Source organism: Molothrus aeneus, chromosome 4 (genome assembly GCF_037042795.1).
Source record: "Molothrus aeneus isolate 106 chromosome 4, BPBGC_Maene_1.0, whole genome shotgun sequence".
Taxonomy (NCBI): Eukaryota; Metazoa; Chordata; class Aves; order Passeriformes; family Icteridae; genus Molothrus; species Molothrus aeneus.
This window is the reverse complement of record NC_089649.1, coordinates 26,840,543-26,966,460: the sequence shown is the minus strand read 5'-3', so window position 1 is coordinate 26,966,460 and position 125,918 is coordinate 26,840,543. Positions and strand designations below refer to the sequence as shown.

At 39.2% G+C, this 125,918-nt stretch overlaps 1 protein-coding gene across 2 annotated transcripts; it reads right to left on the bottom strand.

The window, feature by feature from the left end:
- Nucleotides 1-10,875: 10,875 nt before the first annotated feature.
- DKK2 (dickkopf WNT signaling pathway inhibitor 2) lies at nucleotides 10,876-49,809 on the bottom strand. Of its 2 annotated transcripts, XM_066549005.1 has the most exons (5): nucleotides 49,601-49,809; nucleotides 17,358-17,367; nucleotides 13,693-13,843; nucleotides 12,902-13,051; nucleotides 10,876-12,375 (listed from the first exon to the last, which is right to left on the bottom strand). In XM_066549005.1, exons 1-5 carry the CDS (start codon nucleotides 49,807-49,809, stop codon nucleotides 12,125-12,127), a joined length of 771 nt encoding a protein of 256 aa, XP_066405102.1. In that variant the 3' UTR covers nucleotides 10,876-12,124. The 2 variants fall into 2 exon arrangements, with proteins under 2 accessions (XP_066405102.1, XP_066405101.1); XM_066549004.1 differs by lacking the exon at nucleotides 17,358-17,367 and having other exon boundaries at nucleotides 49,552-49,809.
- Between the last annotated feature and the right edge of the window lie 76,109 nt (nucleotides 49,810-125,918).

Genomic DNA, 125,918 nt, shown 5'->3' with positions numbered 1-125,918 from the left:
AATATCTTTCTTCACCCTGTTTATTGTCTAATATATTCCAAAATCATTTTTACGTATTGTGTTAAAGTGGCTGTCTTTCCTTTCATCAGTCAAATCCATTTCCAAAATACTGTTTCCCAATTTGTGTCTCCAAATACAGATTTTTTAAATTTGTCCTTGGTTTTCCTAGCTCAGATGTGTTTGAAGTACAACGAAAAGGTCTCTGAGGGACAAAACTAATACAAGTAGAGCTACACTATTTTTTGTTAGAAACATGATGTCAGTGCTTGAAAACATTTAAAAGAGGTGGAATTTTTTTTTTAATTATATAGAAATGTGGTCCTTAAGGCTTTTTTCTTTTTCCTAATAAAGCCACAGGTGCACATGGCTTCTTCCTTTCCTGAGGAGACCCCTCCCCATGTGTGATGACTGGGTTGTGTCACTTTTCTCGTCCCAGGTTGGCGTGAGCTGATGGCTCAGCTCATATGGCCACAGCAGCATGCAAGCAGCTCCCTTGAGAGGCACTGGTCAGGAGGAAAGCAGGAATGCACCTCTCCAGCTTATTTCCACCTTGGGTCTCATTAGAGCGAACTGAGGCTGCCAGTTGGACTGAAGCTGAGAGCTCGACGTCTCTGGGAACAGCTCCAAGAGCAGCGACCACCGGGTGTGCAGAGCCCTCACCAGCACATCATCAGGGCAAGGTGGAGCTCCTTGGGCATGGCTGGGCTCAGCCAGGGTGCTTCAGGTGAAAGGTTACAGGGTTTGAAACTGGCTACACAAGGTGCCCTGCTCTCATCACCCTCCTAATTAGTGGGTCTGTCTGGACCCTTCCTGCTCACAATCAGCTCCTCCACCTGCTCAGCTGGCTAAAGCCAGCACCTGTCCTCACTTCTCCAAGCAGGCTGGTTTTAATTCACAGCCCTGAAGTCTCCCTTCCATCCATCCATCCAGGGTTAAGTTGCTGTATTTTCCAGGCAATAGATAAAAAAATAAGATTGACGAATGAGTTTAGCATATGACCATCATGCATCAGTTATTAAAAAGAAAGAATAGCTGGAAGGTCCATCTACAGCTTGTTTGCCTTGTCCATATGGGAAATGGAATTTAAATTACCAGATTGCTTGAGGAGCAGTTTGTAATCCCACTATTGTGAAGTCATGCTTTTCATGGGATGGGAACAGCAGATAGTAAGAGTTTCTGCAGTTAGCATGATATCGAGTGTGATGGCAAGACACTTTAAAATGTTTTGGCTGTAGATGGAAATGTTGAGAAGCAGAACCAGCAATTCTACCTCCCTGTGAGAAGACACTGAGCCAAGCTGCCATCAGCTTGCTTGTGTTTGCAGCTTGTCTTCCAGGATACCCACAGCTTGATCCACATTCTCACTGAAAAGGCAGAGCAGCTTCCCAGAGCCTGTATTAGGATCACCTTTCTGCAGAGTATGAGGTTTTCCTTTCTTTGTTTTTGTTTTTGTTTTTTTACAATACTTTTATTGCCTTTTTTGGTTTGAAAACTCCTAATTATTTTCCAACTTACTGACAACAGGCATACTTCCTCGTTTAAGGTCTCTGAACATGGGAGGGTCATGAAACAACTTGAAAACTGTTGTAGTGGGAGGCAGGACAATGCTCTGTATTAATTTGCCTCTAGGAATTGTAAACAGAATAATCCCATCTGAAATTTGTAGTAAATATAAAGATATAGTAGTAAAAATAGCGATAGTAATAGACCTTTGTCTGTGAATTTGTATGCTCTTGTGCTAAGTGGTGCACAAATACAGAAGAAAAATTCAGCCCCATCACCAAAGGGTTTAGACTTCAGAGAGATGGCTGCAGACTGGTGGGGGAATAAGCAAAAACAAAACAACAGGGCCATGCTGGTGGTTCAGCTGATGTCAAAGACACCTGTGGATGTCCTGGTGTCTTCAAGGAGTGTCTTCCGGAAACAAAGGGTTAATGAGAGTCAAAACTCTGGCTGAAGATTTAATGATCAGTTAGTGAGGGGGCATCATCAGGCAGAGCCAGGAGGGAGGGATGTTCAGAGGCCATGATACATGATAGATGTCCCTCAAGGGTCAGGGCAGCACTCTACTCTGTTAGAGGTTTGAAGAACAGATCTAGAACCAGATGCAACGAAAGGAAGTTTATAAAACATTCATTAGGTGGGTGCAAAAACTGCACCATGCTAGCGTGAGATATGGGGAGGTTAAAATATAGACAGTTATATATCTTCAAATATTGATCTCATGCAGTATTTGACCCACTCTTCCTGCTGGGCACACACTGCTTAAACCTTCCCCTCCTATGCACAAAGGGTACAATTCATATTCTCTGTTCCTTACCCATCTGAAAGCAGCAGCTGTGGTATGAGCTCAGTGTTGAAGCTCTCCCTCTACTCAGTGGAGAAACAAAGGCAAGCACCAAGCACCAGGCAGTCTTCCACAGAAGCAGGCTCTGACATGGGGCAGGTGAATGATTTTTTCAGTGTCTCTTGTCTGGATAATATTGTCATGACACTTTACCTTCAGACAGTTAAAATTTGCTGAAAGGAATCCTGTGCCAGGTCTTCTCTTTGGCTAAATCCTTTATTAAGTCCTGTACATTTTTAAGCCTTAAAAATAACATATTTTAAAATGTAGTAAAATTTTCTAGCAAACTAGAAAAATATTATTATTACTGTTATTATGTTGTTGTTGTTATTATTTTTATTATTAATACAAAAAGTCTTCTACAAAACTTTTTCACTAAAGTTTCTAGGAATAATCCAAACTACTTTTTCTAAAGACAATGTATTTTCAATCCTTATATCAAACAGAAGGGAAGTTACAATTAATTTCTCATTGCTAATGTTTCCCTGTTAAGAACTGGAAACCATTCCTGTGACTTAGGGAGGCATGGAGATTACATTTCTTGCTATCATGTAAGGAAACTTTCTAAATGTCAGTGTTGTAGTGGGTTGTTTGTTTGTGGCAAAAAAAAGATGCAACACCATTATTTAACACTTGGTTAAGGATAAATAAAAAAATTTTTTGGCTTGGAAGGGACTTTAAAGATCATCTAGTTCCAACTCCCCTGCCACAGGCAAGGACACTTCCATGAATTCTGGTTGCTCAAAACCCCATCCAACCTGGTATTGAACACTTCCAGGGATGGGGCATCCACAACTTCCCTGGGCAACCCATCCCAGTGCTTCACCAGCCTCATAAGAAGGGATTTCTTCCTAACATCTAAACTAAACCTGCCCTCTGTCAGTTTAAAGCCATTCTCCCTTATCCTGTCACTACTTGCCTTTGTAAAAAGTCCCTCTCCAGCTTTCCTGTAGGCCCCCTTTAGGCACTGGGAGGTGCTGTAAAGTCTCCCCAGAACCTTCTCTTTTCCAGACTAAACAATTCCAGCTCTCTCAACCTGTCTGCAGAGGAGAGGTGCCCCAGCCCTCTGAGCATCTCCATGGCCTCCACTGGACTCACTCCAACAGGTCCATGTGTGTCTTATGTTGAGGCCCCAAAGCTGGAAGGAGTACTCAAAAGGAATTTTTATCTAGAGCTATCCAAAAATAAAAATCACTGATCAAAACACCACTTACTAGCCTCAAATAGAAGCAGTAAAAGAGTAAAAAAATTTCCATAGATTTTGCCACAAGTTCTAGTTCTGATGAGCTTTAAACTACCGTATTTGAGTTTCTCCACAGTTACTAATTTAAGTGTCAATGAAGCTGATTTGAGCTGTTGATCACTTTAGCAGTTTCTGTGCATGTTCAAACATGCATGTCTCACCAATTTCCCTAGATGAATTGAAATGTGAGTGGCTAGATGTGTCTTCTTCATCCAGACAGAAAAAAAAATCCAATTTAAACCAAATGGGGCTAAAACAGATGTTTTTAAACATGAAACAAGCCACCTTCTATCTTAGTGATTTCAAAGTGAAATGACTTTGAGGGAAATATTATTTGGTATCATGTGTGAGCTGTGCTTCAGGACAGTATTCTTGACTGTTTAAATGGGCTAAGTAGGTAAAATAAAGTATCTCATTATGCACATGAGCATTATGATGACCTACTGCCTCTTTCTAACATGAAGAATTTTTAATTACTGCATCAGGTCATCTTCTTTCAATCTCTCATGACTTTATAGCACTTCATCATCATCTTCATAGTAATTCTCTTTCTAAAAAGAGTAATTTTCTTTCTAAAAAGTCAATAAACCCTCAACCCTTGAACCAAACCTCCTTATTCCCCTCCATGAATCTTCTCCTGCAACTATTTTCTGTTCCTGTAATGTTGTTACTCCTGATCACTGAAGTGAGGGGATCATAACTAGGTCAGTCTCTATATACTCTAAGTGTTTGTATATCAGAGATGTATTTAAGGAAACACTCAGAATGTATTGAAATAAACAGGAATTCTAGCATTTATTTCAAGCTGTTGCAGGCTTCATCTCACATTTCCCTGACAGTTTGTCTACTAGATTTTTAAGTGCTCAGTAGAAACTAGAAATGATCATTCAGTTCTGTTTACTTCTACATTCCATGCAATTACTTTGATTTAAATTCTGAAACTGGGTTAGAGGTGGAATAAACCTGAAACAGTCTGAAAACTAGGACAGTTTATCTTTTTAGAAAAATGCAGATATGTGAACGTATAATCAAAAATAGAACTAGATTTGAGCTCACAAATGAAAACTAATTTCCTGTGTTGTTTTTAGGACAATTGCTCTGATAACACAGCTGAGAAGCTCATTAAATATGTTTGGTCATATAAAAATGAATCTCTTTGTCCAGATGGGAAAGGCAACACCAGGGAAGTTGACTCTTATTATAGGTAAGTGATTTCAGCTTTTGTTAAAATGAATGCATGCAAAGCAACATTCCTTCATGTGAGTGTCTTCCTGATTGCCTAATTATAGGGATTGTTACTAATTATAGTAATGACTGTCAACAAGCAGATTGTATGGACAGGTTTATGGCACCATGATGGGAATTGCCTGTTTACAACCAAATATTTTCAACAAGTAGTTTTCATATGGGTGAAATCCTGTTGCTGCAAATGCTGACAGGTATACAGTAGTGCAACAATTAGTTAGTGAGGAGGGCATGAAATTAGTTATTACATATATATTTTTATATTAATATTGCTATATTTATTTATTTATTATATTGCATTTAATATTGCAGTCTTGGTGTCACTCTAGCATTCAAGTGAGTTGTGCTAACACACTTCTGTATTTTTGGTTTGAATCATTAATATAGTCCCTGTACAATACGAGTGCTGAATATTCACACTCTGTCGTGGGTGACTTTTAGTTTTCAGCATCAGATGTGGAAATAAAATTTCTTAATTTGATCTTTTCTGCTTTTTGAATATGTACATTGTGCATTGCACAATATGGCATTCAATTGCAATCACATTAGGATACATTTCTACAAGAGCTTCTAACATGGGAATCTCCACATGTTTCAGAGTTGGTAATTGAATAAACATAAGGAATTCTGTATTCTGCTTCAAAGCTTCTGAACATTTTGGATCAATGTTTTGAGCTGCAAATCTCATGGAAACAAGTTCTGCAATGGCACTTATTGTGAGATTATAAATGCCGTGATTTTGTGAGATTCTAAATGCTGGAGATAGCATGAGAGTTGTATTTTGGCATTTTCACATCTGACTCTGCCAAAAGGCAAAATCCAGAGATGCAGAGAAATCAAAATTAATCTGATGAATGAATAGGTTTTGATACATTTTGACTTCTCACTGGAAGCTGTGGTAGCAGAGGGAAGGCCTCTAGCTCCAGAGTTATTTACAGCCATCCTGAAAAATTTCTAATGAAATTTCTATTCCTATTCATCTAATTAAATTCATCTATGACCTGCAGAATGTTCCCTCCGTAACCATTGATCTCCACACAGGTTGGAAGGAAGCTCCAGGATAAAGAGCACTGGCTTTCAAGTAATCAAAAATTCTTTATAACTTAATCCAATAGGTCTCCAAATGTACAGTATTACCACCTATCTGTGTGCTGCATTGGCAAGCACAGTTATCACCCTCCTCTGAACTTCACAGAAGAGTTAAATGTTTCTTGAAACAGAAGAGGTAACTCTCATTTGAGAGCACATACATTAAGATTTTCCTTTAAGCACTGTTGCAATATCCAAAACGGCTCAGATATTGAGAAAAAGACATTGCCCAAATAACTTTGAGGTGGATTTTTCTAAAGCTTTGGGTAGTCATTGGATTCATTAGAGTGCTGCATTCCAAAATTCCTGGCAAATTTCTTCCAGAACTCACTGCGTCATTCAGTACTTTCAATGTATCTATATACTTTGATGGCTCCATTGAAAATTACCTTCACTAAGGAAAGAAACAATACTTGTGAGCCCTGCAATTAAAATTGTACTGAATAATTGAATGTTTAATACTTGATTTTAAAAAAAAGTTTGTAAGTTTGAGTGAATATTGCTGAATAAGGTACTCTCAGAAATAAATAGCTTATGAGGAATAGAAAACTGGAACAACCATCCCATAGCAACCACACTGGTATATATTTCTGATTTGTTAACTACTCTTCAGCCAACTTTGATAACAGCAGTGGAGAATTACAGTACAAGCTTTGCCAAAGACTCCAAAACTACTATTTGTGTCAAGAAATCTTTGTGTGTTAATGGTGTTTTCTTCTTTTTTTTTCTAAATATTTTTTTCCTAACAACAAAAGAAAAAAACTTAAACAAAATCAACCCTGGGCTTATTCAAATCTTAGTTTCCTCTAAAAAATTATTTCCTCTGCTTCAGGAAGTTGGCAGGCAGCAAACCACTTCTAAATCAAGCTGCAAGCTGGTACTGCAAAAAGCAGAGTTTATTGGTACCAGACATCTGTAAATAAGTAATTGACACTCATGCTATAACAATAAGCAATTCCAAAAAAAACTCAGGGAGCTGCCAGAACAAACAATTTGCAACGAGCTCTATCCAATGCTATATATCCATCCTGGTCAATCCCATCAGTGGTGGTCAAAATAACAGATCCAGGACCAGCTGGAGCTCTGTAAAGAGCAGTTGTCTCCTGCTTTTGCCTCTTCCTTCCTTCTGCAAAGACTTTCAGTGGGATCCCTCTGCACAGGTAGGCTCTGAGCTATAGCAATGTTATCCAAACAATGCGCCTGAATCCAAAGCCTCTGGAATTACTGGGATTTGGACACAGAGAACCAAGGTGAGAGGCATACTACTTCCAGGGGAAATAGGCTCAACACTTCAGCTTTTGAGGGACCTGAGTCACTAAAACATGCCTCCTTTCTTTGGGTCAGTACTGTGGGGTCATGGCTCAGGAACAAAGAGAGGGCATTTGCCTTTCCCCGCTCTTAATTATTGTGTGGGATACCATTAATGTTCACAGTGTCTGCAATAGGATCTAACCACTTTTTGAAGTAGCTTGCCCCCTGTCCCCACCGTTTCAAGCTTTGGGCTGGCTCCCACCCTTGCCACCTTCAGCTTTTTCGATGCTTTCCCCTCACCTCCTGCATTTCTGCCACAAACAGGGCTGTGGAAAGCTGTCAGAGCAGTGAGAGGGGGCTGCAGCAAACATCTGGGGCTTCTCAGTAACTCAGAGAAGCCAGGTAAAGTTGAACAAATGGTAAGAATGGATACAGGGTGTGTGTTGTACTGTAAGCATTCTTTGGTAGTGGTGAGCATGTGAAAAACTGTATTAGCTGATAAGGTACTTGAGCTGAAAGTCTTTGTTTACCTCAGTGAAACACTAGGATTTAAATGAGGCAGCACAGACCTTGAAGCTAACTCTGTTTCTCCACTCCTGTCTCATGCAGCAAAAGAGAGATATCATACCTCAGACTGGTAAGCAAGGTAAGAAACCATAACTTTATTATAAAACAAAATTAATGATTCCTTTGTGTACACTGTGCCCAAAACAAAAGAAATCCAAAACAACTGCTTTCCCTTTGTCAGGGACTACAGGTAAGCTTGCTTGGGTGAGGAAGAAGTGTTTGTTTTTACTCCAACACTATGGGCAGTTATTTTCAGAACATGTGACTGACAACCCAAAGAACAAAGTTTCTTTATTTTTTATAAACGTGGTCTTGATATTACATAATTCTCCTAGCAATTACATTTTTGAAAGTTAGAGGATAGGTCTCAAAACTCTTAAAATCCTGAGCTTAGAGCCTCTATTATATGAGTTTCTGCTGGTTTTGACCTTCAGGATCTCTTTCTTAATAGGCTTTCCTAGAAGGAAAGCAAACTGGAAGGGATGAAAAATACAAATTTTCTTTGATAGCACTTACTTTTGCTAGTGGGGGTGATGATGCAGAGCTCCAAAGTAAAAGCAGAGAGGGAAGCAATAGTTTAGGAATGTCTCTTCTCAGCCTCTGCCCAAGATATTTTTGGGTGTTTGGTGAGGACTTTTTTTTGCTGTTGCTGAGACAATGAGCTGGAAAGTCAGAATATGCAGAAGATGGCTTAAATTTCAGTGAATTTTGGTTTAGGTAGCAGATGCTGGATGTATGCTGTTGAAAGTGTTGTTATAGAAGCAGATAAATAATTTTAATTGTTTTCATTAAAAAATGTTTAAAATCATAAATACTATAGGTTGCAAACAAAATGAGACAAAGCAAATAGTACAGTAATAGATACACATCCACATTTATACTGTAAATCAAATATATGTAGTTACAAAGTAGAAATCCATTATTTTTAGGAAAGTTAGTAAGCATTTCCAAAGAGATGTTGCATTGCTGAGGCTATTCTAGGCTAATAGGAAAATTATTTGAATTGTTCAGCAATAACATCTTGTGTACTTGTGTCATGACAGCAGATTTCTGAAACGTTACTGAACCAAACTCATTCTTAATTACCGTGATGAGTGACACAGTGAGTGACAGCAAATTATCCCAATTATCCCAAAATGTAGCTGTTTTTTTATTCTCAAACTGATGTATATTTCCACAAAACATTGACTGTCTTCTAAAAAACCAAAATTCAGTCTTTCGAAACTGCTTGCATGCTACTCCATTCAGCTGTGTGGCTCAGCATTTCTGGTGTGCAAGGAACTGCCTGTGCCTCTTGTTTTTGTTCGCAGATTAAATCTCTAAAGGCTTTGGCAGTCTTTCCTGAAGTCATTGGGCTCTGAAAATGCTCACAATTTCATTATGTTGATGTTAAGTGTTGGAATTTTCAAAGGCCTACCAACCAAATATTGCAAATGACAGTAGCTAAACTTTTTCATTTTATACGGTCACTTGTGTGATTTGGAGACCATTCCATCCCCCAAATGTACATCTGTTGGAGCAAAGGGATACCAGAAACATCTAACAGGGATATCAAGACCATTGCTCAATAACCACAGGCATTATTTTGCAATATTTATTGTGCTCTGCAGGAGTTTTCCTGGGATCAAAACTTGACTGGTTTTATTAACGGTATCCGCAGTTGTGTCACATGGATTGTTTCATGTTATTAGAGCTGAATGCTGTGAGTTGCTATTTCAGAACTGCAAGTTATAGATTTTGCAGGAGCGCATTTGCATGCTGTAGCCTCCAACTATGTAATTTGAATACCACCTTTATCCAGCATGAGTCCCTCTGGTATGTATCCCTATCCAGGAAATGTGTCTGGATACCTTTCCCACTTAACCTGGTTGATTTTACATGACACAACCAGATGCATTATTTTCAAAATGCATTCTTGATTGTTTAGGGTTAAACCAACCCAAGAGAAGGATACAGGTAGCTGTCACTTAAACCAGTTTTGTAGAAAAGATGTATGGGGATTTTAAGATGACCTTCATGTTCTTTACCAGAACTCAGCCTACACACAGACATAAGTACAATCAGATGTTTTTACTCGCATAGCTAAGATACATGATTGGTTTTTTTCAATTGATTTGCATGTCTTTCTGTAAAGAACTACTATTCTTAAGCAGCAGGTAAGGAAAAGAATATGGGTAAGATACTTGGGGAGGAATGTGAAAAGAAATTTAATATATTTAATCTTATTATACATTTTTCTACATTAAATTCAACAGGCTGCAAATATATTTGCTACAAAGCTTTGTGTAAGAAATATCTCTATAAGAAAATACATCTCATTAAACATTTCCTGTAAATAAATTATCCCAAATAACTGTGTTTTGCAAGAGCAAAATGGTGGGTAGGCCAATAAGAAGAGCTAAAAATGCTGGGACCCCATTTCTGCAACTCCCCTGCTAATTTTCTTTTATGGGTAGTGAGCACTTGAAGCAATGAGAGTGCTTGAGTTCCTCTTCTGAGTATGTTCTGTGTCAGTGTAAATAAAACTTGTAAAATTGGTTCCTGGACTTTTTTAGTATTTTGCAATTTCTGAGCCTTATTCCTGTTTCAGTGATGTTGGAAAATGCTGGAGTAAGAGTTGTTTCCAGTAGGGAAGGAGGTGCGTGAAATACTCTTGTGCTTTTGACTCTTATGAAAGATAAGGGCAATGAAGCTGAGGTCTGTGTCCTAATTAGGAAGGCTGAGTCAAGTAGTGTAGCTAAGCTAAAGCTTTAAGGCATCTCACTGGTGGAAAAATGTATCAGATAATGGTAATGTGGTCTTCAAAGTTAAACTACATACTGGCCTACCCATGTTGTGCAGAACTGAATAAACAGAAAAGTATCTTTTTATCTTTGTATCATAGAACATGAAAATGGGTAATTAAAAATGGGTAATTACAACTTAGCAGTAGGTCAATTATAGAATCAGACTTCTTTAAAGTAATATCAGTCTCTTTACCAAAGTTTATACAAAGTAATATTTGAAAATAAGTAAAATTTTAAAAGTTTGAAAATAAGTAAAATTTTAAAAGTTTGAAAAGACCTGGGAGACAAGTCACAGGAGACAGGCTGTCCTTTTTTAACCAGTACACAAATAACGTAGGGTTGGCAGCTGTTTCCACAGTCTACATACTTCTGTCATTCCTGGCAGAACACTCCGGAGTGAGAGGACATCATTTTCAGGCTGAATACATGCTGGAGGCTGGTATGCTGTGACATCACATGATGTCTAACAAGTCATTTGTGGTCATGCCATCTTCTTACATCCTCTTCTGGAGGAGAGGAGATGCTCACAAGATCCAACTCCTTTTTCTCTGCTGTCTCGAGAACAAATCCATTATACTGCTGCAGAGTGCCATAAGATGTAAAAATCTGAGTTTGTAGCACTATGCTTGAAACACCTCAACAAATGCTGAGGTGTTGAATATATTATATTATAACAGCAACAGAGAAACAACTTCAAAGCTCTTCGTGTTCAGTATTTCAACACTGCTATTTCTTTTGGAATTGTCTATAATGCAAGAATGCTTAGGCAAGGAAAGTATATTTAGGACTAATGAGGAACTGCCTGTATATAATTCTGGATTCAGCATGCACACATATTTGCTTCATCTGTTCAACCCAACGCATATTAGCAGTAAACTGAGAAAAATACAAGCAATTAAGTGCCTTATTATGACATTGAACTACATAAAGCATTTCAATTTACCCATGTATAGGAAGCAAAACCCTGTTTAAATGCCTCCTCTTAGGTAAACTGCTGCTCTCTTGAAATTTTAAGATGGCCAGTTTTCACCTTCTTCATAAGGGCCTGGAAAACATAGCACTCTTGTCCTGCAGGAGTGCTTCCTTGCTGAATGTCAGCCCTGAATAACAAGGGCATGTGGACATTCACAGTAACTTTATTTCCATTCCTCACACCTGCAATGTGGCCAATAATGTGTTGACAGATGAGTCTCCCTGGCATGCACTGCTTCCTATAGGAGTACAATGTATACAATTTCTGTAGAAAATCCTTACCACGCTGTAGACCCACTGTAGCCCTAACACTGAACCCCTGAAACATCGTGGGACAACACAGAGAGGTAAGTGACATTCATTTTCCACTCTACTTGTTTGCATACTAGCATTTCCCACAAACTGGAGAATTATTTACAGGAGAACCGCGCGGTAGGTGAACTCCAGCTACACTTGTGTTTGCCACCAGCTCAAAAAGAAATGCATTTGGTGGGACTTCTACTCATACTCTAACTGTTACTTTAGCCACTCCAGTTTCATTTGCAGTCCCCCTTTTCCACCATGCCATAATGCATTAAACACATAAAGCCACAGTCACTCAATACTATCCTTCCCAATCCTCATTCAGATCTTCTGGCACACATGAAGTCTTGATTTAGAAGAGGAGGTCGCATCTTTCCATACTTTACAAGACAAACCCTTGGCACAGTCACATCGTTGGAAAATCTCCAGTCCATGGGAGCCTTTCTTGCGCTGTTTGGTGCACACCTCCCCCTGATGCAACACAGGCTTGCAAATTTTGGTCCAGAAGTGGCGAGCACAGCAGTGTCCCTCAATGCAGTCTGATGACCGTAGGCAGGGATCGCCTTCATGTCCTAAAAAGAGCAACCAAATTACTTTATCTCATGGAAAAATGTGAAACTACAGATTCCGTGCAGACTTATGCAAATGAAACTGAGCAAAAGGAGAGGTGATATTTCCACCTGTGGCTATTTGAAGGATGAAAACACATGAGAAAATACTAATTAGGAAGGTTCAAGGGTGTAATTCATAAGACCTGCCATATGACTTAGTAAGGAGAAATTCAGCTGCAGGATTGTAAGCAGAATTACAAGTGTTCAATTACATGGCTGCTACAAGAGGAGGATGTCTGCAGTCTTGCACAACTGATAACATGATTGTCAGTCCACATCTGATACAGAGAAGAAAGCAGATGCTGTTTCAATCACAGAAACTGTCGGTTGACATTACATCACTTTCTGAGTCATGCTGTGATCTCTCACAATAGACATTCACTCCCTGTGAAATTACTGCCTATTTCTGGTTTCTACTGCTGTATCTTAACAGCAGTAGATTCATGACATGAAGGAACAGAGCAGTCCAGTCCAAATGTGATCCTACCCTTTATGTGTGACAGCTTGGATCGGGGCCTCCCCAGGTTGTGCCATCCCAAGTCCTTGCTCGCATAGTGACCATTCTTCTTGTTGCGTGGCCCTTCTAGAGCAGGGATGTGAGGAGTAAGGATGCTTTCAGTCACTGGTATGCAAATACCTGCAAGGAAAAGACAGCCACTCAAAGATTTGAATAAGAGGAAAAGCAGCTGAGAGACATGTACTGACCAGGTCAGGATAATGAAAGCACCGGGGTTTGGCCTCAGTGAAGCTCAGCCCTAATCACACGTTCACCTCTGGTTGCTGGCACTTAGCCTTACCACAGCTCTGCTTCACTCACTGTCAGACAGTCTCTCTGTCCCGCTGCCTTTATGGCCTGAGCCCCTGGAGAGCTCCTTACAGACGTCTCCATGGAAATGCAAACAGTATGGTTATAACCCTCCCCAGGGAGAGTAGATTCAGGATTCATTAAGTCTCCTTTGCTTTCTTACAATATGACTTCTGTGCAGTCTTCCAGTGAATCAAAGCACACTGAATTTAGAGCTGTGATTTTAGGCAGCATTTTTGTGTTCCTCTACCACAAAATATAAGAAAAGACTGGTAATACCTGAGCCCTAAACATAGAAATACTATTAAAGAAAATTAGGCAGAGTGGATCAAAGTAGACTATTAAGTTTTCTTGGCTTAGAAAAAGAAGAGCTACTGCCCAGGAAAAAATACTGTTGCTGGGAGCACTCATAGCAACAGACGATGTCAAGAAGGTTGATTTTCTGCAGGAAAGGCCAGGGCTGGCAGCCGTACCGTTGTTGCAGCGGTTCCCGGGGCAGCACATCCCGTCCCGGTGGCAGCGCTTCTTCTTCCTGCGGCACACCATGCATGCGGACGTGGCTTGGTGAGGGCTGTGGCAGTACCGCCCCACCTCGCACTCCTTGTCGTTACTGCAGGGATAGGCCTGGAGGGGAACAGAAAGGTCTACAGTGAGGCACGCCTTTGCACAAGGAATGGATGCAGCCTGTTAGAAAAACAAAAAGCAAAACAAGCAAACAAACAAAAAACAAGAAAACAAACTGCCACTGAAACCTCCAAAATAAAACAGTAGCTGAGGTAACAATTCACGGGGCTAGGAGATGCAACTAGGGGTGCTCCACTGCAGCAACAAAGCAATCTTTAAGCTCACACAATTGCTGGTCATTCCATAAAGAATAAGAGATGCTTGCTCATGGTTTCATCTTTCCTTACTTCAAACGTATATGGGCACAAGAGAATTCATATTTTTGTGGATTCAGGGATCTGATTCATAGGCAAGAGCTTAAAACTCCACAATGAACAATCAATACAGCCATGAAAGCCAGTTACAATACTGAAACACACCCTCAAAAAGGTAACATTTAATTTTAAACTCTGAGGAGGCATTCTTCCTTTGGCAGTTGTCAAACACACTGGTTTATTACCAATAAGCTCAGTGTTGTCACCATGAGTATCTGCATCACACTCATTGAAATGTCTGTAACTGCACCACTCATCTCTGGCCCACACCAGTGGGACTCCTTGGAAGTGACCAAACATCACTGGTCAGCATTTCACTTTGATAACCTTTCATTCCCTTCTGGTCTCAGTATACTCCTTATACTTGCCACCTGCTAAACCACACCCTGTGGCATGCAGTATGGAATGTATTACAGAGCACAAAATATCTTGCACATATAATTCCCTACAAGCAGATACATGGGTATACAATTCTTCTCTATTCATCAAAACCAGCATTACCTCACAGGAAAACAGACTTTAAAAAGGAAAAAGCAAAAGCAAAAGCACTGCATTCTCCCATAAAAATAAAGAAAACTTTGTTCCTACAAAAGGAAAAGAGAAGATTCTTGAAAGAGACACAATAATACACACTGCCATATTCCAGGATGCTTTCTGCTGACTCCCACACAGCTACAACTATGCTATCTGTTTCAATCTAATTTTACTGCCTGTAAAATTAATTATAGATTTTTTTTTTCCCATTCCTCAAAATTATTCTTGAAGAATTTGTTTAAATAAAAAAAAGATGACAATAAATTTTGTGCACTTCCTGGAAAATTATGTTTACATTTCCTCAACTTATTTTCTCCAGTATTTCAAATAAATAAAACTATTGTTTTTCAAAATGATTTTGCAATTAATTGCGCATCCTCCCACAAAAAAGCTCAACTGACTAATTTCCAGTGTAGAATGATTACTTAACTGTAATCATTTTTGAAAACAAGACATATATTTCTCTCAGAAAAGAAAAACTTCAAGGTCTTTAGGAATCCACTTTGAAAGTTGCTTCTTTAGGTGGAGAAACTCTTGTTTATCTATCTTCATGCAATTCTGTTGAGAATCACATAAGAAACAAGAGGTCTTCAAAGAAAACCTAATTTCTCTCATGTCAGTAGTGGGAGGGGAAACTATGCCATTTCTCATGTGACTTCATGAGTTGTTTGTCAAAATTTACTTTACAGTACCAAAAGTGCTGGCTGGGTATTTCCCAAGTGCTGTTGCCTCATTACTTCTGCCCTCTGAATATGTGCCTTTGAGAATTTTTCCAGGGTGCAGCTGTTCAGAGTAATCTGAACTATGTGGAAGTCTTTTAGCCTTAAAAATGGACATTTCCTCAAGAGGATGAAATCAAAGGCCAGATCTTTTACGCTAGAAGTACCAATAAGAGACAAATAGAAATACCTTTTTGGTACTCTTAAGGCATAAGCAGATTCTACTTATTCTAGCAAAGTGGAGCTAAAGTGCTCTTTCCTCAATCTCATCACTCCTGTCCCTCATTTTTCCAAAACAAATAAAGAAAACTGACTTAAAATTTATTATATAGTTACCATAAAAGGAAGACTTTCCTTATTTAAATTGTACCTTACTAACCTATGGATCTTACAATGCAAAAATAGAGCGATTTTATATAGATTTGTGCATGGTTATACTGAGTTTGGAAAATACTAACTCTGCTAGCTGGAGGAAATGCAAATAAGAAACAGATGGACTGGTTAAAACCTGGAGATGAAGGCATTTTAGACCCCTGTCTGTCATCAAGACCTTCATAACCGCATCTTTTTTCCAATATGGGCATGTGGCATACACCTGCAACTTGTCAGCAAGAAGCCTACTTGCAGTTTTATTTTGGTTCCTCAAATAGCTTCCTAAAAAAAAAGAGTTCCCTGATCCTGAATGGTGCTAATGAATGCTCTCACATACCATATCTAGTGATTGTTTTACTTTTAGCTTTTAAGCTGAGTGACATGAAAAAGACATTTTAAGATATGCATCTAATTGTCAGCTCTACGCTCTGTCCTTGAGAATGGTGAAAGTAACAAAAGACAACTTCAAAAATTGCTAGGAAAATCAACAGAACCCAGCCTTTCTTCCCAATCTAGAGGCCGTTCCTAAATAAAAATGATACTTCTGAATTACGATAATCCAAAACTGACCTACCTAAGGCAAATGACTGCAGCACATCAAAAAATAAGTCTGTTACATGTAGCTTAGATAATAACTAAAAGATCCACTCAAACGACCAGCTACCAGCCAGCCATACAAGAAACCCTCTTGCAAATGCCTGCTGCCACCAACTATTTTGATCTGCCAAAGTCACAATCCCTTTATAGCCTGGCTATCAATCACAGGACCTTGAAACAAAAATGCCTATATAGCCTCGGGTCTATTTCCTAGTCACTAGACATTCATTAGAATAGACATAATTCCTGCTCTCAGCAGAGTAATTCCTATTGCTGTGTAGCATTCATTATAGAAACAGAAAAATAAAATAACATATTGTGTACTTAGCCTTGGCTAGCAGGAGGGAAATGCATCCATAATTATTCCTTTATTGTCAGTTGAGTCAATCTAGGTACACTTCTTTAAAATACAGGGTAGATAAAACATACTTGTAAAAACGTGCATGTTAACTATTATCTATGTATAAGTCAAGGTTTCCAAAATCTCCTGCACCACAGTGCCTGGAACAGAGTCTTTACGTTCAGAGAATTGTAGAGAACATTTCCTATATACAACACAAAGACACAGATCAGTCCCATATGGAGAGGGAAGAAGCAAGCTGTAAACCAGCTCTACTTCCCCAGCAATGATAACTAATTCTATAAGGCACATCATCCCTTCACATTCTTCAGCTACACGTATCATTTTCTGGTTGTAATCTCCATCCACTAAACACAGCTTTGATAGCATGGGAAACCAGATGAAACTGAGATAAAATACATAGCCCTCTCTGAAGCTGCATTTAAACAATCTTATTTTTTTATCCCGCTTGCAGGCAATCAAGTCACCCGTAGCATGACATGAACTAGATGTGCCTGTGATAATGAGTCACGTTTTCAGAATGTGTTTTCTGATTAAGAGCATTGTTTACTGACATGGTTTTTCCTAAGCCATTCCAATTAGTTTTGTATCCTTGTATAAAAGATACTGTTGATTACTTGTCCAAAACTGTACAGCAAAGGCATTTTTGCAATGTTGGAGGATTCAGACTAGATGTTGAAATGGGTGTTGCTTGTGCTGTGCCAAAGTGTCACCTGCATCAGTCCACCAAGACTAACCCTCACCTGCCAGGTCACAACAATACTGAGATTTTAAATTTTTCTCTTGGGGAGAGAGAATATTCCTTCCCTTCTGAATTTATATTCAAAATTTCATGAATGCACAATAGAAATACTCAAGGAAAATTATGCAGAGGATAGAAGACAAAAGTTGGGGATTTTTATAGTTGAACAAGTCATTCCAAGCGCTAAAATCTTCCTTTTTATATTAACTTCCCAGGAAGGCTGGGTAAGGAACTGATTGTCTACCTTCTGTGGCTAAGTGGGTAATGTCATTCCTATGATTTGAGAATCATGCAGCAGTGAGGTTTATGCTTACCTTTGTCTTTCTCCTTCTGACAGAGGAGCTCTTAGCCCCTTTTCTCAGTGCAATGACACTTTGTTGATATTTTTGCTGGAGTCATTTGCTATCACACATATTTTATAGGTACCACAGAGTTTCACTGCAAGCTGTAGCAATATTAAGTGGTGAGATTGTTGTGCTAAGTCAAAGAGTTTGAGTCTCTCTGTCTGGCACTATAAAACGTAATGGAGAAGTACTCCAGGGGGAAGAGTAAGACAGATGCTGTAATGTGCTGAAGGGTGAGAAGACTGATGGCAAAAATACTTTATTGAGCTTTGGGAGATAAGGTCTTGAATTTCAACATGGCCTCCAGCAAATATTTGAAGACCATATTCCCAGCCAGTGTCTTAATCACCAGGCTCTCATCTGCTCGTATTAGGATGTTTCATTTGTTTTTATGCTGAAGTACTCCACACCGTATTAGATAATCACGAGTCAGTGAAACGCAGAAGAGCCACTGGCATTTTCACCTGGACTGTGTCATCACTTATCCAGCACAAGCAGTTGAGACACTGCTGGCTTCAGACCCACCTTCAACGCTGACAGGAGCCGTGCCCAAATAGGTGTTTTGATGGAAAAGATATCAGTAGTGATTCCCCCAGAAGCAATTAACTTTTCTTAAAAAACACATCATAAAATCCAAGTGTAGAGTCAGTCCTGGCAGAAAATCATGGCTACTACCCCTCCCAGCAGAAGAAACAGCATGGAGGTTGTCCATTAGCCTTTCACTGTGGATGCCAAGCAGCACTCAGTGAGACAGATGAATCTCACGTACCACTGAAATGACAGTACCACTGCATGTATTGTTCTGCATACTCTGCCAGATTTGGTCCATACTATCATTCCCTGATTATAGTGGGGACTGAGTGGAAGAAGAGGAGAAAAGCTACAACCAGTTGTACAGCCAGGAAGTGAGAGCTCTCCAGAGCTCCCAGGTCAGTCCTTCATCATCCTCTCTCACTTGGCAATGAGGCAGTAGCTATATTGCAAAGGTGAGACAAGGGACTCAAGGAAATGGACACATATATTAACCCAGGAATTGCTGGTACCCATATGTCAGAAAACTAATTTAGGTGTTCACTCAGTTTTGTACATATTATCCCTATTTATTAATATCCTGTGCAAATGCCTGTGCCACTAGGCTGTGCTACCACATACTACAGACATCTTCTGCTGTCAAAATCTCTTCTATATCACATCTACACAATCTTTTATATTTATACAATGTCTGTGAGACTGGTTGCCACAAATGAATTGGTACTGCAACTCAGTTTATTACTCACTTGTTACTTAAGGAAAAAAAAGTTATTTTCTCCATTTCAATTAATCATGCTTCCGTACATTTTAAAATAATGACTGAAGGAGATGGAAGCTGAACTCTCTGTAGCCAATATGCTGGCTAGATGATCAAAACTGTCTTGAACTATAGGCAAGAGGACAGAGTTTCCAACCTCCACTTGAGAGATGAACAAAAGAGCTTGTTTGCCTTTAGTCTTGGGCATATTGCTTAATATTCCAAAGCCATCAGGCACAATGAAGCAACCAACTGGCTCAATCATGGTGAGAATCTCTCCTTACCATCCTGCTTTGGACAGGACAGAACTATCTTTCAGAGAAAGGACTTGATCCCCATGGAGCAAACATATGAAATAGCCACAGGGGTGCCATGTTTTCCTTTTCTTTTCTCTTTCTCTGAAGAATTAGTAATCCAAATTAAAAGCATGCCAATAAATTAGGAAATGCAAACATATGCTTTAACCAAGTAGCCTGCTGTCAAGACTAACTACAAAGAATGCAAGTCATTGTTTGGCTCCCCAGTTGGGCCTGATTCTGAGTTGGGTCTCAAATTTGTTTTGGCTTTTAACAGATCAACATTGGTGGGACAGTTGTATGCAACATGTGGCCTGTAGAGCTAAATGAATACATCACATGTGGGATTCGTCCTACTCGCCTCTTTGGAGACAGTGTGAAGATTCTCTCAGAAGTCTGAGAGAAATCCTAACATGATCTCACAGGATACAATGTGATAAAGCAGAATGGAGGGGCTAAGAGGGGAATTCAAAGCCTTTTAATAACCAACAAACAAAGCAAACTCCCAGCTCTTTGTGGGTTGTCTTTTTTCCTGCAAGGCAACTAAACTACTTACTGAGAGCTTCTCAGGTGTATCCAGAAAAATCCACCTTTGACAGACTCCAGCCTAACTTTCTCCTAGCTGCTAAGCAGACATGTAGGTTAAGATGTGGATGAGAAATTACCATTATTTACTATTTTATTATTAATCCCAAACAAGAAAAGCCTTTATCAGCAGCCATCTGGAGTGATGTATTTTTCCCACCGCACTGCTGATGTTGCTTTTTTCTATTCTTAGCTCAGCAGAGGCATAGATGATAGGGAGGGATCTCACTGTGTGCAAGCACAAAGCCATGGTTAATTTATCCCACAGAGGAAATCATGCTGTGCTCTCAGACAGCTCCAGACATGGATCCTGTCTCAGACTGAGAAACCAGAAACTCTCAACTCTCAGTGACTGCTGTGGCACAGATCCTTCCTAAAAGAAAAACTTAACAGTAGTTGCAATGAAACAGTTTTACTTCTTTCAGTTGCCATAGCAAGTTTAATGATTCCATTTTTCTCACCAAACCTTGTTTTTGTTAATATAACTCTGACCCATTTCTCTCTCAGACCTAAAGAGAAAAGTGCCATATTCAGCCTCTAGATTCAGTACAAGCACTTTCTTCTAGAGATAATTTATTTTTAACTCTTCAATTTAACACAACACTGCTGTTACATGAGGTCTGATTCACAGAGTGCTACATCATGGATACATATATTGCAGCTTCCAAAGATCATTCCTTCAAACTGTGTGGATAATGGTCCCAAAAGCCTACATTATTAAACAATAAATATTCATTTTTCAAAGGAATTCTCAATCCACTGCTAGACCACCAGGGAAAGAACATTTCTATGACCTGCAGTAGTCCAGCTCTCATGATTTGCTAGAGCCAAAGAAAACTCAGATCTTAACAACCAGAAAACAAACCTCACTGAGGTCCCTCTGAACCAACTGAGGCAAGACTCACAGGGGTCCTCTCATAAGTTTTCCTTGTCCAAACAATAATGCCATGGAAAACAACATCCTGTTCTGCAAGCACTAGGCAGTTGTGAAGGGAGCTGTGCTCAGGGGGAGTGTGTAGCTGCATCTGGTGGAAAGAGAGTTCAGACACCTCCAAATAAACAGGGGAGCTGTGCTGCCCTATTTCACACAGCACTGGTCAGTGTTAGCAGTGACTCTCCCAGTGCAGACAGGAAAAAACCTCCAAAGATTTTCCTGAATGATATCTCACTCAATGTGACTCTCAGCCCACATAATGAATTTCAACAAGCATTTTAGGTCTAGACTATCTAGATCACTCCAACCTATTCTACAGCTTATAAATATACACCTTCTCTTACAGAACTACCTACATTTTGTGTCTGTCATAGTTTGACGCTGGCGCAATGCCAGTGCCTTCATGAAAATACACTCTCTCCGGTTTCTGCTGTGAGATGAGATGTGACCAGGAATAAGCAAAGTAGGCCCCCACTTAGAAATAAAGACTTTATTAACTACACTACAACTATATGTAAAAAGGAACACACAGGAAAAATGAAAACCTTACAAATACATTTCCTCTTGTCCCCACTAAATTTCTAATATGTCTATCTCCCAAATTTCAACTCTTGGTCTAGCACTACTTTTTAGACAATTAATTCTCAGTTCATCAAGAGGAGTCTTTCTTGTGCTATAGGCTTCTCCTGGAAACACTGTTGAAACTTCGTGTGTTTTTATGTTACTTGTGGCACTGCTTGGAGAACATCTGCTATCATGACTTCTTCTTTTCATGTCTAGTGCTCTCACCACTGAACATGGACTAGAGCTGCTTCTAGGGTTGTCTTTTAAGGATGCTTTGTCCGGTTCCAAAAAGAGCACAGTCTCACTTTTGGGACACCTGTCTCCCCCAGATTTCACCCCCTGGGGCCGAGGAGTACCAACACTGAACCCTCTTGGCTCTGAGCCATTGCCTCCCCCCGGATGCAGTCTCTGTGTCACAGGAAACATGGTTCTGTCCATGGCTATAACAAGGAGAGTCCAGCTAAAGCCACTCCATCATCTCTTCTCCCTTAAGATTCTTCTCTCCCAATATCTTTCCCTTGCTCAGACCTTCATCACACTTGCTCATTTCTTTCTTCATCTTCTACTCTCTCTCTCTTCTAGGAAAGGTTAATGTTCTGTAAAGTTTTTATTGTCTAAAAAGGGGTTAAAAACTTGGGCTCTGCCCACCCGGAGACTCCCACAAGCGGCCAGACACCTTCTCACTGCACCCCCCCCTTCTCTGCAAGCTGGGCTGTGCTGCCAGGACATGATACCAAATTTCAAGGTGGCACAGGCTCTCTCTCTCTCTCTCTCTCTCTCTCTCTGTCTCCTGGGGGGGCTACTCAATGCCTCCTGGTGCTTCTCTCTCTTCCACCCTTCCACCCTTGGGGTCAGGCCTACCTCTTCCGGCTGCACGGCTTTTCCCCTCCCCTGCCCAGCCAGCAGCTGGGCCGGGGGAGGTCTGACTTGCTTCCCTCGCGGAAACTCAAGAGGGCTTCCCATGGGAGTGCTCTGTTTTTAACCCCTGTGTTCTCAGAGGCGTATCCAATGTCCTCAGTGGCCACACTAGGTGCTAATATTTAAATCTGAACACCCATTGGTGTGACCACAGCATCTTAGAAAACCTACTTCCTCTCAAATTATGACAGTGTCCTACTGGGAGAAGGTAGTGTCTGTTTAAAGATGGCCTTGGCTTCAGAAAGACATATGGAGGAAGGTAATCTGAAAGAATGCAAGTGGATCAGCAAAATTTCCTGGAGGACACTATCTCAGTTAAACCTGCCTTAATTTAGTGCATTTTACATGTGGCACGAAAGTATAAACACAAATGTTTAACACTTTTAGAATAATCCACCTTAAAATTTTATTGAACTTAATTCACCTTCAATTCCTCACCATACTTCTATAAATTTTAAAATAATGACTGTGAAGGAGGTGGAAGCTGACCTCGGTAAAACCAGGTAAAACCAGAAATGAGTTACATTTCCAAGTAACTTAAAGGGCAGCACAGTATGCCCAAAATATGCACAGATGTACATTGCTTATCACAGAACAGCATCAAACTTGCTCCAGAATACAGCATATACATTGTTGTCCCTGAGGGAGCACAGCTATGAGTTTTCCAATTCTATCCCCTCTTTAAGACAAATTATCACCCTTAGGTCCATATTGGCATCACTCTGCAGAATCCTCTTTTCTCAAAGGAAGCAAACTATGTTTCCTGCCCCATGCACAGTGTACATACAGAGGTGCTCAGCTTTTCCCTGTCTACCTGGTATTGTGACCATGATATTTCATAGCAGTGTTCCCTCCTCAGCATTTGGAGAGATCACGAGACACCTACTCTGCTTGATCTTGAAGGTGGCTTCCTGCTCTGTAGAACTGGGACCTTACAGAAGAGATGATTAAAGAAGGTACAAAAATTTGGGGAACATTCAGTTTGACCTCAAATCTTACAGGGTCTGTCTCAATGTGTCTGATTCATGTTGTTTGGTGAACTACCAGCAGCAGCATCACAACAGAGCATCAAAACAATGTTAGGTAATCTTTAAAGTCAACAGTGTAGCTCTAAATCAATATGACAGGAAGCCTCCAAGTCTTGATTTTATGTCATTTTCGAATGCATCACCAAAGGCTGCTCAAAGAATGAAGGTTTGTTAACACATATTTTGTTCTATGTCCAGTCTTTTCAGCAGACTGTTCTTGCCCTTTTATCTCTGCCTTTTCCCCACTCTTTTTCTGAAGGTTTTTCTTTTTAGTTTTGTCTCTAATTGGCTATTTATCACCTATTTCAGCATGAGAGTCTTCTGGCTTCCTGATCAACATGTTTACTGCAATGGATGAGCAGTTGGAATACTAAGAATCCAGATGAAAACAGCTAGCAGACCCTATGGCTCCTAAAGTACCAGGCATTAAAACAGAGGGAAATACTCAGATGATGTGGTTGGGTGTAGAATAACATTCCTGGAAACTGGCAGCGAATTACTGCTCAACACCTGGGTTTGAACATCTACAAATCATGGCACACTGTCAAGGTGGAGCTTTTATTGGGAGCTATCTCTGCAAGCATGTATACAGAGCAAGAAAAATGAGATGACAGCTTTACCTTCTGTAGTATTCCTACTAAGCAAGTAAACTGCCTTTGCTTTCAAACATTCACAAATTCTAGAAAAATGAGGGGGAAAACCTGTCTTACTGAAGTCAGTGCAAAAACTCTTCTTTGTCTGCTACACCACCTGGAGAGAGAATGCTTTCAGGTTATAAACATTTGTGCAGCATCTGCAATCCTCACCCTGGAAATGACTCTTTGCTATTCCTTACAGAATACACTTTGCATTGCAGAATACAAAGCATTTAAGACACCATTTTTCAAAATGCGCTTTCTCTGCTTCTCATATTTAGAAGGACAGCCCTGAAAACATGAGTTTGTGGCAGATGGAGAGACAGCCAGATGCCTTATGTCTGAGAAGGATGAACTGCAGTCTCCACCTCGGCAGACTGCTGACCACAATCTAACATCAGTACTGAATGTCAGCATTAGTCTCCTTCCCTGATGGTCGTCTGTGTGGGAACACCTGACTCATATGCCTCTTCCAACCCCCAGTTCTTTCTCTATGCGTCAGAAACTACCACTGACATCTGATATTCCAAACACCTTCCTTCTTTTCCTGTTCTACATGAGTCCCTCTGCAACATGATGGCTGTGACTGCTCCATTGCAAGGGGAGCTGAGAATGCCAAAGCACCTACAGAGAATTGAAATCAGACATGAAATTCCATCAGTCCGGCTTTAATGTCAGAACAACCAACCAATTCTGAGGTACCTGCACCAGCTTCCACTTTCCAATCTCTTGTACCACAGGTGATTCAGAGGCATTGCCACAGAAGTCCATGAGTTTTAAGGAAAAAGAAAGAAACAAAAAAAGTTATTATTTCTTCAGTTTTTACAATTGGTCTGCACAAATGAGACTGACAAACAGGACAAGTCAATAATGCAGCTTGGGGCTTTCCTTTTCAAAGCACCAAGAAGAATTACAGTATGAGAGTGTAGCTTCTCATCCTGACTCATTCTAGGAGCAGTTGTGCTTGGATGAGGAGCCAGAAGTAGTTAGGCAGTGGGAGAACCTGCAGAAAACCAGCTGTCCTGGGAAAACACTTGGTTACAGCCCCCTGAGGGCACAGGCAACCTCTGTGAAGTGCTTAGACTCATCCTGCTGCTCAGCTGACTCCTCAGTAAGAGAAAAATGAAAAATTGTAATTCTAGGCTATTAAGGCAAATTATCACAGTTTACTCAAAGAAGGCCAAAGATGACAAGGGGAAAGGATTCCTAAAAGCTCCATTAAAAATGCCATTGTACTCTTATTATATGATTAAGTTGGAACTGCCTACCAAACTTCAGCCTGCGGTAAATAACGTAGCAATCAAGGTTTCAACACTATTCACCCTTTTACCCCCTTTTCTTTTAAAATGCTCCTGGTTAATTTTGCACAAACAAGAAAACAGGAACAGCACAGCAAGGCAAGAATAGCTTGTGAGTAAAACCAGATGAAGACTAACATATTTACATAGTGTAATGACTTCACTATTAATTCAAACAAACCCAGACGCCAATTCTCAGAAGAGAGAGAGAGCACATGCAGTCCAGGAGGCAAGAACAGGGTGGCTTCAGACTACATTTATGTCTGCAGTCCCTGAGTTAGTAGAGACTGCTCTTAGTTTCAGTCTGCAATAGTCACTGGGGGACCATCTTTCATTCCAGACACTGTACTCCGACTACACCCTCTTCTCAATCTTATGGGCCCCTTTCCATTTTCAAGCAAGGCTTCCTTTATGCTAGGGACCATAACACAAAAGAGGCAAAACAGTAGGATTTCAGAAAATATCTGATTTGTAGGGAAAAAAACTCCACCTAATCCAAGGAAATGAAAGAAAAAAGAGAGGGAGGGGAAAGAAAGAAAGAAATATAATCCTATACAATTTCTGAATCCAGCCAAAATGGACACTGTCCTATTCTAGTCATCGTTAGCAAGAAATTACCTTGAATTCTGGCATTTAACATGGAATTAGCTCTAAATCTGTTCTCCACCCTCAAAATAAACTGTTCTGCTGCTGAGACATTCATTTATCCTCTTCCCTGCTACCTTTTATCCTATCTTCTGAACTTATGTTTTCAAGCACTCTCTTCTTGTCTGAAAATAATATTCTTTATGTGGAGTTACAGAATTTCTTTTGTTCCTCGATGTCTTGGATGTTGGTCAACAAAAGGCATTAAAAAGTTTAATCCCCTGTGTTTGGCACTACATCAGACTGAGAGCAATTTCTTTGTAACAGCCTTTGGAATAAATAAGCATTAAAGCAGGGGTGCTTTTTCCTTATACTGGTCACCCACACTTTATAGTGGGTGGCCCTTTCATTTATCCCATTACTATATTTCCACTTCTAAAGCTAAGCCAGATGCAGCAACCTGATACTACTTTTTAGTTCTCGCAACTTTATTGTAGTGAAAACTTCCATGTATATCTGATTCTTGTTAGGAAAGGCAAAGAAGCAGGAACCATGGTAATATTGCACCACCTTCTTGACAACTTCTATTCTGCATGGGCTGCATTCCCCAGGGTACTGCACGCTTTGTTAGCAGGCATTTTTCACATTTATATGCCCTGGATTGCAAACACAGAGTCATCCTGTATCTGGCCTCCTCTTGCTGGCATTGTAACCTCACTCAGAGGCAGCCTCTAGGTGCTGTGCTGTCTAGGTAGTGTGCTTTCTTAAAATTGTACATGATCAGTTCTTTACCTGCTAGATAGCCTACACAGCAAAACCAACAAGGGCAGAAAAGATTTCAAGTGTTTTACTTCATTGGTTTTGTCTACCTTTATTTTTTTCTTTCTTATTTCCTTTTTACTCCCCAAGGTAGTGGGGTATAAATGGCTTGCTGTGCCAAGGCCACATAAGAAGTACACAGAACAGAAATAATTCATTTAACTGTATAATTATTTCTCTTTTTTTCTGAATTTGTACCCTTCTTTTCAGATGTGCTAAATATAAGTGATAATAACTGCAATAATTATCTCCTTTACAGAGAGACAGAAACACAAATTAAGATGACCATATTTACCAGCCAAGTGGGAAAAAAATGTATCGTACTTTTGAGTGATACCCATGGAAGCATATTTTAGAGAAACACCTTGATTTTTAAAAGCATATTTTACAGACAAACTCAGAACTGGAAAAATCTTTCAGAACATGACTATGCGCAGAGTTCTCCTTAAATTTCATGTTTAAATCAAACACTGACCATGGCTATGTAATCATGACAAGAGAAGATTTCCTTCCTTACTTTTTGCTACATTGTTTGCTGGAAAATATGGAGATATGACTTACTGTTTCCCTATACTTCATATGACACTCCAGGGAAAAAAAATAATTTCAGTTAGACAGATAAAACTATTTATAACTAAGTCTTGGGTAGTTCAACTAGCAGTAGTGATGTTATTCAGATCCTTGATGTTATTTGCATATTTATATTTCTGAAAATATACGTACATTTGTAATAGTTTACTGTACACAAAGTGTGATTCACCTATTGGGCAAGAGATTCTTTTCCTACATGACAAGGAGGCAGAAAAACAGACCAGGCTGACATGAATTAAAAGTACTTCATCACAGAAAAGTAATGAACACTAGGTGGTTTTCCTTAGTCATGAGAAGGGTATTTCCCAAGTCAAGCAATTCCCTTTCAGTTTCCTGCTCTTCTAAATCTCCAGGAGATAGGATTGCTCAGAATACATTAGAACTAAAACAAGAAGACAGCACAATTTCCTTTGGGCCATGTCTTTAGCTCTGATGAGCAATTGGCCCTGAGGATCTCCCTCCACCTGCACTAAACCAACTCTTACATAGTGGTGGTTACACACCTGCTCTTGTTGGAAGAGCTGCAAAACCCACTAGGCCGTTCTTGGCATAGCCAAGTGACTAAATTCACCTGAGAGTTTGCATATTTTGTGAAAACTCACAGGGGAAAAAAAACCCCAAACCAAAACAGAAAATGACCCCTTTTCCACAGACCACTCATTCTCAAAACAGGTACAATTCCTATTGTCCTAAGAATTTTCTCCCAAGTAGGAAAATCAGCCCATAAATTAAGTAAGTACAACTGTTTAAAAATTAGAGTTTTTTCTTAAATTTGGTGGATTTTCCTTGAAACCAACTCAAAGGTTCATATGAGATAAGAGCATTCCGCACTTTGCCTACTCAGAGGATCTCTCTAAACTGAGGCACTGGGGCATGGCCTTGTGCTACGTTCTGCCTGAAAGCCCATAATTGGTCATTTTGGTGCACTATTCTCATTTTAATCAAAAGCTCCTCAATTAGGCATGTCACTTCAGGTCTTGGCCCAAAGGCAAGTCAGTGCTTATTTTAAAGGGTTAACAGCCAAGAGATAATTTATTTTAGAGAGGTAAACTTTGTCAGTATAAATAAACTATCAGTCAAAATTCTTGGTTTGAGAGTGTCAGGCTATCTTCACCTGCAACAATAGGATGTATTAATTACTCAATACTTAGCTCAAGCTTTAGCACATAGTGTATTTTCAAAGACTTAATCTAATGTAAGTGTATTTTTCAGGTTTATTCAATAAAAGAGATTTTTTTCCTCAGTTAAACCAATGCAATCAGGCTGAAGCCCACATGTAGACTGAGTGAAAGAGCATGAGCATGGATACTGAGTAGTCCTTCAGTAAAACATGTCGTAAGTGTAGTGTCTATCAGTTAGGCCTGTGTATGCTTCAGAATATTTCTTGAACATAAAATACAGATACATTGGTATTTTGATGTTTTTCTAACACATTCTGAGAGAACATAATCATTCTGCTGCAAAACATCCCTTTCCAAATATTTTCTTATTTTTCCTTAGCTGGTCTTAACAAGACTTACCATGCTTGATCATGAGACCTAAAAAAAAAAAAACCAGGAAGAAGCACATCCTAGTGCAGTTAGTCCATTTTTCTTTAAACAGAGGACAAAGTAGGTCTACACACACCCCCTTGCAATCACTGACCTATTCCTCTGCTGTAGTTTTAGTCTTCATTATAAAACTCAATGAAGCAAGATGGGAGGCACTGACAATATCAGCATTTGCAGCAGTGAAACAATTTGTCACACCACTAAGACCCAGCCATTTGTAGAGTGATGGCCAGTAGAGAGTGCATGCTAAGAGCAAAATACAAATGCCTGGATCCTCCCCAGCACCTCTTTCAGCTATTTATACAAACGTTTGCTGACTTTCTTTCCTCATTTCTTTTCAGCATCAGCTGCTTTTTACCAATGCCTAAGCCACAGTCATTTACAATGCACCAAAAATCAAAATTAATGATCTTAGAGTCTTCAAGTCAAAGCACATCTGGTCTGGAAACAAGACTGTGTCTTAGGCCCAACTTCCATGTAAATACACATCTATCGAAGTGGAAAAACACCCTGTGTGTTACAGATTTGCTGAGGAACGTGCAGCAGTACCCTTATCATTCCTATCAAGTGTAACTCAAGAAAGACTTTTGAGACGTTCAAAAGAAAAGCAGCAAGCCACAAGTCTAAATGAGACTCCATTAAGCAGAACTCTGCTCATGACTCTCCCAGATCACTGTTTTTATTAGCAAGCTACACGAATAACAGTAAAGCTACAGTGCTTAGCAGGCTGGGTGCAAGCACCCATCCTGCCAGAGAGCTTTTAGATGTTGAATCCGGCGCTGCTGCTATCTGCTCTGGAAGAAAAAAACTCATGTAAACAAATGGAAATTTTGTGTTTGGCCAATAAAGAGGCTTTCCCAGCCAAAATCAGAACGAAGTTTTAAAGTTATTTGATAAATCAAAAGGCTAAAAAGACATGATCTTGTAATCTCTCCCTAATGTGAGTAGTCCTCACAGTGACACCATGGTTTCATTGAGCTTCAAAATAGATTTACTCATTACAGACTTACCTCATGATCAAAGATTTGAAGAGCCGGTCATCAATACATGGCAGAAGAAAAATTATTAAATGTAAATTTTCTGCTGTTTGGAAGCATTCACTTTCAGTTATTTTAAAGCAACTTGGACACAAGTTTTGTGTCTTTTGAAAAGAGGCATAGAAATGCTTTGTTCTAATCACAGAAAAGCTAAGACCATGTCTGTCAATTTTTCAGAAACACCACATCCATTTATCTATGTACTGAGTAATGTCATGGTCTGACAATGTCCACCAAAATCCATTTGGTACATCTGAAATGAAACTCTTAAAAACTTAAATAATCAGATTTGCAGACAAACCTAGTCCCTAATAAATGTCATTAGAGCAGTACTTCATTCAGAAAAAGCAGCTATAGAGCACTCCATAAATCTATTTCTGCTTCCTCTGTGCAAAACCCCAGCTTCAGAGTTAAGAATCCAGTCCAATACTACAGAGCAAACACATCTGAGAGAATAAACCAGATAAAAGGCCTGATCCTAAGTCTTTTCTATTGGTAATTATGGCTGAGACAGTACTTCCATTTCGGCTGCCTCATACAGCCACAAAACCTACTCCAGAAAATTGATTTAAGTACCTACAAAGCATCCCACAGACATGATCCCAATAATTTTGATGGGAATAATGACTGAAGGGTTTGTCCACCGAGCACGAACACAGCAAAGAAACACAGCTAATAATACCTCATCTCCCCAAAGGTGCAAGAAGTGGGTAAAGTCACCCTTAATTTGCTGCCATCCAATGAACTGCTGAACCTTGCTTGTAAAAATCAGGAAATAGCACACCTCAAAAAGTATGCTATCTCAAAAAACCCACCACTTCTTACTGAAGAGTTTGCAAGAAGCAAGACTAAGGCTAGAAAGGAGAATAAAAACAAGACTAAGAAGAAAGGCTACCAACAGTCTGACATGGATTTTCAGAGAAGAATCACCAAGCAACACAAGCAGGGAAAACCTTCTTAAAAAAAAAAAAAGCTGTTTTTTTTAGAGTGGTCTTGGGAATAAGATATTAGGAAAAGGAAAAACAGCAACAAGAATTGCCAAGAAGCAGATATATAGATACAACTTTAGAGGCTGGTCTGCACCCAAAAGCAGGACTGGTGAGTACCCTGAGCAGGCCAGGCTATCACAACTTCTACATGAAAGCTGATGTGTTCAGGATTCCAGGGAGGGAGACATACACATGCTCCCATGCTTGAAAAATGTACTACCTACATGTGCATACACCATACTAAACCCTTTTCTTACCTAATAAGAAAAGCAGTGATGAGTTCATTTTAAACATTCCTTCATTACCTAGATATATGTCACATGACTTTATAGCAGAGATACAACATGGGACCACGCTGGTGTATGGCAAATAATAACAGAATATAACAGAGAACTACTTAACTTGCAAGTGTCATTATAACCGTGCTATATCTGCTTATAATTTTTTCTACTGAGGGGCAGTAGAGAAACCTTGGTTAGAGATGAGATCTGCATTGTTTTAAGCAAAGCAGAAATAGGAATTCAGGGCAAATGCCAAAAAGGTTCAAATCTAGCTCTAAAGGGAATTTACAAAGAGATTAATGAAGTCCAAAGCCTTTTAGGATAGGACAACAAATCAAATTGAAAACACAGCTATTCCAACAAGCAATCTGTATGTACTTACATAGTGCATATTGGTATACCTGCCATGGAAGAATTTGGTTTAGCTATCCCAGTTAGAAAACTCTGAATTTAAGTTTTATTTGCCTCTCCCTTTTGAAAACAGCATACTATTTTCCTCTTTTTCTTTTATGGGCCACCAAATAACATGTGACCAAATGTACCTATTTAGTGAAAATGAGTTCCATTAGTATGTAATCTTATACTTGCATTGTTTTCTTCTGAAGGAAAATAATGGGGAACAGGTGGTGATGCTTAGCATCAGGCTCCTGTTTCTAGAATTACAATCTACTGGGAGCCACCAGCAATCTCTGAAAGCTGTCATAAGTGCTCGGAACTAGTAAGATCCAGAGCACACTCAATACATTAAAGCTTCTTTTTGAAAATTTAAGTAGGTGTGACAGGAGAAAACTGGCCGAATGGTGCAGGGATTCTAACGTGTCCCTGCAAAGGGTCGTGATTTCCTTCTGCATCCCACAATAAATAACTCAAGCTGGCCTCCATTTCCACGGCAGAAATTAGACATTTAAAAAATTCAAATAGGTACCATATGCACCATAAACCTTTCTGGTTTAGCATTCAAATGCAGACTCATTCACATTGTTGGAAAATATGGGATTTAAATTCTCCTAGAAGAACTTCAAACAGCTGTTCCTTTACACTTATTCTTTTCTCAGTGCCACAAAACCAGCACTGCCAATAAATATCTCCTTGATGTTGTTTTAAAACCTACTGGAGTCACACAGCATAAATAGTTTTACCCAGTGAGTCACAAAACCACACATCAAATGAACACTTCTTTGTTTTATCAATCTCATCCTTACCTTACCAAGTAGGAAGTGGTTTAGAAATAATTTTATATAACCGAGTTTTCCAATGAGTTTTCATGATAAACACAACACAGAAACACCAGCTAACAGATCTATCTATACAAGCAAAAAAGCATTATAACCATGTTTTAAAATGTGGCTCTGAAGCTGAGGGGTAGTACAAAGAAAACACATATTTGTAGGGCAGTTTCTACTGGCATACAACTTTGTAAAAACAGACATGGAAGGCTGGCTGGCAGTCCTAACTACTGCTAGATGTCAGATATGCCAAGATGCACACTTATAAGAGGAAAGAATTAATGCAGGCTTTTTTTGTGCCATTGTGGTTTAAAATGACAGGAATTAAAAGAATATAAAATTATTTGCAGAGCCAGATTTGCTGTTGGTAGAAATTTGTAATCTCCCACTAATTTCCACAGGAATATGACAAGTAGTACCAAGGAATCAGATTGTAGTTAACAATTCACATTTCTGCACATCTATATGAGACCAATCTTACACTTACTATTACTGTGGTTACTTTTGGAGGGAGACCCTAGTCAAAGCAGTCCCTCCCTTCAAGTAGAAATTGTTTTATGCTTCAACAAAGGTTCTTCAGCCAAAGAAACACTAGCTTTGTACTACAAATGTCCTAATTAGTCTTTCCATCTGAAATCAGGTTGCTGAAGTAAGGAATAATGTTAAATTGTGCCATCAGATCTATCTAAAATCAGTTGTTTTCTGAATTTCCTTAACACAGTAAATATTTCCCTTCGTTTATCACACCTATTAACCTGACTCCAGACAGTAATATTCTCTAGTATGTGCATGAACAGCAAGGTTCTTGAACAAAAAGCAATCACAAAATTATGACTATTGTTAATGAGTGAACCAGAAAAAGTGCACAGCCTGATCTCAGGAAAGGTTTAATCTCCAAGAGCTAGAATAATTCTCATCCCGTTTGTGAACTGACTAAACTTAAACTTTGGAAAACAATACACATGAAAGCACATTATGCCATTTTTTAAAACAACCTGTTTTATAATACTTTTACTTTATTTCCAGACTCCAACCTTACCTTCAAAACTATTTAGAAAAGGAAATTTGCTATGAGCATTTAGTAAGACTGAAAAATTAATTTTAAAATCATGAATAATTTAGTTTTCAAAAGACCAAATTTCTTTAAGGGTTTTTTTCCACTTACAAGAACAGAAGGTTTTGTGTTTCTACCAATACTTCTTGAACTTCTTTTATGGTGTTTTCCCTTTTCTTTTTACTAGAGATTGCCAAAGCAGTTCTAATAACAACACAGTATCAGCAAAACCCCCCAGAAAGTAAATTTTAAACTTCCTGCTTAATCCACATATGATAAATGGTCTTAGTATATAGGCACATATGTACAGATATGTGAGTCATATATAATATAAAAAATATCATATTAGCATATGCTATTACAGAGGGAAAATAATAGATATTGTCTTTACTATACCATCCCTAAAATTATGTCCTTGGCTAAAACTTTGTAAGTATTTTAAAGGTAGAAATGCTTTAGTTACCTTCTTAAAATCTTTTTCTGACTGAGCACTTGCTAAATCAATTTAAGCACAAATTCACCTTAGCCTGAAGCCCAAAGATATGGGATTTAGCTCTTATATATTGTTGAAATTTCCTTTCAATTCAGATGACTTGCACAGGTGGAAAAAAAATCAGTGCAACTGAAGAAAAATGGTATTTTCTAAGTTATAATACTTACAGTGATTTTTCTTTTCAGAAAAGATCCGTTTGATTTCAAATTCACATGGGTACTTGAAAAGGCAGCCGAGTTATAACACTGCATTTTGACAGGATAACTGGCCCTTAAGTCCTTACACTACTTTTCCTCCCTCCATCCTCAATAAGATACTACTACTACTACTGAAGTTAGCTCCGTGGAAGAAGCGAATTCCTTGCAAAAAAGCCAAGGCAACAGTGATTAATTTACCAAGAAACTACAATATTAGAGCAAAAGATAAACATGGAACTATGTGTCTGACCATCCAAAAGACTAATTTTTGTTTGCCTTTCAGATTTTACCATCTTTCTTCAAAGAACAAAAATCTACACTTTTCAAAACAAAGTGTTGAAAGATGAATCTGTTCTGAATTGCATCATTCTGAACTAGCTGGTGGATGGTCCGTACGCATTAACCATTTATAATTCATAAGGGATAATATCCATGGTATCATGATTTCAACAGTTTGCTGACAAACAAACTGTTTAACTTTTGCCCAATTTGCTTTTCTCCATAAGCAGAACATCAGTACCTTGTGGCAGCACACTTTGCAGACAAACTGCATTGCACCACATATGACACAGTCACTCACCCTTCTCGGTTTGTAGAGTCTGGATCCAATTTTCAAATGAAAGATCACTTTGCTGAACATTTATTTTTCCTGTGGAATTGCTGTTTGGTGAATAGGCTGCTTTCAGCCTTGGGGGTTATTTATTTAGATTTTCATTCTCTTAAAAATGTTGGTGGAAAATGTTTGTCTGCTGGAGGGGTACCATATGCTTCTGATCTGAAGACTGAACGACTCCTACCGTGTAAAAAGTGAGTGAGCAAGTAGAAACACAGACAGAAGATTGAATGATCATTAAGAATCTAAATGAACTGGGAATTACAGTCCCAGTTTCCAAAGTCTGTCAGATGAATTGAGTTCCAGTCTAACTCAGAGTCCTGGGAACCTAAATTTCTATACACTCAAGAGTTTAATATAATATCAGAAAGAGATGGATGAGAGAGCATGAAAGCTGAGAAGGATATGAAATGAATGCAGCATAACCTGCTGATTCAAGAGCAAATGCAGGTTCTCAAAACAAATATTCTTCCTTTCAGCAATAAATTATGATCTTTTTCTGCTTAGAATCTGTACCAATTGTGAAAATGGCTCCTTTTTTTTTTTTTACATTGAACAACTAAAAAAAAATCTTTTATTCCAAGATTTTTTTTGTTAGGTATGGATTTTTAAAAATAAAAATATTCCAAGGCATGTTTAGAAAAACTACTGTTTAAAAGCATATTGACTTAAGCAGGGCCATATTCAACCTGTGCACTTCCTATTAAACTTTATGACATTTAATTTCTTCTGTGTTTCTCTTCTCTAAAAATACTCCCTATTGTGTAAATGTTTGGATTGGTTATCTATGTTATCATCTTCCAAGTGCTTTTAGTTCCTTGAAATATCATATAGTTGTTTCAAAGAGGAGCATTTTTCTGATGGGGAAATTCAGATAGCATACACTGACAGTTTTTTTTTAATCAATGCCATAGAAATTTAGCATAACTGATGACTGAGCCAACCAGGTATTATATTATGGACTTAATAGTATTAAGTCCAACCAACAAAGCATTTGTGGCCTTTGTAAATATATTTCACAGAGCCATTGAAAATACTCTGCTCAGATAGCTAATACACCATATGCACAGAACCAGCAGAATGAACAAATAACACACCATTAGCTGGGATTTTTTTTTACCAGCAAAAAAGGTGTCAGAGATTTTAACAAGCAGACAAATTCAGGATAGCAAGTTCCTTTCCACGTGTGCTTTAGAGAAAGGAGCAGACTGGACTTGGTCTCATCTACCAAAATTCATGTATGCATTAGCCTTAATGCACCAAGTATCTTCACATCAATCAACTGGTGACAAGATGTCACACCTTGCTGTCAAGCACAGTGGAGAGGCAGCAGTCCTGCCAAGTTTCTTACTGAACCTGCATGGTTGGAACTCAGGTTTGAATGCCAAAGTATTTAAACATGTGTGTTAACCATGGCTTTTAACTCTTTTGGAGTTTGCAGGTGGAAGAGAAGAGCAAATGAGGGTTTAAAACTTATTTTTTTAATACTATCAATACTCATTAAGTCAGAGATGGTGAACACAGACTGCTGCAAGGGGAAAACAATAGAGGGAACACAATATTTTGTGAACTCCAACTTTTGCCTGATGCAGAGAAGGATCTGGTGAAAGCAGGGAAAGACATGCACACAAACATACACATACCAGGACTTAAAACACTGTGAATTCTACTTAGGCTCCTAAAATCTCTGGTCAAATTTACTTCAAAGATAAAACAGGTGATTATTGGAGTTTGACTGTAATTCTGAGTTGGTCTTTGTCCACAGTTTTTTTAATCTATTTGTAGACAGAGCCAACCAACCCTGTACTTCCCCGGCATCAGAGTAGTTTCCATCAAAACTGTAACAACTTTGGAAACATTGGACTTTTCAAAAATTTAAAGATACTCAGCCCTCTGTATAATGATAATTTGCAAGGGAAGAATTTATTCGTTAGCAAAATTCTTGAGGAAATTAGAAAAGCAAAAAGACACACACCCCACCCCCAACCCCCCCAAATCCCAAAAATCTTTGTTCTGAGTAATGAATGACTTGAAAATCTTACCCTTTTTGGAAAGCATTTACTTCTGTAGCTGATTAAATTTTAGCAAAAATCTTTGAAAAGACTCGCCTGACTTGTGTATCCTACATACTTTGTAAATCTGTTCTAAGCCTCTTTGCCTCTTTCTTCTTCTTTCCATTTCCTTTTCATTGCAGTCATGTTTTCCATTTGCTGCAGCAATCTCTTTGGACTATTTAACATTTTGACTAAAAATATGGATAACAAAGCCACACTGGCATTCGTGGGAGTGTTAACACTGATGTCCATGGGTATTGGAGAGGATAAGAAAATCAGTGCTCACTGTCATAGACCCAAGGACTGGGTTCAGCTCAGAAGTTAAGTTTTTGCATCATATTTGTATATGCACATCCTAACAGAAGAACACAAAACACAAATGCTTACTTTGAACCAGATATGCTTAAATTTCCTGATAAATTAAGGCAACAAGCTGGGATACTTATGATACTGATTAAAAAAAAAATTTATTTTATGTTGATGAAAATTATTAACTGCATAAGTACATAAAAGTTGCTATAACCTATCAGAGAAAAGTGGCCAGGCCAGCATCCAGCTAGATGCAAATACTCAGAGGAATAAGATTATAGGCAAATACAGAAGGATCTCTCCCAGTTGCATTCTCTCAGTTTCAGCCATCAGGCCCTTATGCACATCCAAGGCTGGAAGTTTAGTACCTACCAGTGCCATCTCTCATCTCTGTGCCTGTCTCCTCTCCATGTAAGCAGTTCCCACACATGGCTCTCACATCTTCATGTGGCAATGAGATCCACGCCATGAAAAAGTAGTTCCTGGCTGTCTGATAATTTCACACTGTCTGCTCTTGGCTCTTCTTCTACAGCAAACACTGAGCACTTGTTCCCCACTCACCTTCTTCTGACTCTTCAGTACTTTATTTCTCTCTATTCTGTTCACCTGTGGGCATCCCTTTTCCAAACTGGGTCTTTGCATTCTATTTACTTTCTCCTGTGTTTAAGCAGTTCTGGTGTTAGGATCATCCCTTCTCCATTTAATCCTGATTACTTTATATCTTTTAACAGTTACTCAGCACCATGAGATTAGAACCAGTTTAAAAATGTCCTCTGTTTTTTTTTCACTTCCTGATATTCCACTTGGATTATTTTTTTAATATGTTCTTAGTATTTAATTTTTGTCTCTCTGGTGTGACTTCACCGTTAAAGATAGCTAAATTTACTCTAAATTACAGGTTATCACTTATGTGCCAAATTCCCATCACATGGTGCCATATTATATTGCTTTACACTATTAGAATTTTACCCATGGGATTTGTCTCTCGGATGGTAGTATACTGGCATTTACTGCAACTCTGTGGTTTACTTAAGCTTTTACTGTTGTGAATAAATTTTTGTCAAAATTTCTGTTCCCATTTTCCAGAAAATTTGCCAGTAAGTTGAACAGCATCAGTCCTGAAATGTTTATGTGAAGCTTTGCTCATAACCTCCCTGTATAGTGAAATATGGCTGTTTAATCCTGCTTATTTTTGATCAATTATCAGTTATTCTAATCAGTTATAAAATGGGTTATACCTTGGCAATTCTGGTTCTTTAAAGTTTTTGTACTTGAGCTATAGCTCCATTGGCATAAGTATTTGAAGACCAAAGACGGAGCAATTTGATTTTGATCAAATGTTCACAAAATGTTCTCTAGTAGCTACTCTTTAAATTGATTTCCTGACAATAGGCTCATTTAGGGCAGAAGGGGATCAAAAGTAAAAGCAGTGGCCATTTTACTAACAAATGGTCAAAGGAAACAAAAACCAACACTTCCAGTAGAGTCAAAAGCATCAGGAGCAGCTGAGCTCCCTGTACCACAGGGACAGAGATGCGCATTTTTCCACTGACAGGATATGAACTTTGTCCATGGCTGCTCTTGTCTGCTCAGACTGCTCAGCAGCGTGGATCACCCTGCCTGAATTTCACCCCTGTGCAACCTCAGCACCCTTCAAGCCCTCCAGCTGCTGCCTCACAGAAACTGGCCTGCCTTTTGATCAAGGGGTAAAATTCAAATTGAAAGGGCTACATTGCAAAATTAAAACAACAACCCCACAAAAAAACTGAAACAAACAAAAAAAACCATTCACACATACACACACATCGCACAAACTCTACAACTACAGAACCAAATACTGACCAGCTGACAGAAGGAGCACTGGAGGTCAAACCAAGGAAAGAGAGAAAATCAAATCCAGAAACTGTCAGTCTATGTTGTGCAATCTGTTTTCACAGAATCAGCTAAATCTGTACTCGTGAATTCCACTGCAGCTTTTGCTCCTACCGGCCCTATATCCACAGTATCTGGGAAATGACTTAAACACGACTCTGGAGAACAGCATGGGACCACGGCTTCCAAAAGGCCAAAGTCAAAACGTTCACATATCAGAGATATGTGCCAGGGTAGCCGTCCCAGCTGCACAACACATGATGTGTCAACTGCTTTACACAGGGTGGGTCAGGAAGAGGCTCATTAAAGACAAGCACTACAGCTCTCCTTGCAACATCTCTGCATCCATGTCCAGTTTTACAGGAAAAAAAAAAAATTGAAAAAGATATGTTGGTTTAAGAAGAAAGTTACTCTGGATGAAGATTGTAACCCAGAGAGAAGGGCTGGTGTAACCGTGTCTGCTACATTAGATATGACCTATAACTGATTTTTTAGATAATTATTTCATCATTGAGGGAACAGCATAAATTATTCTGATTAAACTTTCTGTAATAATAATTATAACAAATTATTCTGATGACCAAACATAGATGATAGGTGATGAAGGAGAAGAGAGGTCCTTGTCCCTAAGCATGCCTTGCACCAAGTCTCAGACAGACGACTTCCTCTGAATTCCTCTTGTGCATGGAAAAGACCATGACTACACTCCCTAAATGCAGGAAGAACCTAATGCCCACTGAAAACATTCAGGGAGTTAGGTACATAAATACATTTCAGACTCATCCTGTCAGTAAACAGGGCCAAACCTTTGAGATGGCTTTCTGCGCAGAAGTGTGTGGCACTTCTTGGATAAGAAGGGCAATAAAGCAGCATATTTTGCAGAGCAAAGAACTGAAGTGTAGCGTTTCTGGCAGCATGAACTTGTGTCTATGGCCAAATTTTTTGGTGCCATCTGCTGAAAAACAATGCAGGAGGGGAGCAAGTTACATCACTTTTGTTTGAGTAGTGAATTGTCACCATCACTATGGATGCTACCCTCAATGTACCTCAAAGCTGTTAGAAACAAATTAAGATATCCTCACCCGGCTGTTAAAGCAATGCGTTTTCTCTCATTTTAACCATCCTTGACCCTTCTGACCCTTTAACAGAAATATAGACTTCAACCCCACCAAACTTAAAAGTAACAAGGGCACCCAGATCTGGAACTCACCCTCCACTATCACACCTTTCATACAATGTCTCCATTGACTTCTAGTCATCTAAAACCTTTAAAACAGAGTCAAGGCAGTGACATGCTGCTTACCTGTGTATGCCTATTGGAAGAGGCTTTTGTGGGTAAATCTCCAAGACAAGAGCCTGACAGTGGATAACCACTCAAATGGCATCTTGGCTAACTGGGACTATCTGTGGCACAAGCCTATCAGAGATTTTCAGGGTGCTAATCTCTCTTACACAGACAATCTGCAGCCCATTTGCAGCTCTGTTTTAGCTTTATTTCTTAACAGGGCCTTAAAACATATTTTTCCTTAAAATGACAACGTTCTTTTCTGCCCTCTTTGTTCGTGGGGCTTTGTGCACTCATAAACAGTTTAAGAGTTCCCTTCGCACCTGGAGTGCACATGTATGCCTGAAATAAAGATTCTCTTATCTATTCTTCACTGATAACTTGAGAGGATAGTGCTTAAGAAAAGGCATCGTCCTTTTAAATGCATTGGACAAAACCAAACCCAAGCCCCAAAGCTGCAGCAGTGACAGCGAGGCCAGGCGTGTCTGAGGAAGGAGGGATCCTCAAAGTTAGAGCAGAGAGGCAGCGAGGAGGGCAAGCACACCTGCACTCCTTTCTAGGTGGCAAATCCTGCTCAAGGGCACAAGCATGCCTCCTGTACCATCTCAAGATTTTGCTTCATCCTTTATTTACCTTCCTGGGCTCTGTATTGCTTATTTGGAAAATCATGCCAAAAATGCTTCACAGTTAGCATAATCTGAGCTATGCTGAAGCTGTGCTGCCACTCAAAACCCTCTTGCTCAGGAAACGCCCCCCATGGACTTGTTTCCTCAGCAGGAGGTGGACCAACATGCAATGGATTGCGGTGCTTTGACTTCTCAGCTGCCTCATGCTGTTATAGCTCTGCTCGTACCGACATCACCGACCAGCCCCAGCAGAGGAAAACCCTAAGCCAGCCTAACCACAGAACAGTTTGGGACTGGAAGGACTTTCACACCCTCCTGCAGCTTAAGCATCAGCACAAAGTCTGAGGGAAATTTTTCTCCGCAGAGAAAACCTTAATCTTCTGATTAGACAAGATCACACACTACAGTTTGATACTTAATAAACTGTCATGAAGCTATAATGCAAGAATTCACTTGGTCACTTATCCTTTTAGCAATAAAAATCAATTGGGACTGAAGTTCAGTGGCAATTTGTTGCAGCTGCTGTGGCCAGGACCCTCTCAGAAGTAATCTCCAGAGTATTCTTCTTGTTAAAAAGCCATTTTCCTGGCGAGAAGTGGGATGTCTGGAAGATAGCAATGGGGACAAATCCAAGCACAGAAGTTTACAAGCATTCCTAAAGAGCATTTTAAGAACTCAGTATTTATTTAAACAATTACAAAAACATTGTATGCAGCTAAGCAGTTTAGTACTAACCACCAAACTATAAAGTAGACTTCCAAGCCTAGGCAGTTTTTCTCTTTACCTGTAAGATGACATGAAGCAACATCAACATATCCTCCATATGGAGAAAGTGTGGAGAGAAGATGCAACCTCCTATTTTCATGGTTCTTCCTTGGTTCCCAAAATTTCCATTCCTGAATTCTGACCTACACCCACACTCTCTCACCCTACCACAGGAATTGGTTATGAATAATATACAAATGGAAATTTAGCTTTGTTGGGAGTAACAGCAACGGAACAGGTCTGAAAGAACAACTTTCAGTCTCACTGGGCAGCCCCATAGCGTTCAGTTCACACAGAGTGGTTAGTTATGTGAGCCAGATGGTGTCATTATTGCTACCTCAGTGGATGATAAACTGAAATTTAAGAATGGCAGGTCTGGTAAAACATGACCATTTGCTATGTCCTGTCTTCCCTCCCTCCTGAAGAATGAGAGGGAGATGATGTTTGAAAAAGAAAGAAAGGAAGTACGCACCCAGTACTCCTACCAGAGGGAGAGTAAAAGACTCACAGCTCAGTCTCTGTGTGGGCAACCTAAAACCCCAGAAGATAGAAAGAAACACAAAATTTTAGTTTTTGAGGTAGAAAACAGCATTCTGAGTCCACAACAAACTGGGTGGGAGGACTTTCTGCTCTCATTTTCAAGCCAGAAGAAAAGAAACAAAGAAGAATGGCAAGTACACTGCAGTATGTACTGATCCTGACTGGTCAGGCCACAGCAGAATGTCCTGTTTAGTATCTTTTCAGACTGCCAAGAAGAGGTGCACCATTTTCTGTAGGGACATAAAGCAAAAAAAAATCCCAAAAACTAACACAGTTTGGGAAGCTACCTTGCTCTGTGCAAAAGGAAAAGTAAAGGAGATGTTCCCCCGCCAGATGCACTACTTTCCCTGATGCTGTTCCAGTTAAGAATGAGATTCCAAGAATAAAAGTTTCCTGCTGCAACATCAACACATTGTGTTCGCAGTTCCTTTAAGAGATCTCCACTGTAGTCATTTCGGATTGCAGAGAGGAGATCATGCTGACAGCAAGTCACTGCTTCACTCAAGGCAAGCTGCCAAAACATGTAGAACTGAACCCTGTCCTCTCATTCACTGGACCGATAAATATGCTTTTAAAAGCATGCACAGCCTGGTTCACACTTACATGATGCACAGAGAATGAGGCAGAGGGCTTGCAGAGTGAAGCAACACCTCATTCCCAAGCATGTGCAGAGCAGTCTGCCTTTGCTTACTGCTAAAAATGCTAAACCAGTGCCATTTGCACTACACATGTGCAACATTCATGTCTCAAAGATTCATTACTATGCATATGAAAATTCAATCATATCAAAGCTTAACTTTAAGAAAGTCCCAAGGGGCTGAACCGTGTGCTTATGTGCTTTGAGGGGGGGAAACCCAACAACTTTTAAGTTTTTTTTTCCTTTTTTGTAGCATTGCTCTGCTCTTTCCGTTAGTAAGAACAAAATAGCTGCTGAATGAGTGAACTCCATGTTCCCACTGCATGTTTGTATTCCATTTATTTTCATAACTCAGGTTCTGTTTGTGTGAACAAAAATGTATAAATCATAGATGTGTTTAAGGCCTATCCCCAAAAACCTGTAACCAAGATGAACAAAACTCATTATTTTATTTGAAGATTGCTGTGATTTAGTATTATGCTGTCCTTTAGTATGAACATATGTATCCTTTTAAGCCATCTCGCTCGCTCTCTAGCACTACATTCTGGAGCCCATTCTGGAGCAAAGGATTCTGCAATTAGCTTGGAAATACCATAAATAATCTATTTCCATATTTCATTACAATTTGAAAATTGCCTAATGTTCATTACAATTTCCATTAGAATAAATTTGACCTTCAACCAAAAAGGGGAAAAGTTACACTGAAGAAAAGTGATGGTTTGGGGACACACACTGCCAATGCACATCCTACACTTGGTGAAAAAAAGATGAGACGAAGTTCATGGTCTCTAATGAAAATAAAATCTTTTGCAGGCAAAAATCATTTTAAAAGAGGAGCAAAGCAAATATTCTGATCTTCTTGACTTTTGTATTGGCTTTTCATATCCATGGATATGAAGCTCATAGAAGCTTCCTATAGGTTTCAACCTAAAAGTACCAGAAACACCACCTAGAACACAGCAGTAAAACACAAAGATTTCAAAAGGATTCTCTTCAGTTCACTAAAAGAAAAAAATAAATATAAAATTCTTAATACACTTGGAATTTTACCAGTGCAGGAAGAGCAGAATGATGGCTTCTAGCTTTCTCTACCATGTCTATGGTGTCACACAAACTCCAGCTCCTTAAATCCATCTTAAACATTTCATGACTGCGGTGCCAAAACCAACACAAAGCTCGACAGGACATGGTGACAAGCCCCATGGCAACGATGGGCCAAGCAGGGGCTGCTGGCTCTAGGTGTGTCCCACCACACCCTAATTCCTGCCAGACACAGCTTGTGTGTGCATGCAGGTGGTAGCATGAACTTGGTAGGGACCTTGGCAAGCACATGCAGGAGGGGAAGCTCTGTGTTTTTAAAGTGTTCTCCAAATTAACATTTTTACATATATCTAAAACGTGTTTGGATATACTTAAAAAAATAAGCAGATATACAAAACCTGGAGAGGAAAGCCATGCTGGAAAACCAAACAGAAGCAGAAGCTTCATGGGGCTCCTCCTTTGCAGAGCTAAATTCCTCCTGAACAACATTTCCAGGGTGAGGCATTTGTAAGAACAAGTGTAAAAGGACCAAAGGCTCTACCGACAAGCCATGAGATACAAAGTGCTTGCAAGATACATCCGGTGTTGAGATAATTAAGATCAAAATTAAACTTGCGCTATATTTGCATCTGCAAAGCATCAGTTAATCAAACATAATGAGTTAATCATACTCACTTTTCTGAGGGGAAAATGTAATCATGCTTCATCATCATCTGTGTTGTCATTAAGCACTGACAGACTTTCCATACAGAAACTGACTCTTCCTAAGTACTTGCACACCCAGCCGCACATCAGAGTCCTAGAAATTTTCTAGGCATTGTTGCAAAGCTAATAGGAAATACTGGTAGTAAAGCTACTTTATAGGAGCTTTTGCTCTATATTATTACATCAGTTAATAATAGCAATTTGAAGGAGACACCAAGCATGACCCAGGAAGGAGATAATACTCTGCACCCCATTTTTTGCAGTTAAGAGGGAAGCCAGTAGGTTATTTAGCAAGACTGCTGCCAGTAAACCAGTATATCACCCAGATTTCTAACACCAAACAGCAAGAGCAAAGAATTAATCCTCTGGTGGCCTCTGCAGATTTAGCAATTCTCAATTTTTTCAATTAAATAAAAAAAATTAAAGGCAGCTATTGCTGGATGTAATTTCTAGCTATTTTAATTAATTTATTTTTAATCCCATGAAGAAATAATTTTTACTGTCTTGGTTGCTAGCTATTTAAGATATTGTGGTTACATTTTTGGTGTCTTTGGTACATTTTATTGTAACATTGTCAGGGCACTGCATTCAATTACTACATCTCATGCTGTTTTACTCGCTACAAAGCATCATCCAAACATTTTCTAGCAAGTCCTTGTGGGTAGCTATGTCCTGTCCAAGAAACACATGTATGTCCATGCGTTAATAGGTATGAGATCAGTATCAAATTAGTAATTTGAATAAATGCCTCTTTGGTTTGGCTTCTGTGGTCTCAAACATCTTAGCTCAAGCTCCAATAGAATTTAAAAAAAATAAACACATCTTAGCATTAAACCGAGTGCATTTGGAATACTAAGGCTTATCTGATAGCTGTCTGTGGTGCCTCGGCAACACTAAAACTTGTCCCAGCTTTTCACTCCTCTCTCCCTGTTCCAGACCTCATTATCCCTCAGCCCCACAGATGTGTCAGTTCCCCCCACTGGATGTCCCAGTTCTTCCCTTCATTGCTACTGCTCCCATCATGTTCGTGGGGAAGGGAAAGTCTCAAGGGGAAGCACAAACCCAAACAGATATGCAGCAGCAAAGGGACAAAGGGAATGAGAGACACATCTAGCTGGGGAATGAACTGAAGCGACAGCTTGTGGCCAGGAGGTGGGCAGGGAAGAAGATAATAGCACCCATAGATTAAGGAGAGACAATAGCTTGAAATAATGCTTGGTAGGTCACAACCTGCCAGACCATTAAAGGCAATTGAGTGTGAAGGCACGAAAACCCCAGCAGTGACAGAGGGCACGCGTCTCAGAGGAGAGAGGGGACTAAAACCCAGAGGCAAGAAGTCTAAAAGATGGTGAAGCAAATTAAAGAGGCTACGAAGTCATCAACCAGGAATCTGTGGAATGGCTATGCCTTTCAAGCATCGTACAGTATGTTCTATTTTTCTTTTCAGGTTGCATCTCTATAGCTGAGCTAGATCACTCACGTGGGAGACCTTGCCCAAACACAGTGGAAGCTATAGCTAACACACAGAAAAATTAATCTATCTTCACTGTCAATTATGACTCTGTTCACTGTATCATATTTTCCTAGGGAGGGGATATGTCCAGAACACTTTCACAGACAGGTCATGGAACTGAGGTGTTGGATATCCCTAGAAGCATTTCTCTAAATCAAGTTTTGAAAGGAAATAAATAGCTGACAGGATATAATCCCAACCCCCCCAAAGTAACCTAGATTAGCATGCACTGTACAATACTGGCTTTGAGCAAAAATTTCCCTTGTGCAAATGCTGTGGACGCTTTCTGATTCTCTGTGAAATTGGGGAAACATTAACAGCTTGTAGAAAAGGAAAAGCAGCAGTGACAGTAAAGAACAGTGAAGAGAATGAAATCTCACTGATTTAGCACATCAGTGCTTCTCATTCCCTGCTGATCCAAGGCAGTAAAGGGAATAAGACCAGAAAATAAATAATATTCCTCAGAAAGACATAAAAACGTTAAGTCTTACTAAAATCCACATTTGCCCCGCCAGTCTCTCTGCAAGCTGGATCAACTTGCTTTGCTCATGTGAGTATTTTCATTAATTTAAACTGGAACTTTGCCTGACAAAAGAGCACTGGATCTTCCCTTTCTGGGCAGAAGCACTGTAACTACCAGCTGAAAAACATCAACACTCCAGATAAGCCATCAGCTATTGTATCGGTTGATTTATCACTGATTAAACACTCCCAAGTTGCTCCTAAGTCCTGAGAATTAACATAATTGAAAAGTAAATAGGTTGTAGGTTGATGGTCCTTTCATCAGTTTTGGTGATTTCCACCACATGTAAATCCAGACCTGAAAGCACAGCTCAGAGATTTTACAACAGCAAAATTCTATTAATTTATCTTTAACATGCATATCCTTGGTCCTTATTAAAACTATTTCCTAGATGTAAACAAGACTCTCAACTCACCATCTAATGTTGCCAAGATATAAAAGATACTCTTACTTTTGAGACATTACAAATTCCACTAATTCAACAGATTGTTTCAGAAAGAAATGCATAGGCCTGCTCTTTTGCAAGTGGCATGGTAAACTTCAGTGCAAAGTCCCATAATCTAAACAAATTAAATACTAACCTAATATGAGAGTACTTCAAAAAAGATTATGAAAATATCATGTCTTAATTGGTTGATATGCGTGACCCCGCTGTTAAAAATGCAGCGGCTTACCAGCCCTACAGCTGGAAGTATCACCAAAGAGAAAACCTTTTTCAGAAAAGATACTCTTTTTCTCTTTTCTTCTCTTTTTTATTTTTTCTTTTCTTTACTTTTTTATTTTCCTTTTTTTCTTTCCTCTCTTTCATTTTCTTTTCCTTGTCTTTTCCCTTTTTTTCTTCTTTCCATTGCAATTCTGCATTAACTGTGTTGCTTCAGGCAGATGGCCAAAAGAAGCATCTAGAATTATAGGGAGCAAATCTGTGTCATTTTCACATGCATCTGTGTGAGGCCATGCCGGATCTGGGGACAGAATCTCAGGGTAAATTCAGTGCTGACAGCCCTTGATGGGAGGTCAGCCTTCACTCCCTGGGAGTCACAGCCACCAGTTCTCTGGGGGTCTTTGCTTATGCTACAAACATGAAATCTTAATAGGCATGACATCTCCTCTACCACTACAGATACTTACAGAGCTGTCTCTCCCTTGAAGTGTGCCTTGTGAGTTCATACCAGTAACTAGAAGCACCCAGAAATCCCAGTCCAGGCTGGCAAGTTAGGGGCAAATCTTGCAAATACAACCAGTGGGTAGCACAAATTGTTTTTCAGGAACTGGGTGAATTATAATCAAATATTCTCAACATTGCGCTGAATACACAGTGAAGTGCTGAGGATGCTGTACATGGGGGAAGGTGGCAAGACTTCTCCATAGGCAAAAGCTGGGCAGCAGAGACTCACAAAACTCATGAGACTGCTAACACTCAGGTGGAAAATAGGACCTGTATTTGGACATTTTGTGAATACGTTGAAAACAAAAGAAAATCCAAGGAGAATGTATAAGAAGATGCATTGGGCACCTCTATCTCCTGAAGGTGATTCAACATAGCAATGTAATTGTAATTAGTAAAATGTGAACTAGAGAAGAGCACAGTACTTTAGTAATATGAAACTTCATCACAGCATCTCTTGCTAAACTTTGCTTAGAGGTAAGGAGAGGCAATCAAATTCTGCGCAAATTATAAAACATTTGAGTGGCTAGGGAAAGAAAGCTTGGAAATTTCTCAGACACAAAAACCAAAACTACCACTACTGTTACTATGCTTGCACACAAAACCAAATTATAACATTCAATTATTAGGAAGCTGATGTGAAACACTTTAGCAAATTCAGTGGATTACTTGAATTTACAGCTTCTCTGCTGCTATAAAGAAAGTTTAAGCAAGTACAGACCCTTCAGGCATTGAGTATTTTGCCTTTTTAGTGCTGAATGTTGGCACACTCTCTTGCTGCTACAATGTTGCTTATGAAAAGCAGCTGTATTTAGAGATACTAATAATACCCAATAAAATCTACATTTTCTGAAGAAGTCTACCTCTTTCAACATCACAACACAAACATTCGTACCATCCAAGTTAAGACTTGAGAGGGAAGAACAGGACTGATGATTTAAAATGCTGCTTTATAGTTTAGTGCAAAGACAGTTGAATGAAGATTATTTTCTACCAGACTTGCAAGTTTCCAGACAGGGTAAGGAGGAAAGAAGACTGCACAAGCAAGTTAGAGTGTTGGGTTTTTTTCCCCTTAACCTTCTTTTTCTTTTTCTATAACCTTTTCTACCTTCTTTACATTCCAACTCTCATAACCAAACAAAAGTTCCACAATCATTGGAGCATATTCTGGACAAGGAGCATAGAATTAGTTTTCTGTCTTATTAAACAAAGGACTGTACCTTAAAGTATACCACAGGGATAGCATGCTTTTTTATTCTTACCAAGGATAAAGATACCAGAGATCAACTTGCCAGGTGTGATTTCTAAAACCAAGTTTGTTACACTGCTGTAAATTTTTTATTTCACGTTCAAATTTTCCTCACCTATTCAAATTCAACTCATTTACTGTCTTGACAGTTACCAAGAAACTTCTTCCTTTGCTTCTGGCAGCCTTTTGAAGGAGTCGAAAAAAAGAAAAGATGATAGTTTTTTAGATTGCTCTTTCTTCCACTAGTCATTAACCCTACAGAGAAAAATCAATGGTTTAAACCTCCCACTTGCACAGTTCTTAACATCTATTATGACATTATATTGTCCCAGGCAAGCCCAATGAAGTAAATTAATTAATTTAGGATATTAAAGCTCTGAAAATAATATGAAGGGGAAGACCAGCAATTATTTACATACAGCACACGGACAGACACTCAAGCAATGAAGCCATGTCCTACCTCTCCTTGCCGGTGATAGTGCTTGGGAGGTTTTCCCATCTGCTCTAGCATTTTGCCCTTCTTACTGCTAGAAAGCATCAGTCCCTGGTGGATGCCTGCAGATCTGTTGGTTGCCTGAGTTGGAGCCTCCCCCATCAGGGTGGACTTGATGGAGTTCACCTTGGAGCTGGAGCTGTCTAGCTGGGAGCTCTCCACGATCAGGACCGCGGCTAGTAAGAGGAGACAGCAGGAGCACTTATTCCACATCAGCACGATCATCTCCCCTCCCCCAAAAAGGATTATCTTTTTTTGTCCTTTTTTGTTGTTTGGTTGTTTTTTTTTTTTTGGCTATGAGAACAGAAGAGAGGGGGTAAAAGTTTTTCTAAATATCTCCCGAAGTTGATAAGGAAGCAATGGACTTCAAAGCCACTCAAGGAACTGCTGTTCTGAGACACGGGAGAAAAATACTTTAAAAAAAGATTCCCCTAGGATAAAAACAAAAAAAAAAAACCAAAAAAAACAAAAAAAAATGTGACAAGTCTATAGGCAGTGAGCAACTGGCAGGTCTGTGATGTCTTTTTCCTCCAGGTCCTCGAGAAGTCCAGGCAGTGAGAGCAATATGCTGCGAAGGAACTGCACCCGGGCAGCTCCCCGGCAGCACAGGCACCAACCAGCACGTTTGCTACAGCTTCAGAGGAAGAGTGAGCGACTTCCCCCCACTCCTCCTTCTCTTGCTGCTCAAGCCAGCAGAGAGGAAACTCAAACCAGATCCAATCCAAGCAGCACCGGCAAAAGCTGGGCTTAGTTTTCTTTCACTCTCTCTCCCCCCTCTTTACTTTTTATTCCCCTCCTCCTTTTTCTGCCTTTTGCCTCAGCAGTCAGCAGGAGTGAAAGCGCCCGGTCTCCTCCTACTCTTCCTCCTCCTCCTCCTCCTCCTCCTCTCCTCCTCCTCCTGCAGCCCGGTCGGTGCGGGGCGAGGGGCTCTGGGCATCCGGCGGCGGGGCAGCCCCGGCACCGGCCCGCCGGGACCCGGCAGGGGAGGCAGAGCCCCCGCCGGGCTTCCTGCGCCGCTGCCCCTCGCACTCGGTGGTCTCGGAGTCTCTCGCTGGCCCCTCCGCAGCCCGCAATCCCATCCCCGGGGGGGACACGCCGCTCAGCGCCTCCCGACCCCTTTCCCCCAGCCCGGCGGGTTCCCCCTCTCTGCCGCGGGGTCAGCCCGGGCCGGGCGCGCCCCGCTCCCGGCCCCGGCTCCTGCCCTGCCCCGGCGCCGCTCGGGGCTCAGCCCCCCGTGCCCCCTCCCCGACACCGGGCTGCCGCACCGGGACAAGTGTCCAGGTGCCCCGGCAAAGCCCGAAACGCTCGGACGCGCAGAGCTCGTCACACTCGCAGAGCTGGGAGGGCGGGAGCGGCAATCGAACCCTGCCGAACCTGCTGCCCCAGCCAGCGATGTCCAAGCTCAGGGCACGTCCAGCCGAGAAGGCTGTGCTGCGCTCTTCCCCACCTGCCCCTTCTCACACCACAGTGCCAACATCAACCCAAGACACTTTCTTCGTATCCACCTTCTCCATTTCCTTGGCCTGAGCACACATCCAATTGTAAAATCCCCAGTGCTACAAAGTACACTCGCACCATCCAAGACATCACCCTGCTGCAGCACCAAAACAGCGAGTTTCAGAAACAGAAGGTATACAGGGACACAGAGTATAAAATTAGCAGAACAGTATAACTCTTAACTTTTCCCTGCAAAAGCTCTAGAACAAAGCAGAGAACATCAAGAACATCACTGTGAGGCACTCAGTTACTGCCATGGAGCAGCCAAGCCCTTGTCCTTCCCCTGGGCTTGTGAAAGGGGGTAGAGGGAACAAAAGATGGTGAGAGGAACAGCGTTCTTGCTGTCCCACATGTTCTTGTATGAACATTACCTTGTCTGGGAACAGTGGAGAGAATTTTCATGCTTTTCCCCTCTTCTGGAGGGTCCCTCCTCTAACCAATCATTTCCTCTTACTCTAGCCCTTTACATAGCAGAAGGGGGGGAACAAGAAATGTGCACTTCGAAATTTCATTTATTGTAAATTAACTGCTGTGCAAACAGCAGTTGCCAAGTCAAGAAAAACCAGAAAGGACCCAGGCACCGTTGTGGCCTCCAGTGCTGCTGCTCCCTCGCAGTGAGCAGAAGCCCTCCTGGGAACTTGGGAGCTCTCTGCAGGAATGTCCCAGGAACCACACCACCTTGGATAAGGTCTGTCAAATGTTGTCTAGCGAGCGTCATGTGACTGGTAGCAATGTGTCCTAACCTCATGGGCTGTATTATATTAAACAGAGCACCTAGTGAAGAATGGAGTAATTTCCGTCTTTATCCAGAGCTCAGAACCTTAGAATTGTTTGAGATAATTTAAATCCATCTCCTGGGGCAGTTTTTGGATATTTTATCTTCTTTATCTAAGGATCTCTTTAGGGAATTACTAATTTTTTTGTTTTTAAGGAACAACTGAAATGACATGTCAGTGTCAAGACTGAGTTTTTAACTCTTCTACAGAGTATGGCACTTGCTCTGACTCGGGCTTCAGATGAGTTTGTGTTTACTGGATTTGAAACTGAAAGAAATTTTATTTGACTTGATTTCAAAAACTTAGGTTCAAAATTAAAATTGATTTTTTTTTGTACTCAGCTTGGCAAAGAGCAAAGAATGAAAAAAAAAGCCCTCAACTTTGTCTTCTTTGTAGCATTTCCTTTTTTTCTATCTTTGTGCAGCTTCAAATAAACTAAAATTAGCTTTCTGACTTAATCCTTGGTAATGCTTGGAGACATTTTTAAGGAAATGTTTCTGAAAAATCAGAAAGGAATTTGCTACTTCACAGGAAAGAGATGTAAGCCAGTCTTTTTTGATTGTTTTTGACTTGGCTTTTGACACCCAGGCCTCATGGCGCTTCAGCCCTCCCAAACCCAAAAGCAAACAGCTATCCATGCCCAAAGGAAAAGCTCTAATAGGTAATGACATGGAAAATTCTTATCTCACCTGTGTTTCTCTCACCCAGGAACGAACACAAATTTTTAAGTCAGTGGTAGAGTATTATCCACCAGAGTTTCTTGGAATAAGGGAAGATTCTAAAGAGAACAAAATAATTTGATGAGACATGCAAAGAGAATTCATGCCATTAAAAACACAATACAATGACCTCATGCCAATATCATACAGCTCTTCTTGAAATAAATGGACATGGGTGGTATTAAAAGAGGCACAGAGCACCTAAAGGATCAGATAATAAGTAGACTAAATTAATTAAATATATGTCTATTAATACCTTATTAAAATTTTTATTTACATTAATACATGGAAAACTCAAGCCACATTACAAGTCTCTAGATGTAAATAACAAAGTCCTTGTACATCCGCAACACTTAGAAATTTGAAGAAAACTGGGAAGGAATGATCAAAGCTTTTCAGCTTTCTCAGAACAGGTGCCCCAAACTCATTTTGTCAATCAGTCTGGATCCATTGAAGTATGAAGTTCATCAGTCAGTTGTATTCAACTAAGTTTCCAGGCATTAATTTAAATTTAGAATAGAATAGAATAGAAATGGGTAACTTTACAACAGGGCAAGACCTATCCTGTGACTCACTGCTCTGAAGGGAAGATATTCTGCAGCATCTCAGAGGGACTGGGAACAGGTATTACTTTATTGGCCTGACAGACATTTCCCTCCAGAGTAAGCAACAACCCACTTCACTGCAGGGCAGCTGCTGCCAGGCCAACAGGATGCTCAAGACCACAGAAAGCAGAAGTAGATGGGCAGGACACCAAATCTGTGCTAGGGAGGAGCTTTTGTTTTTCTCCCCTTAACAAAAGCTTGTACTTGTAGAGAAATACCTGTAGAGAAACCAGCTATTTGGTAGTTTAATGGGGAATTTTTTGGTTTGTTTTTTTCCCCCACTTTTAACTAGCATTCAACCCATGCCTTTGCTCCTTCAAACTGGTCAAATACAGGCTTCCAAACTGACACGTAAATTACCTGTGCTCCTCACTTCAGCAGCCCTGATGCACCTCAGTGTCTATACGCAGACTTATTTCACAATATCCACTTAAATAAGGTAGTGTGGAAGCAAAAATATCAAGAAGCATCTCTGTTTTTCAGATTTATGACTGTGCCGCTGCAACTTAGATTTTGAGAAACATCAAGAACTTCTAAAACATAAAAATGCCCCAGGGCACATTGTGTTTCGCCATGGGGCTCCTCTACCAGAGAACCAAGTGCATGGAGTGCACTAAGCAGAGGTGGTCACACTACAGATCATGCAGAAACACAGTCTACCTCTAAGTTCTCCACTAAGTTTGATGCCTATTCTGGAGAAGCTACAGCCCACATACTTCATGTGTGGTTAGTCACACTACCCAGAGCAATTCAGTATTTTGTGTCCAAAAGGACACTTTGTAAGTAACCATACAGAATAATGGAAGCAGCACTACCCAAAAAAACCCCCAAAAAAACAGTGAATGGCAAATCCTACATCACATGTGGGTAAGTCATAAGAAATCTCTCACCAAGTGCCATCCTGAATCTGCTCCTCACCATTGCATACATAACCACAAATCTTCCTGGGATGCTCAAGAGTTGGGACTTATCCCTTGACTCTGGGTACATTCCACATTAACTGCTGTTTCTTCCTGAAGAATTCCAGTAGGCAGAAGGAGAGGCTGAGCTGGTTACAGCCCAGGCACAGAAGCCTGACAGCCAAGAGGGCCACGCTCATTAAATGCCAGTGAGACCTCCAGTGCAAACACTGAGAACTACATCAGCAGGCCACAAGTGTTCAGCTCTCCTTTCATTATAAAAACCATATTTATTGCAATACAGAAGTCTGCATTTGTATCTCTTTGGAGCTAAACTAGCATGCTTTCTGTAAGAAACATAGAGTTTTTCATTAGTCTCACTTGCACCCATGGAGAGGAGACATGCCACAGAGATTCTCTTCATTTCTAAAGCCGGTATTCATTCCCTGAACAAATGTTGGAGGTTTAAATGGTTCAAACACATACTTCTATTTCACAAATGCTTTGGTTGTTTTAATTAAACTTGTTTATAAATTTAATGAGACAATTGAGTGGCCTTAAGCAAACAGAAGTTTTACAGAATTTTTCCAGAATTTTTCTTATTTTTGACAAAAAAAGGCATAAAATTTATTTAAATTTGGGGTATTTTCATTCACAGATATCAATATTTTAATTCCTTTTCTACTGTCTCTTTGTTTTTCTTTGCCAGGGAGTTCCATTAAGTTAATTGTTGGCCTTTTTTCATTTCTCTTGGGAGGAGAATAGGATTTGGTGGGGGAGGGTGTCAGGAGAGACATGGAAAAAAAAAGCAACCTTTTGTCCTCTTGTTTCCCCCTCCTTTGACCGAAAGTTTTAAAAGACTAAATATTTGGAAAGAGCAGAATCTAGCAGAAGTCAAGACAAAAGCAAGAAATGAAGGAACACAAGAAATTAATCAACCAAATTTAAAGACAAAAGAGAAATAAGATGTAATGAAGAGATCCTTTACCTGACCTCCTCCAAAGGGGCAAAATTACACACTGTAAATGTAAAATATTATGGGCACAATTATGATCCTGTGTATTTTACAGCATCTATATTTTAAGCCATGTGACTTTAGTTGAACCCTTTTTGATTTACACCAGCTTTAGTTAGCTCTAATGTCCTATGTTTTCCTTTCCCTTAAACAAACAAAATTACCTGTTCTTCAAATTAAATCTGTTTTTAATTCTATATAAAGCATTTAGGAATACTTGTCATACAAAAGACATTCTATTACATAGAGGTGTATTGTTTTTTGTTATTATTTTTTAGGTTTACCAGCTGCACTGAATTTCCATTGCCCCTCACATAAACTCTAACAATTTGGATATGGCCAAATCTCTCCTAGCATTGCTCTTGGGGCCTATTATGTCTTTTATTATATTTTTGACTAAAAAATTAAATCAGGACCATCAAACAATAAGTTGCTTTTGCTAAGGCTATAGCGCAACAATGTTATTTTTTTTAAAGTACATTTAAGGATCTCCTCCTTCCTTTTTTCACCATTTCTATAATTAGCTCACAACCAAGCCCTCTCAACAGAAAAGGCTTTGCACAGCAGTAGACAGGCAAGAGTGTGCAGGCACTGCTGGTGGAATGGGGACCAAGGGCAACAGGATGCCCCCACTCCAGCACTTCCAGCAAATGTCTCATGGCTTGGGACTGTGGCCCCAGCAAAGCCCTCGGAGGACAAGCTGGGGCCTGAAGCCATGACATGGGTGTCCAGAAATCCACAGTAATGCAACCCATGGCCAGCACAAACCTCTTCTCCACGGGCAACATTTCTATATTACCACCCCTCATTAGAGCTTATGCCACGTTGCACTGAAGTCCATAGGTGGGACTGCTCCTGCCCCAGGAACTGTCCCCCTGCTCCTCCTCCTCTTTCCCTCTTGACAGATGGTGTGTGAAAGCCACTGCCATAACCCTTTGAGCCAAGAGTGCCACGGAAACCCTGCTGCAGATGCTGGGACAGACGGCCAGAGGAGTAAAACTCATCCTCCTCCTCCTCCTCCTCTGCTTTCATCCCTTACTATTCAGTGTGGTGGGACAGGCTGTCGGTGCCCTGCAGGGTGGTGCAGGGAGATGCTGGCAGCAGTGGCATTGTCAGCGCTCGCTGGCTGCCACCACAACACGCCTGGCAGGAGCTCGGTGCTGGCTGCGGAGCATCCCCCTGCTGACGTCGTGCCTGGCCACATCAAGCAGCCCCGGCTCACCTCTTCCTCCCCAAAGGTTCCCCTCACCCCAAAACTGTCAGCAAGCACAGCCACTGCTGTAATTGCCCCCTGACCCAGCTGAGTCGCGACGGGAGGCTCCAGCTGCAGCCCGAGCAGGAGGCACAACCACAGCCTGGAGAGCGGCAGGCTCACAGCGTGCAACCCTGGGCACGGAAACAGGAGGAGAAGTATCACGTCCTTTGATTTCTGTATTTTTGGGTCTAATTCCTAGCACCATGCTCCTCTTGAGCAGAAAGGCAAATGATGCAATAAAACTGTTTTGAAATTCTTATTTATATTTTTTTCTCCCACTGATATTTTTTGAAAAATATGAGTACTGAATGTTACAGTTATTCCTCATAAATAACTCATTTTCCTGATTAAAACAGGCCAGGATGGTGTCAGAGTTAATTCACAACACAGTGTGCTGTGACTAGCTTGGTTGCTCGCAGTCCAGGATTTCAATCAGCCTCTCTGACAACAATTAACCCTTTGGAGCAGGAATAACCGACTTCTTGGAAGGATGGCAAAGCACTCCCAGCCCATCAAAATTAATAACCATTGATAAACATTGCTTCAAAAGCCAATGCAATAATAGGTCGTCTTAAATTATTTCAAGCCATTTCACTTTTTCTCTGAAACTCCTTTACTATGTCAGTGAACTAAATGCCACCTGACCACATTCCCAAAGCCACCTGTATTTTAGCACTGATCAGACAAAGAAGTTCTTTCCAAAAGGAAAGTCTCAGCCAAACACAATGAAGGGGCAGGTCCCACCCCTGGGAGACCACAAGCTAAACCCCCCAGCCACTCCCACAATCTCCCTGGGGGCCAGCCACACGTGCAGAGCAATGGCCAGGCAGCACTCCCCGTGTTCCTGCCGTGTGTGTGTGAGCAGGAATGCTGCTGGCCCCACCAGAGCTTTCCCCAGCACCAAGAGCTGTGGGGAGGATGTCTGTGAGTGACACTGGGAACGCTCAGCACGTGGTTTTCCAGAAGATCACAACTCACAAACCAAAACATGAATCGGCGGTAGCTCAGAAAGGCGGCTGGCTTGATATGGAAATAGCTGAAATTTCAGCCTCTCTCCCTCCCCCTGCTGCATATGTTGAAGAGTTGTTAAAACAAGAAAAATATCTATAATTAGCAAGCCTACATTCACCCATTTTCTTTGCAATATTTTTAGCAATATTGAGCCAAGTTACTCAAAGTTTCCGAAGAAAAATAACCGTAAGGAAAATTCCCTTCTCTGAAATGAAAGCAGTAGAAAATTACAAGGTTAAAAAGGGTTAGAACAGAAAACATTGTGCAACCTTAGCTATAATAAGGACTGAAAAAACTGATTGTTGTTTATTACATTTATTTCATGTTGTCTGATAAACAGATTTCATGTAGTCTTCAGCAGTCACAACTGAAGACTGTATAAAAGACCAAAAGTAAAAATACCTTTGTGCATATGCTTTGGCTTTCAAACCTACCTTATATATGATTTTGGAGTTAGGATGGTGTATCTAGTGGCTGTAGATATCCCACTGTCAGGGCAACACCAGACCCTCTGCTTTATAAATAACTGTGGTTTCTTCCTTCTCTGTATGACTGTTCAATTTATGGCCTGTCTTTATTTTCAAAAAATAACTAAAATATAAAGAGATAAATATTTTAAAATAAGCTTCTTTACAGCCCCCTTCCATCCCCCCACCCCCAGTTTTTGTACCACAAGTATATTGCTTTAAAATCTGGAGATAATGATGGAAAAAATTCCTGGCCCACAATAAAAGAATTTATGCTTAATGGTTAGTTCATTAAACAGACTCAAAATCTGTCCTACTAACAGGTTAATACAACTGTATTTTATTTTTCTGCTTGCATATCAGAGAAAAAAGAACCTCAAGGCAGCACTAAAGATACCATAGCTCTTTGATCTATCTGTCACTGAAAGTGGACAGCAATAAGAGAAGGAGTTCAGTCCATATTGTTTTAAAGACATTGTCTACGCATCTTCTAAATAGAGTAGGAACAAAGTGCAGGATTATGGTACATTTTTTTCCCTAAAATCTTTGAAGGAGGTAAAATTAGGATAGCCATTTAGTGAACTGTGCAGGCTTCATTCCTGGCTTAATGCACAGGTGATGGAGAGCAACTGTGGAGCTCAATGGTTACAGGTCAGAACAAGGTGCTGCAGTTTTCCTCTTGCCAGTGTATATTTATACTCAGCTCCCTGGCTGTAGATATTTCCCCATTTTATTCTTGGTGTAGGAAAATGACAAATAAAGGTGAGGTGTGCAGCCCAGTTTGCTAGTGAGAAGGGAGCTTGCTTCACTGCTCAAAGCCCAAATAATCCTGGGAGCATCTAAATTTACTCCCATTCTGGCATTTGGTAAGCCAGCCTCACTCACAGCCTTTGGTAATTCAAAGACAATGACTATGTAAACCTCAGCCTCAGCTTCCTTCCCAAGGCTTGGCTCCATCTATCACTGTGCTCCAGAGCCTGCTCTGTCCCAGAGTTTTCCAGCTGAAAGGGTTAATTGCACCTTTTTGCCGGCCTTACTCAGCTTAACTTCTCTGGGTCTTAGAAGAAGTTAGCACTTGAACCTCAGCTGGTGACTCAGAGAGCCCTGCTAAATGAATTCCTGGTTTAAGTGCACTGACACTGATGGAGTTACAAGAGGAACAAAACCGGTCCTTTGCCTTATTTGCTGTTATCCACAATAGGCAGCTCTATTTTTCTACATAACAAGTACCAGAATACTGAATATATTAGCTGCCAAGAAATGCAGAACAAACAGACTTACATGTTTTTCCCTTTATTTCCATCATCTGACCTTTGCTTTTTATGTCTTAGGAGCAAGCTGCAATTTTATTTATATGTATAATCTAGATGAAATGCTAGTTTGTGTGTAGAAAGCTATGTGGACTTTGGTCTTTGAATTTGACTTTCCTTTTTTCAGAGCATAACATAACAAATTAATGGAAACATGGAAATGTGAGGTTTTTGAATGATTCTCATTTCAAGTTTCTGATTCTTTCAGCCCAGACTTGATCCTTTATTCTTCCCTAGAGGTTTGAAGCATTAGTTCATAGTCTAAAATATAAACTTGTGTCCTGACACAAAAGGTACTAAAATCACTCATATTGCCCAGTTCAATAATAATAGCTTTGGAATCCCCATGAAAAGATTGACTGTAACAAAAGGTGCAACTAGCCATCTCAATTTTGCATAAAGTATCAGTAGAGAGAAAATTAATTATTAAAACAGTGGAATTAAAATTATTAGGAAGAGAGAAAAATCTAAGAAACAGAGTAAATATTAAGAGATTTAACATAAAAAGTGAACCAGATAATAATCTAGGTATGACTTATGGGGGATGAGAAGAGTTTAAATGGAATCACAGAATCACATACTGGTTTGAGCTGAGCAATCCTAATTCCCTCATCCTTTCCTCACACAAGAGGTGCTCCATCCCTCCCAATCAACTTGGTGGCCCCTCCTTTGGACTTGCTCCAACAGGTCTATGTCCTTCCTGTGGTGGGGACCCCAGAGATGGACACAGCTCTGCAGGTGGTGTCCCCAAGGTTTCAAACCTGCAGCTGAATACATTGACTCTGGTTTTCTTCACCAGTCTGATCGACTTTGGACATTTAACTTATATTTTCCAAACCTCCAATTTTTTACTTCTGTGTATCTGAGTAGACTTGGCTCTGATTGCTAGTGAGAAAGAATATCTCACTTCTACCCCATACTCTATGTCCAGGCTATGCAGTCTTCCCAGTTTTACATACCAAATGAAAAACAATATGGTACCGAGACATGATAAATCTTAGTCTTTCTTGGTTAGGAATTTTTCACAAAACAACAGTAAGTAGCCCACAACATTGAAACAAGGGGAATGATGAATAAAAAAAATAAAGTGCTAAGTTCTACTTATAGTTCTTATTAAAGCAAAGCATCAATTCTGACAGAAATATTTAAATTCTGTATATGTTTACTGCAAAAATCTTTTATATCCATGCCTCTATACATCAAAAGAACACTACTATGATAAAATCACTTTATCTAAAACTGAACAAGAGAAGGTTCTTCACAGGGATTCTGTGCATAATCAAAGAAAAAATAATTTGGGTTAACTGATGTACCTGTTTTATTAGTGGTTTTTTTTACAATTCACATGGTTATATTATGTGAGTTTTTTGTTATCTCTGCGCCTACCAGTTTACAGATGATCATCAACTCCGTATGTCCGTGGCAGGAGCCGGGAGTTTCTCTGTGGAAAAAAACACCCTTCCAAATTGTATGGTACTATTTATTAATCAGTGGCTAAGACACTGGTTTTTTTAATTTGCTACCACACACAACCACACACATGGTCAGCAACAAACCATCAAAGCAGTCCAGATGGTTATTCCCAGAGTTAGGTATTTTTCAGACAGGAATGTAAAAAATCTAACAAACCAAAGGCGGAAGAACTAAGGCACTTTTTGAGGGGACACCATTTACAACTCAAGAGCAACAGTGACATTAACTGTAAGGCACAAGCTCAGCACGAAGCATCTGGGTGGTAGAATTCTGCTGCTTCAATGAAAGCCACTGTTACACTGCATTCATTATCAAAGAGAGAAAAATCCCTCTCAAAAAAACCCAATAAAATCAATCAAGATGATTAAAACTTACTCACATGCAGTGTCTCTCTGACTTTAACATTATTATCTCTCAGCTCCTAAACACTGAATTTACAGGTGACCAGCTAATCACAGCACCTTTTGATAGCTTTTGCATTCTCAGGCAACAATGCCACCTGAGTTTTGACTTGAAGGTTGTATTATTTTTTGATTGCAGTGATTAAAATGAGAAGAAACTTAATCGACTTTAGTTCTAATTCTTTATATGATCATAGGAAATAGGAGTACATTTTCAATAGCTCTAGAAAACATTCATTCCCATAGGCCCAGTGCTTTTCTCAAGGTGGAAAAGATGAATACTGCTTCCAGAAGACAAGTACAGTAGCTGGAGATGTGGTACAGCAAACTTGGTTAAAGTCAGTTAAATTCTCAAGTTCAGAAAATTTTGTTTCAAAATACTCCTGGGAGGAGAAACATGGTCTCAAAAAGCAGCTCCCCATCAAACTGGCACATTAAAGCCTCTAGGAACTGTTGAGCAGACCTCCCATCAGCCTGCCAGATACTGAACTTCCCAAGACAAATGAAACTATCTCGGTTTCATAAGACTTGTAAAGCAAGAACGTATGTAACCTGCTTTTTCAAAATACACGTGCTGCAAATACAAATACTGACTGTACTGACATTTCTCCATTTCAGCTTAAAATAACATCCTGTGTGATGCCTATATGCTGAGCTGTTAGCTCAGTTTTGCATTTTCTAAACACTGGGTTTGCTTTCAAAGAACAACACTCCAGTTTCTGTACAATACATAAGAGCACACTGGCTCTTCAGCTGGGAAACAAAGTTAAGAATGTGTGGGCTTTGGCTTCAAAATTAACCATGCTTTAGTAATCTAGTATACTAAACTGTTTCTTATTAATGTATCATGCAAATACTCTCCAGTCCTCCCACAAGTCTGACACTTTCCCAACATATCAATAGCAAATGTTCTGTGAAATGCAACTTTTCTGATGTAGGCCACCCTGACTTTCAGTGTGATCTCAAGCCACCATCCAAATCTTCATGGCAGATGCAGAATGGGTTCTTTAGTAAGGGAAACAATATAGGGGGAAAAAAAGTTTTGTTGCTACTTTGATACATCAAATTAATTTTCTTCATCAGAGAGACTGCCTTTGTTTACTCTTTTTTTTCTTAATTATGGCTGAACAGCATCAGGTTTTTAGTGTTCTCAGAGTCAGAATGTAAAGTAATGTCAGGAGATGGTCGGTACCAGCCCTTCATAAGTGTAACTAGCTGATTTTACATACAATTTTGAAGTGCCTCAGCTTAACCCCAGCTGTTTTCTGTCTTAATGCAGAGGAGATGGAGAATATAACCAAGGAATTTTGTTACATGACAAATACGCTCTGCAGAGGCTGTGCCACCACTGTCCCATCTCCCAGAGCAGATTTTTATGTGACATTGCTGTTGCCAGTGCACCCGCCAGCTTCACATCCCTTCTCCAGGTGGCAGATGTGACAAGGAGAGCACAGGGCAATGTCTCATTAACCAACAAGAGCTATTTGTGTGCAGGCTGGCTGCAGCAGAAAGCAGGGGGACCTGCCCTGCTAGCCAAGAGCCTTGTGGTTTGCCCCAACAGCTGCCCCACCTCGGTTGCTAGCAGCACCAGCGTGACCCTTAACCTCACTGCTTCAAATCCACCAGCCTGCAGTCCAGGGCTCACCACAGGTTGTGGCCCACACAGGAGGCCATTCAAAATGAAGGGTATGAGAGTGGTATATAGCCACTGATATTTGGTTTTCATATGTTTGTGCTTTGCATCTTTTTATGCTACAATTAAAGCCACAGTGTGAGCTACTCTCCTCTGACTCAGCCACGGCATCTTTCAGGAGCTTTCTGTAGGCACTGCTGAAATAGAGAACCTTGAGAAATTATAAAGGAGGGTAAGATATTCTAAATTTTAGCTTTTTCTCTCCCTTCTGCTTTTAACATTCTCTGTTCAGAGGCACTATGGTTTTCCCCCATGAAATTCAGAGCTATCCCTTCACAAAGGCTACACTAACAGTACAGGAGACAAAAGCCATGTGAGCTGTGCAAAGGCAGATCTGGGGTGATGCAGTGGCTGAGCAGAGGAGTGAGCTCAGAAAAATAACAGTGCACGCATCAGGGGTGGAAGGCAAATTAAAGAGTTTTGGAAGCTTAGGTGGGGCTGGATGCTAACCAGACACTGGTACCCAGAGTACAGAAAAAACCAGACAGAAGTGCCATGATAGTGACATGGGTCAAGGAGAAAAAATTAGCAGCTCTGTTCCAACTGAACTGCACTTCAGAGGGCAGCTGACAGGCTCCAGTGGCCACTCATGGACCACATAAACATTTCACCACTTGCCTCCTTAGAAATGGACAGCAGATGCAACAAAAAACCTCAGCAAACAAAGTTAGAGTCTTTCTGCAATGCTCTTCACTTCCTAGTCCTATAGAATTCCTATACTTTTTTTTCTTTGTTCGCTCCTTTCTAGATCCCGGTCTTAGAGCTGGAAGATGATGAGGAATGATGTTTTGGCAAAACACAGGCCACTGCTCAATGAAGTTCTGTTTGTACTAGTAAGAGTTTCAGCTAAAACAAAAGCTAAGTGAAGCAGTCCAGAATTTGGCCCAGGGTCCCAAAGAAATGTCCTCAGCCATATTTCATTCTGCATCCATACTTAACTGACAGGTGCTATACCTGTGTCCTCTTACTTCAGCAAATGCAAACTTGCCACACTTGTAAAGGACAAAGAGCTTTGCACTCTTTGAGACACAACAGAAAAATGAAGGGGGAACTGGTTTTGCTAGACTTATTTGAATTATGACTTTTTTACCCCCAAAACTGAAAACAACTGGAAATACATAGGAAATTCAGGAGATTTAGGGGTTGTTTATACAGCAAATGAAAACAACTGACCCAAATGTCTCTATATTTTAAAGCTCCAAGGTAGGGGCATATTAAAAATAACCAGGTCCTCTAGTTTCTATTGCCTAAAGAAAACTTAAATCTAAAATAATTGTTTTTAAAAATTGATTTCCTTTAACATGTGTACAAGATTAAGTGGTTACAAATAGAAATGCTAGATATTCTGAAATATTTATGGCAAATATTTGAGTTGCTTATTCTGGCAGCTTCCATAAGAAGGGATCATTATGGCATCTACATTTTTTTCTCACAGAGAAACAGCAGGAAAAACAGCAAGGAAAAGAATAGGATAAAATGAATTCAGAGTAAATTGCAGCACATACCTCCGCTTCCGTTCCCTGGTAAAGAAAAGCCATTATATGCATACTGTAAGACTAATCTAAACTTCTTTTCCAAACAATGGACTCGAATGAGCAATTGAAATGAGTGCAATTCTTAACATTTTCTGCTTTCAATGAAGCAATATCTGGTTCATACATTTTTTCTCCCCCCGTCCCACCCCATTTAATAAGAATTTCTTTATCTTCAGGATTATAAAGCACGGCCACATGCCCTCTAGTGAGCTACACAACAACTGCATCTCGGTAGGTGGAGAGTGGTCACCTCGTTTTAGAGATGCTTCTTTACACTACGATGTGCTGTTTTCCTCACAAAAGTGAGGAAATATGTTTTATGCTTATGTTTTATGCTGTCTCGTGTTTTATGCTTAAGTCTTCTGCACCTTCTGAGAGTTCCTTTTTTGAGTCCAAGAAAGAAAATGTTCTGAATTAGGGAATAGAAATACTTAGTCCAGTGAGCAGCATTTAAAGCAAAGCTAGACTTGGAAACTACTAAAGCCCTGTTGCTTCAGCTAAGTATCAAAGGCTCAGCGTATCAAGAACATTTTCCTAAGTGTTTTCAGATTTCTTTGGAAAAAAAAAAAGATTTCTAACCTAATAAATAAATGCCCAGAAGCTGCAAGAAATGTACTAATATACACAGTACCATCATGGCTTGGCCATGCTCTCCCCTGTTTTGGAAAGAATCTCTCCCTCCTTACACACCGCTGAGTGAAGTGGATGGAGGCATATCTCTTCCAGCATGAGGACCTGGGAAAGGATCTTCTGTATCACATCCTTCTAGGAGGGCTCATCTGTCCCCTTTTAGGCAGCAGCCATTTGGAAATGGAGCCCTGCTGGTGTTGAGGAAATGGTGCTTGCAGCAAGCAGGTTTGTCCCATGCTAACCCTTGAACGGAGGATACTCCGTCACTTCTTCAGGGGGCTCTCAGATATGTGGAGGTATTTCACAGGTCACATGTGCCTCCTATGCCACAGACTGGCAGCTCCCCCTTAAAACCATGCTCTTGTTCTAGGTAGATAATTCAGCTTTTAGCCATCAGCTGCACCACTCATATGAGCAAAGTTTAACATGTGCTGGAAACTTTACAGGATTCGATTAAAACACAGGGTTAACGCAAAGTTTCCTGCAGTTTCTTTTTTGCTTATTTGTGACCCTGCAATTACCCACATGCTTAAAGAGTCTTACTCTGTCATAATCCATAATATTTGGCCTGATGCTAATAAAGCCTGATTCATGTAAAGAGAATAAGATTTGCTGTTGCAACTGCCAATGGTAATAATGAAGTTTCCTATTCCCATGATACAAATTAGAGATGCACGGAACATGGGATTCCTGTTTTATGATCATCATTCTCCATAATTAAGAAAAAATGCAGTACAGTTATACCAAAAGCATCAAGAAATAAAAAGATAGAGGGAAATTTCAAATTAATCCTATTTCTCTAGACATGCTCAAAAATTACATAATATATCATAAAAATGAACTTCTGATTTGCAGATTATATATGACATTTGGAATCCCAGTCTCATCTGAAAAGTATAAAATGCCTTTTTGAAATGTTAATTTAATTTTTCATGTGACAAATGAGGAACTGTTGTATCCAGTTACACAACACAAGTAACTGTCACTCCCTCCTTTGCCATTTTACCAGCTTCATACCAAAAAGCAGCATAGCAAATGCCCTCTCCAATTGTTAGACTTTGGCATATTTTCCAGCTGTTAACTTGTGACCCATTCATTTACCCCAAGTCCTCCTTCAGCTGTGTTAGGTTCAGCTGTGCACTTAGCAGGTGGCTTGAATGTATTTCAGCCTGACAGTATGGGCTCACCAACCCAAAGAGATGCATCAGTCCTAAAATCCCCTTTCCATAGGGAATATCTGCAGATTATAAATATGATTTTAATATGAGTCTATATCCTTTCTGTAAGAGTTTACTTAGAAGTTACTACTGCTGTCTGAAAATCTTGTCATCCTAACTGGAATAGGAGCTGGAATTTCTCCATATTGGGCAACAAGAAATGTTCTTCATATGAAGATGTTTATCTGGATGCAGCAAGGCAGTTATTCCAAGGGAAATTATGGCTGACAGCATAAAAAAGTCTGGTTAGTAATCCAAGTGACATCTTGGGATATGTAAAAGATTAAGTAACAATGTCTGGAATGGACTAGATCAAGACAAATCCAAGTTCAATGGGAACTTAAGCAACTAAAAGAGCACTAAATAATCTCAGGAATCCATCTAAAGATTCAAGATGAAAACAACCCCATTCCTTTGCTTATATTCCCTTGGTCTGGTTCACAGTTTTGTTGTTGATGGATGCCTATCTCTTTAGTCAATGTCTAGCCTGTCTCTTGAGCCAATACCTTATAGCAATAAGACACATTATTTATATGAATAAAATCTGCTAGCAACAAAGTCTGATCCTTACCAAATATGGTCTACTTTCTTTTTGTAGCCCACCATGGTTCATAACCAAAGGGATAAAAACCCACAAAGTTTTACTCTTCACATTAGAAGCCTTCAGAAGAGATGAGTGTTTATTTCCAAAGCTTTCACCCAGAAGCAGAGATCAGAATGAGTTCAGGGGAAAGTATAACTCCTCTTACACCTGATAGGAAAGAAAAGCTTCTCTCCTGTATTAAAAATGGTCTATTAAATTTTCCTATCTACCATATATCCCTACTAAACTACAAAATTCATGATCCTGAGGTAACCCAGGGACCTGGAAATCTGCTCAAGAGAGCCCTGACCTAGTGTTTTCACATGTAATTTTCACAAATACATTTTTATTTTTAATATCAGTTTTATTGTCTCACCTTCCTTACCTAAGCAAGAAGCAAGATTTTGGAATTTGATACTGGCTGCCTATTAAATTTCTGTGAAAATGTTATTTTCACACTTAAAATTTCACCTGAACCTGCAGACAGGCAACATAATATGGCAAAATAATTAATTTATAAACTGCTAAATAATACAGCCCAACAACTACCATTCATCCCTCCCCATCTGAAACCTTGTATCCCAGCCCTTCTCATTATTTCAATATTTAGTTATCTTCTAGAACCATCTCCCCACAGTTGTAAAACATTTATGGGGATGATAATTAAAACAACCTGAGCCTATTAAGCATAATCAATTTGGTAACTGAGATAACTCAGTCTCAACGTCTAAAATAAACCAGCCAGGCAGTTGTATTTGGAATCCCAGAAGAAGACATGAATTACAGCTCATCCTCTCCTCCCAAGAGGACTAAATTATGTTACTCCCTGTGTTCAAGTGTGTATATAATTTAACTGCTTGAAGGTAAAGAGAAGCTTGGGGGTCTTGTGGACATCACCTGGTCCATAAAAGAGATATTTTCTGAAAAATTGTGAGCAATGTTAGAACATTTCTTGCATCCACCAAGTGTTTCAGGAACTGTTGAGCTGATTAGAGGTGATGCTGGCACAGGCTTACATGGTGCCCTCTAGATAGGAGAGATCATAAGAGCAGATCCTGTACATTTCCTTGTTAAATCCCAATAGCATTCCTGCCTAAGTCTTATGGTGTAGGGCAGGAAAATCTCTAAAAACACCCTCCCAGGCAATAAAGGATAATAAAACCTGCTTCAAAAGAAGTTAAGCAGAGCTCTGAAGATGGAAGAAGAAAGCAGTCTGCATACACAGAACTTGCACTGTGTCATAAATCTCATGCATGTCTCTCATTTCTCTCATGAACTGCCACGCTCTTGCTCTAATGAAGTACAAGGCCAACCTATTGTACCCACCTTCACTAAAGCCAGCAAGAAAGCTCTGTGTGTGTGTCTCTGGGCAGCATCAAAACAGATTTCACATTATTGTTTTAAATGGCAAGAGAACTGCATGGAAAGATGTCTGTATTTTCTTAATAGCTGTAACCGCAGTACATAGCACATGTCAAAATTTTGAAAAGAGAACAGATTCCCAACGCTTTGTACAATGTATACGGTTTCCTTGCTTTGATGTCTTTGCTTCTTTATTGTATTAAATTATCTGGATTAAAAAAAAAGAAAAAAAAAAAAAAAAGAAGGTTGTCTTTTGTCTTGTTTCTGAACTGTCAAACATTATTTGAGCTAAGAGAACAGCCAGAGCCTCCGTAACAGTTTTGGGGAGGGGAGGAAGGAAGAAGGAAAATTATTAAGTATCCTGCCTATTTGCATAGTTCAGTATTTCAGCCATGAGAACTGCAGTGGGACAGCATTGTTCCAAGTTACTGTAGGTGACTTTTAAAACCCACATGAAAAGGGACCTACCCTATGACTCCCTAGGGAAGTCCTGCATCCCTTCACACCACCATTTTCTGCAGTTCTCCTACCTGTCCTACATTTCTCAGAGGGACAGGATGGAGGATGATGGCAAGTGTCTTTGGTCACTGCTTTGGGGATGCAGGTGATATTTCTTGCATGCTTTTTCTTCTAACAAACAAGCATGACAGAGAGAAAAGATCCATTTCTCTTTTTTTAATATCATGGGGAAGATGCCTGCCAACAGGAATTATATTGCTCTGCTGGTGGTTTTTCTTTACCTGAAGCATCCTTGAAATCAGTACCAGCTGTTGCAGAGAAGGATTTCTCTGCCCTAAACAGAGATTTATAACTTCAGGAGAAGGAATAAGTGAGGGGAGCACAGAAACCTCATAGAAAAAAGATTTTGCTGCTATGGTGGAGAGCTGTACATCAAAAAGACCTGTCTGCACAGAGGAGCTGTAAAAGAGTTCCTTCAAATCACTCAGCAACCATAGAACTGGATAAAAAGTGTGGCCCTTTGAAGTCAAAGGCAAAAGTCCAGGTGACTTTAGGCTGGCCACAGTTTCAGCTTTGAACTCAAATTTGAATGCAAATTTAACAAATCACCAGGCACAATATGATTCAGGTTCTTAAAAACAGTCAAGGCACTGGAGCAGAGGTCTCCCCGGTCCTTTGCTCCGGCTTATTCAATGGGAGTTTCCACATGCTCTGCTTGTTACACAGCTCAGTACAGGCACACATTTCTGCCTGTAACCCTGAAAGTAGAGTCAGCTTTCATTGAAATTAGTGTTTCTTTTTGTAAAAACAGTCCCCAAAGTTTACATTAACAGATCTGCAATCTGCCGGTCTGGCTTGAGATCTTCTAGGCCCTGGACACCCACAAATCTCTGTCTATAACATCAGAAATGTCCAAATCCTAGCAGATTGTGATAAATTCCCATTTTGAGGTCACAAGAGGGAGAATTAAGAGTTTAAATGGAAAAATGTTAGTGGAAGTGATGTGAACTTACTTGTCTGCAATTGATCATGTTCAATAAACGTTGATCACATATCTCTTGATTTAGACTCAATGGCTAATACAAGCAGGAAAAAATGCATGCTTCTCCACCCTCCATGTGCTGCTTCTGAGCCATAAACAAAGTGTGACAAAGAGAGGAAATGAAGAAGGTCAATATTTAGTCCTGAATTACAAGCAAAGCACAGGCTGCAGGCAAAAGAGTACAAATTTGCATTGCAGTGTAAATGAATTCCCAAAGGGCTCCATGCAGCAATGGCTGAGGTCCAGTCTGCTGCTCTCCTCAGTGCACACAAAGGATTCATTTGTTTTGCAGTTTCTTACATAAAATCACTGATATGTAAAATAAACAAAGCTAGAAGGATGATCCCAGACACATAACATCCAGAGAGCTCTAGTACTTCTCCCCTTCAATACCAGTATTTAGAAAATTCTCATTTTAGACAAAGAGTTCACACATGAAGACTCAAAGGAATGCAGACCAATTTCATGTATGCTCTGTATTGAAGTCCACAAGCACAGTAGCAAGGTTAGTAATGACCAACTCCAGGAAAATAGCTCAGGTGGCACGTGAGATAGGGTGAGTCTCAGAATGCTGGTGGGGCACAGCAGGAACAGGGAAATTGGCTTTGCCAGCTAAGCCACCATGCTATAGACCTATACACTGAAGGACCTATACCAGTCCCAGATTTTTGATTTTTAGCATCAGGGCCAATTAAGGCAACTCCTTCCTCATACTCCCTTCTTCCCATGCCATCTTTCAGCTGAGCTGGTTCTGTTTTCCATAGGACCATGAGAAAAACCAGGAAAAGAAAACAATTTTACACAAACAAAAATGTTTACAAAATTAATCTTACACAAATGAAAGCAGAAAAGGGACTATTTTAGGCCAGGGCTGGCCAATAATGTCACTTGCTCTGCCACATGACAGCAGCATCAGCAGCACTGGGGGCTAGCATGGGAGCAGAAGAAACTGCTGGAGAAGGCCAAGCAATGGGTGGTACAGGGAAGGCTGGCTGTGATCACAGGCTCTCAGCCACACTAATGCTTGTAACCATTGATAAATCAAATCCCAAGAATACCACTGAAAGCAGAGCTGGGAGTGCTGTGAAGATGTTTATCACTGCTAAGGAAAAACTCAAGATGAAAATTTGTAGCTCTAGCTTTGAGAGATGATGGTTCCTCACCCTGGCAGCAATTTTGAATTTTGAGTACACCTGATTACACGCTTTGCTATGTCAGCTGCCACCTATAGCTGGATGCACAGACCAAAAAAAAAGGCTTAAATGCATTTCTTAAGGTGTGTTAGACTGGTGTGCCAGAACTGACCATACCTGAGTGCTATAATTTGCCAACAGAAAGCACACTAAATTTTTTTTACTTAGCTGCTAAATTAAATTGCTTAACTAGACTTCTAATGGGGCCAAGAATTATATAACCTCTTTTAGTAAGAAGCGTACTTAAACAGAGGCTTGAAAAAATGGTGTAGGTTTCTTCTAATATTGTTTAAAATGTTTTTCCTTTTGAATGGCAAGAATTTAATTCTGACACCTCTGCAACCTCATATAAAAGAGTCTGGTTTTATGTTTATGGCTGACACTTGAGAGGTCTTGACTTTATTTGTTATTGGAATAAAGTTACCAATACATTAATTCACATGAGGAAGTCATGTAAATACTGCCTTGTAACTTCCCATGTAACTTCATCCTAACAGAGGCACTTAAGGTCTAGCAAGCATTTTATTTGCCATGAAAAACTGAAAAATAGTGTATGGCAGCTCACACAGAGTGTTTTAGTCTCCTGAAGATACATAAGACACAAAAACCCTAAAAACCTCTCAGCAAAAGCCAACAAAGTGAGCAGTTATCATAGAATCACAGAGTTGGACTCAAAATCATAGAGTCCAACACTGCACAGCACAGCCCCAAAAATCATAACATGTTTCTAAAAATTTTGACATTTCTTGTCCAAATGCTTTGTGAGCTCTGACAGGCCTGGTGCTCAACCAAATCGTGGTACATCATTGCAATGACACAAAGCTGAGTTCACAGCAGCAATGTTCAGCATTTAAAATCAGCTCTTTACAAAAGCAATTGCTGAATTGAATGTTTTTCTGCTGCTATACTTAGAAGATGGACACAACAGCCATGGGGAAATTCCAAGCTGCAAAATCACCCTTGGTGGTTTTGGCCTCAGCCACATCCTGCTCCAAGGTATAGGATGGAAGCTGAGTGCTGCTGTAGTGAGGGAAGCAGGAGACAGCTGGAGAACAAACCATCTTTTTTCACAGCAAGGAACAATACCAGCAGGGACACCACATGGCATGGTCCAGCCTGCATGTAGGTAAACTGGAGGAGTTTTAACACACAAACAGAAAAACAGGGCAGCAGCTGCCTCTGTAATTTCAAATATCAGAAAAGCAACTAAAAGTGAGTATTTGTCTCATGATTTGAGAAATTGCAACACTTGCAATACCAGCAATTTTGCCCAGAGCTTATGTAGGGATGTACGCAGCTGTGGGAGCTCATCCCTTGAGGAATCGGAGGTAAAATGCCTGAGCCATCATTTTAACCAAACAAAGCAACACATGACATGTTCCCTTCCTACAATCACTCCCCAAAACTCAGTAACCTGAAAGTACCACACTCTACCATTATAGGGAGGGAAACAAATAAGACTGGTTTTTGCTCTCTGAAACATCCTAGGTTTCACATGATGCCTCATGTTTAATACCTGAGACAAGGAAAACCATTACTGAACCATCATCATTTAAAGAAACCTCTCACTTACATCTCTCACTTGAAATGAGCCAGCAGTGTCCCTGTGGCCAGGAGGGCTGATGGTATCCTGGGCTGCATGAGAAAGAGTGTGGCCAGCAGGTCAAGGGAGGTGATCTTCTCCTTTACTCAGCCCAGGTGAGGCACATCTGGGGTGCTGTGTCCAGATCTGGGCTCCTGAGTACAAGAGAGGCAGGGAGATCCTGGAGCACATCCAGCAGAGAGCCACAAAGATATCTGGGGTCTGGAGCATCTCTCTTATGAGGAGAGACTATGGGATCTGCACCTTTTTGGGACCCAGATTTGGGGCCTGGAAAAAAGAAGACTGAGAGGGGATCTCATAAGGGGATCTGCTTATAAAGGGCAGGATTCAAAAGGATGGTGCCAGACTCTTTTCAGTGGTTCACATTGAAAGGACAAAGAGAGATGGCCATAAACTAAAATGCAAGGAATTTCACCTCAATGTGAGGAAAAACTCCTTAACATTGAGGATGGCAGAGCACTGGAACAGGCTGCCCAGGGAGGTTGTGGAGTCCCTCTCTGGAGACATTCAGAACTCAAGTGGTCATGTTCCTGTGTCACCTGCTCTAGGTGCCTTGGCAGGGGTTAAACTAGATGATATCCAGAGATCCCTTCGTAACAATTCTGTGATTATGTGAAATCTCTCTCTTTTTTTTTTTTTTTACAGAAGGCACACAGCCTATGTGGAAGTAAGACCTCTCTGTATGGAAAATGTTTATCCTGTCGCTGCTCAATCATTTCCACTGCCATTGTTCACACTCTGCTACCCTCTTAAATAAATAGCTCCATCACATATGGATAAAATGTATACATTCCTTTTTTAAAGGGAAGTCAGAACAGAGATCATAGGATAAAGAGTGCACACTGAAGTTTTTTCTAATTATTAAGACATTCCCAACTTTGCTTTGTCTTTCCTTACCTATTTGATTCTTCCTGCAGTTGTACTCTTTGAAACAGTGTTAATGTCCTGACTTGTGCTCCTTCTATTTCATCACATTTCTACTGCAAGACACACTTCTCTGCGATTGGTTAACTCTTATTTAGGGTTAGAGCTACCTTACCTCCAGCATGACGGAAAAATTGACATGAAACATGAATGTCAATGTGACAAACTTTCCTTCAGAAAGAAAAGACAGTCTTTAAACCATATAAATTAAAATCTAATGCTTAGGGCTGTGTACACATTTATCAATAACACACACAGGAGCTATACAGGAGCTCTGCCACAGGAAGAGGGAATCAAACCCTAGATTACATGGATTTCTCAGATTTGCATGGCAGATGTCATTGATAAAAAATTCAATATACACCTCAGGTACACCTCAGGTTTAGGTCTGCATAACATTTCAGACCTGCTTGTGAATATCATATTCTGAAATCAAGGTATTTCTATAAAGTTAGGACTCAACAGCTGAGTGTTTGTGGAGATGTTTTCAATTATAACATTGAGTCCAGCAGTTTAAAGCCAAGACTCCTAATTTACAACAGTACTTGTTAATTTACAACACTGAGCTTGTATAACGTTTAAGTAAACACTGCACTTCTGGATGACAGAAAGCTAAACAATGAAATAAAACTTCAGAAACATATCTACTCCTGCAGTTTTCAAAGAGCTTCCAGTTCTCCAAAAACAAACAGCTCCCAGCTGCCTGACATTTATACTCATGCATCCTGTACTGCCACATATGTAGAGGAAGGGAGCAGCAACCTACATGCTTTTCATTCAGAAAAATCCATCAAATCAAATTTTAAGGTAAATTCTGCTTTCATCCAGTGTATTTAATTTTGTTTTGTGAAGGGAGGGAAATGTCAAGGAGAAAATAAACACTAAGTATAAACACGAAATGTACTTTAATTTTACTACTGAAGAGCTAACTCAGCCCTCAATTCTTTGTTCGAATTAAGCTAAATCCTTGTCTTTCTCATAAGCATTCCAGCTGAAGACAGCCCCCTCACATTTCAACCTTCTGTAGCTGACACAAGTCAAATTGCCAGCTCTTCCTTCTAACCATCCATTGCCTCAACTCCTTTCCAACTAAAATTTTTTTTAAAGTTTCAGCTATCCAACATTTTCTTCTCTAAAATGCCACTCTCGTCTTCTGACTCTTGCCAACACCTCAATACTAGGGCTAATCAAGTAAGTAGAAGCTGCTCAGAATGTCAGTTTTCCAGAAAAAATATCTTCAATGTATTTTTCTAAAAGCCCAAAATAAGATGACAATGGAAACTGACTATTTGTCACTGAGTTATTGCAATTGTTGCAAGAGAACTACTCTTCATTTAAAACAAATATTGAACTGAAAACCTTATTTTTTACAAAAGCCTGCTGTTCAAAAAAATCTACAGATGATCTCCTTTAAGGTCCTATTCGGTTTTCCCCTCAAGTCTATAAAATCAGAGCTTTCAGAACTTTGGAGCTTTATCCTCAAATACAGTGGTTTGGAGAACATTTCAATATGGAAGCCCTCGAAGGGGTAAGAATGCAGAAAATGTGTTTCACAACAGTCTTCCATGGTACAGAGTATGAAGAAAGGACTCAGAGACTGGAAAAGCTGAGGCATGTTCAAAGAAGCTGAGAGCCTGAGGGCAGGTTTTGAAAAGCCTAAATAATGACTTGAATAGCACTGGTGAGCCACGGAATAGGACCAAGAGCATCAAAGGCCTCTTAGGGAGAAATGGGACAGGACAGTGGCTTCACAACTGTTTTGTGAATATGCACTGCTCAGGATCTATAATACCACAACTAATTAAAAAGGATTTAATACACATTATTCTCTGGGGTGGTGGGAGGGTGTGTCATGTTACCAACAACATTTTGTCCTTTGGGAATATTTTGCATATTTGCAAGCAGATATTTGAGTAACAGCCTAGGAAAATGCCCTCCAGACTCACTGCCAGGTCTCTGGAGCAATCTCCTTAGAAACATATACAGCCTCATCCAGAGAAAGGGCAAGATCAACAATTCCCTCTCAAATTAATGGGATTTTTGAGTGTTCAGCATCCCACAGCTGGCTTAGCCCTTTATGGAGCAGTAATTGCACACAGTTCTCTGACTTGGGTGGGGAGAGAAACTTGGGATTGGCAACCGGAATAGTACTCTGTCCAAATGCCCATTCAGCTACTGTCTGAAGACAGAAATCCTGACAGTAATTGCATGGTCATTTTTGAAGAGAAAATTCCCAAGGACCCCAGAGGGATTATGCCTTTGTTATCACAGGGTTCAGCCTCTGAATTATTACTGATTATCACTGATAAAAGCGCTCAAAAAATCACAAGGATACTCTCCAGCAAGTTTAAGTATCACAAGTATAGCTTTAAATTTAACATGATAAATTCAATTCCTACCAAAACAAATTAACAAACAAACAAACACCACAACCCAGAAACATGAAAGGTGGAATATTACCTCATCACAGTACTTGAACAGGAATGAAAAGCTAGCACTGAGACCTAAAAGCACTGCTATGAGACAGCAGTCTGAAGCAGAAGGCTTAAGCTCGAAAAAGGAAGGGTGCAATCCTACTAAATAGAAATGTTAGTATTTTACAGATATAGATTTATCAGACATGAATCCATGTCAAATGAACCAATCTTCTCTCCTGTAACAGGATACATGCCTAGTGGAGATGCACTAGATGCCATACAGTTTTAGCCGGGCAAGTCTTTTAATACTGTCTTCCTTGACATTTTCATAAGCCACCAGGGCAGACAGACTAGAGGAAGCACTGTATTCAAGAAGCTCTTGTTAGTGGCTCACTAACTGGAAATATGCACAAACATGATGTGTGTGTATGTGTGTGTGTGTGTGTGTGTGTGTGTGTGTGTGTGTATAGATGCAGCCAAGGAACCTGTCCTCAGTTTGGTATTTCCAGCATTTTTATTAATGGCTTGATTTATAACTTTATTAAGTTAATTAAATAAATGCTCTGAGTGGAAGAGGGCTACAAGGACAATGAAGACAACAAAATAAATGCTCTGAGTGGAAAAGGGCTACAAGAACAATGAAGACAACAACTAGTTTTCATAACAATGCTGATAATGTTGAGAAATACTCCTGTTAAAAAAAAAAACCAAAACCAACATCCATCCAGTGTTGTGACTAAAGAGTGGAAAAGGTACTTTTTTATTTAGCAGAAACGGGAAGCACATGAAAGAGCATACAGCTGATAAAGTCTACCGTCAGTCAGACACACAAAGCAAGGAGCTTAAAAAAAAATTGCCAGGAAAATATATCATCTTCTTAATTAGTGAGAACTTGTAACAACCCATGGGGCTTCAAGCAATACCAGAGCAACACAAACGTGAATGCATAAATGACAGCTAAAATTAAAGAAAGAAAGAGGCATGAAACAGATCTGTGTTGTCCTTCTTGCCTCCTTGTTTTCACACTTGTTATTATGTACTGTAAGCTCAGAAAGAAACTGCATCATCCAGTTCCTTTTATTTTGCCCAGGGGTGACCCAAGGTCACACAGAAGAGGGTGGTGTCAGTGAAGGGCTGGGAACAGCTGATATAATACTGTGTAGGGATGCCACTGGCAAAACAGAGAAGAGGCTCAGTATGAAAGTGTGGCACAGCAAATTCCACCACTCCTACCTCCCGCAGGGAACAGCGTTTCCATCAGCCCGGCCTTCTCACTTGCCCTCCCTTGGGCTCCAAACACACTGCTGGGATGCATATTCCACATTCCTCTGGCATATAAAAGAGATATTAATACATTCCTAGCATGGCATTCAGGGAAAATAGTATGCCCAAGAGAAGAAATTATACTCCCAACTCTATCAAAGTGAATTACAGTTCATCACTATCAGGAGATACAGGCAACACATAGGAAGAAACACCCACAGGTGATAAAGACAAAGTGTGGCTCATGAAAGTGGAATTGAGAATACCTTGTTTGAATGGCTGGTTTTAATTTACACCTCCTGGAAGCACCAATAAACCTTGGAGATATGCACCAGTGCTGAATCCTGGGGATGTCAATGAGGCTGTGAGAGTCTGTGACTTGCTCAGGCTGCATGCTCAGAGATAAAAGAACCCCTAAATGTCTGCTTGGATCCAGAACCTGTGGACCTTTAACTTCTACAGACTGACAGAAAAATGTCCTCTTGCATTAAATCAAGAGGAGCTTTGTATCACTCTGAGGGATAACTTGCTTATCAAGTATTGGACACAGGCCCAGCCGCTGCAAGGAGAACAGAGCAGTGCAAGGCTTTGCCATCACACTCCTCAGGGAAGCAAAGAATCTGCAGGATTGCTGTGTGACTCTTGAAACACCAAACTGAACTCCACAGCCCAGCAAAATAAAACATTTCAGGCAGATTACTTTTACAGTTGCCTTACATTAGCCTTTGCACAATAAATATCTCTTTGCTGTTTCGTAGTTACATGAGAAGGTTTGAGGTCACACAGAAATGCATGAAAACTGGTTTAAGGAAGATGATTCATCATCACAGGCTATGAAATAATGCTCTGATAAGGCCCCTTCCCAATCTGTTGTTATGCTGGAATTTTGCTATTGAACACAATGCAAATAGGATTTGGATTCAAAGGGTTTTCTATGACACCCAAGACTGCATCTGGCAGTGGTCAGGATTCTTCCTTTCCCGCCTCTCTAGTTTCTTTGGTAGTAACAGCTGAATCTCAGCGATTTTCCATCTTTATTTCCAGGTAACACAGTATGACAGAGGTTCCCACATCAAACACTTCAGGCATCTTTCCCTTCTCATTTAAAAGGGGTTTTTTCTAGACTGCAGTAACAGACTTCCCAACAGAATATAATCTGCCTCTTAAAAAACTCAGGGCAAAGAAAATTAAAACTGATGTAACTACAGTTTATCTTTCATGTTTCAATATTCCATTCAAAACTGATTGGAAAAGCCTGCTCATTAACAGCATTTGTTCTAAAAACAACAGCATTTGCAACTTACAAGCACTCGAGTTAAGGAACTAGAAAATTTTACAAGCAAGCTTTTGTCTTTGTGGATTCCTAAGTGGTTTACCATTATTAAAAAAAAAAAAAAGTCTACTGAGGATTTTTTAACTCTTTAAAGAAAACTAATAGTATTCAATGCAAATAAATATAATTTTCATCTCATCTATCAAAACACACAGCAGAGGACAGAGTAGGCATGCATGATATGACCCTAGTTTACTCATTTCCCTAATGCATCCCAGCCTGTGTGAGAAAAGCCTTCTGAGGCCCCACAACAAAAACTCTGTGTGATTTCTCACTCAGAAAACCCTAGCACAACAAAATGAGCCTTCCAATGTGACCCAAAGGACACCAACGAAAGTTCTTGGCAAAACGATAAAAGATTGAATTTCCCAAGCTATGGCCCTCTCAACAGCATAGATTAGATTTTTGATTAAACCAACTATGAGATCATCTCCAGCACAGAGCTAACAACTGCTATATTGTCATGCCAGGAGTATGTTGTTATTCACACTAGGGCAGGAAGACTTTCTACTTAACACTTAATTTATTTTTATTTAAACATTACATAGCTGTAACATAAAACAAGAAGAACCTGGTGCTGATGGGTGTGATGATCTCTGCACTCCTGCTCTCTACATCCAAAATGGCTTTTGGTCTTTTCAGGCATACCTAAAAAGCACAGTCACTCCACCAAAAGAATGAGGTGATTTCTGAAGCAACATATTCCCAAAGTATTCAAAACTAGTTGCAGATAAAACTTGCACTAAGTTAAAAAAAAATCCTCCATTTTTCATGCTGTTTGTTATCTTAATTAAAATAACCCTTGGGACAGATATTTTTAAATTAAATTGTCTTATTATCTTAACAAAGGGGTTTAAATAGCACATTTTAATTGAAGTTCTCTCTCTGCTAAGATACTGCCATAGGCGGTAGTGTAACAGTCCATAGAGAAATCATCAACCAAAGTCAGTTTTATAGATGCAAAGAAAAATATTCTCCACAATCAAAAGTATGGCTGAGGAGGAGAAAGCTAAACAAAACCTTGAAGTCCTAAACTGAATAGAAGATACAATGTGAATGAACCTGGACTAAACTTACTCTCCCACAGTCTTCCAGTGATGTGCACAGAGCAGCTAATCAGATGTGGTATGATCTAAGAAACATAATGATTGTTTATCCTTCTGTTAATTTCCAAGAAATAGTGCTACTCTTTCAGAAAATTAGGCAGAAATGATCCAAAGATATAATTTTACATTCAAACACCATAATTTCTTAACTTAGTAGCTGACATTTGATAAAAAAATTGACAAAAGGACTAGAGAATCTGTTTCATGCTAATGTGCTTTCATCCATTTTCATCTCAAATCTTAAAAAAATCCAGGGGTTGTTCAGCTCAAAATATGTTTCAAGTGAAGGCAGAGACATCTGTGAGAGGCAGGGTGATAAATGGTTTTTGAGCAGATAGTCTCAGAATTGCTGCACACTAACTCCATTGCAAACTTGTGCAAGGTGGCACAAGATTAGGAAATGGAATGGATTTAGCAAACAATGCACACTAGCAGACATCTGCACCCTTACTATGGATAAAGAGTCATGAATGATATTTGTCTCCCTCCTCAGTCTTTTTCTGTAAGCTTTCTATAATCATCAGCCACTTCTCTCCTGTGCAAGAAATGCAGCTTTGATTAAGAACAAACTAGAGGTGAGAACCTGAAAGAGGACCTAAATCACTGAACCTCTATTACCTCAGCTTCCATGAGATTTAGATTCAGAATCCCATAGCCATGACATCTTTCACTTTGAAGAAGAACACACCAACAATTAAGATTCTGTTCAGATGCACAAAGTCTCCTAAAGCTCTAAAAACCCACTTAACGATCCAATTATGGGCAGGAAATAAAAGATAAACTGCATTTTGTCCAACCAGAGCAGGAATGCAGCAGTATTGAAATAGCTTCCTGGATGTGATCAGGCACCATATCATGAGCAGTTAATGTCAGGTACCTGTACCCCAAAAAAGGTTTGATTGTCTAAGAGTGACTCACAGGACTTTGGAAACTTGAAATATACGCTGCCTCATCAGCATTTAATGCCATTTCCAAATAGCAAAGCAAAAGAGAGTCAAAGCTGACAGAGGAATTGAAAGGGCACTACTGATGATGTCAGCATTGCTAACTACAGTATCTAAATCAGTTTTATTTGATCCCTTTCCCATAAGTAATCTGGGCTGGCAGAGAAAAGCCCTGTGGTGTTTCAAGCTGTGAACTTCAAAGCTCTGTGCGGTAGCTACCAAAGAGAATAAAAACATAAACTTTGATCAGCAGCTTCAGCTCAGGATGACGAAGGTAGTCATCAGCAAGCATGGATCAGAGACTGACCCTTGTAGCTGCCTCCAGCCTTGCATGGAGAGCCCCTTCCCAGTGGCCAGACTGCCTGCAGAAGGCATCTTTCACAAATCTCCACCAGGACCAAAATTCAGTCTAATTCTTGTTCTAATGGTGCTTTTCCCTGCAGAGAACCTGGTCTCTGGGAAAGACACTAAGCATTTTACTTAATACCCTCCTGTGGAGTGACCCCTGAATTAATCACATTCAAATGTGAATTACCATTGCTAAAGCAAAAAGCAAGAGATGGAAGTCTTCAATCAAAGCCTCACAAATCAGTAAAAGAAATAAGCAAACAAAAAAGGTCAGTTGCAAATATTCCTCTTCCAAGTAGGAGCTGCAACTAATTTAAAGTATACATTCAAAAGAAATGTACCATCTTGTTTATTGAGACCAGCAATGCAAATAAATGGCTTCTGAGAGAGTGCTAGTCACAGATAGCCAATAATTCCCAGTTTTAATCTATCACAAACAGTGACATAAAATGTATCAGAATAGTTTGGTCTCCCTTTTTTCTAATTAAATTTTACTAAATGGATTAAGCATCTTAAAGAAAATATTGTGTTTGTTCATATTAGAAAACTCAAAGCATATCTAAGGATGCTCCTTGCATAAGATTCTATGGCTAATTACAGTTGATTTGTAAGTTGAAAAGTATTTATACCTTTTGAAAGTGTGTCCATTTTGCCCTCAGAAAGAGACTGTAAGACAAATATTTAATATGCCCTTCAGCCAGACCTCTAAATCAATGAATAGGAATTTCAAGCTGACCTTGAAAGCTCAGCCCTGTGGACACTTGTTCTGAAGGACAGCGGATGTCAGGAGAGCACCTGCGTGAAATTCCCACTTGATAATGCTCCCATGTTGGCTGCAGCTACTGCTTTGTAATTTTATTTTTTTAACCCAGCTGATGAGAGTAACTTGTTGCAGAGGCACCTAGCCTGAGCTGGGATTTTCACATTTCATACTATTAGCCTATAGGGAGAATAAGGAAGAAGAAATTCCCTTCTTTGTTGGTTTCATGCTGCAATAATATAACTATATCCCAATTTTTTAATCTGTGTTACTTCCAGTAACATTAACAAAATATATTCCAGGAACACTAGCCAAAAAGACACTGGTTATTGTTTGGGGTGGGTTTTCTTTGTTTGGTTGGATTTTTTTGGTTTTGTTTTGGGGTTTTTGGTTTTTTGTAGGTTTGGGGCCTTTTCGAGGCCTGAGGCTTATTTGCAAAGAAGCTGTACAATTTTGTATCTAACTTTGCATGGAAGATGTCTTCCAAAATACAGGGAAATTGAACAAGGGTTAAAATAATGGATTAAAACCTTCAAGAAAAATGAGTGCCCACAGGTTACTATAATTCAAATGTCAAATGTATTTCTTCTCAATAGAAATAGGTTTCTGTTACATCCCAAAGAAAATCATATAGTAATGTATTTTTCTAAAACAAATAATAAGCTAACCACCTCCATGGTTAAATCACTCTTTCTTGATTAGACATACAAGTCATCATAAATGACATTTTATTAATAAAAAGATTGCAAGAGCAATGATTTTGCTGAAACAATGCTATGATTTTTTTTGTACACTGTATACAAATAATTTTTCAACCAAGAAATAAAGGAAATGTGAAAGTCCAAAGTTCACCTGTTAACTCTACATCATAAATTAAAATTCTATGTCTGTGTTGCCACACTTGAGGCAGCAAAGCTACATAACTTCCAAGTGAATATGCTAAAAGTAATTCACGGTTACTACACTTGTATTTTTTTTTTTCCCTGTAAACACTTATTTGAACACTAAATTTACAATTTTACATCACTCAAAGAAAGCAACACCTCAATTTTATGAGGATATAATCCCTAATTTCCTCATTCTTCACTGATAGAATCATAGAATAACCTGTGCTGGAAGAGAACTACAAGGGTCATCGAGTCCAGCTCTGCTCCTGCACAGGACACCCCAAGAGTCACACCCTGTGCCTGAGAGCATTGTGCAAACACTTCCTGAGCTCTGTCAGCCTTGGTGCTGTGACCACGTCCCTGGGAAGCCTATTCCAGTGCCTTACAAACCTCTGGATGAAGAGCCTTTTCCTAACCTGAAATCAAATTCCCAATAATCTATGATGTTTTATTTTATTTTGTTAGGTTTTAGTTCTTTAAATAGGAATGGATTATACAGGCCTATACAGGAGTTTTGTTTGAGCTCTGGCACTTCCAGGACTGCGAGGCTTCCTTGCAGCTCTGGCATGTCCCTCGTTGGGTCTGGATTACAGAACAAGGTGAGCTGGAGGGGACCCACAAGGATCACTGAATTCAGCTCCTGGCCCTGCACAGCACATGGCTGAGAATCGCAGCCTGTGCCTGAGAGCATCGCCTGGAACTGCTCAGACTCTGTCAGGCTGTGCTGTGACCTCTTCCCTGGGGAGCTGTTCCAGTGCCCAAACACCTTCTGGGAGAAGAACTTGTTCTGACATCCAGCATAAACTGCCCCTGACACAACTTCAGGCCATTCCCTCGAGTCCTGCCGCCGGTCACCAGCGAGATTACCTTGATCGGGCCTGTCCAAGGAACCAGCACACCAGACACCTTCCCTGATTGTCCCCACACCCCTGGGGATCCTGACAACACCGGCGGCTCCCACTGGTTCCATTTGACAAGAATGAAGCTCTCCAACTTTGCTTTAGGGCAGAGGGAGGTCACGGCTGTGGGTCTCACACATCCCGGCCGATCCCGGCCAGGGCCGCCACAGCGCGCAGTGAGCAGCGCCACCTGCTGGCGGCCGCGGGAACGGCAGCGCTGCCTCCCAGCCCCGGGAGCACCGGGATCCCTTCAGAGGGAACGGCAGCTGCGGGGATGGATATCCAGCGGGAAGCCGGGCAAGCCTCCGCTTCTGGCCATCAGCTCGATCGATATCCTTCCAAAGACGCTCGCGATAACGTATTTCTTATTCCCGGCGAGAAACTCGAGTCAGTTCAGCAAGTTCCTAGAGCAAACCTGATGTGGACGGTTGGTCTGAACTCCAGGGGACAAATATTAAAGACAGAACAGGTGGACAGAGCTTCTGCATATGGGAGACTGGACGCAAGAAGCTCGATAATGCTGCAGTTTGTCCTAGATTAGTCTCCGACCAAAGACAAGTCATTTGCCTGATTCTGTATCACCAGTATAAAGCTATGTTGTTGACACAGATTTCGGCTGTAAAGGAATACTCACAGATTAGCATGTGCCTTTTCAATGAATTTCCAGCTAGCACTTAAAAGAGCTCTGTTTCTGTTTCAGCTCCCTGCCAGCAGAGCACCCAGCCTTGCGAGACATGGTGTGGTCTCAAACACTGATGCTGAACATGGGCGTCAAAAGGACTCAAGCCCTGCACAAAAGGGCCAACTCTCCTTGTTAGGAAGAAGCACAAGATTTGTGGGCACAACTGCTGTCATTCCCACCTATTTTTGTTCCCTGTTTCCGTATCTTCTCCTGCATCTCTGCTGCAACATTAGGGAGCTTTTCTCGTGCAGAGTCTAGACGGATAGTACATATTTGAATTCGCATGAGGAATTTGGAACGAGGTTTGTTTACCAGCCTGCAGTTCTATGTCCTTATCTGAACCAAGCTGCTCACGCTTCTTAGCATCAGGCATTGCTGCTCATCAGTAAGTTCTCCCTCCAGACAAGGCACATTGCTCTCAATTTAAAAGAGTTACCAAACACATTTGAAACAGAACAAAATTGGAACAGGCTAACAAAAGAAGTACAACAATTATTCAAGGTTTCACAATTTAGCTCATTTGCTTTCTTCAAAAGGAAGGTTAGAGAGGAATACGTTGATGTTCTTGCATGTCTATTTGAGCAGAAGAGGATAAGGGCTATTGGAACCAGATAAAACACAAGATTCAGCAGCTGAATCTGTAAAAATTCAGGTTAGAAATCAGAAGTGTATTTTTTTCTGAGTGAAGGTAAACCATTTAGCCAGCTAATACACAATCACTGACTGTCACTTGAAGCCTTCAATTCAGCATTGGATATTCTTCAAAAATACATTTTCTATGATCCCACACAGATCCTGAAGGACCATACAAAACACAGATTAATGATCTGCAAGCTGAACTGTGCAAAGAACCTGACTAGATAATTTTAACATTTTTGCCCTTCACAATTCAAAAATACTTTGTATTTTAATACTGAGCATGTGAACAATTCCTTTTCTCTTTACTAATTTTACTGACTTCAACAGGAGAACTGAATGGCTTGAATTTGAGCATGGGATTATGTGTTATACTGACACAAGACCACTGTTAGAATTATAGGAGGCAACAGATGTCATTCTCTAAGTTGATCATATAGCAGCTAAAAACATTATAGCTTTCTCAAGAAGAACAGGGAACGTTGCCCAGCTCTCAATGACTCTCAGGAAACCCTCTTTAGAGATGTGGATCTGCCTAACAGCTGAAAGTAAACCACTCTGTACAGGATCTGTTATAATCAGACATTTTAAATACTTTAAAAATAAAAGAAACTTGGAAAGTTAAATTATGTTTCCATTCATCTGACTTCATTCCAAGCCTGTAATGCCTATTACACATCAGCTGGATTATATCTGAGACTCATTTCAACTAGTTAGCAATGTTTAGAGGTCAATATAATTTTTGACCTGATGCATTAAAAGGGGGAGATTTATAAACAGTATTGACTAGCTCATACCTAAGACATCACATCAAAACTATGCCATGCTTTTTCTCAAATTCTTCCTCGCTTTCTTCAAGTCTTTTAAAGAGTACGTCATTTTATGCTACATAAGTCTCTCATTAAGGGCCTTAGAGCTCTTTATAAGTTTTCTGTCTTCTCTACAAATTTCACCCACAAGTAGGAACTAATCTGCCCCAGGCTGGAGTCCAAGTACCATGTTTTACACCCCACACCTTGCAGGGGAGTCCCACAGTTGCCACAGCCACACTCTCTGTGTGATATCAAAATCCAAATGTCTGCCATCTCGGAGCATTTGCTACTGTAAAACAACTAAACAGCAAAACTAAAAAAGTCCAAGCACATACTTAGAAGTCACTTCATCAGGAAAACACAGATTTCAAACCTGTATTTCTGTTATTTTAATACTTCTCTATGCAGCTTACCACACCTTTAAGGAGACATAGAAAAAGTGTAAATATGAGGGGGTGTGCACGTGCATGTATTTAAATACATAAAAGCCCCATGGCAAAAATCTCAGGAAGGCTGAGGAGGAAGGCCTTCTAGTCTTCCTTGTAAGAGAAGTGTGAAGAATAGATTCCAGTCAGAAAGAAATAGATTTGCAGAAAGATCCTGCCTAGTACTGCAGTTTCTGAGGTGGATTTCATACTGAAAGCAAGAATTCAAATTCTTTGCCCGACATATGTACACACATGTATGTAGCACACACACACCACATGTGCACTTCTTTTGCATTCACAGGGTGTTCTGCATGGATTTTCTGCTCTCCTTGCCTGAAAGCTGACCAGACACCTGGGAATATCTACACACTGACCTCAGCAATCTTTGCACAGGTCTCTCAAAAAGCGCTATGGGACAATCTAAATTCCAGAATTACATTGCTTTGAGTGGTTTCCAAGAAGGCAAACAAGAAATGGTTTTTTTTCTTTCCTTGATCACAGAGAATTCTGAACCTTTTGGGAAAGCCTTTGAACTTCCATTAAATGTGATCTGTTTAATGTTTGGATCTGTCGAAGGAGAGGCAGTCAGATAAACTGGGCCAATGTTGAAATGGACTTGCTTCCAACACCTCTACAGTGTAATCACATCTCCCTGAGCACCTCTGTAGATAATTATTGGATTAGACATTCAAAGAGGTGATTGACAAACAGAAATCAGGCAAATAAAGATAATCTACCATTTTTTCTACCCTTTTCATCCAAAGGGATTTAGACCTACAACAAAGGAGCTTTATGTGCTCCACTGCCTACCGTAAGGATTAAACTCTTCATGGCTGACATCTTTGGAGCTGGAAACTGTTGGTAAAACATTTCTCATCTGTGTCTCAGCCTAGAATAATGAGATATTTTTTCTGTATTCAAGTACTCTGAAATGAGTCACCTAAAGCAGCCTAACCTGCCATCTCCATTTGGTTACAATAGAGCATACATCAATTTTCAATCTTATCAGGAGTCACCAGTCCCTAAGTATTAGTGGCGCCTACTGAATTTTATCCAGGGACCTAATAAAAAACATCTGTTCTTGTACTTCACAGCAAATCAATAGATTAAATCAACCTTCTCTTTTCTCCTTTATTCTGTTCATTAAAGGCATAGGTTTTCTTTCATTTTTCTTCTATTTCTTTTAATAATTCACTTCTCCTTGCAAGTCAAATCCTACTATATTATAGAGATTTCTATGTCTCTTTCTGGGCTTACTTGGGGAGACATGTATCTCTGCTCTAGCAAAAGACAAGCAGTAGAGATTATTTTTGAGGGACATATTTACAAAGACCTTGGTTAAATTATACCTAGTATTTGGACCAAGGCCCAGCAATACTTCAAAATGGAACCCCAAATATTATTTACTGCCTTTTCTACCTTTTTCCAAGTCCAATTCATGCTGCAAAATGTGATGTGGTAACTAAAAAATCCACCTCTAACCTCATACATTTCACCAAATGTGCCAAAGCATCACAACTGTCAAGTAAGATGTGCTTTGTGAAGTCACCCACATGACAACACTTACTTAGCTCAGTTTTGAATCTAGTAATGAATTGTCAGTGTTTGCACACATCATCCCATCAGTTTGCATCATCCCACCAGTACTGTACATCAGGTTTGCACCAGAACATTCTAACATTCTAACAATGCAGCCCAATATCCTGCATGCTTATAAATGAAAAGCACTCTTCACCTAAATAGTAGGCAAAATGAGGCACTTCTGGACTAGGAGGGAGAGAGACATTAAGGCAGAAGTGATCAAAAAAACAGGGCTGAAAAATGTCATTCTGCTATAAATGTATAAATAAATAAATAAATGTATAAATACAGGAGTATTAATATTAGAAATTTTTACCAAGATAGCAGAACTGAGATTTTTTTTCCACTTGCGCTAATTTTAAAAATGTCTAAGTATTGTCAAAGTATTATACTTTTTTTTTTCCTGAATAAACATCTGCAGGTAAAAATCTTCAACATTGAAACTGGGGGAAAACCCCTAACATGCAGAGTTTTCTCCTTTTCTCTTATCTGTGGAGATTTCACATTTTTTATGCAGTCTAATATGAAGCCAAAATATGATGAAGTGTAAATGAACATACCTTACCTTTGCTCCAATAGGTAGATGTAAATAAAACACTGGAAGGCCAGGTTTGAGTTGCGTTGAAATCATGTCATATTCCTGATATGTATTGCAAAGGTGTTATGAGAAGTGCGTGAGAGTTTTATTTCTTTGTGTATGAGAAACTGATAAACAGAGCTGGTGCACAATAAAGCAATATATAGAATATATGAAATGCTTTAAATCACCCAGCAAGGATAAATCCCTGCCTGATCTAGATAACCAGGGTTCCACTGGAACACTCCATAGCACATTGTGCATGTAGTGCAACCTGGCAGCAGCTCCTGCATAAAACCTGAAACGTGGCAGGGAGGCAGAATTGCATCCAGGGCCTTCCAAAAATTGAAATCAAGCTTTTTGCCTCATGTCATGACTGAACTCAGTCACAGTAAATCAAAACTCCTTTTTTGGGTCTGTAACAAACACAAAATGTAGCAACCTCAGAACCACCTCCTTTAGGACTTTTCTGTCCATTTAGTGCAGCACGATGAGAACTTTGTCACTGGGACTATTGGCTGTCAGTGAGCTGCAGCTTGAGGGGACTTCTCCCCACAGTTTGAGGCAAGGATTAGGAAAATTTTCTCTGGGGAAAATTATTACTGGAAATTAATTTTAAATGGTGTCAAGGTAAAAAGAGATGGAGGTAAAGAAACACCTCTTAGGATAAGAAAGAAGAAGAAAAAGAAAGAAGCAGTGAGAGTAAAAAAATTAGACAAGTGGCAGCCCACAGCCAAGCAAAATTTAGTCTAGAATGGTGCAATGGCTGAACACCCCAGACTTGGGAAACCTTGTCAGTCAGGAAAAGAACTGATTTGACTGTCATTTGATGAATGACAGAACAGCCAAGTTGCTCAAAAAGTGAGATATTGTCACTTTCTCAGTTCCTATGAAGAAAGCAGTTGGGCTTTTTATGAGATTTCTCTTTGTTAGCTATTAAAAAACTATAGCTCACTTGCTACTGAATAAAAATCATAAGAGGTGTGGGGACCAAAAACCAACGGATACAGAACTCCATAAAATAATTAAACTTCAGACCTACCCAAATGCTGACATCAAGCGTGTAAAAGTCATTGATAGTTCTCTGTCTCATGGGAAACAGAGATTGATGAAACACAGCTGTGTTCACAGCAATTGATGGCATACATCATCATTTCCACAGCATTCACATTAAATTACTTAGCAGCTATAGTGCCAGCATAGATTATGGGATAACCCAGTTCTTTCTTTTAATCTCAGGCATCTGGAATTTCAGGGTCAGAGGAACCTTTCTTCCTTCCCCCTTATTTTTTTTTCAAGTCAGGATAGATAAAGTAGTAATACCAAAGGCATGAGAATACCAAGTCTCCTCTAAGCAATATTTATTCACATTGCATTCAAAAATAACTTTTAGAGTAATCCTAAATTTTAATATATATTAATATCCAACCACTGGAGCACAGGAAAAGGGAGAGAAGCTTAGACTAACAAGAAGTTCAAAAAACATCCTGTAAAAGTATTGGCAATGCAGCATCCTTCTATATGAACCACAGCTGTGCAACTTGCCCTATTTTCATTGCATTAGCAGAGCCAGGAGCCTCATACTCTCAGACAACCAGCTGAAGTGACAGAAGGTCCAAATGATCCCTTTTAACCAGAACTAGAAGGTACTTAAATGCAAGAATATTCTGGACCATATGAAGTTGATCCTGGAATCACAACTGAGATGCTTAAACACAGGAACTCTAAGCTCAAAGAGATTTGGCTGAAATCCAGCTGATGTGATTAAAACTGGGCAAGTGCTGTGCTTGCCAGTTCAAGGATTCAAAGGTAGCCTCTGTAGCTAAAGAGCTTTTACTTTGAAATCAGATGCCACAACTAATAAGCGCTATGATTCAACTACGTTAAAAAAAAAAAGTGAGTAAAAAGCTACTGAATGTTCATTTAAACAGGAGACCAGGGACAGACTAAGAAAAAGAAAATGCTGTGTTTGCAGGTTATTGTTCTCAAAAATTGAACTCACCATGGTATCTAATAGAATAATAATATGAGGAAGCATCAAGAAAGTAAAGAGAAAGTCTTCCAAAACTGGCAAGGGGTAGTTTAATCTAAACCACAGTGTAAAGTGTGAATAATAAAAATAAAAAACTTGGAATATTCCCTGGCCTATTCTCCATAAACTAGAAGCGGCCCCAGGAAACCATAAGAGTAAAACCATTTGACCATATTATTGGTTTTATGAAAATATGTTCCAGAAAATCCACAACTCAAATCTATACATATTTCCATGATATAGAGATCCCTTTATGTTCTGTAAAATTTGAGTTTCTCACCATTTTATTTTGCTAAACTTTGAAATGATTGTTACATTACAGGGTTTTTTCTTTCCCTGACGCAGGTTGTTGAGATTTTTTTGCTTGTTATCAGCTCCATTTCCAATAACATTTTTGAAAACTATTTAGGAAAGGTCATAAATTAAACTACTAGCTGGTTCAGTAATCAAGAAAGTAAATAATTCCACCTAAAGTGAATGAAAATTCAAGATCACTAAAGACTCTTATCACTCAAAGCACATTCTGGTTTGTTGTTTGGTCATCCTATTTGTGTAAAGGGAGTTCACATTTATGAGTTTCATCACAGTCTCAAGCTACAGCTCACTGTCCTGAGCCTAACAATTTAAAAATATTCCATATCAAATAAGTAAATACTCTGAAGTCTCATTCAGCATCATGTGTTTAAAGCCCTCAGTCATTTGAACAAAAAGAAATAAATAAAACCACCAGAATATATTGTATTTCTTGCAACTTTTTTTCAAGATGTTGTTGATGTCACCGAATGTCTGTGGCCTCACTGGTTGTGTTATCTTTATTTCCAGAAGAAAAAAAAGTAAAAAACTGCATAGCACAGCTACAATTTAACCTGAGATCTGACAACATCCTACTCAAATTTTCATTCTGAGCTGAGAAGTACATCAGTTAGGAAGCTGCAATAACTAATCCAGCACCAGCATATCTCAACAAAGAGCCCTTCCAGCCAAGGATGACTAGATACTTTGCACAGTTCACCACCTACTGCAGTCAGTCTGCTTGTAACAAGACAGAACCAGGTAACAAAATAAGAAGAGAGGAAAGAGGATGACTTCTGGGATGTCTCAGAGAGAAACAAATACAACTATTGAACACATGCCATTTCTTCCCCTTAGTCAACATCACACAGGAAAATACTGCAAAAGAGCACAACTACTGAGGGAGGAAACACAAGCAATTCCTTCAGGCCAGCTGAGATATTCTCCAAATGGGAAGGCAGGGCCTACCCGGAAAGTAGGCACTTTCTCTGAATGTTGGGGTTTTTTCCAGTCTTAATCATCTGAATAAAATCATATACTGCAACTCATCAATTCCAGGCAATGCCTTAGCCTGTTTCAATTGTCCCAGAGCACTCAGGAACCCAAATGGTCTAGAGGAGCCAGAACACATTCCATCAGCCCATGAGAACAAAATAAACTCATTGAACTATTGTATCTGTTTGCACACATACAAAAATGCAGCTCTGCACAGCTTTCCTCAGAGAGAGAGGAAGCAGCCTGGACCATTTTCCAGGCTGGGTGGTAAGTTTTTACACTCTCCACTTTAGCCAGGTTTCAATGTGTCACAAGGACAATTCTGTTTTCTGTCAAGGCCAGATGTCTTTTCTTTTTTCCTTTATTGTCAATATTTGGGGAAACATCTGTCTTTCCTAGGAACTTGTGCAAATTTTTTCCTACCTAAAATATTTGTCCTGTGTGAAAAGGCATTTTTCAAGTCCCTAAGTCCCTGTTCTAATCAGGGGTCCCAAAGTTTGGTTTGTGCAAGTGATAATGGAGCCTTATTGCACTGTAATAAAGCCATTCAGTAGTCATACAATGCCATAGCAGCCTTGTTTATGGCTGGTTTTAAGTGTGACTCTTCATTCTGTTGGTCAGATGCAATGGCAGAGCCGGGGGAAAAGTGATGTATAGCAGTAGGCTGTATTTTTACTTCTAATTAATTTCTGATCCTCTAGTGAGCTGAAGCAGAATGTGTATTTGCTGTTTTAGCTAGGCTGGGCTGGACTCTAACATTAGAGATATTGATTAAAAAGGGAAAATTATTTTCTGCATCCATTTTTTATGTGTTTCCATGTGCTGTTGGAAACAACAGGAAAAAATTAAGCATAATTGACTGACAGTTCACACCTATGAGTAATTTCTCTATGCCTTCAGCATCTCTATGCTAACAATTAATTTCAATTTCTCTATGCTATCAGCATCTTCAGTGCTGTTATTCAGAGGACTCACCACAACCAACTCAATCTATGTTTGACCACCGTGGCAGAAAACTCCTTTAAAGATCTTTGCAAAAGGTGCTAGAAAATTGCAAAGACCATTTCCCTTTCATCTCTTTTCACATCAAGAACAGTGCCTGTCCCTGCTCCACAGAATCAAGTACTTGCTGAAGAAGTTACTGTACTCTCAAACAGCCATAGCTCTAGCTTCATCTGCCTCCACTGTGCGCCTTCTGTGTCATGTGCCTACGTGCCTCGGATGAGCCCAGGAGTCATAACACCTCCTCACCTCCTGCTGGAACAAGTCCACAACTTGTTCAACCCCAGAACATAAAAAAGGGAAGCCCAAGCTGAGCACCACTGCTGTGAGTGAGCACCAGCAGCACTCTTGGTGTGTTCTCTCCTCACCTTGTATCTTGCATACCTTAAGCCACACCTTTGAGAAACAAGTATTCAGTGGTTCCATCTATTTTATGCTCCCTTCTTGAAAAGGAAGTATGGGAGCAGGTGACACTCTTTGAGAGTATTTTTGATAGGCAATTGTCTTCAGGAGCAGCTGACTTGGGTGGGCTGTCTCCAAGATGGGAAAATCCCCAAGACCAGCTCTGGAGAGGCCAGCAGTGCTTACACAGGGAGCAAGACAGCAGCAATGGATATTACAGAAACTGCACTGGAAAATTCCCCCTCCTCCCCTGAGCATCTGTTCTGCATGTGCTGAACAGATCTTCTTTGTCTCTTGTCCAGCAACATGTGAACGCACTCGAGTTCCCTCCAGGAATGAAGGGATACGAGAGAAGTCAGCATAAAGATTTGTGCTGGAAGGATAAAAGATAACAGCCTGTCAAACTGCAGACCTTTAAAGCTTAACACTTTCTTTCAAATTTGCTCTCACACTGCTATCTACTGCCAAAATATTACAAGTTTGTGACCCCAACTTACATTTACTGCTTCTTATCAAGACATTTCAGATGAAAACAGAGTAGAAAAAGTACAATGTATAAACAGAAAAATTTAATTGGTTAGTTTGTATCATAAAATATCATGAGATCTTCTCAGTTTTTATCAATTAGAGCTATGCAAGACAGCCTGTGGTCTCAGGCAAATATTTCCTTTGGTCACTTCTTTGCAGAAGTGATTTTATTACTTCCCACACATGCAAACCTTCCTCAGCCCCCCCCCCGCCCCCAAAGTTTTCATTCACAGTTTAACCCTGATATATTCAAAATGCCAAGACATCAGATCTTGTGTAGTTGAATGTTCCAGCCACCTAATCATGTAAACTTAATATAATTTCATGTAGAATCAAAGAGTAATCCAAGATCACTTAAAAAACCACGAACTAAAATGTTTGAGGTTTATTTAGCTCAGGGTGTCCCCACAGAAGTGCTGTGCAAATTTTCCCAAGTTTCCTGTAACAGAGTTGGCTTTAGTAAAGTACATTTAACTCAGAGCAAGACAACCATTGAAAAAAAAGAACTTCTACTGACACCTAAAACATATCAGCACAGTATTGTAACAAGACCATGTTGGTTTAAGATCCCAAGTCCTTAATAAGTCCTTAAATAAGATATTTGGTTGGTAGCATTTGTTTATATTGTCCTCCTGGAGTCAGCCTCATGCTTCAAATTTCCAGTGCAGACAAATTTACCCGTTTTCAGATTATAGCACATGTTAAAGCATTAGCATTTCAGACTTTGATTTGATTATTTCACACAGTTTCTGTGAGCAGTTTTAATCAGGGGAAGAAAAATGGCCTGAAAACTCTTTTTGTCACTCCCTGAAAAGAAAGGAGGCAAATGCACATCCTCAGGAATATGAACCATGTACTGAAGCGAAAATACTCAGCTACTTCACCAAAGAATTGGGAAAACTGAGATGTAAAAATGGTGGCACAAATTTTTAAAATTACTAGCTACTTGAATTAATGAAAATGCTTGAGTTAAACTCTATAGTACAGTTGTATTTAAATGTCTGTCCAGTCACTTCTCAGCTGCCAACTTAACTGAGACAGGTGATACATTTCAGAGCCTGAAAGGCATCTTGCTTCAGTGAAGTGGTATTTAATTAAGGTAGTGCAAATTATCAGTATGAGAAGCACTAAAGAAGGAACAGTCAAGACAAAGGGGGAATTTGTGCAGAAGACAACTTGGAGAGATGAGATGGCAAATCAAGGAAGGGCTGCTCCCTCCATGCCCTTATTTCTAGCTGCACCCTGCATTATTTGGCTTCACACACAGGATTTCCATGGGATGGTCCTGGCAAATAAGACACACTGGTGTTGCTGGGAATCATCCCTCTGCTTGCTCTGTCTGCACCTGGACCCTGCAGTTGCTGTATGGGAGACTAAAAGGTTGGCTGCTTCTCACACACAGTTTCTGGTGAAGGTGGGTGTAGGAGAGCAGTCCCGGTTCCTGCAGAACCACCTGTGGCCCTCCTGGTGCCCCCGCAGAGGAGTGTCCAGCATGTCTCTGGGATCATCTGCATCCTCCATCCCTCAACCTGCCTCTTTCCTCAGTGCAACTCTCTCCTCACAAAGGCCACCCAGGAGCTAACAGGAAAATCTATTAGCTGCTGCTCACCTGGTCTGGATTTTGAAAGGTGAACAAGAGGGTACATTTCCCTTTATGAATCCCCCATGCTCCCCAGCCCCACGGGCTGTTCCATTATTGCATTTCTTGTTGAGTATAGATCCACATTTTGATATTGTGCATGATGGAAACTCTCTTGGCTTTCTGGAATTCATTACAGCCTTGATCCACTTCAAGCATACTGGTAAGCATGAAACAATAGAAAGAGTCTTCCAACTGTCACCTTGGATTTGTCATCAAATGTGGAATATTATGGGAAAATTGTCAAGAGGTGAAATAGATACCTTCCAAACTGGCAAAATAAGCAAAGCATCACCTCATCGTGTTTAACTAACTCTCAGGTGTCTCCCTACTCCATTTTTACTGACTTGCAGCTAGCCACAGTGATCCTGTCAGAATCTTCATCAAGGGTCAAAACCATTCAACAGAAAAATCCAGGAATTTTGATATTATTAGAGTTGCAGATAATATATTTTATCACACTGTGATAAAGCATGGATCTTAGCAGTGTGTATGCCATCCACTTAGCCTGCAGTGCATCTTTCAGTACAGTGTGGATGGTTAAATGTAGCAAATTGTACCAGCTCACTGAAGTCTACCCAATGGAAGTTCTGAGGAACTTACAAGGGAAGTTCTGTTATACCACCTATGCAAAAATCTGCTTTATTTCTGCTGCAATATGATCAGGACTGCTCTCTGAATACTTGAAACACAGCCATTGGCTCATGGTCTGAAGTAAAATATAGGCATTGCTGTAATTTAAAATGTGCTAATTGGAATATATTTCTAAGTTTAATATGTGTTAGTTATGATATTAATCTGTGTTGTAATGCAGTGGAGCAAGCATTGGCAGAAACCCAGCATGGAATTTTTGACAACTCCTGAACAGCTAAAATCACCAAAACAACTTTAAGTGATCTGCATGGTCAGTTAGGTAAAATTTGTAACGCAGTAGCCATATAAAAAAGGTAAACAATTGATTCAGCAACTATTCCTCATGCAATCATTTTTGTTATTAAAAACAAAAGTATAGCTGCAAGCCTTCTTTTGTTGGCCATTTTTCTGTGGTATGGAAGCACTAAAATCAACAATCTCTGCCCCTCAGTAATAAAAGTATGGCCCTACGTATCCACATATCAATACTGTAACATTTGAAGGTTCTGAGTCTTGGCTAAAATGAGTCCATCTGTTGTGCTTCAAGTAAGATATTCCCATAAAATACAGATGCAATAAGAGATGTACACTTGCAGTCTCATGGCTTGGGGTTTAAGTAAAAAAGTTAAACCTTCTGCCTTGAAGAAAAAAAAATCTGAGACAAACCAACGAAGCACAAATGGCTTCATCTTTTGATGTTGCTGGATCAAGCATGCTTTGCTGGCATGTTCAGAATCAAAAGAAACATCCTGATAATGAGACATAGTGTTTTTGTGATCTTTTTTGATTTCCTGTATTAACATTAATGAAATAAAGAAGGCAACATCTGAAGTCTAAGGTCTTCATTCTTGCATAGCACGTAAAAAAAAATCCTTTGTGGTCAAAAGGAAACTTTAAAAAAGCAGAGATGTTTCTTGTACATCCCTCAGACAATAACCCTATAAACTTGTTTTGTGATATGCAAACCTATTTCTCATTAAGTTTACTGTTCTCTACTTGCTTTCCTCATCTGTTTACTAATGTTCCATTTATGGGAAAAGTCACATTAATGGTCAGGCCATTTGCATTGCTCAGGAAAAATTGTTTTGGGAAAAATAAAATCTAATTATCCACCTGTATCAGATGTGGTTTTCTTGTCCTGAGTATCAACAGTGAAAACTGTCTTCCCCTCAAGTAGAGTCAGAATATGACTTTGACAAGTCCCACTGCTCTGTATATCACCCCTGAACTAATTTCAGAGGAGTCATTATTTCTTGTTTCTGTTCATTCCTGCCATGATGAATATACAATTGTTCCAATTTTAAGAACAGAAACTAAACACAGCAATTTAAAAATTCCAACTAAATATTTTTAGAAATGCTGAAAGTTTTCAGTGCACTGAAGCTCTTAGACATGTGCATAACTTTAAAGACAGGATTTGATTGCATTGGTTTAAAACAGAACTATTCCCAAACTGGAACTTTAGGTATAGATAAGTTTCCTCTGATGTGAGTCAGAAAAACACCTTCTTTGACTTCAATTCAATAAGATACAGGAAATATGTGCTTAAGGGTGGTACCTTCTGAGTTGGCCAAAAAAGGCAGCCAGTCCTGGCACAGCAGCATTCCTCATTGTTTAATGAGTTCATCTATGCTGGAGAAAGAAATCACTGCTCTGTGTGCAGCTTTGAGAAAAAGGGTTCTGAGCACTACCATGGTCTGGAGGAAGTGTGTGAGCCTCCTGTTAACCGTCCAGGATGTCACAGAAAAAAATGGAGTCACAGGCAGTTTTCAGTCCTGAGCTCTCTTTGAACACACAAGTCAGCAATACCAGGCCCAAAGAACCTGTGATCTCTCCTATGCTGCCAGGAAATTAAACCCACCAGGGCAAAGTTACCCTCTCCAAGCACATTTCAACGAGTAGAACTATTCTGGGTCAGTATGATCCATTATAATGCCTACCAACAACATATTTGAGCCTATACTGGGGACCCTAAAATTGGATTTACCATCTTGTTTAACCACTCCTCATTTTTACTTCTTGGTCTCCAACACCTATCAGCTTTGAAGTCAGATATGATTCTGAGCAGAGTACAGACTTTGCAATACTCTAATTGGAAAAAGAAATCTTCTTGAATTTGTTTTATGATTATGTAAATTATCCCCACATGGGTTTGTATATCCTTATGAAGCATAGGACACGTGAGATATGAGAGCAGAGGCCAGTTACAACCACCTCACTAAACTTAAAAAACAAGTCAAAGGACTTCTAGGGAATTTTCAAATTTTTCATGTTATGCTCTCTAAGAAAAGTATTTTTCACTTAGGTATTAAATAGTTACAGTAGTGATAAATGTTAGATGAGCACTGACTGGACCAGAACATGTTGAAAAAGGAACATCTCTCTTCATACTTCCAGTTTAGTTACTTCATCCTTCCTATTAAAGTCTTATTATTGAGTATCTAATTTCTCAAAGCTCATGCCTGCATAAACATTTCAGCTTCTTATTAATATAGCTGAGCTTATTTCTTTTTATCTTAATATATTCAGTACCTCAGAAGGCGCCACAGCTGGAATGCAGCTCTTGGATGTGATCTTAAGTGCTTCAAAGGGAATGAGAGAGGTCAGCATGCCTGAAAGAAAAGATATCGCCACTGTCAAGGACCAAAGAGATTGTGACAAGATGGGAATACAAAAGTTAATATAGAAAACCAGGGACAGAACCATAGAGGTTCTAGTGGCAGAACAGTTAAAATTCTTTGCTTTTCAAAAAAAGAACCATGGAGCATAATCAAAAACCAGAAAAAGCCTTCCCAAGAGGCAAATGAAGTCTGATAACTCACTGCAAGGCTGGAGCAAAGAGATTCCTTACAGAAATACAAAGCAGCTTAGGTAAAATAAAAGCACTTTGTAAATCAATATTTTTTCTGAGAAATATCCCAGACTTTTTTTGTGAAGCCAAAACATCAGGTTTTGGCATATTTGAATAGCTAATTGGGCTGCTGGTGTGTGTGTATTCAGCCACTTTGGAAGTAGTGAAGCACCATAGGAAAATGCTTCTTGCAAAAGAAACGTAAGGCATCAGTCTTTTGAAAGTAATATTAGTAAAGCAGTGTAAATGAAATCAGCATTTGGTCTCAGTTGGCTCAGAGGAAACAAAATTCTAAACTTATTAAGGAAGTTCAAAGGAAATATGGAAAGGAAAAGTCTAATGAAAAGGAATGTTTATATGGAGTTTCAAGTAGTTTGCGTCCATATACAAATATTTGTTCAGGGATTACTGTTAATAAAAATTCTTCTTATGGAGTTCAGCCTTCATAACATTTTTCAATTTTCCTAAAGTTAGTCACATCCAGAAAAACAAGCATTCCAGATGTTTTTATGATGCAGACAGACATCTTACAGGTAAGATCACCTCATCCATTTCAGTTCTGTATGTTGTGAGTTGCATTGCTCTTCTCCCAGTCATTTCCCTACACACAAGTTGAGCACTTTCCAGGTAAATAGTAAAAAGCAATGAAGAAGATCTCAAATTTCAGACATTAATATTTTATATAGTCCAAATAACCACGTACTCACACATAAACTCACCATCCCAGCATGTGCAACAAAATTTCACATACCTCCATGAAAACATTGTGTAAAAAATGCTGAATTTGATAGGCAAGTGCGAGGACAGGCTGACAAAGATTGGTCAAGGACAGACAAGACAGAAGAATCATTTTGTCACTGAGTGAATCAAGGGAACATCAGTCATGAGGACTTAGCACATGCAGGAACCTGCAACTGGTACCAGCACTAATTCAACAATTGCAGCAATAGATTCCTTGGGTTAGAGACCTCAGTAGCAACATAAAAATCCATATATTCAAAAAATCTCTTTTACAACAGGTATTATTAGTTATCAAATACTATTTTTTTGGGGGGAGGTCCTTCTCCATTAGTGATGCATTGGTGCTAAAGCACTGCAACCCACAATCCAGATGCAGAACACATCCAAAATTTCCGTCAAGGCACTTTGCCTCATGACAAATCAATATTTGCTTCTCACATGATGACTCAAGAGCTACTAAATGGACACACTTGTTTAACCCTCTATCCTCTCTCCTCTGAGGGAGAGTAACTGAAGGCTGAGCAAATCACCAACACAGCCAGGTGGTGAATGAAGACTGCAAAGCCCATGACAGAAAATACAGAAATTACCAGCAGTGGTTACTCAGGCCTCAGTGCTGCTTGTAGAGGGTGGGAACTATTGGAACTGGCACACAACCATCAGAACAGAGGAAACCTGGAAACAGCTCCATAAGTAACCTTTTGTGAAGCCTTGCAGAGCCCCCTCCTGCAAGCAATTTCTATGAGCAGAACGTTCCAAGTGCTGCAAATTCCTGGGCCAGGTCCTCCTGAATGGTGTGACTGCTAAAATGAATCTGGTTTTTTCACCATAGCCCATTTAATGTCTTTTCTTCTTCGTCAGATCTGAACCTCAAGATAACTAGAAAATGCAAATATCACTTTTCATTTATGCAAGAGACAGAACCTTTCCTTCAACATATCTTCACTTATTTTTTTTAAAAAAACAGCTCTAAAGACTGAGGGTTAAAAACCAGTATTACTAAAAGTCACAAAATTTAGCATCGAAATTGCAAGGGTTCCTAATCCTTGTTTTCAACAAATTTGGACAAACTCATTTAGGTTTGATATTACAGTGTTTACAGGTTAGGTTTTACAGATTTTCACAAGTTCTTGAAAAATATTTCAGTTTTTGATTTTACTTCAGTTAATTGCAACCTTGAAGTCTATATTAATTTGGGAGGGCCACAGAGAGTAAAACCCCTCCAAGCCTCTAGTGCTCACACTGAGAATCAATGCATCTATGCTTTTTCCTGACTGACATCAGTCAGGAAAACATTACAATTACACATTACAATTACTGTCATAGTTTTGAAGGCAGTGTTTGTAAATAAACAGACTGCTGCAAACAAATTCACATTTTCTAGTTGCAAGCATCACAGACATTTCATGAAAAGAGGAGCAGAGTGCTTTCTAGCACAACAGTGGTGCAAAGGTTGAATAACAGATGGCCAAATTCCTCTACCAGTTCATTTAAAATAATATTTTTGCAGCATTTCAGCTTTGCTTGTTGACTTTACACTTGAGTATTGATCACAGTTGATTGCACTTAGTTCATAGTAGGTTGATCATATCCTGCACTCCGGCTGTCCCTCTGCAGTGCAACACACAGAACAATAATCCATTTGAATTGATGAGTCCTTTGTAAATGGAGCCAAACCACAAGATCAGAACACTGTGATTGCATAGAAGGGCAACGAGTGACATGGGTTATTTACTGATTGATACTTCCCTATAGTAATAACACAGCTTCTATTGGAAAACATCTGGAAACATTACAGTACAATAGTTCTTTTAAAATAATGAGGTCTATCAATCATTTGTATGACCAATGAATGTGAAAGATCTTCATGTTGTCCATAAAACAACCAGAACTGAAGCTGCTCACTCATGACTGGTGATTTTGCTTTGGCCAGGACAAACAGGTATCTGCAGAGCAGCTGCTGTAATCATAACAGAGAGTATCTTCTCCAAATGGATGCATGTGCCAAGACTAGGAAGTGCACAATGTGGAAAATAGCTCACCAAAGAAGAGAACAAAGCCACAACTACAAAGGTAAATAAGTCAAAGAGACTTAGCTCAGTAAGATTTACAGATCTTGAGCATGACTTCAACCCTAAATGCTAACAAAAATCAGTCATTGGTTGTTTAATTATTTCTTTTTTAGTTATGCCATAAGAAGAATACAGGTAAGCCATGGTATTATTAATTCTCTCTCTGCATAAACCAGGTAATAGTAATGTGTAAGAAGGAAATGTTGCCATATAAGATAAGTAAAGACAGACCTGGAATAATAGAAGTGGAATTCAACTTTTTAAGAACCTACTGCTCAGCAGAGGCAGTGAGATTTCAGTAAAACAAGCCCAAACGCTTGCACTATTCATTATAGTAATGCTTCATTCTGCAAAGAGAAGGCAACAGATCTATCAAGTCCTGCCAGCTGTTTCTACTCTCCACTGCTGCTGAACTGGTCAGCCTCACACCTCCTGCTAACATTGCAGTGCATTCTGGTGAGCCTGAGCAGTGCAAGAATGAGAAGCTAGAGAAAGGGAGGAGAGGAGGAAATGGTGCAGATAACAAGGGGGAGAAAATGACAGTGAGAAATTCTTACAGTTGCAGAAAGGGACAGAAAAATTAGAGTCTGATGTGGCTCTGCATTGCTTGGGGCAAATCAAATACACCTAGGTTTTCAGTTGGAGAATTTTCCAATGTCTGCCAAAAATATGGGATTCAATCTCAGATGTCACAAATTAGACCCCTTATCCAAACTACTCAGACCTGTGCAACATTAGAAACTTCTACTCATATGAAGGCATCAAATCAAAGGTCTGAATTTCCTTTGCATCTTCTACCAAGTGCAATTATTCCAAATTGCTAGGATTAAACATATGTAGAAAAGCAGTTACTTGGATCCAAAATATGGTCAGCTGCCTCTTTCCATAAATTTTTCCAGAAAAACTGAAATATGGGAAGTATTTCTCATTTACTACCCAAAATAGCATTTCAAGATATCCTTTTGCCTAGAACCTTGAGTTTAGCCAACTTTTAAGTTTGCTTCAGAGTCCTTTACTACTTCATTATTATTTCCTCTACTGTTCTGCCTCGACTTTTCTCATTAGCTTTCCTTTTCTTTGTCTGGGTGTGGAGAAAACAATTGATTGGCCAGAGTAATCAAAGCTACATGAGAAATGCACTGACTTCTATCAAGCTCCAATCCACCATTTCAGCAACATTTTTGTAACACTATATTGCTCACTATTCCAATAATTTAGTCTCTCCTATCAAAAAGTTTCGTGGAAGAAAATGATGGAGTTTGATAGAACAGTGCAAATTACAAATGCTGAGCAAAAATGTACAGAGCACAGAATACTGCCAGGCATACAGAAGACCAAGAGTAAACAATGTCTGATCATCAGTTTCTCTATTTTTTCACCCAGTTTGGGGGGAAAGAAAGATCTGCCATCAGCCATTTATATTAATAATATATAACATTATCAAAACAGCAGGAGTCTGCAAAAGGAGGGTCGGTAATGAATCTGTTTCTTAAGCAGGCAACTGCCTATACAAGTACATGCACTACAAACTAGTACTTTAAAAGTAGCTATTTATAAGCAGAGAGATTAATTAGGTTAAATTCTCACATACATTACGAGACAGTTTCCCAAGCCCAGACTGAGGAAAGGGGTGAAGGCTGAGTCTGAGGCCAGATGGAATATTGCCCTTTCAGATCAATGCAAAAAAAGTGTCTTTTGCCATATAAATAGACAGTGAAAAAGAAAGCAAGCCTAATTATACCAACCTTTCTAAGAAATATTTCCAAAAATACTCATTGGCCTTATCCGGAGTGGAAAGTTTCAGAGGGAGAACCAGAGGTGTTTTATTTTAGCTTGGCATAAGTAGGGAAATTATTAGCAAAGATTTCTAAGTGTGGCAAATGCAGCTGCTTCTCAAAGACATAGTTTAAGGGTTCTACATAAAGCCATAAACCCTCAGAGAGACTCATAAAGAGCTGGCATGGTTTCATTTGAATTTAAGACCTTTTTTTTCTATAGAGCCATTCTGATACTGTTGTAACAGAGCTCAAGACAACATCATTAAGATAATAGTGGGAATACAGTGATCAATTGCTCCCAAGTTTCACCATGTTCAAGGGTAGGCCCTCTAAGACTCCTGTTATGATTGCACCAATCCAAAGATTTCAACCAACCAGAGCAGAAAACTTCCCAAGGATTATAAACTCCCCAAGTTCTAGCAAATGCATTTTCTGTATATTATCTGTTCAGCAACAGGCAAAAACATTTCAGAAGAAGAAAAAAGTTTAATACCTCATTAAATCTTACCAGACTTATTTTGCAACTACAAGAAACATCCCTGATATTTATGAACATTAGGTAGGGACTGAGAGAGATAAAAAAGGTGGTGGGTCAGCCACAAAGAGCTCTTTGGACTAAAAGAAGTAACTTTTCCTTTTAGGGGAGTCCCACTGGCCAGCACAGAGATGGAAGAAAAGGCCAATACATAAGTAGAAATTTTCTCAATTTTCAGCAGGAAATTCTGCAAGTATAAACAAGGAGAAATGATAAATTGAAAACTCTGTTGCTGAAAATATTTTGGCCATTTGTGGTGCTGACACAACTGAAGATGCTCCAGGAAGTACAGCTCAGGTCTGTTCTGCAAATCCACAGGGCACCTTGCACCTAGGGTAACAGATTAGTATTTAATATTTGAGAGACTATTGATGAACATGGGACTTAACCAACATCATCCCACATGCATCAAAAATCCTAATTCCTCTCCTTTAAAATTTCCAGCACATATTTTAAGCTTCTTTTCCAGTGTGCACACACACACAGTGTTTATGGATTACTAGGAAAATTCCTATGTGGCAGTCAGCAACAGTGCTGCTTTCTGTCACATTTATAAATCCTTTGAAACCTTGCTTATTATACCTGCATTTTCCAAGACTGCAGGAACTATTTAATGCATTGCTAATATAAACTCAAAAATACAGTTCATCAAGAAAATAAAAACAGGCGTTCTGTACATTTCAGAGATTTATCCCAATCCAGCATTGATGCACAATGCAGTAGAACCATTCATCCTCATATTTCACAGAAAGATGAAAGATTGTGGTTTCCACAAAGTGAAGATGTCAACAAATGTCATCTCTGGCAAGCAGGAAGGAAATCATAGCACCTGGACATAAAGTGTTTTGCTGAAAATACCCTCTCTGATATAAAGTAAGGCAATTTTAGTTCAAATATGTCAAAGAGCACTAAAATTGTTGCCCAAAGGGTGTAAATGACCAATATTACTAAGCACATTCATCCAGTAAATATTAAAAGAACTTCAGACAAGATCACATGCAGAAACAAAGAGAGCCCTTACCTGTAGGAAACATCAAGATGAGGAATAAATATTTTATAGTTATATTTTCAGGTACATTTTAAGTATACCTCATTTTGCATCAGATCATTAGGCAAGGAGCTTGCTGTTTTAAAACCAGGTTCCCAACATTTTTCTTCAGGTAATTTTGAATATAAACAGTTCAAATCTTCCTGTGTGATAACATAAGAACAGAAGTATGCTTAGAGTATTATAACTCTGTCATTTCCCACTATTTGCAGTTCTTCCTTTGGTTTCAGCAAGCAATGGAACTGGCCTGAAGATATGGGGAGTCACTGGTTTTTCTCTCTTTAAGAAAGTCTAGAATTTCCTTACTCTACTAGAATACTATATAATGATTTAAAGAATCATCTGCATACTGCTTCTTTTTTTTTTTCTTAAAAGCAGAGAGAACAAAAGAAATTAACCATTAATAAAGGTAAAAGCATATATTACACTGAGTGTCCCTTTGATGTTAAGGATGAAGATTGACGAAGATTAGGCATATCAGCTGCTGAACTTCTCTACTCTGACCCCAATGCCCATGCTGAACTTCCTACTGCTAATTACAAGTCCGTGATTTTCCTCTCAAAATTATGTTTCTCCAGAAAGAGAAAAAGCAGCCTGGCTATATTTTATGCTAGCACTCAATCCCCAAGTCACTGGTTTTATTTTCAGACTATTGGTTAGAGAATTAACCTGCCCCTGTTTTTCTTCAGGACAGATAATAAGTAACTGTTCATACAATGGTGGTAATAATAACCAATTTCTCTGGCTCTGCCAAAATGAAATATGTCTGTAATTTCCTATTTTCTGAGTCCTCTTTTTCTCCTGTCTATCCAAAGCATCAGCATCAGCTTTCTTCACTGCTTTGTTTCACAGTTGAGACTCTGCCAAGATTCATCATTTCCTGCTTACACTGCAATCTAAACCAGACCTTTTAATCAGATTCTCTGTTATGAATATCTTTCCTTTTCACTTTTACCTAAGACTCATGAGCCCAGAGAATTAGAGAAGTGATGGTTTGTTTCCCTCTTCTCCTCTCATTTCCTTTCTTTTATCACATATTCAAACATGATTTAAAGGTGAATATAAACAAAAATACAGAGAGTGTATCTGAATTCATACCGTTTTTATACGAGTTGAGGGCACTGACTTAAGTCAGTTTCTTTCCAGAAATTTCTAGCAAGGATCAGTTGAAGCCATCAGTTCAATATAGAACCTATCAGCTACAGACCTCAAACCAAGAGATCAAGATTTCACATAAAAGGATTTTTAAAAGTAGGCTGGTATTTTTTAGGAAACATTTTTCCCAAATTCTTGGCTAGTAGGAAAAGAAATACGATTTCACCATCATTTCATTGATCCAAGAATTATCAAGTAAGATAGGAAAATAAATGTACCTATTAAAGGCTCCAAGCAGCAGATTTTCTTATAATATTAATTATTTTTCATGGAACAGAAGGAAATAAATTTTCTGTATTTCACACACATCAGTTTTAGTATAAGCAAAAAATTATATAACCATTGGGATAAATTTCTCCTATATAGGAGATTCTGTTATCCTCAGTAAAACATAATAATAGTTCTGCTGTGAGCTTATGTCTTGTATTACTGGTTAATAAATATACACTAAAATAATATTGTTAACACAACACATATCATAGTGGTGGATTCTTTAAAAAGCATAAACTGGTCTATCTGTCATTGGCCCAACAGGAATGGTAGATGGGATTTTCCATTGCTAGGATAGTAGTGCAGAAGTTTATAAACTGTCATGTAATTAACTGCAGACAAGATGGGGTTAACAGGAAAGAAGTCCTCTAACATTGTTCATCTTATAAAGTCACATGTGAGCAGCTCTGTCTCCTATTAACTTCCCCAAATTAGCAATAATTTCCAGGAGTCTTTCATTAATGATATTAGAGATTGAATGGCTTAGGAGATTGGCTGGAGCTCAGTGTACACAGCCCTTTCCATCCAGAAAAAGCCCACCTTGTCACTCAGAGCCATGCTTATGAGTGACATGACACTCAGAGTCAAGGTTAACTTCCTTGTGCATGGCAGGGATCCAAAGACCTAGATGAAATGGGATGAGAGGAAATCCATACTGCTTTGGACAATCAGACTCCATTCCATGTACAAGCCATCTGTTCTTACAGCTGCAGAGTCAGGAGCAGAGAGTTATTCCCAACCAACAAGCCGGACAACAATTTGAGATACATCTCAGACTGCTACACTGGTAAATCCTGAGCTCACACATTGCTGTTGCTGCCTTTATCCCATGTCATAAAGCAAAACTTTACAATTCCTTACATATTTTATTCTTTTTAATACAATTGCTGCTATTTATGTTCACTGTGGAAATGTTTCACACTTCTGTTTTTATTGCTTTAAGAATATGGTATCTCTATCCTTCACTTGCAAGTTTCACAGATTTTTTTTTTCAACTTTGCTACAGGAGGAACTCTACAGTCAGAAGATGAGTTTTGAAAGGAGCTGGAGCCTAAATAATTTCTTTGCTTCTCACAGCTCAAGTTTCCAGAGGAAGCTGGAAGAGGTGGTGGTTGCTGAATGCTGCAGAGAAAGACTCAAGGACACTCTCCCTGGCACCACAGTAATTTCTAAACACAAAATCCTTGTGTATCACAGACTCGGTTCTCTATTCTCAGTTTGTTGTCCAGCTCCCTAGAGAAAGAAAACAAGACAATAACTGTATGTTTAAAAGAACAATTTTTCTGAATAAGCAACAGAATTTGCATTGAAACATCTCATGGTTATTTTGCATTGAAACACCTCAAGGTTACATTCCAAATCTACTGAATGCTCTTTGAACTGCAGCCCTCTTGCTTGTAACAATTTTGGAAAAGCACAAAATACTAACTAAGAAACCTTGGGGTTTCTCCTCACCCCATTCATAAGAGATTATTAGCAGTTAGTACTTTAAACAGTTCACAACTTTATGGCATATTGTAGAAACATTCTGCATCTGACCCCATGATCAATGTACAGTAGGCAGTGTATTATCAGGGGCCTGGAAGGGACATGAGACCAAAAAGTGAGAGCTTGGTCTCTGGAAAGCTGATACTACTAGCAAATATCAATAAAATAGACAAACAATATGGATTTAAAGTTCTTCTTAAGGGTGCAAAGTCCCTTGATGTTTTAAAAACACCCAGACTCCTCAAGACTTGCTTAAAAGGGAGGAAAGAAATAATGTTTTTCTAAGAAGTCTGGCTTTCCCAGCTGTTTATATGAATTCACCTGTTTCTACTGTGCATTCACCCTTGTGTTCAGCACTTGTTGGTCATAAAAAATGGAAATGCACTACTTTGTAAGAAAGAAAAATGTGATAGGATGGGAGCAGTTAAGCTAAAAGTTCTTCTCTACATCAAGAAATTACTTTTGTAGGAAAAAGGAGATTTCAAATTATTATTGTCAAACTCAATTATTTTTCCAAGTTTCTTTAAAGAGACACGGTTTTTTAAGTGGTTAGAGTATTAAACAGTTCAGATTATAATAAACAATATATCCTGACACTAAAGAAATGTATCACATAGTAAAGAGAGCAAATTACATAAAAAGATGAATGGTTGTTTGAAAACTCTTCCTTTTCATATCAATGCCAAAATAAATGCCTGAAAGAAGCATTTTCATCTTCTGCAAAGTGCATGAGAAAACCATTCATGTACTTAAAACACATGTAAAAAGTACAGCATTCACAGAGTTCAGTACATTAATTAATTCCCACAATTCAATACATTAACATCAGCTGGCAAAAATTCTTTTCATGTTACAATCTGTATAAATACACAGGAGTCCCACAGATACTACTGCTTTATCAGGGAATGATTTAGTCCAGATTTATTTACTTGCTAAATACACCAGAGATTATACCAAAAAGATGGTTAAGTCATGCCATTGCATCTTTTTATCTTCATTAAGCATCCTCTCAGGTGCTATTCATCCACAAACCTTTACCAGGTTAATCTCATACTCTCCCAAAGCTATCTTATTTTGGTAATTTTGAGAAAAACAAATTACTCAGGCACAAGTTAATTATACAAGCAAATGCTTTTCACCTAATGAAAAGGTTTGGCCAATAGACATGGATTACTTTGACAGTAATAGTTTAATATGTCAAAGTAAAATATCTTGCAAGATCCATGGCACCTATAATAGATGTTATTGGCTTGCAGTTCCAAAACTGCTTTGTCTTCCCTAAAGAATTATCTAAAATTTATACTCTATTCATGGATGAAACAGCTTCTCTGGCTCAAGTAGACAACAGTTTAAAAAGAGTCTTTTCCATAATTCTAGACTTGTTGTCAACTAAGTATAGAGGTGGAAGATCTTAGTCATACTGTGTTGGTCCCTTGCTGTGTTTAAATGTGTTTGGATAAAGGTGATGAAGAACTGACAATGCTGCAACCTCTGTGACATTAGGCCGATCACCATGCTGCACACAGCTCACCAAACTCTGGTACTTATGAAATGATAAGTATTTCTGGGGCATAGATTCCCTCCTGAGATCTCACCTGAGGAAGGTCTTTGAGGCAACTTCAAAGTTTAGGCTAACGCTTTTCTGTAGCTCTATGCCTGAAGGAGAATCTGAGTTATTCTCCTCTGTTCCACTTACTTTTTTGGAGGACACTGCACACATAGACAGTCAGATATCCAAACAGATATACAAACTGGCTCCACACAAGATGAAAACACCATTTCTCTTAACTCACTATGTTTCAATATGTTTGAGAAAGTCCACCAATGATGTGAAACCATCCCAAATATTTAGAATAGTTTTCAGAACAAGAGAGTTCAGCTGACTTCAGCTCACTGTCTTTGACCTTGGTCAACAAAACCACCTCCCATCCTGTAAGCATGCCTAAATCTTCTCTCATTCTGCTGAAAGTATTTTTTGAATCTCCTCTAGTGCCTCTTACAACATCTGGCTTCTTTGTGCTGCCTTTATAAATTTTCCACTACTTCAAAACTCCTGCCTGCAGATAGGAAGCAAAAAAGCCTTGGCTTTCTTAGCCCATTGTCACAAGTTATTTCCATCTTAACAACTGACTTCTACAAGGTATTCTGCAGGGAATGCGGTTAAGCCCTGGTCAGCAGCATCAGAAACACAATCAAAAGAGATTTTTAAAAAATTGAAGTCTTATAACTCCATTAAGTCAAACAGAATGCACTAGATACACACAGATTCTGCAAAGTTATCAAAATCATAAATACCCATATGTGGGAAAGTTCAGCCCAAAAATGGTTGCACACCCTTGAGAAACACTGTTGATTTCCTTCCCAACATTTTTGAAAGCTTTATCCATGTGGGCATGAATTAACACCAATTCATAAATAATGAATAGTGAAAGGCAATTTAAATAAATTATTTGGAAACAACTTATATGCCCAAAGCTTTTGCTTGAAACGTTCTCTCAGCAATTTCACCAAAGAAAAAAATGCATAAAAATCCATGCCTTGCACTTAAATAGACTGCAAACTGGAAAAAAGGCAACATTTGCATATTTTTTACTACAAATGGACCACCCTTCTCCTGATGCAACTCTTGAAAGACTTAGAATAAAGTGAACTATCACGCATTTTCAGGTTCTTCCTTATGGAACAGGGAGCATTTTTCATATGCTTTAAGCAAAGGTAACTATGGAAGGATGAAAAACCAGACTGTCTGCATGGAGACAAATACACAAAGAATGTTTTTAAGGTAGACTGCACAACATTCATCCAAGTAGAAAGTGATATATGCCTGTAGACACACACCTGTGTTCATGCCAGTGTGACTCCCAGCTGGATATATGTACACCTCACTCAGCTTCAGCATCACATAGACCTATAGGAAACAGCCAAATCAGGCACATGTGCCTGCCTGGGACACTGGAATGTGGATGGAGATGAATCCTGAGGTATAGAATGTCCATTCAGCTCCTCAAGGATGCATTGGTAAGAAATATGAATTTCTAATGTAACGTATTACTGTTGTGTATTAAAAACATATTTCCAGCATTTACAATCTCTTGTAAATATAATGAGTCCACCATTTTTTAATAATATGAGTAATGTATTGACAATGCTGAATGACACATGTGCTTCCTATAGACAAAAATAAACCATAGCTGACAAACATTCTCAACTGGCTCCCTAATCCCTCTACAGCTGGCTCAGTAATGTTCGCAATTAGTGGAACAGAACTGGACCAAAAATAGCAGTATGTAGATAATTCTAAGGAGGTGTATAGATGTGATACCATGGAAAAAAAATGGACTAAGACATTTGCCTCTTTTTGCCAGCTATTGGGTACTCAATAATGTCAGTGTAATTGTCAAAAAGTATGACTACATACATGTATTCTTAATATCTTAATATGAAGCACTCTCTGGAGTGCTTCAGTAATGGCAGGGGATAAATTTTAGGAAAAAGAGACTCTGAAAGAAAAAGTTCTGTACTTTTCAAAAACTCCCCTAAAAATACAAAACTTCAGAAATGTGATATTCTTATTTTTGTTTTTATGGGAGAGAAAGACAGCCCCAGTGGGAAAAAAATGGGTGTTTCTTCTTTTTTTTTCCTGGACCAGTAAATCTATTTGAGGTAGAGGCAGCTTTTATAAAGACTAATGAAGGAGTGGAGATGGAGGTGTAAAACAAATTAAATGTGTTATAAGGGACCTAAGGCAGACAAAGACACTTTGAATTATAAAGACAATACAGCTCACCACCAGTTCTTTTGGTGCTGAGAGACTATTTGAAGAAGGAAAGACTGGGAATCATGTCATTGAAGTGGTAAATGGTCAACTACACTTCATAATCCACAGTATGAAGTAGGATTAAAAATAAATAAGAAGAGTGAGAGATGAGCACCAATTAAGATGCAGAATTTACACCTCAAGTTTTGCAAGATCCAAGTCTTGCTGTTTAGGTGCCAGTTGCAACTGGTTGCTTAAAAAATATAAAAACAGTAAGAATAATTTGCTAAATAATTCTTCTGAAAAAAGATTATTTTCTATGCATTATTTTATGTGCCAAGTTTTATACCACATTCTATATAGTGATATAAAGTGATATAAAGTGCTAGTTAAAAGGAAACAAGAAAAATAAAAAGCCAACCCTCCAAAAAACCAACAACCAAACAGAACAAACAATGAAAACCTCCAAAACCAACCAGATGAAGAAATACCAACAGGAATACAGGGGGAAAAGTGAAAAACTTTTTTTTTTTTAGGGGATATGAAAAAAAAGGAGAGTTGTTAGTCAGATGATTAAGTAAAAATAAAATTTAAAAAAGACAAATTGCTCAACTTTTCTCCTTTGTGAACATACCACTTTCTTTACTAACATTTAAATTTGAAACAGAAATCCAAGATTAACTGGATAATAATCTCATCCTACAGATAGCATTACTTTATGAAAATTCTGTACCAAAGAGTAAAATTCTGGCATGGGCTTTTTTTTTCCCTACTTCATTTTTTACTGAGCTGATGAACATTTAGAATCCCTGAAATCTGACTGCAAATGTTGGTCACATGCTCACCCACCCTGCTCTTGATGAACCTGCAATGTGCTCCTGCCCAGACAGAGGCTCACAACATGCTGGTAATTTTGGGTGGTCACAGATAGACACCCAAGCCTATATGAAAAAAAATGATGTATCATACACACCAGGACTGTCCAAATAAAATATCTTAAACTTTCCATTTTATATCTTAAGTGATCATACACTACTGTGTGCTACATTACTGTACCAATTACATTATGTCAATTCCATTTTTCACATTAACAGTGTTGACAGAAATGTATACTGCAGCCCTGAGGCTACAGAAATGTGCAAACTCCCAAATGGAGCTTTTATTTTATTCATATTGCTTTTTGATTAATTTGATGTTTGGTTCCTTTTTTTTCTCTCCAGAAAAAAAGTCCAGTATTTTTATTTGTGCTTGAAGTACAAATTCCCAGCCATTAAGGAATTAATATTCCTTACATGAGAAAACAATTAGCCCAGGGAGGAAGGTGATTACATAAAAGACATCACTGTTTTAAGCTTAAGTGTTTGATTGAAGGCATTTTGTATCTAGGAGCTATAATCTTCATACTTTAATGCTAGTTTTTTAAAATAATAAATGTTCTTTGAAAAGTCAGTAAGTACAGTGAATTGAGATTCTATTCTTTTCATTGCTGTCTTCTTTGTGCTGCACAAAGCCTAACAAGCAAGCTTCTATTGAAATCATTCAACTCTATAATCACTTTTGTTACCATGAAATTAAAAAAATGTTGAACTATGGATTTTTATTTATTTTTAATTTGAAAAACATTAGTGTAATTTTTCTCTTACTGCTGTATCCTTAGGTGTACAACAGTCTCTGAAATAAATGAAAGACTGTCAATAAGTATGTTGCAAGTTGGATGGGATCCCATACCAAGGTCTTCACCTTATTTTGATTTAGAGGAAACAATTGATTTGTGACTTTGGTTTTGTGTGTGGTTTTAGTGTCATAGTACATGAAGAACAAAATGCTACATTCAGTTTTATTGCAGTATATACTCAGCAGATGACTTTGAAATGGAGGATTGGACCCAAAATCCAGTAGATCTGTATCCCAACATTTACAGTCACCAGCATCTCATAGAGCAGGTTGGTCCAAAATCCTGAGTAGGTCTATATGGGATAAGTGTGTGCCCACGAGATGGGCAGGTAACAGGTAACAGCTCTGGACACCCACAGGTGGTATCTGCAGCATCTGCTCCTCTGTCTATGCCCTAAGACAGAATCTAAACTTAGGAAATGTTTACACTCTGATTTCTTTCTTTGTCTCTCGTGCATTGTCTCTTGTTTCTTTCTTTGTCTCAGATATTTGAACCAAAAGAAGAGAGGCCTTTCATTCACAAAACCTCAAGTCCACTCCTGCTGCAGATAGATTTAACAGATTTAAAATATTTCCTAGAGAAGAGGAATGCTTTCTGCCTACTATAAAATAGAAAAGAAGTTAGAGAAATTACCAAAAATATAGGGAAACCTTTCTTAAATCCACTCATTAGACTGGGGAGATTCAAACTTACACTTCCCATCACCCAGCAAAGTGTCAAAACACTTAAATTAGGAGTTAGTAGGGGAAAAAAAGTGCCATCTAGGCACCCTTTCAATCTGGACCTCAATTTAGTAAAGAACACATCCAGAAGGTTGACAGGCAAAAAGCAAAAACAATAACAGGGCATGCAGATGGCTGTGCTGTGTCCCGGTCAAGGTTCATGCTCCCAGGATCTTTCCATCCATTTACTCTTTCATAAAAAATTGCAAATAATCTCTGGAACATGGAACAGAACAAACAGAACTTTTGCAGTTACTAAAACCAGTTCAGAAAATTAATTTTTCATCTATATAAAACATTCCATTCCTTTTTTGACTCTCACTCAATTCTTGCTTTCCTTGACTTATTATGGTGGAGTTTCCAGTCTAACCACACATTCTGTTGCTATTTCTTTTCATCAGTTTTGAATTTGCTTCCTTGAATTGTCATGAATGTGCCCTTGTTGCACTACTCTCTCTGAAACCTTTTTTTACAGTTTTATGGCAGCTTTTCCCCTCTTGTCTAAGGAAGCAATTCTAGCCTTTCCATTTTAATTTCTTTTACTTGCATGAGTAATTTTTTCCACAAGATAACTAGCTCAAAGAATTATTCTAAATGATACAGCATCATATGTTTCTATGAAGGCCTTTAATATTTTCCATATGATACTTCACCCTTATACATTTTACCATATAACTTACATTTTAAAACACAGCTGCACACTAAACTGCCTAGAGTGAAATCTTGATGTCCCTAGACCAACTAACACAAGCTATTAATATATGTATTGAATGCAGCTATACCTTGTTATAACTCTCTGGGAAATAGTCAGTATTTGATCAGATTCATTAATTAATCCGTTCATGCCTATATTTCTTGCATGTTTTGTTTTTCTTCATCTCCTCAGAAATTGAATTTTACCACTCTATGGTACAACCACACTTTGCCTGTTGGTCTTTTTCAATTGAAAAAACATAGTGTCAGCTTGTTAAGCTGAATATACATCCATTAGGAAGTGCAAATGGAGAGGGAAGGACAGTCAATTAATCCTTCTTTATGTGTAGGCTGCAAATGCTTAATTAAAAGCAGAAATCTGCTCCAGAATACAGAAAAGAGAATAGCTGAATCCCAGAAGTAATGGAACTGTGTTCCTTGTACACTGGAAACACACAGAGTAGGAGGACTCAGGGGATGAAAGAATGGTTTGTGCCACTCTGGAGCTATTCAATCGTCAAAGAAATTCCTCAGGAGCCATTACAATTGTGTTTGCTGACCCTTTTCCACAGGGCAGCTAAACAAAGAATCAGGCTAATAAATTATGTAAAGCATATTCAGCTGAAATTGCATGTTCAAAGATATGGGGAAAACACAAACATTCCATGGAAAATGGTGAATGACATGAAATCCACTACAAAGAGGGAAGTCCCACTTGTTCCTCAGCTGCTATTAACCAACAAAAATCTTTGCAGAAGGGCATACTAGGAAGTATAACATATTTCTTGAGTTCAGAAAAGATGAAACAGAGGGAATTATTGCCAAGGTTGCCCTTCAGAGCCCTGGAGCACCATGCAGTAAATGCTTTGTACAAAAAGCAAAATGAAGCCTAACTTGCCCTCCCTGCTCATTCCTAAGTGGAGAACAACGAGAGTTCTGGGCTGAACTGGGAGATAACTGTGTGCATTATTGTTGGCGTTGTAAAAGTTTGAGGAAAGGCTTAGAAGAAAGTGAGGGATTTTTAATGTCTGATTTCAGATGGCACTTTTCACAAAATCCACCTTGCCAGGAGCCAGAGCTTTACAAGAGGAGCTACCAATTCTAGCTAGAGTAAAAACTGTATGAAGCCTTTAGGTATCACTCTTGTAACCATGCATACTGTTTTATCATGCTCTCAAAAACAGAAATAAATTTTTTGTTTGCAACTCATTTTTGCAACTATCCCATAGTCAATACAAGCCAGTGCCTCCAAATTCTGTATATTTAGAGTAACCATCATACATGAGAATTTTCTAAACTCTCTGTGAAGGATGAAGTGCCTGACATATCCCTGAGGTACCAGAAGAATTGTGAACATCTATGGGAAAGATGTGTAAAAGAAAATTATCCCATCAACTAGTGGAATTTACAGATCCATATATGCAATCAGCTTAGTAGAACAAAACCCTCAAGCAGCTACCCTTCAGAACACCACCCATGCTGCTATGGATTCAAGTCAGTGACACAGAATTAGATGAACAGTGAAAACTTTTAGAAGCACATCACTTTGGTAGATTGCTAAAGCCAGACTCTACTTGTGTTATTTTCCTTGTGACATGGTAAGTCATTGGACCTGCAGATAAGTGGAACACAAATTAATAAATCAATCTACTGAAAAATATCAATGTAAGAAAAAAAAAGGTGTAAAGTGCCCAAGATAAACTGAAGAGAATGCACTCAGTTAGATTAATGTCTAAAGAGGGTACAAGGCCACGTTCTATTTTACCTGAGCTACTCAATTACAATTTGGACTATTCTAAAACCATAAGCAGGCAAGACAAGAGGTTTAGTTACAAGCTATTCTGCTGGTACTTTGGTCCTGTGCTCCATTTTATTACTGTACCATAAATACTGAATTATCAGTAAAGTCTCCATTTTCTTCTCTTGTCTAGAGCTCACCCAGTCAGGCTTGTAATGCCCTGTGACTTCAGCTTCTTGTGTTATGACTTGTTTCTGCTACCCAACCCCAACAACTTTCTTGCTTATTTTCCCCTCTGTTGTTCCTCATTAATGGACACTAAGCAGGTCCTTTTTCAAGAAAATGTTACTGCTACAGGCCTGGAACTGACCAAAATGAAGCCATTTATTTCAGAACATAAATCTGAACAAATCATAAAAGTTAGCTTTACAAGAATTTTTTCCAATACATTTGACCAGATGTGGTCCTAAGCACAGAAGCCAAATATCAGCTCTAGCACTCAGGAATACATAAGAGATTTTGGTTTTCAGACCCATCTCTAATAAATTATTTGTTGCACGCATTTCCCTCAAACTTGCATCAAACCCAGGAAGGATCTCCAAAAGCAAAGTAAAATCCCAAAAGCAATGCACAACATAAGCAATCCCCAGTTCAGTTGCTGAACAATTACTGTTGCAATAACCAAAGAGAGGAACACAGATTTGAGAACAATAATATTCAGCTCTCAAGAGATAAAGACAAAGAAAACATCACTAAGTGTGTTCAACTCATTCTCTTCACTCAGGGAAGCAACCACATTTGTCCTTGGCTTTTCATTACTCATATCCTCTGATGTGTACACATCCAAGCAGAATTTTTTCTGAAGACAGTATGCCATTTATTAATGGAAAAGCAGAGACTTCTTAGTAAGTGAGGTTGCACTGCTTCCTGAATCTTCCTGAACTGTCATCTTTGCAGATACCATATTCTTTGAAAAAAAGGAAACAGAGTAGAAACAACAGTTTCAAGGACAATGAAAACCTTCGGACTTAAGCTGTTGGATTGCCTTGATTTTGCTAAACAATTTGATAAATCATTAGTAGTTTTAATTTTTTTCAGTGTGACTGGTAATCAGGTAGATTGAACAGTGAAATGGACCTATAGCTGTTCATCAGGGACCACACATCTTAAGAGAGAGCTAAGGTGTATCCCTTGTGTAAGCTGCTTGTTATAGAACTATAAAGGCATTTGAGGAATACAGGTGATGCTAAGAGAATGGTTGTGAAGAAACTGGAATGTTGCCATTTCCACACATTTGGGGTGGTATTCAAAGAAACTGGAACATCAGTTAATCCAAAAGAACCAAATAAATAATTAGAGGTGGTTGTGGATCTTCAATAATTTAGGTTATTTGATGCAGGGATTCTTAAAGAAAGAAAATTATGTACAGATTACTTTTGTCATTGAAAATTATGTCAATCTTCTGTACTGCAGATTATAATAGTTTCTTGAAAAATACAAATAGAATCTCCTTGTTTTATGAAATTATGTATTTTTTTTTAAACAAAGGATAAATTATTTAATCAAACTGCAGAAGACAATAATCTGGTAAGAATTTATTAGAATATGCTCTGTGTCAGTTATTAGGGCATGGTATATCCAGAAGTTCCAGGCTGGCGGCTTTGCATTTCATAAATGGGCTACATTTTCAAAAGGATTTTTTCTCACCCTAAGCAGGTTGTTTCAAATAACTAGGCCTTACAACAGGAAGCAGAATGGATGTGTCAGTCCCTAATCACACTCTTGTGCCCTGCAGAAGGATGGTTGGGAAATGTTTTCTTGGTAATACTTTCCATTCAACCTGCCACTGTTAATTGAAGGACACTCTATTTCATTATGTCTCTCTTCCTGGCAGCCTGCACAGTAATTGCACACAGTAGCTAGAGACAAGTGGAATAAAAATTCTGGAATTGTGAATAGGAAAGATGAACAATTTGTAAATTAATCTCTTCTTCTCATAGTAACGAACAACTGAAGTATTTATAAAAAAAAAAAAAAAAACAAGCAGTTTTATACCAGTTCTGTTTCTCTGCATACTGAATAATGTCAACCTATTATGAAAGGTTTTGTACTATTCAAATAGTAAATGAGCTCCAGCTCCTTCCTGGAGTTCATTATTGTATAAACTTGACTTTTAAGGGGGTCCAAAGGAAAATAAAAGGATTTTTGAGGAAGAGATGCCAAATTCATCTGGAGATTAGTGTGCTTTATTCCCCTGTTCCTATTGTACATGACATTGAAGAAGAAACTCCTAGATCAATCCCAAAATGTGGTTTGTTAGTGAGGTTGGACTGCTTACAGCATGTAGCATGAGAGTCATAACTGAGAGAGGAAAAACACAACCCACAGAATGTGGACACAGAAACTGTTTTTTCCTTACTATAAAAGTCAATCTTATTATTGCCATGACAGCTGCTATTTTTTCTTTTGTTTTTCTGAACCAAATCTTCAGAAAGATCATACTAATGTTTAACTGCAGGTAACATTTTTTTTAATGGAAAAAGGGTTCTTGTTAAAATGCAGGAACATTTTCTCACTTCAACATCTAGATAATTAATACATGTGAGGTGCAGAGTTCTTCAGAAAAGCCATGTCTGAGAGTCAAAACAAAAGTTCTCTTTAGAGACTACATAAGAGCGTTATTAATAGTGTACAGCAGGAGCTATGCTCACCTTTCCCAATAACATTAAAGGAGATATTAAAGGAGTGTTCCTGGCTCAAGCACTGAGGCTAATGTTCTGAAAATTAACACAGCTAATTAACTGTGGCATAAATAAGGCACTTGTAGCTTTTGAACATGTACAATTAGTAAACTCTCAGGAATTTGGTTTGCAACGTTGTTATATGTATAAATTACTGCATATTTACTGTGAGAACAATGGCAAGCAACACTGAACAACTGGACCAATCAGCCCAATCTGGAACTCCTAAAAATGTACAAATTAGGTACTAATTCAACTGTTGTTGTTATTTATTTTAATTGGTAATTTTCTAAATATTATTTAAATAAAGGAAAACCTCTATAACAGAATTTAACCAGGAGAAACTACTCCACAGCATAATATATATCTCATCACTAGGACTTCTTTTTCCCCTAAAACTAGGATTCTTTTTTTTTTTCCCCAAAAAAAGTTTTGGCTAGAATTTTTCAGTTCCACTTTCCCCAGTTATAGTTCCCTTTTATCCAAGGCTGAGTTCTTCTCCCTCCCTGGAATTGACATGTAACAAATCCAAATCAGGTTCCAGATGATTCATATGGGAAAGTGGGTGCAAGAAACAGATGGATTCATAGTTCTAATGTGCAGCAATGTGGATTGAGATTGTGAAACTAACATGAACTTTGTGCCAACAAGAAGATAGAGGAATATTCACATTAAAACTAAGGAATAGCCATTTTGATCTTTAAGACAAAAGAGCAAACTGAGGAGTGTGCCCTGCTGGTGCCATGTGTGCTCTCCTAACAGCTGTCCATTTAGACTCAGATCCAGTTCACTTGTGAAAAGCTGCTGTTTCACCCAGTTCCCAATAAAACCACAACACATCCTTTACATGATGGGAGGCACAAGAAACATTCCCATATCCCAGTTAATTTCCTTGAACACGGGGATTTCTACTTCCCACATCTAAATTGATCACAAAATGTTAAGATTACCACAGAGAAAACTGCACTTCATGTATTTTTTTGCAGTAATAAATTTGCCAGCATGGTACAAGACTGTTTTGCAAGTGGGCAGAGTTTAACCCCAGGGTGATGGGCCACATTGCACTGGTAGCCTAAGACAGAGCCAGTGCCTGCAGAACATGACATTTCAACATGAAATACAGTGCTGATGATTCTTATTTGCTTTCCCAGGCTGAAGACTACATTAAAAGTAGTAACCAGAGATAAGAGGACTGTACTTAGCAATATACAATATAATATATATTTTAAAGCAAATTATTTTAGGTACTTTACATCTAATATGGCTCTCTCTGAGCACCAATCTCAGACATTCAGCACTGTGTCAAGGGTTATTTATGCTAAAGCAGAAATCCATAAAGATAAGTCAACTTAAAGTACTTTATAAATTTTTTGAATGGCAGGATCCTGAATTCAATCTATTAATACACTACAGATGCAGCCTCAAAGAGATTAAATGTCATTTACATCTCACCTGGAATAAATTTTAAACATTGTTAGAGTGTGTTAATTCAGTACTTCAGCCAATTAAAGCAGGAACAACTGTGCAACAAGAGGAGGAGGAGTCATTTCAACAGATACAAGACATGATCTTCATCTGCCATGAAGCAGTAAAAAACTTTCTGCATTTCCAAACTTAGGACCACCAACAGGATAAACACATGGCATGCAAGTTAGGAATTTAGAGAGCAACTAATATATTAAATACATTCCCATACAGGAACTAACCAGATACACAAATAGAACAGGGGAAATTTTGAAGATCAGACCACAAACAATACTCTTATTTACCAAGAACAAAAAAGACACTTCAGAAGACAATACACTAATAAATAAATAAACACAACCATGGGGATTCTCTGACTTATGACATCTGGTTGTTGCTCTTGAGAGATAAGATGCAGTTCTGTAAATCCATCACAATACTCAAATGCAACCACAGGCAGGACTAGAGGGATTCAGAACATGACCCAGTGCTGAAAAATAGCCTTGTAAATCTACAGAATGCTTTTATCACCTTTTCCCATATTGGCATCATGTACAGGACTGTAGTGTTATGCACAGATCTAAAACTCTTTTTAGTGTCACTCAGAGGTCCTTCTCTCACTGGCTCTAAGGTATTTTACCGATTCTGTCTTGAAGAGCTGTGCAGAAAACAACCTCAAAATCAACTTGTTGATTTCAACCTTTCTGAAATCAACCTTTTCTACTATTGGAGTAATGCACAAACCAATATTACGGCATCAAAAAACCTGAACACCACCCCGATTTTACAACCCAGCAACTTCCCTCTTCTCCTCAAGACCCCCTCAATGTTTGATGGCATATTCAATTACAAGATCAGACAAGACCCATGAAGGATTCATAAAATGATCGTTACACGTCTTACATAGCAGTATGAAGCCATTCAGTAAAAGCAGATGTATCAACAACATAAATGCAGCTGTTTGAAAAAATAACACACATTTTTCTCATTTCTGACCTGTAAGCTTTACCTGCCAAAAGACAAGAGTTGGTAAAGCATCGAAGGAGCTAAAGGACACTGCTGATCAAGAGAGTGGTAAAATAAAAGAACAGTAGAAGCTTTCAAGTCATGAGCATGAGCAAGACTTCAAGTGGGAAAACCAGAGATTTTCAATAGACTTTTCTCAAAACTAAGATAAAGCTGTGATTAGCAAAGCATCGAAGATACACATTAAAGACCCCTTAATATGATTTTTCTGCATTAATAAGATCCAGGCCAACCTCAGCAAAATTTTTTTTTTTGTTAATGCAACTTTGATTCAAAGCAATTGGAAAAAACACTGTGGTTTCTAGAGCTATTTAGTCTAACCAAATGTGGGCAGATCCTGCTGATAATAGAATGATTTAAGTGAAATGGATTTCTATAATCAGAAATAAACTAGGGTAGAGAGCTCTAGACCAGTCTGAATGAAAGAAAACTTTAAAAACTTCAATTATTTGTTGCAGCATCGTTAAATATTAATGCATCCTCTTTATACTCCTTCCAGTCAATCACTTTTAAAATGTCAAAAGATGGGGTGAGAAAGGAAATAAAGTGTAATGTCTAGCTAACTTCCCCTTTGTGTCATATCCAAACACTGAAAAGGCCCAAATAACTTACACAGATGCAAGAGGACAAAACCTGAACCTCAGAAATGAATAGCAAAATCCAGGTTTAGGCCAGACTTCGGCCCCTCTTTGTGCTGTCCTACTGGAGCAGGTCTTAAGGACAGCTGCTTAGCTCAGTTCAGTGGCACAAGGAGAAACAGCCACCTTTCCACCACCCCACAGGAATCCCAGGGGAATCAAACAAAAGCAACACTGGAAACCAACAGACCTCACCCAGCACACGGGGGAAGCCTCTCCTCCTCACAGCTGAACTTCCCACACTGTACAGCACTGCTGCAGCTGGAAGTCCTGAAAGAAGATGGGAAACACCCCTCCCCAGCTGAACCCCATCCAGCCTGACTGCAAGGACACCTGGCTGCTGTCTTGTGAACATTTTAGAGATTCTTTCTGTGCTAAGACTTGGGTATTTTCCCCTCTTCCCCCACCTCCCTAACCCAAGACTACTCATTCTAGGAGCTCCCAAGAGAGGGAGAAGATTGAGCAGGAGGGTTTAAGGAGGTCAGTGCAGGATGGTACTCTCTTAGAATTATCTGGTAGGAGGTATCACACCACTCCTACACTTCAGGAAGCCTGACAGTTTCTTGGTGATGTTTGTAAAATGATCAGCCTTCTTCAGCTTGCTGGTTACATCACATTTGCAGGAGACAGCATCTTCAAAGCATTCCTTACCCTGTGAGCTATTTGGCAAAAGGAGAATGATGACAACCCTTCTTCCGCTGGCTAGTTTGAGAAACCTCTGTTTCCTTTGCTCTTTGGATGTTCTGAACAAAATAATAATGAAAAAAAGAGTACATTTTAATTGTTCCAATGCTCTTTTCTTTCACCTGCAATATCTGGGCAAAATCTAAAGTCAATTAAGACATTTATAAGGCATTTTCAAATATATATGTTTTGTCATCTATAGTATCCTCTAAATACAAATATTGCACAGATTCGCCTATACTTTCCTCATTTTCATGTTTGGGACTGTGTGCTCCAGCAATGTTCCCAATAACAGCCAGTGCTCCTGAAATCCTTCTACTTGTGGAGCATCCAGCTTGTCCTTCCACAGTCAAGTCACAGGAAGAAGGCACCTGTGACATGAACTTTTTACTTCCCCAGCCATCTCTTGCTTTCAGGAAATTCTCTGTATGTACCTCTGAGGGGTATGTGTAGATAGCAACCCAATTCAGAGGGTATTCTTTTTGTTTAACCAAGAAAAATTATTCTATTCCAGCCTTCCATTTGTCTCTGGCCACTGGGACAAGCTGCAGCTTTATTCCATGAGGCATTCAGAAGTTGCCTGCAACAATAGTCAGGGATGCCCCTGGAATGGAGACTGAAGTGGAACATAAGAGAATTTTTATTGCACTTTGCCTCCATCTGCCGCCTTCAGCAGCATTGTCCTCACATAAACCACTGCCTACCTCATCGTTTGCTGCCTCATAAAATCAGAGGGGGAAACGTCTCCATGATGGAGGTCTCTGACTGTAGAAGCATCTCCAGGACTCAACTGATGGATTCAAATAAAGGAAAAGATTATTAAAAAGGTTTGCAGAAATACAAATAAATGCAAAAAGAAAGAAAGCAATGAAAACTAGAGATGTCAGAAAGAGGTCCATTTTTCCTCCCTGTGCAGTAATAATGATTAGACTAGACCATTGAAACTTCACCTAGAGTGGAGAAACTCCTCTCTTTTGCCACTAAAGTTTCTTGTACCAGCTTACATATTCAGTTTTCCATGGCCATTTACAACCAATAAACATCCCCTTAACCTGAAGGATCTTCTGACATAAAAATTACATTTGTTGAGTCTCCACAAACACTGAAAGTGTCTGCCTTCTGGATCACACCGAAATTGAAAATTCCTTTGGTTTAAAATACTGTAATAGTAAAACGGCACATTCTTCCTCAATTGTCATTTCTGCAAAATGACAATAAACACACAAATGCTTGAGCAATACTCTCATACTGAGCAGTGAAGACAAGCTAGGTTCTTATATAGATGCAACTGCTCACTGAGAAAGGAGTCATTGTCTTCTTTCTATGTTTCCAATGTCATTTATCATCCTTAATGGCTTCCTTAAAACCATTTTTGTGCAGACATGACCATTAATAATAAGCATTCTCCTAGCACACCTTACAACACTGCAAAATTATTTAGCTACAGATCACTATTATTAACATCAGACACCACATAAGTGCATAAAATTTGAGCTGAGCTGAGCTTTCTTTGGGCTTTCCATCTTCTCAATGACATTATGCCTGAACCAGACAAAGAAGCATTTTATATTTGCTCCTCTTCTATTTTGAGGATAAAAAATAAGTAGCATTTACATAATGTGCTGTCTCATAATAGACGTTTAACAGTATATTTTGCAGGATACTTTATTCTTTTATAAATTGAAGTTGCAGACAGTTGTACATACTTTTTCCTGAAATCTTTGTTGTGTTGATTATAATGAAAAATACTTCCTTTGGGGATTTTGACTTTTTCCTGTTAATTTAATCCAAATTGTTCAAGCCATTTATTTAACACTCTTTGCAAATAACTTTGCAAATGTAAAGCTTTCTCAGCTAGACATGCCAGTGTTTTTCCAATATAGAGACTCCATCTTACACTCAAATCCATGTAACATATAGACAACTTAATCATTTTTGTCTCATTCCTTCAATGTCCAAAGTTCACATCTCGTACATGATGACAGCTGTATTATTCTATTTCTCCACAATCTGTACACATCTCCATAAATACTAACATTCATTCATATAAGATGTAGCAATGCAAATATACACACCTCAATTTGTACCCAGTTTACCATATTCATAAGTCAGAATTGACACAGTCACCATAATCCTAAAATCTAGTAAATGCTTTGAACAAGATAAATTTAGTTCCTGGCCTATCTTCCTGTTGTGGTTTAAGCCTAGTTGGAAATTAAGCACCACGCAGCCACTCACTCAGCCTCACTCTCTTCCCCCCACCTCAGTGAAGTGGGAAGAAGAATCAAAGTAAAACTTGTAAGTTGAGATTAATGGAATAATTGACAATAAAGTAAAATACAGTAATAATGATAAATTATAGTAACATTGGTAATGAAATGGGAAAAACCAGTGATGCACAGTGCAATTGCTCACCAGCCACTGAGCAATGCCAGGCCCGCTTCCCAGACCCAGGCTGGCCTCCCTTGCAGGTAACTCCCCCAGCTGATGCTGCCCTTGACGTGGTGTGGAACATCCCACTGCTCAGTTTGGGTCACCTCTCCCAGCTCTGCTCCCTCCCAGCTTCTTCTGTGTACCTCCTCACTGACAGAGCATGAGCCAAGGAAAAATGTCCTTGACTCAGGATAAACACAGCTCAGCAAAAACCCAAAACATCGGTGTTATCAACACCATTCTCATTCCAAATCCTAAACATGTACTGAACAGCTGCTGAAAGGAAATTAACTCTACCCTAGTTGAAACCAGGACACTGCCACAAGTCTTCAGATCAGCTTTTCATTCTTGTAACCACATCATCATTTTCCAAAGTGTTTTTTCTCTTCTGCTCTAAAGGAGATCCTAACAAGCATCAGTGAAAACTGAGTATTGTTAAATACCTCCCTTTTATGATATGACTATCCCTAAAACTATCCTGTAATTTGTGAACTGCTCCATCATACATGTTTTTAACAGTATCTAGCCCTGAACAATATTGGACTAGAAACAAGAAATTTCCTGGTTTCTGGACAGCAGGAAAAGGAAGGTATACCCTTAACACTTCTCCCTGGAAAGCACAGGTATAAATCACTCCTTGACACAGAAAAGGAAGGAAACTCCTTGCTATTCTAGACATAAGAATGATTATGAAATAGATCCAATCACTAGAGGTTAACTGTAAAACCATAGGGGTAAAAAACCAACAGCATGATTTTCAAATGGACAGCATGAGATAGATGAGGTATTAAAACAAAATCCATAGCTAAACAATTCTTAAGAGGTTTTGTTGCTTGGAAGGCAGGTGGGTTTTTACAGAATACAAGACACCAATTATGGAATATGGATATTTTTGACAGTGAAACTGGAACAGACCCAATTAGAAATAGTTAGCTGGGGTTTTTTTAATATAAAAATCCA

Bases quoted from the DNA above. Each gene is read 5' to 3' on its own strand.
- DKK2 (XM_066549004.1), bottom strand. From the start codon at position 49,809: ATGATCGTGCTGATGTGGAATAAGTGCTCCTGCTGTCTCCTCTTACTA. The intron at 13,844-49,551 runs GTAGGACATGGC...GTTCCCCTCCAG, and splicing joins ACTATCACCGGCAAGGAGAG to GCCTATCCCTGCAGTAACGA. The intron at 12,376-12,901 runs GTAGGATCACAT...TGCTCTTTTTAG, and splicing joins CAAGCTGTCACACATAAAGG to GACATGAAGGCGATCCCTGC.